Below are 112,511 nucleotides of genomic sequence, written 5' to 3' on the forward strand. Positions count from 1 at the left end.
CCACAGGTAAAACGATGATTAAATGGATTCGATCCATTTTTGAGCCGGTGAAAGAGACCTTGCCCTGTCGTCTTTCTTCCCATTACTTAATCATACCTCAAGGGAGCAATTAAAATGTGAAGAAAAAAAAAATAGAGACCACACAGATAACCGTGTTTGGTCACCATAAAAGATGGGGCGACGGGACTCCCCGAAGCCTCCCAAAACCTTTTCCCCCAAATGCCCATTCTGGAGACGTCTTTAAAAATCACGAAGCAGAACGACCACTGAGAAAATACGCAAGGTCACCCAAGGTCACCTGGGGAGCACAGCTGCCTGAAGATCCAGAAACTGCTCAGATCCACAACCTCCGTCCCTGACTGATCCTTCTGCGGGGCCAGATGCTCAATGTGAAGAATTTCCGTGCTGGGTGATTTACTGCTTTGACAAATGAGTGAGCCGGCTGCGCTCGACACGCCTCTTTGAAACATGGGATATTTAAAATTCATACCCCAAACTTAATGTACAGATCGATCACACATTTTGATGACTTCACTGATGTAACAAGAGCCTTGTAATATCTCACTAGGTGTGTTTTATTCCTTCTCGTGTGTATCATGTGAAGATTAAGAGGCTATATTAGTGCCTTCAAAATGACCTGCTATTTCCTGGAAACAGTAATTTGCCGGACCTGTCCTTGTCACCGGGTAAGTGTAATGCCTTTCATAATCTCCCATTCACTAAGTGATGTGTTTGCATCAAAAAGATAGATCTGGGCTGGCCGCCAGCGGGATTCCGTGTCTGTTCTCCGAGCGCCATCTAGAGGCGTCACGGGGTCGGAACCCAGGGAACCCGCGGCAAGGACGGCTCCCCAGGTGGATTTAACTCCGCACTCAGAAGTGTTCCTAAGGCTGGGAAGGGGTGCCTCCAAGGGTCCCTGCCACTTCCCTCCCGGGGGGAACCGACAGCCACTCAGCTGAGGACCCGCCTGGGTCTGGGGCCGGTCGTGCCATGGGAACAGGACGGTGAAGTGTTACCCGTATGCCACCAGCATCCCTTGAGTTTAACCTCGAAGCCACTGAGCAGCCGGCCTTGGGAAGCCTTTAACAGAGAGTTCTTCCTCCAACAAGCAAGTGGGAGGCCAGTGCTTCCAGAGGAGCGTGGCGGCCAGCCCGTTTGTCCAGCCCGCGGGCTCAGCAGCGCTGGGGCCAGCCCACGACCACTGGCCACAGAGCAGCTCGCGCGGCAGCCAGGCCCCGGAGGCCAGCACGAGCACCGTCCATACTGCCGAAGAGATCGCGGACTGCGGGCTAGGATTCCCAGGTGCCTCGTGCCTGTGACCCTGCGAGTGGGGTGCACCCAGGTGTCAGGTCCGTGAGGCGGGCTGAGGGGACCAGAGTCACACCAGTCACCTGCAGCTTCGGTTGAACACACACGATGGAGAGACGGGTTTGACTGGTCTGTTACTTCGGTGATGGCCACTCATCTCTCCAAAATTCAGTTTTCTGCTGCTAGAGCACAAAACCATAATTTGAAAGAAATGGGGCACAATCCCATCTTCCCAGGAAGGCCTGTTTTTTTTAAAGTGGATGTTTACAGAGTCAATGTAAGGACAAGAAAAAAGTATCCCTAAGTCTGCACACAGGTGTTCTGTGTAGGATGGGGAAAGGGGTCCTGGGTCCAGAGGAAATCTCCCTTGACAGAAAACAGTGAAAAGGGCCTAAAACTTTAAATGAAATCACAGAGAAGATGGTGGGGGAAAAGCAACAAAGTGTGAATGAGGAAAAAGATGGAAAAGTCAAGATAAAAATAATCTAGGTAAAATATTACATGTTCGGCATTGATTCTAGTGGTGCTGGGTACACATACACTTACGTAGCACCTGCTGTATACAGAGTACCTCACCTGGGGTCTCATGTATATGGCCATGCGTCCTCACAGGATGTGGGTGCTCTGGGCGTGGGCACCATCGTCGTCCCCCAGTGAGAGCTGAAGAAGGAGACAGCAAGAGGCGAAGGTTTGTGGCCGGCTCGCAGGGCTCCATGCTGGGCATTCGGACCTCACGGCCTGCCGACGGGCTGGGAGACTAAACAGGGACAAGGCGTATCCCGGGGGTGGGGGCAGGGGAGAGGGACAAGGAGAGGGCTCCTTCAGAACCAACTAGCCCCGTCAGCCCGGGGAAACCCTTGAGGACGTCTGGGCAGGTGGGTCCCTGGGCTGACATGGGTTTGCCACCTGGAGCTCAGGGCTGCTCATGTTCCTCTCCTCGCCTCTTGAGTGGGAAGGGGAATGAATACTGGGTTCTGCAGAAGCTTCCCTTCATTCCGCGTCCTCTTGAGAAAAACGCAGCAGAGCCACGTCGGTCTTCCCGGTCACAGTCGCCCCTTTCGTTGGGAACCTGGTGGCCACCTGACGCGCACGGGGAGGTGAGAGATGGTACGCGCACCCTTGCCCTTGCTGGCCAGTCCCTCCCACAGAGACTGGGCGTCTCTCCAGCGCCAAGCCAGGACCCCAGAACAGGAGGAAAGCTTTCTGTGCAGCGCTCGGGTGACAGACATCTCCCCCATCGACATACGCACAAACCTACCTTCATTCATTAACAAACAGTTTGAATCAGTTAAAAAAAAAAACCCTTTATGACCAATTTCCAGCAGCTAATGAAACACTCTCAGTGCCTTTCGCCACAAATATGCATCTGTCCGTTTGCTTCACGCCATTGTTACTGTGCATGCACTCTTTATGAAATGCAATTTCAAAATCTATTTATGGTTTTTAATTTTCTAAGCCATTAATGTTCACGCGTGGATTCCCACTGCGCTCCTGGGCTAGAACATTTCATAGAAAAAAATACATATACGTATTGCTGAGAGCATCATACTTGTTACCCACTGAGTGAGGCACGTGTACTCAGTCCACAGTCCCTCTGTGGCATCTGTCCCACGTTCGGCCAGTGATGTAAATCCCAGGATGGGTCTCCTTCCCCCCGAACAGTGACGCAGCTCTGCGGCCGCGTGAGAGACGCCTCGCGGTCATGTCTGTTGACTAAGGAACTAGCATGTGTCCCTTAGGGAGCAGTGCTCTCCGTACCCGGGGCCCAAGTTCCCACATTCCACTTGGTTTACCGGCTGCGCATCTTGACGATCGGGACTCATTTGACGTAAGGGGAGCTGTACTAAATAGTAGAAAATAAGTGGTACCTCCCTGCTCCCGGGCCTTGGCCCCACAGGGGTTTCAGCTTTGCCAGCGTGCCGTCTGATGCTTTAAAATGAAAACAAGACAGACAGACAGACAGAAAACAGCATTCCCAGAAGGGGTCTCCAGCTCATTTTCTTTTTTTTTTTTTTTTTTCATTTTATTTATTTTTTCAGCGTAACAGTATTCATTCTTTTTGCACAACACCCAGTGCTCCATGCAAAACGTGCCCTCCCCATTACCCAGCACCTGTTCCCCCAACCTCCCACCCCTGACCCTTCAAAACCCTCAGGTTGTTTTTCAGAGTCCATAGTCTCTTATGGTTCGCCTCCCCTCCCCAATGTCCATAGCCCGCTCCCCCTCTCCCAATCCCACCTCCCCCCAGCAACCCCCAGTTTGTTTTGTGAGATTAAGAGTCATTTATGGTTTGTCTCCCTCCCAATCCCATCTTGTTTCATTTATTCTGACCTCACACAACTTCATGCTGGCCAGGCCTGAGAGCAGAGAGGAGGAAATCCGTGAATTGCTTCTTTAAAAGTAAGATACGGCTTTGCAGTAAAGCTTGAAATCGGGTAACGTGATGCCGCCAGTTTGGTTTTTGTTTTTCAACATTTCCTTAGCAATTCGGGGTCTCTTCTGATTCCACACAAATTTTAGGATTATTTGCTCCAGCTCTTTGAAAAATACCAGTGGAATTTTGATCGGAATGGCATTAAAAGTATAGATTGCTCTAGGCAGTATAGACATTTTAACAATGTTTATTCTTTCAATCCAAGAGCATGGAACAGTCTTCCATCTTTTTGTGTCTTCTTCAATTTCTTTCATGAGTGTTCTGTAGTTCCTCAAGTACAGGTCCTTTACCTCTTTGGTTAGGTTTATTCCCAGGTATCTTATGGTTCTTGGTGCTATAGTAAATGGAATCGATTCTCTAATTTCCCTTTCTGTATATTCGTTGTTAATGTATAAGAAAGCCACTGATTTCTGTACATTGACTTTGTATCCTGCCACGTTACTGAATTGCTATATGAGTTCTAGTAGTTTGGGGGTGGAGTCTTTGGGGTTTTCCATATAAAGAATCATGTCATCTGCGAAGAGAGAGAGTTTGACTTCTTCCTTGCCAATTTGGATAGCTTTTATTTCTCTTTGTTGTCTGATTGCCGTTGCTAGAACTTCTAATACTATGTTGAACAAGAGTGGTGAGAGTGGGCATCCTTGTCGTGTTCCTGATCTCAACGGGAAGGCTGCAAGCTTTTTCCCATTGAGGATGATATTTGCTGTGGGTCTTTCATAGATAGATTTTATGAAGTTCAGGAATGTTCCCTCTATCCCTACACTTTGAAGCGTTTTCATCAGGAACGGATGCTGGATTTTGTCAAATACTTTTTCTGCATCAATTGAGAGGACCATGTGGTTCTTCTCTCTTCTCTTATTGAAGTGTTCTATCACACTGATTGATTTGCGAATGTTGAACCAACCTTGCAACCCAGGGATGAATCCCACCTGGTCATGGTGGATAATCTTTTGAATGTGCTGCTGGATCCTGTTTGCTAGGATCTTGTTGAGAATCTTTGCATCCATATTCATCAGTGATATTGGTCTGAAATTCTCCTTTTTGGTAGGGTCTTTGCCTGGTTTGGGGATCAGGGTAATGCTGGCTTCATAAAAAGAGTCTGGAAGTTTTCCTTCTGCTTCAATTTTTTGGAACAGCTTCAGGAGAATTGGGGTTATTTCTTCTTTGAAAGTTTGGTAGAATTCCCCAGGGAATCCGTCAGGTCCTGGACTCTTGTTTTTTGGGAGGTTTTTGATCACTGCTTCAATCTCGTTACTAGATATCGGTCTATTCAGGTTGTCAATTTCTTCCTGGTTCAATTTTGGGAGTTTGTAGTTTTCCAGGAATGCATCCATTTCATCTAGGTTGCTTAGCTTATTGGCATATAACTGTTGGCAATAATTTCTGATGATTGTTTCTATTTCCTTGGTGTTCGTTGTGATCTCTCCCTTTTCATTCATAATCTTATTAATTTGGGCTTTCTCTCTTTTCTTTTGGATTAGTGTGGCCAATGGTTTATTGATCTTATTGATTCTTTCAAAAAACCAGCTTCTAGTTTCATTGATACGTTCTACTGTATCTCTCGTTTCTACCTCATTGATCTCTGCTCTAATCTTGATTATTTCCCTTCTTGCATGTGGAGTTGGTTTGATTTGTTGTTGATTCTCCATTCTTTAAGGTGTAGAGACAGCTGGTGTATTCTGGATTTTTCAATTTTTTTGAGGGAGGGTTGGATGGCTATGTGATCACCAAGACAGCATGGTACTGGCATAAAAACAGACACATAGACCAGTGGAACAGAGTGGAGAGCCCAGATATGGACCCTCAACTCTATGGTCAAATAATCTTCGACAAAACAGGAAAAAATATTCAATGGAAAAAAGACAGTCTCTTCAATCAATGGTGCTGGGAAAACTGGACAGCCATATGTAGAAGAATGAAACTCGACCGTTCTCTTACACTGTACACAAAGATAAACTCGAAATGGATAAAAGACCTCAACATGAGACAGGAATCTCTCAGAATCCTAGAGGAGAACATAGGCAGTAACCTCTTCAATATCAGCCACAGCAACTTCTTTCAAGATATGTCTCCAAAGGCCAAGGAAACAAAAGCAAAAATGAACTTTTGGGGCTTCATCAAGATCAAAAGCTTCTGCACAGCAAAGGAAACAGTCAACAAAACAAAAAGGCAACCCATGGAATGGGAGAAGATATTTGCAAATGACAGTACAGACAAAAGGTTGATATCCAGGATCTATAAAGAACTTCTCAAACTCAACACACACAAAACAGATAATCATATCAAAAAATGGGCAGAAGATATGAACAGACACTTCTCCAACGAAGACATACAAATGGCTATCAGACACATGAAAAAATGTTCATCATCACTAGCCATCAGGGAGATTCAAATTAAAACAACATTGAGATACCACCCGACACCAGTTAGAATGGCCAAAATTAGCAAGACAGGAAACAACGTGTGTTGGAGAGGATGTGAAGAAAGGGAAACCCTCTTACACTATTGGTGGGAATGCAAGTTAGTGCAGCCACTTTGGAGAACAGTGTGGAGATTCCTGAAGAAATTAAGAATAGAGCTTCCCTATGACCCTGCAATTGCACTGTTGGGTATTTACCCCAAAGATACAGATGTAGTGAAAAGAAGGGCCATCTGTATCCCAATGTTTATTGCAGCAATGGCTACGGTCGCCAAACTGTGGAAAGAACCAAGATGCCCTTCAACGGACGAATGGATAAGGAAGATGTGGTCCATATACACGATGGAGTATTATGGCTCCATCAGAAAGGATGAATACCCAACTTTTGTAGCAACATGGACGGGACTGGAAGAGATTATGCTGAGCGAAATAAGTCAAGCAGAGAGAGTCAAGTATCATATGGTCTCACTTATTTGTGGAGCATAACAAATAACATGGAGGACATGGGGAGATGTAGAGGAGAGGGAGTTGAGGGAAACTGGAAGGGGAGATGAACCATGAGAGACTATGGACTCTGAAAAACAACCAGAGGGTTTTGAAGGGGGGGGGGGGGTGGGAGGTTGAGGAACCAGGTGGTGGGTAATAGGGAGGGCACGTACTGCATGGAGCACTGGGTGTGATGCCAAAACAATGAACACTGTTATGCTGTAAATAAACAAATAAAAAATAATAATAAAATTTTTTTAAAAAGTAAGACACGGGCAATCTTAAAATCTTATTTTTAGAAGATGCAAAATCTTTGTATTTCTCCCATGACTTGACCAGGTTTACAAGTACTACCCCCCCCCAGCTTCAACTGACACACAGTTGACACGTAACAATGTGTGAGGTGCACACGGTGTGGATCTAAGACGCTCACATTCTCCAAAGGATTCCCACCTAAGCGTCGCACCGCATAACTGCTCTTTTGTGGGAAGAACTTTTGAGGTCTGATCTCTGGGCAGCTTCCATTGAGAAGTCTGCTTACCTGTAGTCTCCAGACCGTGAACCAGATCCCCAGAGTTCACTCCTCATAAAAGGGGACGTTCATAGCCTTTGGCCAGCGTCTCTGCACTTGCCCTCCCCAGGCCCTGGTAATGACCATTTTACTCTCCTTCTGTGGCCTCTGCCGTTTCAGTGTGAGTGCTGAGCTGCCAGCAGGATGTGAGAAGCTGCAAGAAAAGCTTTGGGTCTCCTGGACCCTCCTTAGCCCTTGTCTCAGTTTCGGAAGCTCCTGGCCTGAGACACGATTGGCTTGAAGAGCACAAGTTCTGTAAATGCTGAATCACATTTCGGCTGCTTCCATTCCCACACATGCTCCTGTCTTCCTGTCCGGCTCCGAGTCCCAGATGAAGCCCACATCTGGGGTTGATTTAAATGAATCTGTATCTGGCTGTTCTCCTGAGGTGACCCTAGAGGCACTTTCAACAGATGGTCCCTTTATGCAAGAGCCCCACGTGCGCCCAGACCACCGAAATTCACTCTTTCTGTAATGGCTCTGAGTCCATATGCACTCTCTCATCAAAAGCATCGTTTCCTCAATTTTTGTAGACAAAAGGAAACAAGGCTTAAAGAGTCCAAGTGACGTGCCCCTGGTGACAGAGCTGCTCAGCCACTGAGCCAGGACCCGGGCCAGGAGGCGTGAGTGCCCCCGTCCTTGCTTGTCCTCGGCCGGGTGCTGTCGTTGTCCAACAGCCAGAGGTGTGCGCAGGGGGAGGCTGTGTCTGGGTCGCAGGCCTCTCTGACTACAACAAGCGTCAGAGGAAGCCCCGTGTGAACCCTGACATTGGCCTTAGCAGGGGAGTGTCCGCTCGCCCAGGGGCCGGCCCGTAGATGCAGCAGAGAGGCTATTGGGGCCCACAAGGAGAGCTTGGAGACAGATGGCGCACAGACAAATTGCCCAGGAAGGAGGATGCCCGCACCAAGTGCTGAAGACCCGGCTGAAGGCGGACAGCGGGACACAGCAGTGGGCTGGGCGGGAAACAGTACAGTGAGTGCAGTGACGAAGCAGGTGCCTGTGAGCACAGTGCAGTGGAGAACGGGAAAGGGAGGTGTGGGCACGAGTGAGTGTGTGAGTGACGAGCAGCTGAGCTGGGCTGTGTGGGAGCCACTGGGCCAGACTGCGCCCCCCCGAGCACCACGGGAAAGCGGCACAGACAAGAAGGCTACCATGTCCAGGACGCTGACGTGATCTTCAGGGGTCCCCACAGATTGTGCGTGGCTGCAGGGGACCACGGCAGCTGTGCAGTGACACCTGATGGCCCCATCATCATGGGACGGAAGCAGTCTGTGGAGGCAGAAGGCCTCTGGGCGTGCCACCCGGGGAGGACAGCACATCGCCGCAGTAGCGTGGGGGTCAGTGGACATGTCAGCTTGACTGGGCTGCAGGAAGCTGGTGCCTGTGAGGGTGTCTGAGCGAGATCAGCATGTGAATCGGGGCTGAGCCCGGAAACACTTCCTCCCCCCTGGGGGTGGCATCATCTAATTTGCTGGGGCCCAAATGGAGCAAAAAAGTCGCAGGAAGATGAACTCGCTCTGCCTGAGCTGAGACAGCCTTCCTCTGCCCGTGGACACTAGTACTCCTGCTTCGCAGGCTTTCCAACTCGGCCGAACTCCACCGCTGGTTCTCCTGGGTCTCCAGCTGCAGAAGCAGATGGTGGGACTTCCCAGCCTCCACAACCACATCTGCTATTCGTGTAATAAATCTACTCATACTGATCTATCTGTCTACATATCTGTCCATCCATCCATCCCTCTATCCATCCATCCACATGTCTATCTAATCTGCCTACATAGCTATCTATCCACCTATCTATCCATCCATCTACATATCTATTTAATCTATCTGCATGTCTGTCCATTCATCAATCTATCTAGACATCTATGCATCATCCATCAATCTACGTATTTATCTATCTTGTCTATCTACTTACCTATCTGTCCATCCATCCATCCCTCTATCCATCCATCTACATATCTATCTAATCTATCTACATATCTATCTATCCATCCATCCACCTATCCATCCATCCATCATCTACCTGTCTACATCTCTATCCATCCATGTATCTATCATCTGTCTCCTATTGGTTCTGTGTCTCTGAACACCCTAACTAACGCAAATGGTAGCACAACCAGGGATGCACAGCTTGAATTTAATCATGAGGAAACGTCAGCAAACCCATGTGAAGACACGCTCCATAAAATAACCTGAGTCTGTCCTTTAAAACTAATAACATAATTAAAGATAGAGAAGGACGGGAAACTGTCCCAGATTTGCGAGAAGTCAGGAGACATAACAACAAAATGTGATACAAGACCCCAAACTGGCTCTTGGACGGAGGAGAAACTCTAGAGCTTATTATTGGGATAACTAGCGGAGTCAGAATACGGATTATATGTTACAGTTTTGCATCAAAGGTGAGTTTCCTTTATTTGACAACTGGACTATGGTAACATAAAAGGATACCTTGTTCCTTGTTCTCGGGAAGCATAACCCAAAGCGTTAAGCGATGGAGAGGCAGGACAGGACACAGGCAGTGTGCCATCTTGTGGCTTTGGAAACAAATACATATGAATCATATGTATTCGTTCACGGAATCCGTGCCTCCGCCAGCCCCCTCTGTCCTCACGCCGTTCCACTGGCACAGGGTTCAGAGGGAGCCAGTTGGTATCCCAGAGCCTGAGTGTCTTTCTCTGATCAAGCAATGAGCTCTCCTCGCCCCGTCTCCTTGCTCCCCTGTCAGGTGTGGATTCTAGGACGGCAGACGACCGTTCTTCAGAGACTTAATGGATTTCCAGGTGACCCAGATAACGGGTGACCCAGATGTCTTCCCTGGCTACTTCCTTACCTCCTGCCTGCCAGGGAGTAACTGGTCATCAGACTGGGATTGCCCATATTGTGGGACATTTGCATGAATGCAGCAGGTGAAGGACTGCGATAAAAATAGTCAATGACCCCCAGCAACCAGACCTTGGATTCTGCATCCGCTTCTCCAGCATGAGGGACCAGGGGCCTTGGAGAAATGGCTGAGTCCTGGGCTGGGGCGGGGAAGGTGCAAAGGGGAGCCCGAGGGTCCACTGGAACAGGAAGCCAGGAAGCACTGACAGCAAATGGCAAGGACCTGGGGGCAAAAGCCAGAACGATCTGAGCAACAAGGCAAACAGCATAGTGTTGGATTATAACCCAGAGTACTGGATTATAACCCAGAGTTTTAAATAAGTCTCATGAGTTCACGCCGGTATCCATAGTGCCTGGCTAGAGAAACAAAAGGAAGAGAAGAGGCATGTCTTCCTCAGAGAAGACTCCTGAGTGTCTGTGCAGCTCTTCTCCCCTCCAGCAGGAGCTCATTCCACTGACCACCCACACCCTGCGCGTTGTCTGGCCCAAATGACCCAGAGCCAAGAATAGAGCAGTAAAGGGGGGGGGGGTCAGTGACGCTACCAGGGGAAGCCGGCCAGCACCATCTCCATGCGTGATGAAGGCCGGCGTCACCCCGGTGTGTGGGTGTCAGACACCTCCCCGCCGGGTCCATAGGGTCCAACCGCCGGGTTGATGAGGACGTGTCCACGCAGGTCCATTGGTGGTGACAAGGTCACCGTCCGGGCAGCTGCCAACAGTGGGCGAGGGAGGAACGCGGGAAACCTGTGCACCTTCTTCTTGGCTTTTCTGTGAACCGAAAATTGCTCTAAAAATATAAATTCTACCCCCCCAAAATGATATGGCTTTAAGAAATTCATTGTCTCTGATGGTTTTGAGTGATGCTTCTCTTCGTTCCAAAACCCCTAACTAGTCAACTAGCTCTCTAAGAAGGACCACGGTGGTCCAGGCGTCCTGTTCTCCTCTACAGAGAGTTTCAGATCTGCACTCTGAACATCTCTAAGTCCGCACAAGGGTGCCTTCTTGGGAATGATGGTCGTGTGGGGCCACTGTCCCCCCAGCCGTGGGGACGCCATGAAGTCCGGCCAGGTAGATGCCATGAGTGTGATCTGTGTCCCCCTCCCTGTCTCCAGATGGCATGCTTGCGGGCCCCTGGCTGTGCCACCAAATGGTAATCTGTAATTGAGCCCAGAGGGGGAGGTGATGGAGTTGGGTACGGCTTGATACAGGAGACCCACACAAGTTGCCTTTTAAAGCTTTATTCATCTACGGCAAGAGAAAACAATGCAACCCGGTCACACATGCATGCAAGGATTTTAGAGCTGATAGGTTGTCTGCCCCACAGACGGGAAGCAGCGCCATGCTGGGGGCTGGCCTCCCAGCATCCGCGGAAACCTGAGCGGGCTCCTTGCAACCCACTCTCTTGGTACCTGCAGACGTACGTCGTTGTAGCCTGCTGCAAACAACCTGGGCTTTCGCCCCTGGAGGGACATAAAAGAATGACAACCAAATGCCAAATTCAAAAGCGTCGGTGCATGCTGGCCCATCGGCACACGCGACCTCACTCACGGTCACCCGTCTGAGCAAGCACAGGCACTCGGGTGGCCTTCGCCCCGCCCCGGGCAGCTGCTGCGTCACGGGGCCAGCCCGGAGGCCGAGGCTGGGATGAGCTTCGGCTTCGCCTGCTGCGGTGGGGCGACGTCGGGGATCTTCTCCCCGTGCTTGTACACGCTGACAGTGACGTCGATCTTCTCGCCCCCATACTTGTTCTTGACGTTGATGCTGTACTTGCCCGAGTCCTCCGAGGTCACGCCCTTGATGGTCATGCTGACGTACTTGGCCTGCTCCACCTTGACCGAGAAGTGCTCGCTGAGCTCGATGTCCTTGTCGTTCTTGAACCACACTACTTCGGGGTCAGGGTTTCCGAACACCGTGCAGGTCAGGTTCAAGGTCTTCGGGGGTGGGGGAGAGAAGGGAGGGTTAGAAACACGGACATCGGGCTGCCTCTCCCACGGGAATGGGGCCGCACAGTCTACCCACACTCCACGTGGCTCGGTCAGGCCGCACACTTCCTGCACGCGAGCGCCAACCTGGACACGCAGGACCCAAAGACAGCAGGAAGCAAACAAGCTCCCAGCCTCACGGGCAGCTCGTGAGAAAGAGCAATGATCCTTTCTCCTATTTATTCGTGTCTTAATCATGACCTATGTCTTTAAAGGAAGGAGAGGAAATCACACTCTACATTCCACAGCAGACATGCTTAGCCTGTTTCCCAATGTCCCCTCCCTTCCAGCTTGTGGACCCCGTCTGCCAGGTCCTCCAGCAAATCCAGAGAAGACAGTATCTTATAAGGAGGCACCGGGTGCAGTCAACGCACTGTGACGCACGTGACCACGCGCTCAGCCCACGGGACAGCGGCGCTGCTGCTCGCCCCTCGGACACGTCCTTGTTGGGAGACCCACGATGACCCTGGCTCAGCTCCCCTCTAGGCTTGCCTTAGCTGCTAGAGAGAAGGCCTAGACATTTAGTCTGTCTGATAATACTCTCTCAGGTATCTGCTTCCCCCGGACATGGACCTAGAATGACTGGAGACCTGAGAGGTACCAACTCGATGTCAGGAGCTCCGCAGACCGGCCACAACCTAAACCTCCACTTGGTGCCTCCATCGCAACTTCCAAAATGGCCTGGACTGCTGAGCACAGATGCTTTCATTTCTCCCCTGACGCGGGTGGTTTCTGTCCTCCTACAGGGCGGTGGTCGGCCTGCTCCCTGTCTAGTGACTGCCACGAAGGGCCCGGGACTGGGGGGACGGCCGGAACCCGGGGGATGCCTGGGACCAGGGGCATGGGCAGGACCGGGAGGATGCCCAGGATCGGGAGGTTGCTGGGGCCTGGAACCCGCCGTGGCCACACACATGCTCTGGGACACCCGAGTCATGCACCCTGTCCCCGTGCTGCTACAGCTGCTGCTTGTGGGTTCAGAAGGGTAAACACCATCCTCTGGTAACACAGGGTTACAGAAGCAGCCTAAGACCAGCACCATGGTGGGTGGGCGCTCCCTGTCCTCTGGGGGCTGAGCGATACGCAGCCCCTCTCCCAGGCTCCCCAGACTCGCGGCGACAAGGAGGACTGCCCTGCGCTGCTGAAACCCCACACTGCCCTAAGTCTGGGTCCTGCTGCGTGTCCTTACCTTGCCCTCCATTATGGTCACCACATCAGGTAAGCCTCCAATCACCTTGCCACGATCTGAAACATGAAGGTGACTCAGTTCAGACAACTGTCCAAGGGCCATCTCTCCTGAGCAACCCCGTGCTGAGCAGCACGTAGGTACAAGTCAACCCGGGGGGGGCTCCCGCACTGTGACGTAAAGTCTCGGGTGTGCAGGGGGCAGCAGTGAATGCCCTCCAGGGAACGAGGGACGTGCGGGAGTTCACCAAGGGCTCCCTGTGGGGAACCCACTCCAGCCAAACGCACCCTGTTAGGGAGAGGGGTGCTGTGCATCCGGAAAGCCGGGCTTCCCATTTTCTGTGTATGATGACACTCTGACATCCTCGGCTGAGGAGATGGCCCCTCCCAGGGTGTTCGATCTCAGAGAGCGCCAAGGGCCCAGCCTGTGTCAGGCCAACCACCCCGCCCGGAGCCAGGCGGCCTCCGCTGATCCTTCACAGAGGAGACCACGCTCCTGGGCCCCACCTCCCCGACCTGGCCCGCACCTGGGAGCAGCAGCCCTCTACCATGATCATCCCAGGGCCTGGGGACAGGCAACGAGGGACCGCCCCTACTAACCAAAGCCCACTGAAATAACACAAACGAGCCAGGCCTACACCGTTTGCCCCGCCTGCCTGTCCCAGGGAAACCCCAACAAACGCTGGGATCTAGGCACGCCCCTCACTCCCACCTCCAGACCTGGCCCTTCCCCGCGGGGCTCCGGGAGGCGGGGATCCCAGCTCGAGGACCTGCGAGGACCTGCAAGTGTGACGAACGGATTTCCTGAGCCTCGGCCCTCCCTGCTCTGCCTATGGCCGCACCTGCTGCGCATCTCCGAGAACACGGGGGGGGGGGGGGGGGAGGGCGGAGGGTGGAGGGAGAGAGGAGCCCCAGAAGGAACAACAAGCCACAGCGGGAAGCCGGGCTGGGCTGGGCAGAGCGGGATGTGTTGGCAGAGTCGGAATGTGGGTGTTGGGAGTCATGGGAGGTTCCCCATCTCGCTGGCAGGTTTGCTACTTAACATTTAACACACAACGTTGAAAGGCTACAGTGTGGTCCCTCTGCCCCACCCCAAGATAACAGGCAGCGCTTGTTACAATGTGACAGGTACTTACTCTTCTCTGCAAAAGCAGCCGCCCTAAAAATCGAAGGGAGAGAATAAAAAGAAAGTCGTGAGAAAACGCGACCTTGACAAGCATCGCATGTTTCAGACCTTCGCTGGGCAGGAAAGCGAAAGCGAGGAGAACACGTGTTCGCCTCCTCTCCTAGGAACACGTTCGGGGCAAGCACCTGAGCAACTAGGCGCCCTATCTGAGCACTTTTCCTGGTGTCTCCCCCTGTCGCCGCTGCGGGCGGTGGCGGGAGGCACCGTCTTTTGGCTGGTGACACCCGTGGAATGGCGCAGGGCTCGGGCATGTAGTTTGGAGAGGTTTCTTTTTTCACCAAATTCATCAGATTGCACTGGAGATTTTTAGATATTTTTGAAAACTCTGGCTCCTGGTTTATCTTAGCTGCCTGTTTGTTCCTTCAAAACTCATTTATTGAATGACCCAGTACGGCCACTGACCGACCGCTCTCCTTTTTGGATGCTCCGAAATTCAGATACGTGTTTAAAAATCCCAAGGGATTACTTAAAAATTCTCTCAGAACAATGGGATATTATCCAGCACTAAAAATATACGAGGCTTCAAGCCACACAAAGGCAGGGAGGAACCCTAAATGCAGATCGGTGCACGAAAGATGCCAGCGTGGACATGTGCGCACTGCAGGACTCCAAGTCCAGGACGTGCTCAGAAAAGCCAAACCACGGAGACAGGACAAGCCCCAGGATCAGTGGTTGACAGAAGAGAGGGGACAGGAGGTGTGAACAGGGAGCCCGCAGGGTTTTAGGGCAGTGAATATGCTCTGTGTGATCCCACCGCTGAGGACACACGCTGTCACACACTTGTCCCAACCCCCAGAATGGATCACACCCACAGGAACCCCGACGTCCCCCGCAGACTGTGGGTAAGGACGTGTCCCTGCGGGTCCATCGCTGGTGACAAATGCACTGTCTGGGGGTGCTGGTGGGGGTAGCGGGGGGCGGGCAGGGGACGGGCAAGGGGTGCACAGGAACTCTCTGCACCTCCTTCTCAATTTTGCTGTGATAAAATCACTCAAAAAAATAAAGCCTTTAAAAAGAACGTAAACATATAACATTTTAAAAACTGCTCTGTATGACACGTTGTCATAATCCTAACTCTTTCAGAAATCTGTCGTTTTCATCATCAAAAGCAACCCTGGGTTATGACGACTCTAGAAAGTTAATTTATAAAAACATGCACAGTTTAGGAGGACGCCTGCCCTCTGCCATTTTTCTGTGGGTGCCAGGATGCCCCATGTTTCTGCACTTGGACGAGTGGCCCCCGGGGGACAGACCACCATGCAGACGTGCAAATCCGTGCAGACGTGCAAATCTTACTTGAGCTGCTGGAATTCGGCAAACGCCTCATCGAACGCTGTAAGGAAATGTCGCAAACAGTTTAATGGTTTCCTTGTGTTTGGCTTTTCTCTCACTCAGGTGCTTTATCAGCGAATTGACTTAATGAGGACAAACAGCCAAAGGGATAAGCTGATTATTCAGAAAAAATTTTCTCTGAGTGAAAATCATAAAATCAGAGCATTTCCTCTTCCGGCATTGTGGTGGATCCATGAACCCAAAATCGGGAGAGGCCACAGGACGGATCTTACCCTGCCCAGACAGGTCGAGGGAGCGCTGATGTTTATCTTTGCCGTCAAAAATCTCGAAGGTGTATTTCCCTTTGTCCTTCTCCGTAGGCTCACAGATCTGCAGCCAGGCCATCTCCTCGCTGCCGCCAATCCTCATATGCTCGCTGGATGCAATCTTGGCATCTCTTTAAAAAAAAAATAAAGAGTTAACAGAAACTCATTTCAACTTAGAAACTTATATGCAAGATGGCCATGAGGCAAGGGACCCACATTTGGCGCGGAGCCCTGCTGGGCTGGCTCGTGCTTGTGTCACGAGAGATTTTTCTGAATATTGTAAATGTATTAACTACATCAGTCACTCTGAAACTGAACCTGATGCCTGGTTTTTAAAGAAACGTTCTTATTTAATATATTCTTGCTGGCCACAACATAATAGACTCAAAAATGCTCTCTGTGGACCGGCATTTTTTTTTCCTCAGAAGTTTTCGAATGACCAGATGTCAGCAACGGCACTTCCGGATAGAAACCCCAAGAACTCAAAGCGGGGACACAAGTACCTGCACCACGTTCACCGCAGCATCGTTCACTAGACCCTAAAGATGACAGCACCCAGTGCCCGTCACCGCGAGAATGAAGAAGATGTCAACGTCAGGTACAGAGACAACGCAACGGTGTTCAGCCCAAAAAACAGAGGGAATTCTGACACCTGCTACAGTGTGGATGGCCTCGGAGGACATTACACACTGCAGAGTGAGAGAAGTCACCCGCAAAACACGCAGACTGCAGTGATTCTACAGGGAGGCCCCTGGAGTGGTCGAGTTCACGGAGACAGAGAGTGGGATGGTGCTGGCCGGGGGCTGGGGAGACAGCAACAGGACGTTGGTCCATCCCAGGGATGCCAGCGCTCAGACCGCCTCATTCCCATGCACAAACAGAAAATTCACCTGTACATAGTGATTCTCAGTTCTGCAGACAGAAACCCTCTTCCAAAGAAAACATGCCATGCTGTGGGCTGGCCAATCAGTCCCAAGCCTGAAACACCAGGGACAGGGAGGAGCCCACGTGTGCAAACACCCCGACAGAAACTTTGGTTGGTGACGCACAGCATGAACGTCGCAGCAGGACAAAGAGGAGCTTCCTCACGCCTTGCACGCCCCGACGATCGGCATTTGGACAGACCATGTGGCAGACCACCCGGTGTGGACCGGTGGGGAGCTAAGCCCGCCGTGACAGCTTGTGGCCTGACCCACCACAGCCGAGGAAAGGGCAGCTAACATGCATGGAGAGCCTCTCCCAGGCAGAGGAAGGAGACACCCTCTATCCAACATGAACGCCCCGGCCGTGCTGCCGCGCCCCCTCCCTCGGCTGTGGCTGGTGCTGAAGCTCAGCCTAGAGGCCTCCAAGCTCTGCTGGGTCCGCACCCGGCCATGGGGCTCCAACACGGTCATCTGCACTCAGGACGCTCGCGGAAGCTCTCTGATGAGGTGAGGATTTTAACATGAGCCCCGCACATGAATGAGGCCTCTCTGCACCCATCCCAACGCTCTAGGTCTCCTGCTGGGAACGTCACCGCCCCCTCCCTGTGTGAAGGGACGGGACACTGCCTTGGGATTTGCAGCATGTCCCCAGGTCAGCTGAGAAGGGGTGACCTCAGCGACACCAGGGATTTGCGCTCTGCCTCAAAGGCTGTGCCCGGGACAGCTGGGGAAGAGGAAGGGTTGCCTCTCTGCACGCCTGCAGCCCCGAGTGTGGCTGGCCCTGGGGGCTTCCCTGTGCCACGTTCTCCAAGGGTCTGGGGGCTGCGGAGGTGCTTGTCTCTACTTCCACCAATTGAAATACATCGTCCTCAAAGAGGAAGACTGCTGTGCTCTGGGCACACAGGTCGGGATGGTCAGGCGTCTGCGTTCATTAGTGTGTACAAGAGACAGACGGACGGGGACAGATGGACAGGGCAGAGAGTGGAGCAGCTTCCGTGGGGCATGGCCGGAAGCCCACGAGCTGCCTGGGCCGTGAAGAAACATGACGGAGTTTGCATGTTACCAGCCACATTGGACCCAGCTTTCTTCAACGCATGGAACTCACGCGGCCCCAGGGTCACCGTACACACTTGGGAAACAGTGACACTTCCCGCTCCAGAAGAGTTAAGGCTCTGTTGAAAACGTCCCGTTCGGATGGTGACGCATTTACAAACTCAGCAGCTCACTTGGAGACAACAGCACGATTTCCTTCCGTCTCCGTCTTCTGTGCTCAGGGAGGAAGCGAGCGTCCCAGAGCAGTTCAAGCAGGTACAGATGGCCTCCTGGCTTCCACGCGCTGAACACCACCGGCCAGATCAGCAGCAGAGACGGACGGACACCTGCCCGCCACGGCGGCGCCCGCTCCCCAGCCACGGGGCCCTTCGCCATTCAAGTCTGACTTACAGAAAGCAACACTCCACCACCTTGAGTGTCTTTGGGTGAAGACCATCCGCGTCCACGCGACGTCACTCAGCACTGAGGAAGGGTAAAAGCCCCTGCACTTGGGGGGGGTGGCGGTGCGTGCTGCTCTCCTCAGGCCCCATGCGCTGCCCCCAGGAACGCCCACTGCTCCCCGAGGGCAGGGGTGTCACAGTTCTGCAGCGGTTACCCTGCTCCCCCCCGGAGCTCCAGCTTAGAAAGAAGCTGCTGTCTTAGGACAGGGATGTGCCTTCACCCCAATCCTGGCTGAGCTGCCAGGACCGAGCTCAGAGCCAGCCCTCCCAGAGCCCCACACTGTCTTGGGCCGTGTGCTGATTCTGTCCCCCGGGTAGCAGCGAAGCCCTTAGCGGGAGATGGCGACACGCTGCCCCACACGCCCTCCCCCAGCTCAGCTCTTCCGCTGGGACAAATCCCCACTGCCGGCCCCCTCCCCGGAGCCAACACAGCCCCCCAGGCCCGCGCCCTCTCTGCTTGCTTCCCACTGAATTCAACAATGCTTAAGAAGACACTTCTCAAAAGAAGACATCCAGACGGTCAACAGACACATGAAAAAGTGCTCCACATCACTCGGCATCAGGGAAATACAAATCAAAACCACAATGAGATATCACCTTATACCAGTCAGAATGGCTAAAATTAACCAGTCAGGAAATGACAGATGTTGGTGAGGATGCGGAGAAAGGGGAACCCTCCTCCACTGTTGGTGGGAATGCAAGTTAGTGCAGCCACTCTGGAAAACAGCATGGAGGGTCCGCAAGAGCTTTCTCTATTAAAAACAGAGCTGCACTATGTCCCAGCAAATGCACAACTAGGTATTTACCCCAAAGACACAGCTGCAGTGAAAAAAACAGGCACGTGCACCCCAATGTTCATAGCAGCAATGTCCACAAGGGCCAAACTGTGGAAGGAGCCCAGATGTCGGTCCACAGACGAATGGATAAAGAAGATGTGGTCCATATGCACAATGGAATACGACTCAGTCATCGAAAACATGAAATCTTGCCATTTGCAGCAACATGGATGGAACTAGAGGGTTTCCTGCTGAGCGAAATCAGTCAGTCAGAGGACAATACACAGGAGACATGCACGGAGTTTCCATGTATTGTCCCCAGACACTTCCTAATTACAGAGCGAAAGCTGGTGATGTTGCAGGGGACAGACCTGGGAAGCCACCTGTCAACCAGGTGAGCGTCTGTGTCAGCATCGCTTCCCCTGCACGCCGACCACGAAGGAACGCCTTCGATCTCATCACGGGAAACCACGAGGCAGACCCAAGTGGACGGCTGCTCTGTAAAGCACCGGACCAGAACGCTCCGGGGACGCCCAGCTCCCAAACGCCAAGGACGGACGGACTGAGGAGCTGCCCCAGGTTGCAGGACACTGAAGAGCCAAGACGGTTAGTGCACAGTGACGTCCCGGAAAACCAGCACAACACAGGTTAGGTCTGCAGCTCAGGGCGGAGGACCGTGCCGCCGTCCACCTCCCGGTTTTCCTCCCACGAAGCCGGACGACAGCCGCGCAGGAACTGTACTACGTGTGCGACTGTCCGAGAAGCCTCAGAGTGGTTTGTATCTTACAGTGAAAGTATTTAAATGATGCTATGTTAAAACAAGTCGTTGGAAGGGACACAGCGCTAAAGTCTAAAAACTAAGTCGTAGCCGGGCGAGCCAAGGCTGCCCTTCCAGAGACGGGAGGTGTCAACACAGATGCGCTGTCCCAGGAGGAAAGTGACAGTTGGCTCCTCTCCTGCCGGTCAGATGGTCACGGGACCTCCCTCCGGATTCTACCTCCCGTGAGTAGGCAAACGCAGATACTGGCAATCCCCCCCCCAAAATCAGGAGCTATTTACCTCTGGCAGGGGGTGCAGCCCTGAAAGACAGGAGCCTGCGAGGGGCTGGCAATCCCCCCCCCAAAATCAGGAGCTATTTGCCTCTGGCAGGGGGCGCAGCCCTGAAAGACAGGAGCCTGCGAGGGGCTGGCAATCCCCCCCCCAAAATCAGGAGCTATTTGCCTCTGGCAGGGGGCGCAGCCCTGAAAGACAGGAGCCTGCGAGGGGCTGGAACCATCCGGCAAGTTTTACTCCCACCCCCGTGAGAGCCACAGGCATGAACACAGGCTGCCGCGTGCTTCCAGGCAGGTGCATGAGTGGACGGGCTGGGAAGCATCTGTCTCAGGCAGGGAGTCCCACCGAGGACACGATCTCATAGCTGGAGAGCCAGAGACACCCCCTCCGGTCACCCCGCCGGAGCCCATCCTGCACACCTCGGGACAGGCTGAGGGACCGCAGAGGTCCAGGGATGCACAGAAGCCTGTCTGGGGCCTGACGCACAGCCGGGTGTCCCTTCCCCCAGCTGCTTCACTAGATCTCAAGGGCTCCTCCGTGCGTGGAATTTCCCCAGCAGAGTTAGAATCCATGTTGTGAGATTCACGGCAGCTGGGGTTCGGGGTTGACATTTCCTGGGTGTGGGGATGCCACGAGGCCTCTGGGGTCAGCAGCCTGAGACCCGCACTATGGACGGCACATGAATTTCTCCTCTGAGCAGGAGGATGCAGTCCTGTCTCGGAAACGCGGCTTTACTCAGCGTCACTGTGGTTCTGGAGAGGTCTGCAGGCCTCTCCTTGGAGGGCACCTTCACCCCTGGACGCTTTCCACTGCGTTCTTACCGAGGAACAGCCGTCCTCGCTCCCACCCGCGTGTCTCCAGGTCCTCACCAGCCTCGATTGATCCGTGCAGCTCCTGACACGAAGAAGTCAGTGTCCCCAGTCGAGCCTGCACCCATGACGGCCCTGGGCCGCCCTGTGTCTGTCCAGCAGCAGTGAGTCTCCGAGGGAGTGGGTGTTCCTAGTCTCCTCCATTTTCCTGTTTCCAAATCACTTATTTAATAGTCAAAGAGTGAAACACGACCCAGCGTGGTATCTCAGCAGCCACAGACCCGCAGCACCCGGTTCACTATTGCTGAACAGTCGAGGAGGATCGAGGTCAAGGTTTATCTTAGCCCTTGAGGTGCTCAAGGAAGACCCGGGGGTTGTGCGGCAGACTCTGTTTGGAGGGGAGAAGACACAGGGATGAGGCCCCGGGGGTCCACGGAGATCTCCGACGCTGCCCCCTTCTCTGTGGGCTCTCGCAGCCTTTCCACCTGATGCCTCCTCGTCCAGGAGTCACGCACCTGACCCGAGCCCTGACTTCTCCATCTGTCCGTCCGTCTGCCCGTCTGTTTGAACCCCCACAAGCCTGACAACCCCACGCAGGGAGCTGGAGAGAGTCAGACCAACTACTACCTACGTCCCCGCTCTTCCACGCGCTGCGGGGCTTGGAGCAAACCCACCGCATTCCTCCGCCGAAACCTCGGCTTCCACATCGATGACGGTGGGGAGTCGCACCCAACCCGGGACTGTGTAACACGCTGTGTGCACAGTGTGTAACGTACAGTGGTCGTGACAGCGACACAGACCTCCTGCCAGGGCCAGGGCCGGCACGTCTACCGACCCGCATGCGTGTGTGCGCGTCCACGCGGGCGAGCGTTCCCACGGGTGTGCATCGGTGTGCTGCAAGTGTGCTCACGCGAGTGTGAGCGGTGTGTGTTTGTGCAGGTGTGTGACGTGTGTTCACGCAGATGTCGATGTGCCTGCACACAGGTGTGTGCGTTCACGTGGGTGAGCGTGTGCTCACGTGCGGTATGTGTTTGTGTGGGTGTGCGAGTGCTCACACGTGTGCGTCTACATGGGTGTACCTTCGTGTGGGTGTGAGTGTGCTTGCACAGGCGTGTGTGTGTCCACGCAGGTGTGCAGGCCCATCCCGTCTGTGTGCCCAGTGCCTGTGCAGCGGGTGCCGCTCTGGGCAAGCGTGGAGGACGGAGCAGCTTGTCCGGGGACAGCCCAGGGTCAGCAGGGAACACAGGACACACGTCCCAAGCACGGAGGACCTGCTACAGGACAGCACACGCCGGGACCCAGCAGCACAGGAAGGAAGTCAGGAATGCTCCTGTCCAGGGAGCGCTGGGGTCACCTGGAGACAGATGGACCCACTCGTCTGAGAAAACGCTCCTTCAGGGGAAGTTTCAGCACAAAACTCCTCCGAGGCTGCCCCGTTAGCGGGGCCTTCGCCACGGGACCCTGCCTCTGAGGCACAGACCCTCCACGGGGTCCGCAATGACCCCGCCTCCACCGGATGCCACGCTGGCAGAAACAGCCCACCCGGGGGTCAAACGGGGGAGAAAATCAAGAAGATCCACCAGACTCCCAAACAGAGGCACCTGGACAGACGATGCTTTCAAAAGTGAGATCGCCGCGAGCACAGCCCCCGCCTCAGAAGTGTGCGAGAAGGAGCACACGGAGAGGTAGGATGTGCTTTGGTGGACGGAACATCAGAAAAAAGGGAAAAAGGAAGAAAAGTGTGATCCATTAGGATGGGTTTCCTAAATGAAGGCGTACCACTAAGACTGCAATGATTCTAAATGTGCGATTCAACAAAACAGTTTCAAGCTGATGAAAACAGTAGATACAATGAACACAGACAACGACTTAAGTAGATACAAGTAAAGGCAGGGTGTGGACACGGGGGCTCAGCTCACCACGGGACCAGGAGCTTGGTACCCAGACTTCACTGAAAACAGGGGCTAGGAACGCTGCCGGTCGGAGCAGAGACGGAGCAGAAGGGGCACCCTGGCCCCCTCCTCCTTCAGCTCCGGGGGAACGCCGACCTCGGTCTGGCCTGCTCAGTGGCCTGCAGCTCCAAGCAGCGGCTCTAGGGACACCCTTGGGGTGCGGGTTTTAAAGGCCCAGACCCCAGGGCCGGGCACCGGGGCTCGCCCGTGTCGCGACCACAACAAAAGTCTCGGTGCTACAGGAGTGAACCCCAAGCACCTGGAGAAGCTGCAGGCCGCCAACGAGAAACACGGAAAACCTGCGTTCAGATGGGACCTCATTTCCTTTCTTCCTTTAACTCTGGACTGACTTTGGCCCTTCTCTTCTCAATCTAGCCAGTGAGGAGCTGGCAGACTGGGCATGGGGAGTGGGTCTCCACCGACTATTTCCCATCAGCTGCCTGCTCGGCTACAGACAACCCGTGTGCCTCCCCATTTGGTAAAACCCAGACGGTGCAGAAATGTGTCTCTGGTACCTTCAAGGATTTCTCTGTCTTTCCCCTCCTGGAGGTCCCCTCTATGGCCGTGATGTTCCCTGCCCCGGGCCAGGGTTGTCGAGAGGAGGGGCAGTGCCGTGACAGGCGGCCAGGGGCACAGTGTCCAGCTGTATGCGTCGGGCACTGCTCCACCTGTGGCCACCATCAGTCACGCTCATACTTACTTGTGATACCAGTTCACTTTCATTTCTTCGGTAAAGTATTTCAGAAAACACTGAAGTCTTATTCCTTCTTCGGTGCACAGCACCTTCAGGGGAGAAGCAGACGCCCCTGCAGAAAACAAACAGACTCAGACCAAGAGAAGCGGCGCAGCAGCCGTCGGAACACAAAGGTGCGAGGGCAGGGACTCTGCTCTGTCCCGTGTAAACGCAGCCTCTGGTCTGTATGTTCTGGCCACACGTTCCTCTCACCCTCCCCACACCGTATCCATTCACTCCCCGAGCGCCCGCCAAGGCCAGATGTGTCCGAAATCCTCTTTGCTGAATACTGCAAAGGACACGGAACGTTAGAGAAAGGCTCAACATCTGCCCCTTGGCCGCTGAGCTTAAGAAGAGGAGGGAAATTCTGGCACACGGCTCAGTAACACGGTGAATTCCGCATTAACTGATCTGGAACTTAAGTGTTCTGAAAGGTGACTCCGCAGAAATGACCCAGGAAGGTGTCAAGGACTCGAAAGGCTACGGTCCATCCTCAGATGAGCAAAGACCGGGTAAGAGGGAAGAAAGGCAGGAGAAGCCACGGGGGTGAGGAAAGCCTAGGAAACGAGTGAGAGTGTCGTTCATGTGTCTGGAGTGGGAACTCAGCCGGCCGGGCTGGGGCAGGCGCGGGTGGGGAGCTGGGAGCTGAGATTTATCAGACACGTAACTTCAGGGAATTTACACGGACCCATGGTACTACTCAGGCACCGAGAAGATACTATTTACGGAATCAGCAAACTAAAAGAAAATGATATGGTTAAAACAACCGACGAGGGTGTGATGGAGAAGGACTTTTGAAACGCACCACGTGCTTAGGCGATAAGCCACCAGGAACGTCTGCTACGAACCCTCCAGACACCCACAGACTCCACATGACCCTCATACTCCTGGGAGCTCGTCTGAAGGAAAAATCCCGAATACTGAAAACAGCCTCTCTGTTCACGGATGAGCACCGTATGGCTACTAATAACAGTGAGCAGCGGTCACTGTCCCTGTAAGGAGGACTTTAGAGCACAGACCAGCAGTTCCATGGAACAGCACGTGACTATCGACATAAATCGTGGAAACGTGGGTAATTATCGTAAACTCTGGCAAAAAAAAAAAAAAAAAAAAAAAAAAAAAAAAAAAAAACAAGAAACAAATTGTATTTATGACTTTGTGTAAAGAAATAGAAACCAAAATAAAAACGGCCGTGACGGTGGTGGTCCCTGATTTCCACTTACTGTCGCATGAGCCCCCGCAAGGGAAGATCAGCCAACAGACACTCCGGGGGAAACCGCTTTCCCAAGGCGATTGGAAGAACTCCCCAAGGAAGGGTCTGTGCACCCGCTCACGGCAGTGCCCTCGGGTCGCCTCTGTGACCTCTGCTCCTGCTGAAACTCACCGCTCCCCGGAGACGTGAAGCACGCACAAACCCAAACACAAAGACGAGAGCCGCGACAGACCTCTCGAAGGCAGGGGGCAGGGGTGAAGGGTAGGGGGCTGTGTGAGCAGAGGGGCTGAACTGATGGCCGAGTGCGGCGCAAGGCCCTGACTTGGGGCCCGGGGGAATGGAGGGTTGGAGTGACCAACAGGGAGGTCACCGGACACCCACGCGGGGCACAGAGACACCCTGGCCTCCGCCTCCCCCGCATCGGTGCGCCCCTGCTCCTGTACCTTCCGAGAGCCTGAGCTACAGCAGCTCGCTGGGGCGGGGCAGCAGGAGCTCAACGGGGGGAGCCAGGGCAGCTGGGTGGGCGCGTGTCAGTCGCCCTGTCCACCCCGGGATGCCTGCCCTGCTCACCTCCCACACGGCCCCTTCAGCCGCAGCGTTTGGGACGCTTGGAACCGCGGCACAATGGGGCACCACCGAGCTCCGAGCCAGAGACCGTGCGCCCTCCGACACCTCCCTGCTGGGAGCAGGAGCTTCCCCCTGGGGCCTCCCCCGACCCCGCGGCCTCATGTCCCAGATGTGTCAGAGCTCCGGGGCCTCAGGCAGGACAGCCTTCAGCTCAAGGAAGGACGAGGATTCTCCTGGAAGGGCCAAGGGGCACAGTGCTGCACGGGGGAGGGGTGCGGGGGTCAGAAGCCAGTGGGCAGACAGAAGGAGGAAGGAGGAAGGGCTGAGAGAGGGGAGGGGCAGGCGCTCCTGTGCCCCCCGGCCACGGCCCAGCGAGGGAACATCCACGTGAGCAGCTGCACTCAAGCCTTCTCCTTCCCCGTCCCTCCATGTCTCACTCCTCCTGGACAGAGAGGACGACAGTGATGGAAAGCAACAGGCAAGAAGAGGAAAATGCAAGCTGGGGACACAAAGTGCCTGGCGTGGTCTGGACTTGCTGGAAGTTGGGACATAACTGAAGCTGCGGAGAAAGGACAGGGAGCGACGTGTCCTCCCTGCGCTTCTCCTGCATTGAAGATGGGAGGGGAGGGGGGCGGGCTGACCCCTCAGCTTGCCTCCGGCTCAGGCCCTGTCTCCGAGACAGCCGACACACATCCTTGAACACCAAACAGCAGAAATGGCGTAGTCTTAGGAAAGGCCAACTCGCCTCAAGTTCAGGGTCACGTTCCAGACTGTTACAATCAGAATCAGGAAGTGATCAGACACCCAGAAGGACTTCCGGTCAAGCAGAGAGGAAACAAAGTGCCGCCTGGGAAACACAGACTGACAGAGGAAGGGCCACGCTAGAGAATTTCCCAACTCGAAGCACGGACGTCAGCGGGCAGACTCCCCGAGGACTGATAATCCCGCCCCGGAAGAGCTGGGAGACACTGCAGAACCAGACGGGCTCGATTCCAGCCGGTGCGGCGGGGAGCTGCCCTGCCGCCCGCAGCGAGAAAGGAGCTGGACATGGTTCCCAGAACTGATTACGAGAGCCTCATCTCCAAGAGCAATACCGACCGGGGCTAATGGTAACTACGACGCTCTAGCCCCTGTTGCGCCCGATGCATCATCGGGAAGCCTTGATTCCAAAGACGTAAGGAGCGTTCTCACTCTGCGAACAAACTGAGCCAGATGGGTGTTTAGTGCATGAGAGATGCCGCAGCGAAGTGAAGCCTGCCCCTGAGATTTCCGTCGCATCAACAGGGCTCTCTAATTAGACATTCAGGAGCCCCGTCAGTCTCAAAAATCAGGGTAAATACTTCGACCCCCTTTAGGTAACAATGCACGTGAGATATTTTTGCAGAATGGCATGACTGCCCCATCACAGACGTGTGGGCGATGCCTTCGAGATGCATGTCACCTAAGGAAGAAGTCAGCAGAGCACTGGGCTCCTGGTCTGGGGACACCGGTGGGTTTGCTCCTCCCGCACAGCCCAGTAGTCATGAACGGAACGACCTAGAACAAACCACAGCTCCTCGGGGACATGAGCTCTCGCCTGCAAACCCCGGGCACTGCTGGGATCCCGCAGGACTCAGCGGGCGCCCTCGGGGCATTCTGTGGCACAGTTAATGGAGGTCCCTAAAACCCAGCTGAGGACTTTGACTCTAAGAGCCTGTATGAGAGTGTGAGTCTGTGCGTGTGAGTGTGATTCTGTGTGTGTGATTCTGTGTGTTAGTGCAAGCCTGCCTGTGTCTGAATGTGAGTGTGCATGTGAGTGTCGGTGAGTCTGTGTGCATGTGAGCGTGCGTCTGCAGGCGTGTGGACGAGTGTGCACACGGCACTACGGACACTCTCAGAAGCAGCTGGGGGAGGCAGGGGCACCGTTGCCCCGAGGATGAGGGAAGCAGGTGCGCCCCCCAGGCCCAAGAGCAAAGGCTGGCACTTTCTGAAAGAGCACCGGAGCCGCACACGGGATGGCGGTCTGGGACAGGTGCACAGGACGGTGGGAACCACGTCTGTCGCTCCAAGACGAAAGCAAGACCAGCACCCAGGACGGCCAAGACGCCATGGGGTGGCCCAGACATGCCCCTATGGCCTGCCAGGGGCTTGCTGCGAGGATGGCAGGGCAGGAGCCGGGCTGGGGAGGGCAGGGGCCCCGTGGACTCTGGAGCAGGGGGCAGGGGCTGCGGGAAGCCTGGTGTGCTGCCAACACACATGCGTCGGCGTCAGATGGCGCTCACTGTTGCCCCTCGCATGTGGGGACGTGTCGTGGGTGGGGGCCTGGCCTCTTCAGAGGACCGAGGCTTTGTGCGTGTGTGGTGGGCGGCCCCACGTCTGTTCTCAGCACACGGTCCTCCCTGCGCCGGAGCAGGGGACAGCAGGAGCACCTCCACTTCGCACACACACACTCACTTCTCCAGGACGGCCTTCAGCCCTGTCACGGCGCGTGCTGCACGATACGGTAACAGCAGCTCCGTGGAGGGCGGGATACCAGCCCTCCAGACGGCTTCACGGGCCTGCAGCGGGGGGCTCGGCAGCTCCGGGGACAGCTCAGTCCCTTAACCAGCGTCAGGGCAAAACACGGTCATGTTTATCTGACCGAGCCAAAGTAGAACTGAGTACAGTCTACTTGCAGGGCTACTCTGAGGGAGCAATGACAAATAAACACAAGAAGGATTCCAGAGCGACGGAGAGCCCGTGTGAGCCACAGGTAAGCTTGGCAAGGGACGTGGGTCACGGCTGGTTAGAGCCCAGACTCTGGGGGCAGAGGGCCCGCTGCTGGGTCCCTTTCCTGCCCCCGTCACTGGCTCTAAGGATCTACTTTAGGGCATCTCTAAAAACCCCACATAATAACATGTTGTCCTTCTTAGCATAAAGCCCGACCCACGTAGGAGCTGTTGTTATGGAATTCCTAATCCATCTCTTCGTCCTCACGGTTTCCGTGCAAGGGGAAGTGGAGAGGAAGGATTCATTCGCGAAGCTGAAGAAAGGCTTTCGTACACATGATGCAAAACCAGAGGCTTCAAATTCGTTATTGCTGTTCAACACCGGTAATACAGATGCTGAGAGCAGTTATGCACAAGGCAATCATCTAATCGCTAATCAGGAAGCCCAAACTGCTTTTTTTTTTTAACAAAATATGGATCCTAAATATAGTGCTTCAAACCCCTTCAGATGGCGAAAGGGAGCAGCGGAAGGGCTGACCCGGGTGCCCCTTGGCAGGGCTCCATGCCCGCCCCAGGAAACAGGGACTTCAGCCCCACACCGACCCTGGAAATCCTTACTTACCACACACTCTGCTCATTGCCAACACCATGTCCTCATACACTGAAAGGAAGAGAGGAAACGTCCCGTTACAATGTATAATTTTATCACAAGGCAGCAGTTTCATGTTTAATTAAATTGATACAGGAAATCGTGATGTTCATTTGAAAAATGAAACATTAAAATGGCAACATTTATCCATAAAAGGCTCCTGGGGGTCATAAATCCTCTAACCTGTTCCCTTTTTACGTGAGGAATGAGAAAACCTGACTCCACATAAATCCAGCTATACATTTAAGTGATCACTCCCCCACCCAGTTTTGATCATTCTAACTCTGTTACTAATGGGAGAAAACTTGGCTTATGATGATGGGCTCAAATGACATTTCCTATAAATGCAAAGTAGCAGCACGCATTTTTCCAAAACACTGAAGCTGGTGTGAATGCACGTAGAGATCAGTCTTCCACGGCGCAGCGTCAGGAAGCACATGGAGGCGTCTTCCGAGCACGCCGCCTCCGGTGGGCAGCACAGATTTCTCTGGGGAGGACGAAGAAGGCTTTATTCTACCTTTGCCAGCTATCTCAAGGACAGAGACATCTTGACCTCTCTCGTCCTTCAAGGTCGCCTTATATTCACCCAGGTCCTTCTTCGACAGCTGCAAATAAAACACATCCCGGACGCACGTAAGATCAACACCAAGGCAAAAAGCGTCAGCAATGATGGATAATCACTCCCCTTGCAACCCACAGAAAATTCAGGATTAAAAGGGGAGATAATGTAGGATTTCCAGGTTATCTGAAAGCCCCGCCTCCGTTGGGCCTCCCTCCTGCTCCAGGGAACAGCGGGTACCTTGGGTATGAGGAGCTGGCAGACCCCCTTCTCCAGATCCGGCAACGCTTCTGTTTCATACAGTGCATCATCCTTCAGCCACTTGAAAACTGTCTCTTTCTTGGTGTTTGCAACCTACAAGGCAGAAATCTTATGGTTAGGATGTGAATTACTCTGACTTTTAAGAAAAAAGTCTCTGGGTGGGGGGGTGCCTGGGTGACTCAGTGGGTTAAAGCCTCTGCCTTCGGCTCAGGTCATGATCTCAGGGTCCTGGGATCGAGTCATGCATCCGGCTCTCTGCTCAGCAGGGAGCCTGTTTCTTCCTCCCCATCCCACCCCAGCCCTGACTTACCTCTCTCGCTATGTCTCTCTCTCTTTCAAATAAATAAATAACAGCTTAGGAAACAAAGTCTCTGGATTTTAAATCACAGAGTTTAAAAAAAAAAATACCATCAATTTTCATTACAGCCTCAGACAGAGGCTCGCGGATGAGCTGTCAGTCCTAATAATGGCAAACACGTTTCTAAATTCCAGCTTCTGAAACCATTACGCCCTCCCCATTGCGTACAGAAGGACACATCGTCCTAGCCCGTGAAATTACGTAGCGTGAAGAACTCTTGATTTATATGAAATGTCAGTAATAAAGACAAGTTGTAAGCAGTGTATTTTAAATTTATAAACAATGGGAAGTATTCTTAGAGGGCCACCAAACCATTCAGCGGATTTTGGTAGCATGGCGTTTCAGGTGCGTCTGCAGAGAAGGGATGAAACCATCACAGCAAATACGCCCGAGGAGCATGGAAACTTTCCTTCCATTAAAACTCACAATTCAATCTGTCACACGAGCATGGAAACTTTCCTTCCACTAAAACTCACAATTCAATCTGTCACACGAGCATGGAAACTTTCCTTCCACTAAAACTCACAATTCAATCTGTCACACGAGCATGGAAACTTTCCTTCTACTAAAACTCACAATTCAATCTGTCACACAAGCTTACGTGTGACACGAAGCTTTGCGGAATTCCAAAGATGAGGAAGCATTTTGGCTCACACACTCTGTTGTGTTCGCCCGTGGATGAGAAGCAAACCTAGTTCCTACAAACGGACTGAACCGGCCCCAGCGGACTATTGAGACCGGTGATTCTGCGTCTACACCCCACGTGGACTCGGCGATGTCGGTGACACAAACAAACACACAAACTACGAGCATTCAGACAGTGCGACCGGTTCTGATCGTGCACTAGTGAGCACCGCTCAGAGCGCCCGTCGGCCGTGAGCCCATGTCACCCGGGACAACTCCAGAGCACAATCCCCAGGACAGCAGGGATCCGGGACGTGCTGCCACTCACACTCGCACCCGAGGTCCCGGCAGCATGCCCCGTGGGTCTACGGGTGTTTGCGGAGTCCGTGCACCAGAGGCAGGAGCCCCATTCTCATGCTGCCACTCACACTCGCACCCGAGGTCCCGGCAGCACGCCCCGTGGGTCTACGGGTGTTTGCGGAGTCCGTGCACCAGAGGCAGGAGCCCCATTCTCACGTCCAGACCATGAGCAGACACTCGACGGCAGAAGGACGCCAGCACACAGCCCAGCAGACAACCTCCTTCCCGACACTTCAAGATCTTGGTGCCCACACTCCGGGGCCAACCCAACCCTTATGCCCTTTATCTCAACTCCAACCCTTATGCCCTTTATCTCAACTCCGGGCCGCTCCCCCTGACTCTCGTTTTCCCAGATATTTTCAACTCTTGGTTCCTGCTAAGTATGAGCCTATCTAGTGAGCTCTGATCTCTGTTCTCTGAAACAGACCCCGCCGGCTGCCTTGTCCTAGAGCTGGGTGTTCTCACGCCCCGGAAGGACCCACTGTCTTCGCTCTGTACTCTCTGCGATTTCTCCCTCCCGCTCCTTAAACACAGGCACCAAAAAGGTCCAAAAATACCTAGAAAAGAGAGTAACAAGACCCCCGAGATATCATGCCTGACTCAGTCTTTGAGAGGGAGCACCCCAGTCCCCACGTCTGCTGCACGAGAACTTTCTAGGGGATTTTCTTGTGTCCGACTGAAATTTATTTGATGGCAAACTTTTCTTTTAAAAGATAGTTTTATAAATAAATAAGCAAATATAAAAGATGGTTTCCTGTGAAGTTATATTATGAATGTACATACGCTTGCCTAAATTTTCTCCCCGTGTTTTGTTATGCAAGTACATTCAAAAATTCATCTAACGTATGACTAAGGGGAAGACGACGTAGGATGATTTGCAGCGTCACAGGAGCAGGGACGCGACTGCACCAGTCAAGTGTGTCAAATGCAAACGCTCCAATGTCTGTTTCTGTGTCCGTTTCCTCCAATATCCGCATTTAAAAACTGCTGACTCGCTGTGGTCAGGGAACCTGAAATACCATCGTGTGTCTACAGAGCGGGGAGGGCACTAGAATGATCTCCGAGCGCACTGGGAGGGAGAAGTCCCACGTGCCCCACAGCCATGTAAGCACACACTTGATGCCCTCCTCCCAGCCCCACACACCAGCCCCTCGCACCATACTCCTGACCGACCGCTCTCACCTCCCCAGACCGGCCCCCACATTCTGGTCCCGACCGACTGCTCGCCCCTCCTCAGGCGAACGTTGACCCATCCCTTATCTCACTCTCCTTGGCCTTCACCGTACTTCTGTCCCGAGCTTTACTGGGATATAATTGACATTTAACGTTGCTCAGGTGTAAGGGATACACCCAGTCCTGGGACGTGGCCGGCACAGCAGGGTTAACACATCCGTCCCCTCGTGCAATCACTCTTTTGCTGGGACAAAACCAGGCATTACTGGTCCCCGGTCCCTGCTGTCGCGCTGTTCCCGCAGCACGTGCTCCTGGAGGTCTGTTCCCGCAGGAACGAAGGCTTACTTAGTGCTCGATTCTTAGGACAAAATCTAAGATTCTTATTTCCAGAACATTCCTTCTTTCCTTAAAGAAACCACGTGAGCAACATGGAAATGACCAGATGCCTTTCATCACAGGGAACTTCCCAAATGGCCCCTTGCTAAAATTCTTAAACTGTTTAAATCGCCTCTGACTGTCCCCTGCACGTCGCCGCGGCACAGTCCCTCCAGGAGGCGCGGAACCAGAGTCTACGTGGAGCACATGGCGAGACTCGAAGTCTCACGGCGCCCACCACACTGTGTGGGTTGGCATCCCGTGACCAGCGGACGCTTCCCGCGAGGTCCGTCACAGCCCCGCGGGGAGAGCTGACCGCCCCCTCCCTGGAGCCCAGGCCTCACCTTACAAACAAGCCGAACTTCACACTCGTCTGTAACATCCCAGTGCAGGTACTCCGCAAAGTGAGGGCCTAAGGGGAAAACAGGGAGAGATGGTTTTTTAAGGGAAAGGAAAGGAAAGCACATACACACGTCTGTGTGTGTGTTTACTCGCATCTCTGGAAGCACTTTCCGCAGAGCAGCTGTGCCATGTGACGGGACGGGACGGGGCCGCGTCTGCACTCCCATGTCGTTCACGCAGTAAGTATGGAGATCTGCCCCGCAGGAAGCTACGGAGCAGACAGCGGCCGTCCCCAGACATCCCAGGTCCCAGCCGCCCGACACCGGCTCACGCGGAGCAGGCTGGCCATGTCGCGGGTCCACGCACTAGTGACCCTAGTCACTAGGCCTACTGGGAGGCCTGAAGCCCTAGCTCGGACTTCGGACGGAGCCCCAATTGCAGAGGTGACCCTGGAAAGCCATGTCACTGTGGGATGGCCAGACCCCAAGAGACGGGAGTGTGCGTGTGGACGAGGGAGACGGCGAGGAGAGCAGCCGGCCGACCCGGAGGGTTGTGTGGGGTACGGCAGAAATAAAATGCACGTCCCTGGGAAGGGCAGACGCAGAGAGCCCACAGTCACTGGCCGTCTGTCACGTGGCTGCTCGTCCAAGTGTCTTACACCAAGAAGAAATGAGGGTCCGGGGTCACCTCCGTCTCAGCGGCAAACAGAGAAACGACTCGGTTAGCCAGTCGGTCCCTCGGCCACCCTGACCATGCCCTTGACTCACAGGAATGGGAAATACAAATTAATCTGTAGGTTCTGGGGCTTTTAAATGTAGAAGCAAGACAAAAACTCAGATGAAAATAAATGTAAAGTGCAAAGAACAGGAAAATACCCAAGTTTCTGTGGATGGGAAACGCCTGACTTCGTGAAAGTTTGTAACAGCGTTTACAGCCTCTTGGCATTGAGCCGAATCTGCCGTAAACACACTCGGAAATGCTCAGTCTGCTCGGCTCCTGGGGGTGAGCCCAGACCTACCTTGCTTCCTGAGGAATTCCTTCCTTTGAAATTCAGCCTCGTCGAGGACAGCCTTGAACGCTGAAGTCGATATGGAAAGAAAAAGAAATGAGAATGTTTGAGTCTGTGTCGTCTGAGCGGCTCATGGACTTCCTCTCACAGGCGCACAGACGCACGCGGGAGGGCGTACCGTCTCCGATGAGAACCAGAGAAGACTGATTCTTGGCTTTTCCGTCATGAATCTGCACGGTGTAGGTGCCTTCATTCTCGATCGTAAATCGGTCCATGACCATCTCGATAATGCCCGTTGCTTTGTCACACTTAATTCTGTGTTTCTGGAAGCAATGGTGGAGGCAGGGAATTAATGCCCGCGAGACTCCTTCCCCCGGTTTGGTCTCTGAATTTGACCGTCTCACCTACCACTACGCACTAAGGGACCATGACACACACAAAAACGCAAAATGAGATTGTACCCGTGGAAACTCTTGGTGACCCGTGCATGAACCAAGGGACACGTGTGCCCACCCAGTGAGGCAGCCCGAGGGCTGTGTGGGAGCTGCCTCCTCCGGGAAGGCTCCAGCAGGGACGGCACAGACCCGAGAACGGCAACCAGCACGAGGCAACTCAGGACACGATGAAAAGGCAGTGTGCCCACCAGTGCACCCCTCACGGACCATGCGACAGAGCTGGCCAGCAGCACCCCACCATCAAGCACCATGCTGTCTGTGCTCTGAGGACTCAGAACCGTGGCTTCAAGGCCACTGCGTGGTCCAGGGCCATGGAAGCCGGGTTTCAGGTGCACAGAGACATTTTGGAAGAGCATGTACTTGCACTCCCCTCACTCCTGAGGCCCAGCCTGATGCAGCCTCTTTGCCTCCCCTGCTCTGTTCCCTCCAGACTGGAGCGGGGAGGACCCACTAGGAACTGCCCCGGGCGTCGGCAGGGTGCCCTTCCCGTAATATCCCTGCTGCTCACGCGTCCCCTTCCAGGGCAGACCACCGCCCCGTCCAAGTCCCCGCCCACCACCGGCCACACATCCTGCCGGACGGCGAGCCTCCAGAACCCGGACTGTCCGCACCCTTCCCACCCAGCACCTGTGTGCCCGGAAGGCAGTGAGGGCCACAGAGATGTGTGTGGGATTCTCACCGACGAGCTCATCTCGCCATCCGTGGCACCCACTGGCTGTGGTCCCGACGACTGCACCGTAATTAATTCCCTACCAACAGATCTGGCTGGGGACACGTCCCCGCACCACCCAGCCCATCCAAAGCTCAGCTTTCGCTCACACGCCGCTCTCCTTGGTCGTGATGGGCTCACAGACACCGAACTGTTTCCTTGTGGTGAATGGACAAGGTCTTCCTCCAGCCTTGGACCAGACGGTGTCTGAAACGGAGCCAGGATCGCGGGGGCAGAAGGACCACATCCAAAGACTGAGTCATCTCAAAGGCAGGGAGTGTGCAGGCCGAGGCCCTGGGGCTCAGGGTTCTTCTCTCTGGTGACGGCTCGCGATGCCCCCAGTGACCCGCAGGACGATCCCTGCAGACTCTCCGTCTCCCTGTGAGCCCTGCAGGGGGTCTGCAGGGTCTTCCCAACCCGAACCCTGATCTCAGCCCTGCAGGGAGAGGCCCGGGGACCGGGATGAGCGGAACAAACACCAGCGATCTGTGGTCAGCGGCGAGGAACGCAGGGCCACCCAGGGAAGCTCCATTGACCTCAGGAACCACACTCTGCCTAGAACGCTCTCGTTCCTAAGAACGCAGAAAGAATGTCTGTCTGCTGGAGATTTTACAGAAAATCCGTGAAGGGAGGGAGGGAACAGCGCTGCTCTCTGCCAGACGCTGCGCTATTTCCACGGCAACCTTCTGTCTCTGAGCCCACAGTCAAGTTCAGCGTTCCGGGTGCCGCTGCCACAGCAGCCTTCAAGGAGCAGAAGAGCCACGTGGCCCCGTACGTGTGTGAGTCCACCTCCCTGAGCACCAGGCACCGTTTCTAATCTCTTCTGCCTGAGCTGGGAGGCCCCAGACACCTCCTCCCGCTGCACACCTCTCTCCTCCCGCCGCTGGCCCCGTTTATCCCACTGCCCGTGCTCGGCATGGGCAATGGCAGGGCTGGCCTGGCGTCCTGTCTGCCTCCCCAGACTCACCTCGGGCACCCCTACTCCAGAAACCCTCCTCGCCACCTGAGCCCTCCCGGCACCGTCCCTGAGCCCGGATGGCCTTGCAAGACTGTTGGAAGGCCACCGTAGCCCGGTCGCCTGGTGCCTATTCCACAGCTCCCGGACGCAGGCCCACACCACCCCCCCAAGGGTCCCTACCTCCTGGCTGGCTCTGGGGGACAATCAGAAATGATTTGTAAAATGCACGCAGGGGATAGGAAGAGGATGACCGTGTTCCCAACGATCACCCGTGACATTTCTGGTCCTGCCGGAGCCAATACGACACTGAGGTTTTAAGTGACGAGAACCCAGCCCCTGGCCTTGCCTTCAGCAGACACCGTCCTCACGGGTAGACATCCCACTGCGATTTCACACACGCAACGCACACTATACGGTCATAGACTGTGTCTGCATGGGAAACTGAGCCAGGAGCTCGGTCTGTGGGACTCGATGGAGAGACACAAATGAGCACGCACACCCGCCTCAACTCGCTTTCTGAGCGGTCGGTCACCGAGAAATGGTCCGGGTCGCAGAACGCAGCAGCGTGTGTCCTCCGGGCAGACCGGCGGTGGCGGGCGGCAGGCAGGCGGGGACAGAAGTGAGACACCTGCGCGGGCAGGTACTTGCTAGCTCGCTGCTTGCCCCGTCCTTCTGAGCGTTTACCTTTGACCGTGGAGAGCAAATTTCAAATCAGTGAGACAAAGCACTGTTCTTACTGTCCGGCCACGTGCACCCCAGCCCCTGCGAGGGGAGGACCCCAGGAGCCGCCCCCACCAGGTCTGGAAGTAAGAACATGGGACTCTCACAATCTTCGCGATACCGTAGCTCTTCCAGATTTCTTGGCTGCAGCACGGCCGGGTCTGGGCAGGTTTGAGAAATTAATTAGGCTTCTTGCGATTGCCGTTATGCAGCAAGATGGAGTTCAATGATTTTATGGACGCTGTAAATCCAGGCTTTTATGTGACTCACACGAACTATCATCAATCTCTCCCCCGGAAAAGTCACCTGTGGATTGCTAATTGAGCGAGTGAAACAGCGTAGTCCCCTCCCAAAAGATCAGCCACACAGTAAAGATATCAGTGTTTAAAGCCAGCTCCATGTGGCAGGGAGGAAATGTCCATCAGAAGACCTTCTACAAATAAGCACAATTACACTAAATTCTTCTTCATCTCACAGCATGGCCTCTGCTCAAAGAGGGTGTCTCCAAGTCCTCGACCGTGCAGCGCGCTCTCCCAGGGACAGAGATCTGCGTGCCGCTGGCTTCCCCGCAGCCGGAGGGAAATGCCTGCGTGTCCTCATCCGCCACGGCTCCCTGTACCCCTTTCATGTCCACCGCCGTCTCTCAGGGTAAGACAATTCACACAATCTTTGTCCATCCCAGATTTCTGCCCGACACCTGCTCCTCTAACCAGGTAAACCTCACCAAACAGTCGCGGGGACAAAGCCTGGACCAGAGATGAGGACCCCAGTTCAGCGACAGAGTGAGTGGGCCTCTGTGTGGCCCGAGCAGTTCCTGCATGTCAAGCGTCCCGCGGACGTGTGGGCAGTGCACGCAGACGAGCCTTCCGGAGCCAGCAGGACGCTGAGCAGGCTGACAACACCATACACTGAATCCCGGGGGCAACGAGCAGAGGGGGTCAAGGCCCCTCGCTCTCCAGTCAACAGGAAAGGAAGGGCCCACGGAGCAGGTTTGCCCTCAGCTGAAAATGCCAGCCGCTGCGCTGGAATTCGTGGACAAGAAGTACACGGAACGTACTTGGTGCTCCACAGCCAGAAAAGGAATATTTACTATGATGGTGGACTCGCCGCACACAACAAAAAGCAGACCCAGGACAAGAGTGTTTGTATCGTAGCATTCTAGACATCGTGGGCGGTCCTGCCACGATCTGCCCAGATGGGCCACAAAAGAGAGTGGCCTGAAAGGTTGGGAAGGTGTAGAAGCAGATGTCCCCGCGGATGACTTCCGTGGCACGCTCTCGGTGAGCAGGGCCCGCAGACAACAGGGTGAGAACACACAGCTTCAAAACCAGGGCCAAGAATGAGCAGGCCCGTCCGTTAACGATACCCCGTGCCCCCCACGTCACCTGAACCTTTTCAGAGCACCAGGTTCAGCGTCTCTACAACAAAGTGACCGTTGTTTGGTTCTGGCGGGCCCGGATTTCAGGGACTCTGATCTCTTGCCTAACCCAGACCAGTCTCTGAACATGGCAGGACTCAGCCATCACACGTTCATCTCGACAACCCGCTATGCCCCAATTTCTGCAGCTCAAAGGGGGATGAAAACACACCAAGAGGGGCGCCTGGGTGGCTCAGCGGGTTAAAGCCTCTGCCTTCAGCTCAGGTCATGATCCCGGGGTGCTGGGATCGAGCCCCGCATCGGGCTCTCTGCTTAGCTGGGAGCCTGCTTCCTCCTCTCTCTCTGCCTGCCTCTCTGCCTACTTGTGATCTCTCTCTGTCAAATAAATAAATCTTTAAAAAAAAAAAAAAAAAAAAAAAAACACACCGAGGACCTGACCTGAAGTCACTGACCTCCCAGGGTCCTCCCCGCCTCTCCGAACCCGGGGGTCACGTGCACGTGAGCTCACCTCACTGTCAGAGACTTCTCGGTCGTTAATAATAAACCGGTAGCTGGCGTCTGGTGACAAGTGCTCCGCCTGCAGCCAGAAGCGAACCTGGCCCTTATCGAAAATCTCATAAGCTAATTCTGATTTCAGAGGAATTGCTACGGGAAGAAGAGAAATCGGAAGTCAATAATGCACAAGTCGTTGTCGGAGAAGGGCTGCATGTTGGAGGAAAACATCAAGCCGGTTACTGAGATTTTTGAGGATGTGAAACCCCGGAGTGTTGAATTGAATCATGAAAACCAGGAAACAAAAACAAACTCCAGGTTAGCCTGCTGGTGCAGGTAAAGCCCCGTGCCTCGTGGGCCGTGTGCTCACACTCCCGGCTCTCCCCACGGTCGCGGCTCACACTCGCCTGCGTGTAACTCCGTAACCGAAGACCCCACCTGACGACTTGCTGGGATTAGAATCAGCTACGCTAGACGCCAAATTCAAAACTCTCGCTATGCATAAAATTTCTGCGAGTTGCCTTATCAACTCGTGTTTGCTTCCACCAAGCAGGTGACGAGTGTGGAAGCTGCTCGCATGAAAGGCAACGGTCCGTTTGCCAACACGCTCCCCATGAGCCCTGCGCCCTAACAAACAGGGCCCTCCCGGCTCCCTGTCGGCCTGCAGGCAGGCAGGGTCCCACGATTACTTACTGGGGTTCTTGATTTCGTTGCTCAGTGCCATCAAACGTTCGAGCTCTAAAATTGAGAAAGATACGTGCGTTGGTTTCCACCCAGACATGCAGAAGTTCGTAAACAATCACAAGTCTAACCCTGAGCAGAGATCTGGTACCACCAAGATTTAACCGCGTAAGAAACACTGAGGAGGAGTGACAAGGCAAACAGGATTTAAACCACCTTTGAACACTCTCTCCTGAGACCCTCGCCGTGTAATAACACTGCCGTGAAGGGAAGGGGTGGTGGGCACGTGAGGCAGAGCCTTGGGGACAGTGGGGCTGGGGGCAGGGGCAGGCTTTGCATGGGGGCCTTTCAAGACACCCGTGTCCAGACTCTCAAATTCCACACGAACTCCTTCCTAGTATCGACCAGGCACTGGGAGTGTGCGGGGGAGGGGGGGGTCTGTGGTTTTCCTTCCCTTTGCAAGATGTCCCTCAAAATGCTGTGCCCACCCAGGACTTCACTGTGCTGCGTTACTGCCACAAGTTAAAAATAAAAATAAAACGACAAAAATAAACGCATCACTCCGGAAAGAGGCTCACGAGCGAGCCAAGAAAAACGGAAGGTTCTGAGCCATTTCCTCCCTCCTGCCTTCCTTCCTTCTTAATTAGAACTTAGAAAAGAGACGGCGGTCACGAAGGCACGTGTGAACACGCTCCCTTGGACCGAAAAATGAGTCAGACTTTTCCTGACTGGGTGCTTGGCTTGACTTCCCCGTGAGGTCTGATGGTGGGAGTTTCCGTAAGTCAGTGAGCTAAATCGGCAGCTCCCAGGTTTTATCTGAAAGATTTTCAAAGTCCACATACGTTTTAAAACGTGCTGGAAGTTTTCGTCCTCTGCAACCATTTAAAATTAGAGGGAAAGTGTCATCTACAAACTTAAAACTGGTGCAGAGAAGCGGAGCACTTTTCAGGATTATTTGAGGCTGTTTTGAGTTAAAACCAGAAGACCACTGAGTCGGGGTCAGAAATGGCAGCTTACAAGGCATTCGCAGCAGATTCTGGACCTGCTCCCGCCTGTCTCTGGACACGAGCGTCCTAAGGACCGTGGGCAGCAGCGTCCACACAGACCGCCCCAGCCGCCCTCCTGCTGGGTCTCGTTGAATCTGCACGAGCTTCCCCGTCTACCCAGCGTCGGCTCCTGCCCTGCCGCAGCCTGAGGCATCAGCACGGGGCCTCCTGGCCTTCGTCCCTGCCTCTCGTCCCTGTCCACACGTAGTGACCCTCCGATTCAGGTGTCCTCGGGATCATACTCTCACCTGCCCCCACCCAACACACCAGTGGGGAACTTTGGGGTTGGCCCACCAGGCACCAGGCCTCCCAGAAGACCCCGTATTTTAACAGGCCCCTTGACAGCTCTAGAGACCCGGACGCACGCCCGTCTCCTAAGCAAGTCGTCCCCACGTCAGCATCAGTGTCCCCTGCCGAGCCCCGAGCCGGCGCGCTCCGTCACGTAGACGTTACCTTCCTCGTCCAAGGTGAAACTGGAGGACACTCCGTCCGTGTCACTCACGGACACCGAGTAGGTGCCCAGGTCCCCTTTGTTCGGGTTTTTGAAGTACAGCTTCGAGCTAGAAGGGAGAACGTGGGGCACGTTACGTGTCTGTTGGCGTCTCCGGCGGCCCCCGGGCCGGCCGCGAGGGGACTTACTGGTCTCCCACTGTCTCGACCCGGAACTTCTGGTCGTCCGCAAGCTCCTCGTAGGCTTTGCACCACGTGAACTGGGACGCGTCCGTCATTTCCTGGCAGTCGAAGCTCAGGTAGATGTTGCCTTCCTCGTCCACGCCCGCACTGATCTCCTTTGTCCCTGCGGAGCGGGCAGGGAGCGCCGAGTCGCGAGCGTACGTCCTCCGTTTGGAGGCGACAGCCTGATCCGCACCGAGTCATCGGCTTCCCCTCCACGGTCCCCTGGGGCTCTGAGTGCGACCCGCGGGAGGGCAGATGCTCCCGGAACAGGCAGCAGGTGGAGTGGACGGTGTTTTAAGTTGTCACGTCTCCGTCTGCTCCCGTCTCCACATCCAGTCCCGCCGTAGAGGACATGTCGACCATAAAGACCCTCCTTCTCCCCGAAATCTGACCCCTGGCCACTGGGAGGGCCCCAGGCATCCCCGATATCACCGCACGTGGCCTCCTCCCTCTGCCCTCCTTCCATGGGGGAAGGGGAGGGGACCTGCTTGTCCCTTCTGACCAGGTGGAGGCCGGCCCCACACAGACCGTCAGAATCTGTCCCTGAGGAAGCAGAGACTGGGGAGGACCTGTCAGCCTGGGCAGGCGCAGACGCCGTCGGTTACCATGAAGGCAGAGCACCAGCGGCCGAGGACGTGAAGTCAGTCCTCAGAGGGAGGAGCCATGCGGGAGACAACACGGCCTCGGGGTTCACAGATGCACCACTCCTTCCCCACGTTCCCCCGTGAGCAGCCCTTGCCCTCGGAAGCACTTTCCGCTGACGTCCCTTCCGTGGGCCTTCACCGCCTGCCCCCAAGTTCCCAACCAACGGCTTCCGACTCCCCGTCAAAATTCAGCAGTAATGAGACAGACCATTGTCATCTCCGCACGCGGCCTCACTGCTCTGAATGTGGATCCCCACCGACTCTGCAAATGGCCTTGGGGACCGCAGCGTGATTCGGGGTGCCAGGGCCGTGCAGGGCCAGAGGGCAGCCTGTCCTGTTTGCCGCTCGACACCACGGACGAGACGGCAGGGGCCAGCCTCCCTGCGTCACGCACACAGACATGCGCACCCATCGCCCATGGCTGGCGGCCCTCAGCCTCCCGCTGTCCTCATCAGCCACACGGTCACGTCTCACCTGGTCGGGCCTCCACGAGCACCGGCTCCGACACGTCCGACGGCCTCCCCACCCCGCTGGCATTCACGGCCCGGACCCTGAAGACGTAGGTCTTGCCCTGGTGCAGGTCACAGACCTGAGAGAGACAGACACCGTGTCACATGCTAATCGATAAGTGAAAAGGACTTTTCGTTCTTCACATGTTACGTGCGCGTGCCCCTTCTCTGACAGAAGGAAGAGCTTTGCCCAGTGAGCTGGAAAAGGGGAAGGTGAGACAGACGCAGTCATTCAGTCTGACTGAGCAAAAAGATGCAGACTCTGCAATGTGCAGAGGCTTCCTTTCTCCTCCGCCCATTGCAAAGCAGAGTTAAAATCACATATCCCGCTGGCAGCCGAGCGTTCATGGTCAACGTAATGCTACGGGAGGAAGCATGACTTTAAATGTGACTTGGAACCGGGCCAGAGTTTCCACCGTCTGGACACATCAAAATTCAGTGGTTCTCTCCTTGCACATGTGTAGCTTCTGTGAACCATGATCTGGGCTGATTCGTAAAATACACATCAGCTGATTTCTCAGTCACTGATTGGACCTGATCTCTGGGAGCTGATTAGTTCACTCGCTGTGGATCAGAAGCTGATCTGGTCTCGTGGGGTTGGATGGCTGCCCAGAGGATGCAGCCTATGCATGACTTAGGTGCGGGTTTCTGGTCAGCTGCCGCCATCTACACCACACCACAGAGCCCACAAGCAAGCGGGCAAAGCCTTTGCAGGAGGGCAGCAGGGACAAAGAGCCAGGATGGGTGATTGACCCATCCGAGGACGGGAGTCACAACTGCCCCAGGGAGGGGTCAGCTGTCGACGCTAAGAACAGAACCACTCGGAGGACAGGGAGAGAAACGTGCATACGCCCTCCTCTCAGACGTCTTACAGCTACGTGTGTATGTGTGTCTATGTGCGTGACTTCTACGAGCCGTCACGAAGGACACGGGTACAACACAGGTCTGACCACAGACACACAGCGGCCATCGCCCCCGCGGGGAACGTCCACAGCGCCACACGGGATGGTTTGAGCAGCTGGCCTGGCGGCATCAAGCCCATCTGCAGGAGGGACCAGAGACCCCATCCTGGGAGGGCAGGGGACACGGCGGGGGTGGGGGGAACAGCGTCACCTTCAGATAACGGTTGGCGGTTGCTGCCTCGTTCACGGTGCTCCACTCCCCAGAGTCCTCTTCCTTATAGTCCACGAAATAGCCCGTGATGGGGCCGCTGCCAGAGTACACTGGCGGCTTCCACAGCAGGACCAGGGACGTGTCTCGGACTTCACAGAACGTCAGATCATAGGCAGGACCTGAAAATGCAGACGTAGTCGGCCATGCGTGCACGCACCAGCCCCAGGCGTCTGCTGTCGCGGGACACATGACTTCATTGGCTCCCAGACCTCACGACTCTGCACATCACGTCGCCCTTCCTCACGCGTGTCCCAGAGAACATGTGGAGCGTGGAGAGGGGACAGTCGGGCCGGCATCTGGGGACCGTGGGCACCTTGGAGTCACTCGCGAGTCCCTGTCAGCGCTCAGGACCGGCAGGTGCGGCTCACAGAGAGAGCAGGTGCATGGACCAGGGACATGCGTGTCACTCGCACCCCTGCTGCCTGACACGCCTGCTCCTCGAGGCCCAAGCACATCGCCAGCTCAGACCCTGGAGCCTTCCGCAGGGGCCAGCACAGACTCCCGGGTCCAGTGGCCTCGGGCAGCAAAGGGAAAAGGCGCAGGGGCTGCGTCTGAACTACATCACCCCATCTTCAGGGGCTGCTACGCCCTTTGGGGGGCCCCAGAAAGTCTCTGGAAGTCGGGGAGCTCTCCTTCCACTGGCTGTTCTAAGGGGCACAATTCGTTCTGTTAAACAAGGACCACTCAAAAGGAACGGAGGAAAAAGACACTATATTCTGCCCACTAAAGAGCTTCAACTTCTGTTTTGCTCAAAACAGATGCATTTTACCCATCCCGTTTAGGTCCCTGACAGACAGAAGGTACCCAGTGAAGACCCAGGTTCTGAGAACTGATGAAAACGGCCTTAAAACGTAAAGTCCTAACGCAAGCAGATTAGCAACTATCCTACATTTTTGAACTAGAGACCCCCAAGTCCCCCCAGGGTCTGGGAGAACTGGACCTCTCACACCGGAACCGCAGCATCACACTCTGTCGTCTCGCGGCCAGCACTGGCCCCTCCTGCCCGGGGCTGCCTTCCCTGTCCCCTCACACAACCTCACTGATTACCCCACGCTCGTCACCGCTCGGCCTCTGCTGGGGGACGGGGGCCACCTCATCCGCAGCGGCGCCCCGTGCCTGGCACAGGGTGGGACGCCCTAGCATGTGCAGACAGAATGCCCACTAGTTCTGGGGCTCGTGACCTCATGCCACAGAGGGCAGCTCCGCGGTCCGGGAGGGGACTCTTACCAGGCTCAGGCATGGTCCAGGCCTCACACTTGAAGAGCTCGCTGGGGTCCGATGGCTGCCCGATCCCGGCCAGGTTGACGGCAGTGATTTTGAACTCGTAGAGTGAGCCTTCTGTCAAGCCCTCCACCTGTGGAGATGCATTTAAATGAACACAGGAAGTAAAAAACCGCGTCACCGTCTGCCTGTTGGAGGAGTCATGACCAACTCCTAGAATGGACTGTGAGGGTGGGGGCTGGGCCAGTAAACTGGACGGTGCTGTCCCGGAGGGCTGTGAACGCAGCCGCTATGCTGTGGTGGCTTAGGGAACCTGACCATGTTGTTCCATTCCTCCCGTCACCGCACCTACGAGGATGGCACAATGACCCCCTCGACAGCCCATCTGAGGCTCATGGAGAGGAAAGCCACGAAGAGTGTGTGGAATAGCAGGGGTGGGAACCTGCCCTTAAGCCCACATCCCTTCTGCAGAATCCCCAGCTGGAGCCCAAAGCCAGATTAGCCTGTCTGCTTGATTCCCTACAACCCATCACTGACCCCCAGCACATGGATGGGCGGCCCTCAGGTTGCGCCTGCAGCCACATAAGGGTCTGTGCCCCAAAAGTACAGGGAAGGCCTTGACCAGAGCCCTTAGCCCTGCCCCACTGCATCCAGGTGACATCACTTCCTGGAAAAACAGAGCCTCGAAAGCAAGTGTTTGAAGTCAAGAATTCCATTCCTTGCAGGACGGAGCTCACATCCCGGCTGTAGCAGCATTCTAAAAACAAGAGGGTGCTTCTCTCGGGAGTCAGGGCCCTCGTCCAGAACAGCTCGGCACAGCGGTGGGGTCTGACCGTGTATAGATATCGGTAGTGTCGCACACGCACCTAAATGTGCTCACACACGCGCACACATGCACACAGACTCCCACACTGTGTGCGTGCACAGGCACAAACGTGCACACACATGCACGCACACGGAATCTCTTACACCTGCACACACAGACACACACACGCATGCACACAGACTCCCACACTGTGTGCACGCACAGGCACAAACGTGCACACACGTGCATGCACACGGAATCTCTTACACCTGCACACACATGCACACACACGGAATCTCTTACACCTACACACACAGACACACACACGCATGCACACAGACTCCCACACTGTGTGCGTGCACAGGCACAAACGTGCACACACGTGCATGCACACGGAATCTCTTACACCTGCACACACATGCACACACACGGAATCTCTTACACTTACACACACAGACACACACACGCATGCACACAGACGCCCACACTGTGTGCGTGCACAGGCACAAACGTGCACACACGTGCACGCACACGGAATCTCTTACACCTGCACACACAGGCACACACACGCATGCACACAGACTCCCACACTGTGTGCGTGCACAGGCACAAACGTGCACACACGTGCACGCACACGGAATCTCTTACACCTGCACACACAGGCACACACACGCATGCACACAGACTCCCACACTGTGTGCGTGCACAGGCACAAACGTGCACACACGTGCACACACACGGAATCTCTTAAACCTGCACACACAGGCACACACACGCATGCACACAGACTCCCACAGTGCATGCGTGCACAGGCACACACGTGCACACACACACACGCCTGCGACCTAAACCACACAAAGGAGCAATGAAAGGCTCAGGGAGGCAGAAAGAAAGCCTGTGGCTGGGAGGGTTTGTCCCTGGATTTGATCCCAGATATTCCTTACTCTAAATCGATGTTCCTTCTCCTCTCTCTGCCCAGACAGAACGTGTGTTTGGGCAAGTGACTCGCTCAGAGGCTGCACACACAAGCCTCTCTGAGCAGAACCGTGAGGAACAAGCCATGGGCAAGGGTGTTCGGACGGAACACCAGCTGAGCACGGATGCACCAGCCCTGTACAGCCACGCGGTGACGGGCTGGGGGCCTAGGGCTGCTCCCAGCAGGGACACGACCCCCCACACCACCTGCTTCCTTGCCTCTCCACCTCTCTTGCATCTCAGAAGAAAACTCTTCCTCGGGTCCAGTTCTAGAGCTTCTCCTGCGAGGCTGTGAAGTTTTCTGAACCCGCCTGTGTGTCTGTGTCACATTATCTAATGCCCTTGAACTCTGAGTCACTGATTGAAGGACTCTGCCCAGAATGGGAAACCACCCAGCAAAAACCAGTGGGCCCGTAAGAACCAACCGTTAAGATCCTCTCTGTGATGGGCGAAGAGTTGACCTCGTGCCAGTTCTCATGGTGAGCCTCACGCTTGTCTATGTAATAGCCAAGGATGGGTGCGCCCCCGCTGAATTTGGGCACCTTCCAGCCAAGGGTCATGGAGTGGCCATCGCAGTTCAGAAGCGTGACCCCGTAAGGATGTGAAGGGACAGCTGCAAGGACACACAGCAAGAAGGTCACCCCAGCCCCCGCCCAGGACACCCATCCTCCCTGGGGCCGCTCCTGCTCTGTGGAGGGGCCCCCAAACCTCAACCATCCCTGCATGTTTTCATCTCTTCCTTTAAAGACAATAACACTCGGTCCTCTCTGTTCACTGCTATTCCTAAATACCTCCCCTAGGAAATCATACACACACACACACACACACACACACACCCCTTCCATATTTCAATAACACAGGAGACATCCATTATTCAAATCTGGCCTGGGTGGCTGAAACAAGAGATTTTCTCCCTCCTCTAGGGAAAACCTCCAGAAGGAGCTTTCTTGTGATATCCATGAAGAATTAGAGCCATGCCCCATGACCAGAGACGCTGCACGTTACTGCCCAGCTGGTCTTAATTTCCCACATCAGATCAGTTCAAGTGAGTATGAATTCACATGAGTTCATTTGGAAGTGGACCATCTTCTCCAAGGGCCTGAGGGAGGGCGTGTCTCTGTTCCCCGAGCCCTGGCCCCAGCTCCAGGTGACCTGCGTCTGGTCATTCTCTGTTACCCAAGAAACAGGTGACTGGGGAAACACCTGTTCCCATCACAGAATAAAACTGTAGAAGACTGCTTTGTAGTAAGTAGGAATGGTAATGTTTGGAAGTCCCTCCTGGGTAAAACAGACAGATCAGAATAATGACCTTCAAACAAAAGAAGAATGCTTTTGTGCTATACTGACCACCTAAGTAGTATCAGGTTGGGCACGGCTTGGATATTCCCTAACATTACTTTATGTGTTGTTAGGAGAGAAAGTTGAACTTCTGAAAATGTGATAATAATTTAACCAGAGACAAAAATAAAAAGCCCCTTGAGCTAAGACCAGCTGGAAAGGCCACTGATGTTTTTCCAGGTTAGCAGCAACTTTGAAAGAGATGTTCGTCCCAACAGCACTCATGTCAAGGTGGGCACACACATTCAGGGACATGTGACCTGCTGTGAAGCCATGTGTCCCCAGTGTGTGCCCTGCTGGCATGTCACCGCTCCTCCCTCAGCCCTGTGTTTCCAAGACATGCGGCCGGCGGACGAGAGCCCTCCCAGGACAGCATGGTATCACCACCGTGAGCATTTATTCCCGCAGAGCTCATGAAGACCCCGGTCACTCACTGAGGGGGGCCTGGACCTTGATGACATCGGACTCCTGCGAGTTCTCACTTGTGCCGACAGCGTTGACGGCCTTCACCCGGAACACGTACTGCTCGCCGGTCATCAGGCCGTGCACCACAAACCTGAGCAAAACACCAGTCAGGGGCATGACCACGCACCTCAGCCTTTCCCTTTCTCCTCCAGCAGAGTAAAAATCGTGGGAATACTCCAAATTTTTTTCACTGGGACTAGAAGGAACTAGAGTAGTTTGAGTTCTTTATATATGTATGCTATATATCCACTTTCCATTTCAATTCTAGTTAATGGATGCAAATCAACACACAGGGTCAGCAAGGGAGGCCATGATGCCTGGTTACACCAGCGGCAGGAGCGGCACGGGTCTGAGGGCGCAGAAAGCAACACCCACGGATCCCCTCTATGGGTCACTGTCTCTGTGAGACCGCTGCCCCAGCTGCAGAATGGGACCACGGTCGCTGCCTCCCAGCATCACTACAAGCGTCAAGAGGGAACCCACGCAGGAGGAGCTTAGCAGAGGCCAGCACCCATCCGCGTGAGAAAGTCTGCTCCCCTCTTAGAGCCTGCAGACCTTTAGTGACCATTTACAAAACTCCATCTTGAGAATGCTGTTTTTAGGGTTTCGTCCTGAGATCTCTTTCTGAATCTGCTGCCCATGCATTTGAAACATCTAACCATACTGTTCTCAGTGACAACTCTCCCTTCCTAGCCATGGCTTTTCCCAAGTTTTGTTTGTTTGTTTGACCGGCAATAACCCATCCACAGTGGAGAATCTGACGGCTGCCTCTATGTGCCTGAGAAGCATACCCTGGAGAACACCTACTAAAGTCAGACGTCCTGCACGTTTGGCAGGAGTGGGGGGTAAGCGGATGCCGGAGGCAAGGATGCTCCTCTCCGCCCAGCACGAGCTGACGTCCCCCACCCCCGCCCCGCACAAGAGAGGGGACGGTCCCCTGTTTTGTCTCCATCAGTGGCTGGAGCAGAGGATTGTCATTCATGCAAAGCCATTTTTAAAAGTTCGAAAACTCAATATGGAAAAATAAAACACCTCTTGAGTCCTGGATGCTGCTTTAACTTTCCTGTTGGAAGGTAAGCCTTAGCTGCCAATAACTCCAGAAGGGCCAAGGTTCTAGAGTTCTCTCATCAACATCAAATCATTCCAGCTCCATGTCCTCAACCCGCTCATCGGCTTTCGAGTCCTGGCCCCTCATGAGCGGGAAAGAAAACAGACAGCCGTGGAGGAGCCTCACGGTCGCGTCTGCCGAGGTTCGCGCTACTCTGAGGGCCGCATGGCTCCCGGCTGGCTGTGGGTCCTTCCCATGCAGTGGGTCGGGGGCCCCGCACCTGTTGTAGCCAATGGGCTTGTGGTTGCACGGCTCCCACACGTTGGACCCCGCCACACAGCAGTCCACGTAATAGCCCAGCAGGTCCTCCTCGTGCTTCGGCCTGTCCCACTGCACCACAACCGACGTCTTCGTGTTCCGCGACGCCAGCACCCGGCCCGGGGCAGAAGGGACCGCTGTGCAGAGGAGGTAGAGTGAGGAACCATGAACAGTGTCTCAGTTCCAGAAGCTGTACCCAGCAGCCTCAAGCCCTTTGTCCACAGGGAAGGGCTCCCCGAAATTGGATGAGGATGGACAAGCGGTGGAAGTGGGCAGGGGACTGCCACCCAGGGCAGCCAGGAATTGCTGGACCGTCCTCTGTGTCTTCCCAAGTCCCACCTGACTCACAAGGAAAGGAAGGACAATCACGTGGGCTCCTGTACCTGCCCCCCTGAACCATTAAACAGCACCTTCTCGTGGCACACATGCTTTAGCTAACAGGATAGTAATGACGCCAAGAAAATAAGACACACTTCCATCATCAGCCGGAGTCTGTAAGGGGACTTAAAACCCTGTCATGATCTGACCCTGGGCTTTGTCCACAAGGCAATTCAGAATTTCTGCAATTCCCTATGGCATCTCCAGGGTGGGAAATTCAAGCCACACGGACAAGAAACTCCAGTGTGTTCAAGGTTTTCCAAAAAGTGATCAATGCCTAAAGATATTTCTAGCCCATTTGTTCGTTTCATAAAAATAAGATGGAACTTTGGAGAAATGCTGAGTAGCCATCAGCACAGCAGAGAGTCATCGATCCCCTGTCAACTGAGACTTCAAGGCATTTTGGCTTATTTACAACATTAGCTGTCTTTTTCAACACAACAGAAGGGCATCTGGTGTCCCTTACTGAGGGCCTGTCCCAAGCCGTGGCTGCTTACCAGCACGACCGTACTCACCAATCATATCCTGAGCCTGGATGGGCACGGTGATCTCCGACGGGTCGCTCAGGCCATGTTTATTGGCTGACAAAACCCGGAACACATATTGCTTCCCATCAGCGAGGTCAAACACGGCATACCGAGGGGACCTCACGGCCGTCTGTGCGTTGACCCGCTGCCAGGTCCCACTCCCAACCACGGACTGCAAAGGGACACAGGATTTACATGAGGAAGCTAGAGCTCCCCAAAGGCGTGCTGAAGGCGCGTGCTGCTCTAGCTGGCCAAATTAATCTCCAGGGATGTCTGGGCAGTGAAGCCCATCCCCGGCCGCCAATAACTCTTTTCTGAATTTTATGAAAAAGGAAACCAGTTTGGAAAAGCAGATGAAAAATTACCCAAAGCTGGAGACACTTACAGTAAAAATTTTACGTGACGACAAATAAACTAAAAAAACTTAGGGGACTTAATACACAGGTTGCAGTTTTAGTGAAGTAGAATGAACTATAAGGGATTAAGGATAATTTGGGATATTTATAAAATCCCATCATACTCAGCTGGTCTCATTTCAATTTAAAATTTTCACTATTTTAGGGGCACCTGGGTGGCCCCGTCAGTTAAGCCTCTGACCCTCAATTTCAGCTCAGGTCATGATCGTGGGGACATGGGACCGAGCCCTGTGTCAGGCTCCCTGCTTGGTGTGGAGAAGCTGGAGATCCTCCCTCTCCCTCTGCCCCTCCCCCAGTGCTCCTCCCACTGAAATACATAAATAAATGTTTTGAAATACTGATAAATACATAGAATAAGATGTTCACTATTTTGCAGCTATCGTCGTAGTAACAAGATAACAGTATCCATATCTGTATAACTGGCTGTCTGAGCACGGGACACGTCACGGTTCCTTCCTGTGCCTGAAGACGGAGTCGCTGGGGTTAGCTGGAAAATGTGCCACCAGACGAGGGCAATTACACCACTTAGCTAAATGTCACCCAGGAGACAAACTGTACCTGTGACATACTGAGTCTATAAAAGACTATAGAGAAAAAGACCACAAGTATGTGTATCCCAGGGTGTGAAGGGGAGGGGTGTGGCGGGGCGGGCTCCCCGGGTGACGGACACTGGGGAAGGCACTGAATGAGCGAACCGTGTTATACGCGACGGTGCTCACAGACCTGCGCCTCTGAAACCAATAGCACATTCCATGTTAACTGCCTGGACTTCAATCTTACAAAAATCCTGTGTGTGCAAACAAGTTTCAGTAGCCACGCGAGGAAAAAGTCAATTTTGAGTGCCCGGAAAAAATGTGTAATGACTACTTCAAACAACGGAATTTTCGGTGATTCTCGTTTTATTCCCCAGACGTCTCTGCACCTTTGCTGCAGGGTGAGTTTTCGTCACCTGGTATCTCATCACTGATAATTACTTGAAAAGCCTCCGTCCCATGTTTCGCTTCCCTCTTCCCAGTGGGGACGTAACCCCTGTGTGAGGGGATCCTGAGTAGCACGCGCAGGCGTACGCGGACCCAGGGGATGGCTGCCAGTCTGGGAAGTCACCCCAAACGACCCCGGCTTCTACAAGTCAGGGCCGCCCTTGAAGCTTTCTGCCGTTTCAGCAGAAGCGGAGTCAGGCTCTTGGAGCTGACCCAGGAGGCCCCACGTGCTCTCCGTCGGGGGGACATGCCTCTGGGCCCATCGGGGAAGAGGAGCCTCACGCTGGAGGGTGGCAGACAGGGAGGGAGCGGGGGGACTATCATGGCTTCCTGTCAGGCTTCTAGAAGCCCAAGCGAGGCGCAGGGGGCACAGGGAAGTTAGGAGCTGCTCATGAGAAACGCAGGCCAGAGGACGGGGGCGCAGGTCCGGGGGCTGTCAGGGGCCCAGGCGGGGCACACCTCCAACCTCAGGAGCACGTGCGAGGCACCGGGGACCCGGCCGCAAGCAGAACTCTCCCGGACAATGACCCCCGGGCCTCGACTGGGAGAGAGCAGGCTGGGAGGCATCCGGGCACACAGAACATCCAGCGACCCTGCCTGTGGCCTTGCAGGGAGGCGCTCACAGCGGGGCTGCTGGGCGGACCACCTGCTCAGGGATGCACCAGTGCTTCCAGGGCATCGACGCTGTGGGGCAGGTCCGACCCGCTCACCCCTGGCCTCGCATGAAGTGGAGATGAGGAAAGCACATCCCGGCGCTGCTTCTGGGCCCTGGGAGGAGCTGAGGCACCCAAAGAGCGCCCTGGACAGGCTGTGGATGGACCATCCCCGGAAGCAGACTGTGACACAGAGAGACACGGCCGATCGGCCTGCACCCTGGCACCCCACTCAGCGTGGCTCAGCGCCGGGCTCGCCGCGGCTCTCACGGGGCTCCCTGCCTCCTGGGACCACCAAGCACCGTGGCTCCCCGGAGCCCACGCCGGCCGCTTCCCTTCCTCCAGCCACACACGTGGTCCGTGAGTCCCCACTACGGGCAGCCCGTGGCCGAGCCGAAGGAGCCCCCGGCGGGTCTGCAGGTGAGGACGGGGTCCCGGGCCCTGGAGCAACAGGACGGACTGAAGCAGCAGAGCCCTAGCGTGCAGTGCGGACGTCACTGTGCTCTCGCTGCCTGTGCACGTGTGTGCGTGTGTGCGTGTGTGCCCGCGCGTGTGTGCTTCTTTCCAGGGGTCCGGGACTAGTCCTCAAACCACTGATGCCATGCCCGGCCTCTGGAGCGAATCCCTGTGCAACACCGCCACCACGTGGCCACATGGCTTATTACAGCCAACTGCCCTGCTCCCCAGGTCTCACGCGGTCCTCAAAATCTGCAAGCTAGAACGTGTCGGCAGGAAAGAACTTAGCGAGCCCCATTCTGGAAGGGGCGCCAGAGCCGGGAGATGTGAAGTGACTCACTTGTTCCCACAAAAGCCGCAAAGCCCGGACCCGGACCCTACCCCCGATGCTCACGTGCACGGCCAGGGCTCACCATGCATGTATGTCTCAGCCCGTGCCCTCAGGTCCCCAGTAACAGCGGTCAAGTCTGCGGTGACTGACCTCACGGTTGCTCATCTCTAAAACCCACGGAGCAGCACAGTGTGAAACCCCACAGAGAGCTGCGTGTCAGGACACACAACCACAGAATACCTTCTCGATGAAGTACATCAGCGGCTCCTTGCCACGGGGAGCAGGGGGGTCCCAGCTGAGGACGACATATGTTCTGCTGATTTCTGAGGCGTGCACGTTGGTGGGAGGCCCTGGGATCTGAACGTCGCCTGCAGGAGTGACAAACTCGGTTAGCGTGGGATGAACCCCAGGTCACCCCATTCGCTGGGGCCCATCGTGGGAGCACCGCCCTGTGGGTGCACTACTGGGCAGTAGGGACAGGCACAGCAGAACTGCCCTTTGCTTCATTTCTATTTTGTGATTTATAGCCAATGTTGTTCCCAGCCAAGTAGAATGCACTGGTTAAGATCAACTCATTATTTTTGTTGCTAATATGAACCAGTCCATATAAAAAAAAAAAAAAAGAATCTCATCAAAAATCTTCCAGAGTTTCAGCTGGAAGGGGATGAAGATCCACCCAGAAAAACAGGGCATTTGACCAGGACTGGAGCTCTTGCTGAGCTGGGAATCTGTGCAGAGAAGGTTCGAGCGGTCTGTGTTCTGCATTACAGAGCCTTGTGGAATGAGATTGTCCTTCCTCTAATGGCCTCTCGGGTTACCCTCTTCATGTGCCCTCACGGCATTGCAACCGTGTGTCAGCCGCCAGAGCACACGGCTTTTCCCTCCCTAGGTGGGTCTGTGCCACGTTCCCAAGCACAGTAACCTACACCTATACGTTTGAAATTCTGGAGGGACAGCAATCAGCCCTTTGCAAATAACTAGGAGGGAATGTTCGCAAGCAGAGATGTCTGTTCTACCTGTCTTGTGACGCACATCACGTTTTAATGTGACTTAAGGGGTCAGGGGCGTCGCGTTTGGAGATGAGAGCTTTTCCTACGAGGTGGAGGTTTTCCAGACCCACAGTCCCTGTCATTGCAATACAAAATATTACGAGCTTCCAATTAGATTAGCACATGATTAAAAAGGTTTGAACGTCCCTAGGACATCAAGCCCTTCTCAATATCCAATTGCTCCCTGAGGACTGTGCCACGGGCACAGCATTGAACAAGCCCATGGAGACAGCACAAACAAGCCTGGTTTTATTTCCCAAGAGTCCCGTTACAGAGCATAACCCGCTTCACAGGTCCCACAGGCACGGAAACACAGTGTGGCCTAATCTAGAAGCATTCTGGCAAGTGGGTCAGGTTTCAAACAAGGAGTCAGACTGTCTCCAGGGAGATGCCAGGGAGGGCGGTATGGGCCGGGGCCTCCGGACACCCAACAGGCCTACACTGGACCCAAGTGCTGTGTCCACACCTACAGAGATGCAAGAGAGAAGAGGCAGGACATTGTCCTAAGACGATGCATGGTGAGTCCCCAGGGCTGAATCCGATTTCCTTCTGAAGTGCTGGAGGGCGTGAGAAGTGGACCCAGGGACCCGAGGGAAGCTAGGCGGGTGGTGAGGGCAGTGAGAACAGGCACCTGAGCGCAGAGCCGCCTTCCAGATCTGAGCAACTTGCTGTTTCCAGACCCAGCCCGGATTCCAGGCCCAGAGCAAGAGAATAAGAAGCCTTTAATTTGCTGCTGGGGAAGGAGGAAGAGTTAGCTTTTGTCAGCAGGGAACCCCGGTTGGGCTCAGGGACTTGAGTCCTGGAGCCTGTTGGGATTGCCCTGGGCCAAGCAGCAGCAGGAGGCCTGAAGACGCACCGATGACCCCAACCACGGACAGAAGAGGCGAGGGCTCGGAGGGCCCCAGGGGGCAAGGAGAGGCCAGGGACATGAGCTGATCTCGCTACCAAGCCCCCAACAGCTGAGAGGGGAACGCGGACAGACAAGCAAATGAAAGCAAATGGAGGGTGCCCTGCGGGGGGACAGTCAGGTGAGCATCCAATTGTTGGTTTTGGCTCAGGTTGTAATCTCAGGGTCATGAGATTGAGCCCCAGGTTGGGCTCCGTTCTCGGTCTGGCGTCTGCTCGAGATTCTCTCCTTCCTCTGCCCCTCCCCTCACACATATAAATAAATCTTTGAAGGAAAGAAGGAAAGAGGAAGGGGGATAAGAAGAAGAAGGAAGGAAAGGAGAGATGGAAAGAGGGAGGGAAGAAGGAAGGAAGGAAGGAGCAAAGGAAGGAAGGAAGGAAGGAAAAAAGAAAACCACCATGAGAGGCAACTCCAAATGTGTCACCTGGGAGATATTCCCCATGGACCAGGTGCCTCTGAGTGACAGGTGCTGCCCGAGACTCTGCTTCGGGAGTCTCTGGACCTCTCTGGGCCCCTCTCTCATGAGCCACATCCATATGGGGTGAAGACTGAGCTCAGAAAGCTGCAAGCTTTTCCTGGGATCCCTGGGCTGTGCAGTGGCAGGACAGGGGCCCAGGACTCCATCCCCCAATTGCAAATCCTGCCTTTTGTTCTACCCACCCAGAGACACAACAACAGGCTGCCGGGAGATTTTTCTCTGAGTCACAGGAACACAAACTGTCTTGGGAATTTTCAGACTCCCCAGGATGACAGAGCTCAGGAGAAAGCGCACGGGCCATGAGCGCTGCACCGTCTGGAGTGCACTATTCCTTCTACACGGCTGCCACTGCCAGCCCCCCAGCCCCGGACACCCGGACGTGGAACTAGCAGAGGGAAACTGGGCTGGCCGAGCGCTGCAGAAGCCTGCTCTGGCCAGCCTCACAGCAGAGTGTGCATTTCTCAAGGGACCGACGCAAGAACGGCTGCGAGAGTTGGATGATATTCAGAGAAGAGGCTGATGGTAATTAAAACCTTTGAGGAGGACATAAAGGTTAAACTGATTGGAAAAAAATGAGCAAAAAATAAATAAATAAAATAGCAGAGGAGTGATTTTTTTTTTCTAGCCAACAAAGGAGTGTTCCCTTAACATGAACAGCATTTATCAGTCCTTTTTATCAGTGAATGCAGCACAAAAAGAAGCAGACGGGCCTCCAGGAAGAAAAAAGCGAGTCATGGGAAGAAATTCCTAACAGCATGTGCTTGAACACAGAAATGGGTTGCTTGAAAGTATCAGGAAATTCCTTTTCTCTAAGGACTTTTTTTTTTTTTTAACTAGAGAAAGCATTTGTTGTTTAAAGTGAGAAAAGTAAACTCATGAACTTCACAGACCCTCAAGCAGGTCACAGAGCTTACCCTTGTTCCCAGGTCTGCACCAGATGGCAGGGACCACCCCTTTGCAGTGTGAAAAGCCTTGCCCCAGAGAGTGGGAGCCCCAGGAGGCTCAGTGTCCCAGTCAGACAGCCTTCCAGCTGAGGGTCCTTGCCTCTGCCACGAATGACCAGCTATAGGCTGGTCCCAAGAATGTCACCCACAAATGAACAGGATTCATTTGCTGGAGGTGACAAAGAGAACTTCTCTTCCTGCTCTCATGTCAAAAATGCACGTTTATGCGGGCGGGTCTGCTATGGGAACATGGCTTCCTCTGCAAGTAGGGGCCAGATTTTACATGTTCAAGTAGCTACGCCTCAATCCTTTATTTGGAAGTCATAGGAAGTCAACCTTTCCTGGATTATTTTTCTTCTGTGGCTCATTTTCTGGGCACCTTCCTCAATTTCTGAGTATGCCTGGAAGTGGAGGTCTTAACTAAGACTTTGAATGTCACCATGGGGTGTCCCTCTGGGAATCATGTGTTCTTCTGGAGATACTAGAGAAAAGCTATTGTAGGTGCAGAAGATCCAATGTCTGGAGACCGTCTGGGGGCAAACACGAAAATCAACCAATGAACTCCCAGGTCTGTAGCTCTTTGGGGAGAGAGCATTGGGACCGCAGCAGGGTTTTTTTGTTTATAAATATATATATTTTAGGATTGCAGCAGTTTTTGAAAGAGAGCTTCAAAGTGCATCTCCTGGGGCACCAGCTCCAAAGTCACGTTTCTTCATTCGTAACTTGTTTGTTGTCCTCTACAAACTCTCCTTTTAAGTCTGTTCAAAATCTCTGGATTTCTGGTTGATAATGCCAGGTTCCCCTCCTTCATAAATCGATCCTCCTAGCTCTCTCAGAAAGGGATATCAAAGAGAAGTGTTCAGAAAATCCAATATAAATGAGGGAATACTCATTTATATTATATATCATATATGTGTGTGTATATATCTATATATATCAGGGATACTGACAGGAAGAACACCGTCCATTTCAACTAAAATACTAAAGATGAAAGTTTTATTTAAAAAGAAAAACTGAAATAGTCCTCTAGTCATGGAGGCTGAGAGAAAGGGCTCAGCCTCAGCCAGTGACAGACTCAGGTTCAGTTTGATCTTCTCTGCGCAGTCCCAAGAGGACCCAGGACCGACCTGGAAGCCATGAAACTGCCCAGGAGGACCCTGGATCCCACCCTCGCCCTCCACCCACCTCATTCCCGTCTTCTAACTTCTACAGGCCGCACACTTGTAGACTTGACCTACCGGTGCAGGGCTGACGCGTGGGCTCTACCCAGCCCCTGGTTGCTGGTGCTGGCTCGGGCCTCTGGCCACCATCCTGACTCCCTAGGGCACGGGCAGCGGGGCCGCGGTGCTCAAGGGCCACTCACCTTCGAGGTCATCCTGGTAGATGACGATTTCTTTATCCCTCTCCAAATGGACCGCTGCAGAGAGAAAAGTAGATGCTGAATTTGGCATCCAAAAGTTTCATCAAGAAAGCCCCAGTTTCCCTAACTCAGAACAAGATCCAAATCCGCCCTGCGTTATGATCACAACACACTCACAACTTGAGGGAATCAGACGCTGCTTTGGGGCAGTCTTCATACTCAGTGCTTCTCAGACCTTTGTACTGGGTTCAAAAGACCACGCGGGCAAGGGACATGCAGGGGCTCACTTCACACCTTATTTAAAGGGTCCAAGCCCTTTCAGGCATCTGTGTCACATGAAATTGCCATCCAAAAATAAAGTGGCTTGGCTTCAAAGCCTTCCGAGTCTTATGAAATGTGTTGAAATTACATCATTGATGGACCAAGAAAATTCTGATTCTGAAAAAGTCTGACTGGATCTCAGTGAAGAGCTTGGGGAAAGCGCTGTGGTTGGTGTCCGAGAATATGCCGGCCTGGCCACACCCTCTCTTAGAGACACGGGCGGACACACGGACACTGTAAAATGTCACCGCGCCGTGCTCAGTCCTCAAAGACATTCTTAAAACTCGTCCACAGCAGAGCGTAGACGAGAAAGAACGAATCCCATAAAAATGGCCCCAACATTCCGAGACACCTCTGGGGTTTAAAATCTGCACAACCTACCTTGTAACCTCTTGAGGTCAACAGGGTCAAGGGCAGCCACAGCCTCGGACACTCGGGAAGGCCTGCTGATGCCTGCGCTGTTGACCGCCCTCACGCGGAAAATGTACGACCTGCCTTCAAAGAGTCCGGTCACGGGGTATTTGCAGATTTTCACAGGGGCGTCATTGCACTGAACCCAGCTGTCAGTTCCCACTTCGCATCTTGAAATAAAAATGAGGAGAGAACCACAAACACATCGGTCGAATAAATGCACACGGGTCTGTGTGTACATCACACACGTCTTCCATGTATATAAACAGCTCTCACCAGAAATCACGTGACGTTGTAGAAGTCAAAGCCCTAGATTTACATAAAGATTTACAGCCACTTATGAGCCATTTAGGATATATAAAGTATATCTATTTACTTATTTAGAAGCTTTATAATTTATAGCCTGAAGACCCATTCCAGCCTTCAACCACATTTAGGCAAAAATCTCCAAAAGTCACGTGAGATGTATCCTTGACAGTCCTTTTTCCAACTTACACGGCAAAATCAGCGGTGCCCTACGCTCCCCCTGCATGCCCGATGCCAGTGCACGGAACGAAACGGCCCTCATCGCCGGTCCCCTACCCGTGCCCCGCTGTATGAGAGCCTGGGGAGTGAAATCTGTCCAGAATGCAGACTCAATCTGTCCCAATGCTGATGAGATGTGTCCTTCCAGCACCTCACATGTGGAATTTGGAAGTCTTTTGAAAACATTAAGTCCTGACCAGACACATGGAAATGCAGAGAGTAGCTTGCATTTTTCACAGGCTGAGAAATTTCAGCACCAAAACCCCACATCAAATCCCCAGGAGAACACAGCAAGGTCAGGAAAGTCATCTTTTGGAGCTATTCCAAGCCAGGGCTGTACATTTGCTTTAGAGAGAACCAAATCTCTTTCTCCTAACGACCCAGAATCTTCACGCAAGTTCTGTGACCCACGCGTGCTAACCTGTTACAGCCAGAACACGGTCCAAACTAAATCTGGAAGGGGAGCCCCTCAGCCAACCCCCAAGCTGGCCACTGCGGGGTCCTCCGACTGGAAGGTTCTGTTGGGTTCGTCCTTGTTAATGACGGAGGGAGACGCGTGGATCCCTACCTAAGAAGGACCATGAAATTGTTTTTGCCAAATGGCTGAAAAAATGTTCAAATGTCACAGGAAAACAGCAAATTGCTCTATTTTGTTTTTCTTGGTTTTAATTCAAGGTAAACCCTACCCAATGCTCTCCACAAATCTGACCTTAGCATTTCCAAATACTATCCCAACGGGGAATGTTTTACCCAAACAAGTAGCTCTGTTGGTGCGGAAAAGGGAATTTAACCAACCAAAAAGCAATCAGACTTGAATGGTTTTTCTGAAATAAACATCTTATTTTACTGTGTGTTATACATATAACATCTTAAATTCCTCCCCAGAACAATTGTGTTACTTCTGAATTCATTGTTTTTTACTGTAATTTCTCTCGGTGATTGAAGTGTGTAATTGGGGCATAAATTGCATGTCCCATAAATTCACCAGCTCTGCTCGGTTTCCCTCCCAGCCCCTGAGCAACACACCCAGTAAAGGAAGGTGAAAGAATTAGGACCCATGAGTTTAATGATGTCCACAGTTAAGTGATTAGCTCCAAGTAAATTCCAATATTTTAGACTTTGAAATATCAGTATTTTTTTTTCTTGGAAGCAAGAAGAAAACCCAGTTTAATGAAGAGGAAGAAAGGGACCTGGGTACGAACGGGCCGGTGACCTTCCCAGCTACGTTTCCTTGCCTGTTTTCTTCTCCTCTGGAGGGAGAAGCAGGACTGAACTCTTCAGAGAACCCAGAACCGGGGTTCCGTGTGTCTAGAAGAGTTGGGGGTGGATTCAATATGGGGTGTTGAACAGGCAAATAATTACAACACACAGAAATCTACTCACCCTAACCCCACCGTGTTCCAGCTGCTCAGTCAAGCACGCTAAGTAACCAGAGGGAAGGACCTGACCCCACTGAGAATGGTGTCATGAACTTGAGCTTAGAGAACCATCCAAAGACGTTGTCTGGGCCAACATTAGCTGCGGCTTCAGGAGCGTCTCCGGTCCTGGAGGAAGGCAGCAGGCACTCACCGGTCAATGAAATAGCCGATGACGGGGCTCTCGGTGGTGGTGTTGGGTGGCTTCCAAGTCACGATGACGTAATCGCGGTTTGCGTCGTGGCACTGCAGGTCCATGGGCGCACCCGGAGCCCCAGTGACCAGCGGGTCAGCGTCTGCAGTGGCGGGAGGGGAGAAAAGGCACATGGTCGGGATGCAAGAAAGCCTGTTGCCCACTTCTTCAAACTCGGACTTGCATCTCCCCAATTCGAGTCCACTCTGCCTGCTCCTCACGTCTAAATGACTTGACTATTTTTTTGACTATGATGGCTTGGCGACAAGAAATAGAAATCTATTTATGAGTTCTCAAAGTCAAAAACATTCTGTCGTCTAGAAAATACTGAAGTCCGTGACTTTTCATAATTGATTCTGAAAGTGAAGGTCACCTTCTCTGGATGGAGGGTTGTCACATAATGTCACGTCAAAAACTGACTGAAGAAATGAGGCTGAGAAGGTGGCCTTTTTAACACTTGAGAACTATTACCTTAGACGCTTCTATCTTTCTATCTTCTATCTTTCCAAGTCCTTACAAGTTGGAGGACTTAAGCTTTTTCTTTTCTGCAAGTGGTGAGCAAATGTTGGATCCGTACAGCACTTTCATGACCGCTGGTGAGCGTGCTATGGGTACATCTGGTTTTCAGACGTTCTTACAGGGGCCCCAAAGGCCAGCACCACTGGTCCCAAAGGGCACACAAACCGTTAACTTCTTATCTGCAGTCTGTACTTCCTGGGTGGCCGTGAACACTGTGTACTATCTTGTTCAATTTTCCTCAACATATTAAAAGCTAAGGATTCCTTGACGCTGAGCCAAATATTTTCTTTTCCTTTCAGAATCCTCAGAAAGTAATCAGGACAGTGAAACTCCCTCATACATGCATTATTTTCTTCCTGCTGATGGTGCTGAATAAGCAAGGCGAGCTCCGCTAAGTTGTACTTATTGCCTTTTTATGGGGCGAAACATCTTGCCAGAAGGCAAGCACAGAGAATGGAAAGTACACTTTAATGCCAGCCCAATAAAAACAGTAAAACTTTGTGGAAGGGTCTAAAACCCCAGCCCAGCAAGTTTATGTTGTCTTGGGCCGGGGGGTGGGGGGGACAGGACGAGTGGACTTGTTTTCTGTGTGTTCCTTTTTTTTTTTTTAATTATAATATTCCCTGATGATACAGCCCCTCTTTCGTGCTCTGACCCGACAGTTGCGTTTTGGAAGCAGTGATACACTGGTAGGGCTATTCCAGGCCCACGGAACCTGGAGCTGGTGGGGAGGGAAATGGCGAGCAAGGGTGGGCTAGGCCGGGCAGGCCGTCAGGATGCCAGAGGCCCGCCACAGGCTCAGGCCAGCGGAGCCCACCAACCAGAACCAAGTGTTCTGGGATCCTCGGAGTGGCTCAGCTGGCCCTGGGGAGGAGGGTCCCTAAGCCAGAGACCGCAGGGGTCCTGGGAGTACAGGCAGGACAGAGCTCCAGCAGGTGCCCAGAAGGGCCCGGGGGCTGGGAGTGTGCATGAGAAGCCTCCAGCTTCAGGCCCAGACAGCTGGCCCCCAGCTGCCACACCCTGGAGAAGTCCCCTCCGAGCCCCACGTCTGCACTGGAGACGGAGAGTCGCGGCTCCAGCTTATGAGGTCAGTGTCAGAGTTTCAGGTTACGCACACACATGCGTGTAGGCGTTTCTGCGTGTGCACAGACACACGTGTGCGGAGATACATCCGCGGGCACTGTGTACACAGGATAGACGTGATTTCATCCAGGTCGCGGATCCCCGTGTCCAGTGAGTGTCCACTCACTGCAGCGAGGGTGTGGCGTGTGCGTGTGCCCGGCACAGAACGTGCACAGTGTCTAACCCGCCTGCTCTGTCACGACTCTGTTCTCCTTCCCATAACGTGGGGTTCCTGCGGCCCCGGGGACACACGGGCTCTGGGCGTGAAGCTCCGGGGGGGGGGGGGGGCGCTGGCCGCCGCGCTGGTGCCACGAACGCTCGCTCACCGAGGTCGGTGGTGCTGGTGACAGTCGTCCTAGCGTCAGGGCCTCGCCTCGCAAGCAAGCTGGGGCATGAGGGCCCCCCCAGTGTTCCCTACTCGGGACCCCGCTTCATTCTTGAAATCTCTCGAGAATTAGCAGCACGGGCGTGATCAGGCTTAGAAGTTGTTTATACATTCTACCAATTCTTCAACAGAGACGCAAAAGTTAGGATCCTGACCTGTTCCCAGTTACAGCTTCCTTATGTCGTGGAGGGACGGTCAGACACGCCCAGGACGGGAACCCCGATGTCCCCTTCAGGAGGCTTGCAAGGAGCACAGCAAGCCGCCCCACACACACACCTGCTCCGCCCTCGTCACGGGTCCCATCCTCCCACGACCGCGCCCCCCGGTGCCGCCTGCCCACCCGCGGCCACGCACCTCGGACAAACATGAAGGCGCTGTGCTCGCTGATGCCCCCTCTGGACACGATCCTCAGGGTGTACAGGCCCTCGTCGTCCTTGTTCAGGTGGCTGAAGGACAGGGAGGCCTGGCCTTCTCCGAAGAACATCTTGGTCCACTGGGACTCCTTCAGCAGCAGGTCTGCAAGAGCGGCCACGCGGGGCGACTTCAGAAACCGCCAAGGAAATCGCACCGTGCGGGTGCAGAGGGCTCTGGTCGGGGGGCAGGGTTCCGAGCCTCACATGGAGGGAGGAAGCCGCGGCCTCCCAACCGCCGGAGAGCCGCGTTTCCCACGAGAGCACACATAACAGCAGATGGCAAGGGAAGGGGCATCTGGGATGGGACCAAGGTCAGCGTCGGAAGGACAGAGGCAGAGCACGTCTCTGCCTGAGGGGACGGCGGTCAGCCGGGGCCCACTGCCTGCCCCCGCACACCCCGCAGTATCTCACCACGTGCACCACCATGGTTTTGTGGAGGCGACCCCCTCCTGTGCCCAGGGCTGGCTCGGTGACGGCCCTCCACTCTGTGCCTGACAGTGAGTACCGGAGGCAGCAGTAAACTGTCCAGCCCAAGGCAAGGACAGAGCCGGCCACTGCGGATGAGGCCAGGCCCGGGCAAGAGACAGAAGCGTGGGAAAGCAAGGAGCAGCAGACAAAAGGAGGAGCGACCCCTGACCTCCCCGTTGTCGGGCAAACACAACCACACGGCTGCATCCCTGCTTGGATAGGACAGAGGGACGCTGCCCCCTCCGGCCTGCGGGAGCACAGCCACTCGCACAAGCAGGAACATGGGCCAAAACCCTTCAGCAGGCGTGTTGTCTGGGCGCCCAATGCATGCTCGGAGAATGGACCCCGAGGTAGCGAACAGGCACGCAACGGTGACTGCGTTCAAGAATTGTCCTAACGGGAAAAAATGGACCAACTCCAACCCTGAGCCCTGGGGCAAATGCAGACCACCATGGAATGGGGCACGTGGCCCTCCAGCTGACTGGCACAGGATACCCCCCCGTCTTGGGGACATGGGGGTGGGGTCTTATTTTGTGAAGGACACGTGCAAGGGCAGGCATCTTCCCATTTTAACCTACACGCACGGAGATAGATACCTTCTACGGCCGAGTGGTAAGAGAGATTCTTGCGGAATGAAATTATAATTTGGGGGGGGGCGTTGGCAATAAAAACCACATGTGTATGAGGAAAAGGAGCTGTGCTTATATTTTTAAAGTCTCAAACTCGACCAGGGGGCTCTGGAGTACTCTGCCCGACAAAGTACTCTGGTACTCCGTGGTGAGTAAGGCCACGCCCACGCAGCAGCACTGTGAATACAAAGTGTCAAAACTGTCAGAAAAATAGATATTTTAAGGTGCTTTATCAAATTTTCTCTCTTTCCCAGAGGAATTAGCACAGGACCTGAAACACAGGTGAGGGCAACAAAAATACACTGTAACACAATGTATCACCTAATGTAACATAACGCAACACACAATTTTAAAATGTAACCACCCAGGCGTTAAAATGTAACCGTCCAGGCAGGAATGCATGAGACGGGGTTTGGAGCTGAGAGGGAAGGCTCCCCGGGCTGCCAGCCAGGAGCGTTCTCACCGGGAGCAGAGTCTGCCAGCGCCGGATCTCAGACCCCAGCCCCCACCAGCGCAGGAAGTCGGTCTGGTGTTCTGCGGCCCGGGGCTGTGGCCTTTGTTAGGGCTGCCGGATGGATACTCACTGGCCGTTCACGGAAAATGGGCAGCACGTGCGTCAAGAGACCCTCGGGCCCTCAGCCGAGCGCAGGCTCGGTCGGGGGGGCGGCCTAGCCGGAAGCCCGTTCCCTGAGCAGAGGCCCAGCCATCACTGGGCCCAGCACGACCCCGTGACTTGCCAAATCTGTCTCAAGTGCAAATCACACCTAAGGGTGCTCCTGGCTTTCACCCGGGGTAACCTTGGTCTTCCTCTCTAATCAGATCAAGTCCTAAGACATCTTCAGTTGGGGCCCCCGTTCCACAGGTTCTGTTTGCATAGCCTGTGCGGGGGGTGACAGTCCTTGGACTGATGTCACCTGAGGGTGTACCAGCCACCTGGGGGTTCAAAGCACATTAGTTTTAAAGAGTAAAAAAAAAATCTCCGGGCAGTTTAATGTCTACAAATAATGTCTACCACGGAGAGTGGTCTCCACTGGTCTCCAATTGTATCCCGAGCTCGGGGAGGCCTGAGCGTGACTGTGGGCGAGAGGCGCCTGGCTCAGCTAAGCCCCTGACTTCCACAAGGATCCGGGTAGATGAGGGGAAGAGGCCCGCTGGCTGCTCTGAGCACGTGCGCTCCTCGCACACCCGTCACGGCCGCGTCCCCGGGAATCCAGGACTTTCTAGTCACTAGGAAACACTCCAAGACTGACATCACTGTTCTCTGGGGATCCAACAACAACGTTCCTCAAATCTATTCCATTCTCTCTAGAAAGGACAAATGAGACTCTTGGAACTTCCATCGCATCTTACATCTTAAATTAGAACGGCCGAGGGTAAATTAGGTCTCCTCCGTCACCACCGAGAGCCTCGCCCCCTCGGGGCCCCACGGGGTCGGCACACATGCCATGCCTTTGGCAAAGCGTCACACCCTGTTCTGGGACATTTCTCACACTTTAAAAAGACAGAGCTTTGCAATTCTGTTTTCCCCCAGCTCAATTATAAATATCATCTGGGCAGGCTGGCGTGGGCTTCTTTGTAATATTTTGCATGGTGTTGGGTCCCAAGTAAATATAAGCAGGACAGTCTCGCTGGCCCCACAGAAAGCCAGAGTCCTTCAGGAGCCCCTGCCCACAGAAGATGCAGGAAAGTGCCCTTGCACTGCGCACCACACAGGGCGGGGAGGACGGCCCCGCAGAGGGGTGCAGACGGAGGAGGAAGGGGAGTCTGCCTATCCCCACCTGGGGGAGGCCCCCACGGCCCCCAGGGAGCTGCCCCAACCCTGTCTCACAGACCCAATGGAAGAGAACCCTCACACTCAGGACAGAGCCCAGGACTCCACGGCCTCTAGTAACTGGGAGCACTTGTTCCAGCCGAGGAAAAACGGGCAGATACAGACACCGCACTTGTTCTGTTTAATCACAGGAGCACCCTCCTTGTGAAGCTTTAGAGAAATCTCCTGGGACTCATCTAAACGTGCGCATCCCTGCGAACCTGTCCATGTCCCCGGGGTGGAGGTCCAGGTGCTCTGCTGGCCGTGCTGCTTGCGGTCATCCCCGTGGTGGGCGCCAACGCCAAACCGCTCCTCGAGCTTACCGTTCGTTCTCAGCCGGGTGACACGGAGCTCAGCGTCCCCGGCTGGGACAGCAGTCCCTGCCTCGTACTCACCGTCCCTGTACCACTCGGCACGCGGCTGTACCCTCTTCAGCTCCGGGGTCACCAGCAGTGTGCACTTGAGAGTGACCGTCTCGCCTTCCCTCCTGAAGGTGACCCCAAACTTCTCCAGAAACTGGACGTCGAAGTGCATGTATGGAATCACAGATGAAGGGGGCACTGCACAGATGAGGGGACAAGGTTACGGTGGGTGGGGGGGGCAGGCCGGTGCCCACGCGGCAGGGGCGCGCTTCCCCAGGACCTCACGCACCCGCACCCCCGAGACAGCATGTTCCCCAGATTCACACGTCAAAGCCCTTGGCCCCAGCAGGAAGGTATTAGGAGACCGGGGGCTTTGGAAGGTGACGAGGTTTCGCACGAAGTCCTGACAATGGGCTCCGCGAGGAGACCCGGGCTCCCTTCTCCGTGTGCAGACGCAGAGGCGAGAAGGTGCATCCCACGAGGGCCTCCCCCACTCGGCCAGCACTGTGGCCTCTGACTCCTCCCCAGCCGTGAGGAGTAGACGCCGAGCCCCTCCCGAGGAATCAGAAGACCCACAGGGACGATGAGGCCCATCCTCCAGGCACAGGGCAGTCACATGGTGTCCGAGTCCCGTGGTGAGACCAAAGGGCTGAAATCCTCGTCAGCCCCAACCTGTGGGTCTTCCGGAAGGTCCCCTCGACCCCAAGGCGCAGCGTTCTGGGCTTCAGAACCCTCTGTGCTGTGTTCATCGGCACAACGCCCTCTACTCTGCGCAGAAAACGAACCAACTACATCCTGAGGTATCAAAATTAAATCTCAAAACCTAACGTTTAGCTGGGGGGTGGGGTACGTTTCAGAAGAAAACGCACAGTAAATTTTCAAAACAAACAAAGATGTATAATTTAGAAACATGTGCATGCAGGGGAGATTTTTCTAAAGAGCTGGGAATTTCCAGAGGACGGTTCCTCCGTGGGAGGGTGCAGGGGAGGGGCGGGAGGGAAGGAGGGGTGTTCCGTCACCTCCGGAGGCCCTGAGCTCCTACCAGGGTCACCAAAGTGCACCTCTGAAATGGTGAGTTCGTGCGATGCCAAATGGACTTCGATTTTTAAAAAGCAATTGGAAAGAAATGGCAAAATATTCACCTGTGTTGAATACATGGGCATCTATTAGGTCATGATCTATACAATTCCGTCCGGTGTGAATACTGCCAAGTTTTGATTTAGACGGAATTGTCACCGAGGAGAGACCAGGGCGTCTGAGCCGCCAGCATCGTTGGCTCGTCAGGCGTCCTCCCACGGACTCGGCATCCTCCGTGGATTCCCAGGGGCACCGACACACATTCTTGGGCCGCCCTGCCTCCCCCCATGTGGCCCCGCCCCTGTCCTGCTCTCCCACCCGTGGTCTTCCACAACCCCCGATTGTCAGACACGCGAGAATGCAGTATGATGGACGCAGAGACGACCCAAACCAATGACACCCAGGTGTGCAGCGGCTGCCAGAAAGGCCTCCCCTCGGGCACGGTTTCGGTCAGGTCCTCCCCCCCACACACTGGACCTGTAGCATCTGGACCCCAGATTATGATACAGTCATAACCTAGAAGGGCGGGTCAGTCCTGAACCTCTTTCCCAAACCATCAAGGAGCAAGGTATGTGGGTCTACCAAGTCCTGGTCCTAGAGATGCTCCGGGCACGGCTGCTTTCCCCATACTCATGGGACTCGGGTCAGCCCGGCGTCCCCGCCTGCCGGCCGAGAACCAACCCAGGGGCTCAGAGAGCCCCGACTCGCCCCAGGACAGCGCTGCTGCAGGTCACCCTGCAAACAGGGCATGGGCTGGTGACAGCTGGCCACCCTGCACTCACACTCAGAGCAGAGAAGGACGGCATTAGCGGGGGCGGGGGTACAGGAGACAGCGGGTGCAGACCACGAGCTACGGGGGTCACACACTCAGGAAGGGGAAGAGTGGACCCTCTGGAGGCAGGCGGGAGGCAGGCCAGAGCCAACATAGCCTCATCCTCGTCCTGATCCACGCGACAGCTTGCTCTAAGTGGGCACGGACGTTCGGGGTGGGGGACAGGACATGGTGACAGGAGCCAGCATCCAGCTCAAGGATTGGGACTCGGGCTTTTCCTCCCTATTCAAACATGTAACTCTCCTAGTTTCACAGTGTCTTAAATGCCCCCTGGCCACAGAAGGGCACGGAAACAGGCTGTCCGTGGACCAGCAGCGCCAGGAGCAACTGGGAAGAATCTTTCGGAATGTGACTTAAGAAGATTTGACCCGCAGCACGCACTTTCTCTGTGACCGCCTGCTAGTGCTGCCCATCTTTCTGCACAGCCAGGAGCAGCATCGACTTACATCCGATCGGGAGTCCCACCGAGCGGAGCGGGTCCTCGTCCCCGTGGAACCCTGCAAGAGAAGCGGGTGAAGGCCCCGACGCACGCGGAAGGCGCGAGGCATGCCCCCCACCCGGGCAGGACCACTCACGTCTCACCACCACGGCGGCGTTGGTCGACACCTGCCCGTACCCGTTTGTGGCCACGGCCGAGTACGTCGCTGTGTCGTCGAAGTTTGCCCTTGGAGAGAGAGAAAGCAAGGCAGCGTCCTAAATGCACTGTGGGACCGTCCTGGAAGCCCGTGACCCGGATCGAACGGGGTGTTCCTTGAAAGCCTCTTGGAGGACGTCGGCCCTCCGTTCGCGAGTGGCCGGTCGAAGACCAGTGTCAGCACCAACCCGGGAGCTGCTGTTGGTCACAGACGCGGAGAGGTCTGGTCCAGACCACGGCTTGTCTTTGTCTCTGAGGGAAACCGGCCATACAGACCTCCCTGAAAAGCCTCAGTCTCGTCCTCGAGGGACAGTCTCTCCTCCCTGCTGCCTGCATTTTCCTACTGGGGTGGAATTCGTGGCTTTATCTGGCCAGTGGGAAGGCTCCACTGACCTCAGCCTCCAGGAAAATCCACTCTGCCTCCCTCCCCACCAGACATTCCCAGGTGTATGGGAGGTTACTCCCCACGTCCCAAAAGCAGACGATCCCCAGACAGGAAGCAGCCACCCAGGATCCTCTGAAGCTGTCTGACCAGCCCTGCCCACCGCAGCCATCCTTCCGGGTCATGAGGAGGCAGTGTGTCCCCTCCAGAAAGAAAAATGACCCGAACCCCAGCTCATCCAGGGTGGGCTCCTCTGCACCCCCAGATCGATCTTACAAAGGCCAAAGTTTATTTTCTTGGCTGTGAGCTATGTTCCCACCAGAATCTGGAAATCGTCCCCGGGACCAGGGACCTAAGGGGAGGACCCGTCGGCTGAGCGTTTCCCAGATGCCAGGTGCTCTGCGGCAACTTCGACCTGAGTGTCCTGTGCCGCAGCCCCAGCCCCCAGAGAACACACACTGCTGCGGACCAGCGTGGTGAGAAGGCTGACACGCGAGGAACTCGGGCAAACGAGGTGTGCGCAAATCCAGGACCTGCGCTCTTTCCAGCAGCACCTGCCGCCTGTCCCAGAAGTGGGCATCGGGACCGTGATATTAATCTGGGGGGAGAAATCACACACAAAAACCCCACTCGCAAGGAGCAAAAGAAGAAGCTGACCCCAGGCTTCCTTTTCAAATGCATCAAGAAGCTGTGCCTCAGAGACAAACCCGTTCCCGGGGGCTCGTGAGTAACTTGATTTTCTTCCTTGGAGCTGAAGATATTTCCTTTGACCCAAAAGCACACAGTGTCTCCGATAACGGGGAGGGAGGCTTCGGAGCGCCGTACTCTCTGCTGAGAACCGGGTCCCTTCTTCCACGGAGCTCCCTTCCATTCCCCACGCCGGCCCTCAGTGCCAGCCTCCAGGGAGCCACACGGACAGAGCTCCGCCCCTGTGGCTGGGCACTCGGCGCGCTGGCCCTAGGCTCACCGTGTGGCCAAGCGAGCCATCGGAGAAGCTGCAGACTGAGGCTGACCTCCCAGGCGCTGCTTGGCCACACACTGTCCAGACTCACGGCAGGTGCAGCCTGTTCCCCGGAGAAAACACCAAACTCCTGGGACCCAGGGGCTTCCTCCCCCTTGAACATCACCTTCCACACCTGCACACACACTCCCTCGGGGCACACACACCGTAGGGGGCGGCTAGGCGGGGCTCTACACGGAAGGCACCGTGACTTCTCTTCTGGCCCTCAGGCACTGCTTGAATTATTATTATTATTATTATTATTATTATTATTATTATTATTACTATTATGTGCTTGTGTGAGTTCTTCTAAACAACGAAACCATTATATTTTCATGAGTGCCTTCTGCAAACAGGAAGGTATCCTTCTGGGATTAGCCCCACAACTTTCCCCACAACCAATACCCTCACAGGCTCCATGAGGACAGGTGAGAGGAGGGCGCGCCGGCACCCCACGGCCCCCCCGGAGGGTCCTCCGCCCCAGCCACGCACACAGCCAGCAGCACCCTGTGAAAACCACCTGACGGAAGTCTGACCCGAAGCCCGACTGCGACCACACAGGGACCCAGTCTCAGGAAGGAGGAGCGCACGGAGACACTTCACGGAGCACAGCCCGCGGGCTGGTCCGGCCCAGGGCGACCCCGCTGAGCAGGGACACGGTCCCTCTGCCAGTGTCGTTCCGGTTCCCGAGGGGGGAGGCTCCTACTGCTACACACTCCGTGCGTCCTCGGACAGAGCGAACCGAGGGCTCCCAGCACTGTCCCGTCGGCCACCATTAATCTCAGCACCGTGTTCTTGGTCCCTCGGCCACAAACCCTTCTGGGGAAGACTGAACACCATTGGTCTCAGACTGTGCCCCAGAGTTTTTAAACCGAACCTCCCATGGGGAGGGCGAGCAGCCCATGCACACAGCGGCCTGTCCCACAAGATCCTGAGCCGGCTTTCCAGCTGAGACTCGGATACCGAGGAGCACCACCTAACGCATTCACGGACCAGCTTCTCAAGGGACCGGTTAGCACGTAGCTCTCAGCGGGGGAGCGGGCCGGCGTTGGGGGGGACAGCGCTTCGCAGCTGGGTGTCCATCGCTGCCCTTCCTCCCAGAGAGGACCCACGTGCCTGGAGTGTAAGGTGGGGCGGACGCTCCCCCAGACACTCCGACCCATAGCTTCCCTGCGAGCATCCTGAGGAGGGCGACTGGACAGCACTCGGGGTGAGAGGTGTGGGTCGGTCCTGTGTGTCACTCTTACAACACTGTTTCCGCATCGCTCTGTTGTGCGTGTTTTATATGACATGAAACACACCAGGACACACAGACAAGATCAGCAAGCACACCTGCCTGGACTAGGGGCTGGGTTGGCCCGTGCCTCCCTGTGTGTGGCTGCGGGAAGGACGGGACCCAGGGCCCTGGCACGAGTACACACCCAGGAGCGGACAGACCAGGCACCCAGACTGTGAGGAGTCTGGCCCTTCTCAGAATTTTGTCCATAGATAGTCCGGGGACCCGCATGTCTTCCCACACCCCAGCGGGACTGCGTTCGCTCTCTCCTCCCCAAGGCCGCACGCAGCCAGCCCCCAGAGCCTGCTGCCGGCCCGTCCCCCCGGCTGGGAGAAATTGCAAACCCGCGGTTAAGGGGCAGAGGGTTTCATATTCTGCTTGGACGGCTTCCCAGAACAGACAGAGGTACCGATCTTCACACAGGTCCATGGGGCCCTCGTACAACTCCGAGTCTCGAGGTGTCCCCAGACCAGCTTCACGGAACAGCGTCATACCCACTGATCTCCCTTCAAGATAGTAACTGGACAAGTGCCCAGGTCACCCCTGACCTGTGCTAGGGACTCTGGCCCAGCATCCTTCCCTGGGAGCCACGTCCACACTGGATCAACAATCTAACTCAAATGAGAGTTTGAAGACAGACGTCGACACCCAAGTGCCAGGAGGTCAGCCCGGAAGCTGTGCGGCGAGCCACGGGGAGGAGGCGGGGGTGCTGGAAACAAAATCCGCACGAGGTCGTTCCCCGCGCTTTCATAAAACACGAGCGCGGCATTAAAATTCTGCAAAGAAACAGAACTCACATTATGAGTCCCCGGGGGAGTCTTACGAGCACATAAATCCGTGTCGGTTACAGTCTAAATTCGACCAGCACAGGAGGGTGGGAAGCACTCAGAGAATTCAGCGGCCAGAGGGTATTCATAGGAGCAAACGTCACCCAGGCTGTCCTCTCGGGCCCGCGGTACATTCCGCCGCACTCGGAACGGCCAGGGATCAAATGACAGTGACTCAGCACTTCGGCATGAACAGCGGAGTTGCGTGGGGACAGTGGGAGACGGGCTCCCCTCGGCCCGGCAGCTGCCGACAGGGTCCCCAGGCAGACAGTGCTGCACACGTCCGTCTCCGCAAACTCCGAGTGCGTCTGCGGGAGGCCTGGCTGCGGAGCCATGGGCCACAGCGTCCTGGGCCTCAGTTTACAAACTTCCAGCTGACAGACTCACGGGTCTGTCCATGCGCCAGGTTCAAAGCTGCTAACATCCCCGGGATAAGAGTCAAAGTCTCGTACTGGAGAACGGGAAATGGTTTTCCCTTGTAAATGCAGTTAGTAACTCAGAAGCAAGCTGGGTGAAGCCTCGGACTGACCAGGGACCCCCAACCGGCCACAGGGCACCCCGGTTAGAGAAGAGATGGCCCTGGACACGAGCGCACTCCACAATGAAGGCGATTTCTCCTTCCACACAGCGTGGCTTTCTGGCTACTAAATAGCCACACATTTTAGAAATCAAAGGAGAGAACGTTATTCTCTGGGAAATGCAGAAGGCACCGATGTTCCCACCCAGGGCGCAGAGGCCCCCCGACCCTCTGCGCAAGTGTGTGTGCACACCCCCTGCCTCCTCATCCCAGCGGCGCCCCTTCTCAGCAGCACCCCACGTCCGACCATCCGCCTCCCGCTGGTCTCCCTCCAGCACCTGCGCAGAACCGTGTCATCCAAGCCAGCCCAGCCCGCCACCAACAGCCCAGCCCTGTGCTCAGAGCCAGAGCTCGGACCCTCCTCATCCCCCCAACCCCGAGGGAAAGTTAGCGCCCTTGCTGCGGCTGACAGCGTCCGTCTGACCCGCACAGCCCCGGCTACACCTCTGACCTCCCGGTGCACGACGGCCACCCACCGCTGCAGCCCCAGGAGCCGGGACCCACGATTTTCTCTGCCAGAACTGCCCCCTTGGGCCGGACACCTCCCGGCTCAATGCTCTGATTTGTCCCATTCTGCATCTCCTGCAAGCCTTGCTCTGAAGACGTGTTCTCAGTGAGGGCTGGCCTGACTGCCGCCCTGCTTCACCTCACGTGCCCACCCACCCCCACCCCAACGGGGCCCCACTCCCCACGCCCAGCACCATGGCCTCCTGACTTCCTATCTAATTCACTTTTTTATTTTTCTTACAGTTCACCTCCTTTTGCCAGATCGTAAGACCTCAAAGACGAGGACCTGGTTTTAGTGCTGTATCCCGAGCATCTAGACCAGTGCCTGGCACCCAGGAGGTTCTCAACAAATGGCACCAGAGCGCCCAGCCCTCCAGCTTTTTGAAACAGCCTCAGATTTACCTGGAAAACCAGCATAATGACTTGTCACAAATTTTCATCTTAATCACGACTTTCTAACACTAGTTCTGAGTAATCCACAGGTGGAGAGCTGGTTCTGGTGATGGGGAACCCGCCAGGCCTCCTCCAGAGGCTAATCCAAGGCCATGTCTGACCGGCGAGAAAGCCAGCCCGCCAGCGGTGCGGCGGCGGGTGTGTCCTGGGAGCGCCAGGCGGGCAGTGCCCGGAGGTGGACCCCCCTGAGAAGTTGGGAAACAAGGAGGGAGAACACAGGCAGGAGGCCGAGGAGGACCCAGTGAGCACAAGGCAGAAAAGCAAAGAAAGGAGATGACACGGACTTCCGTGGGGTGGAAGGGGAGATGGCAGACTCCGTCCCAGACCAGCGTGGTCAGACCCCACCGATCCTCAGCCCTGGGCGCATCCTCACGCACAGGAAGCCTGCGGAGTCCGCTTAGGGTCCCCCCCAGCCCCATGTCTGGGCAGGCGCCTCCCCATCTCCCTCCCCAAGTGAATCCCACCGCCCCTCCCGCCTTCAGCAAGAGGCCTGTGAGGTAGGTCCGGTAGGACCCCGGTCCCCGAGACCTCCCCTTCGTGACCTCCCTGCCTGCCCCCACCTGCTCCGGGGGGGCGCACCCCACTCCCCTCTGGCGTGCGCGCCTGGGCCCCACGCGGTACTCATGCGGACGGAGCACATCGGAGTAAGCAGTGTGTAAAATGGTCAACAGAACCAGTGTCTAAAAACTCTAATTAAAAAAGAAAGAATAGGGGCGCCTGGGTGGCTCAGTGGGTTAAAGCCTCTGCCTTCGGCTCAGGTCATGATCTCAGGGTCCTGGAATCGAGCCCCACATCGGGCTCTCTGCTCAGCGGGGAGCCTGCTTCCTCCTTTCTCTCTGCCTGCCTCTCTGCCTACTTGTGATCTCTGTCAACTAAATAAATAAAATCTTTTTTTAAAAATTTTTTTTTATTTTTTTATTTTTTCAGCATAACAGTATTCATTGTTTTTGCACAACACCCAGTGCTCCATGCAAAACGTGCCCTCCCTATTACCCACCACCTGTTCCCCCAACCTCCCACCCCTGACCCTTCAAAACCCTCTGGTTGTTTTTCAGAGTCCATAGTCTCTTATGTTTCGCCTCCCCTTCCAATTTTTTTTATAAACATATAATATTGATTAAAAAAATTTTTTAAAGAGAAGACTGTCCTTGGTGTAAGAACGCATCAGGGAGAAGTTTCCGTGACAGACGCTCTGTTGTGCTTACTTGTGACTTCTCCAAGTCACCTTGGGGGCTGTTTCAGTGAGACCATTTTCTGACAATTCCTTTATTGTGGGTCATCTTACCTCTAAGTAAACCGAGCCTAATTACGATGTGGTCGCTCTACAAGTTAGTAATAATAACATCAATGCAGTTATATACCCTGATGTCCTACTGACTTTTTGTACCTGTATTAGTCTCCCTCATCGTTTCCTAGGAAGGATTTGCTTTAACTTACCACACACACACGCACGCTCACCACGTGTTTATATGACATACAGGAACATACACGGTCTTATCTGGTTTTCATAATCGTTCCACTGTTTATCATCTGTGTCTTAATAATGATTTCAGATAAAAATACCACAATTCAGGAAGAGTTCATGACCCATCCAAAGTCACACGGTATGTGGTAGATCAGGGATCCAAACCCAGGTGTCTGGCCGTGGTCCCTAATCACAGCACAGGAAGGAGCCCCCGGACCTGCGAGAACACCAGCTGAGCACGGGAAAGTGTCGTGATGCACTGGGAGAGAAGGGGACTGCACCATGTTACGATCTTACAACACACAAACTGTGTGTGCACAGAAGCAGAAACGGAGAGGCAGAATCTCACTTTTGAAAAAAAAATCTAGGTGTGCGTGTGTGTGTGCACGAGCTACGTAAGGAAAAAGAAATGTTATCTTTACAGGAAAATACGGATGCTGTGGGAAACAGGAAAGATTTTTATTCTCTTTTCCTCATCTGTATGCTACACTTTTTTCAATTTATGAGAAAAAAAAATAGAAGTTATAGTTGTTTTTCTCTTTTTTTTTTTAGCTTACGAAGTCTGTTTATTAAGCCTCTCCTAGGGACAAGATACCGTAGAAAGTACGTAGTGTTTTAAAACATACATTCCTTTGAGGAGCCAGGCTTGGTTAGGGACTTGTCCCCAGCCTGGCCCGCACTGCGCCCCTATGGGGCAGGTGTGGGGAAGTCGTCCGCGTCCACAGTCACCTGCGCACCTGACGGCCACCTCTGTCCTTAAACCACCTGTGTATTCTCTTTGCTCCCAGAGCGGGAGCCTGGACAGAGCTGCGGGTTTGCCTCCCGGCAACCTGACGGCAAAGACAGCTTCCAGAAGCTTCCGGAAGCTTCTCCCACAGATTAACACAGAAACACCACCAAAGTCCCATGGCACCGAGTGGACGTGGTGCACCCTGAGCGGCTGTTTCTATGACGGGTGCCCTGGGTCTGGATGGCGGCTGTGTGAGGCAGGTGTCCCGGGGTGCCCGCCGTGCCCCCGATGCCTTACCTGTTGATCTCCAGTGTGTGCACGCCGTACTTGCTCTCGATCCTGTACTTGCCCGGCTCTCCCGCTTGGCAGATCAAACTACCGTTTTTGTACCTACACGAGGGAAACACACCTGTTACCGCAGAGACAGACTGGCGTTTGCCTTTTGTCCCAGCCTTCCTTAGGGCCCCTGGGGAAGTTATTGCCCTGCCCTTGGGCACCTCCCAGGACCTCGGGCTGGAGCACCGTGGCGCGACGAGGGGACCGACCCAGGGCCCATGTCTGTCCGTCGCCCCAGGAAAGAGCAGCTCCTGCAGAACCCAGCCTGTCGGGGCCACCCTCAGCCTGCGACAGAGCCGCCGCAGGTGTCCTCGGACTGCGTGAGGAACACGGGATAAATCACTCCCCAAGAAAAGAATGTCACCCGCCTTAGCTGGGTCCCAGGCCAGCCTCTCTGCAGAGTTGCGCAGGATCCCAACGGCATGAAGCCAGCCTCTGCGCCCCACCCAGGACGGCAGGACATCGTCTCCCTGAGCCGGAGAGTCAGTGGGTCTCTGCCTCCCCAGCCCGCCCCGCCAACAGCCACGGGACGAGGCACTAATTCTCTGAGTGAGCCGAGCACCCGGTTAGGTTACAAGGAAATGTGTGTGGCCTTTGCGCAGGCTACGAACTCGGGGAAGATCATTATCGCTTCCAGCAAGTGGGGGACAAACACGCGTACTCGACAGATGGAGAAAACAGGGTCCGCGGACCTGGAGACACGAGCCCTGACATCACCGGAGGCCCCCGGCCGCAGCCCCCATGCTGCCCCACCACCGCGTTCAGGTCGTCTGAAGGGACTTACTCTGGAACAACAATGCTCTGAAAACTCAGCTGAGTCGAAATAACAGGGCTGGTGTGGCGCGGACATGGACGGGCGGGGAGTGTTTATAAATGTACGTCCCGTGGAGCTTCGCATGCGGTGGGCAGTGGGACGGGGTATGCGCCACGCGCTGCCCCCACGGGTCTCCTGCACGTTGGCCCCCACTGTTCCCGGCTCCTTAAGAGGAAGTGCGGACGGCCCCCCTGGGCCCCGGGGCAGGAGCCCCACACTCACCACTGCACCACGGGCGTGGGGAACCCTTGCACGGTGAAGCAAAGCTTCACAGACATCCTCTCCCAGACCGTGTGGGACCTCAGGCGCACCAGGATCTCGGGGGCCCGGCGCATCCGCTCCACGTACGAGTGACTGTGGCCCGTCAGCTTGTCCTCCACCTGCCCCGGGAAGCAAGGACAGGCCAGTGCGCTGCGGGAAGGGGGTGCAGCCCGGCAAGCAAGGCTGCCTGCCCACGGGCCATCTGTACGTGCCGCGGCCAGCCCGCACGCAGACCCGCGCCTCTGACGGAGCCCCGGGGGTCCCCCTACCATCTCCTGGATGGCGTATCTGTCCAGCTTGTCCTGGGCCTGGGCGCGGGCCAGGTGCACGTTCTCCTCCATCTCGGCCAGCTCCCGGAGGAAACGCTCCCGCTTGGCCTCCCCATACGCAGCCACCAGAGACTGGTACCTGCCGGGCAAAGAGGGGACTTTAGTGTCACGACACGCAGAGAGGGTGAGAGCTCTTCGAGGGTCTGGAGGCCACAAACCCTCACCACCAAACTTCCCTCAAGTGAGGCACACGGAGAGGAAGGAGAGACTCTGTTTCTGCTTCATTTTATGTCTTTCTTTCAAGACTACGGCCCAGCTAGTGAGCGAATGCCACCCCCGAAGCTGTGTAAGAAGGGCAGGTGGACGACTCATCAATAAAACAGTTATGGGGAGGACGGCCAGCCCTCTTCACTGCGGGGAGTGCAGTCAGCACTGTCCCGAGGCCGGCGCTCGCTCGGAAGGGTCGCTGTGAGCAGACACACCAAGACGCAGCGACAAGAGGGCGTCTGAAGCCCCTAAAACAGACTTGTTCATGCCTCTGTGCCCGTCTTCCACTAGGACAGAGGCAAAGGCACCGAAGGGGTATTTCTAACCCGCCATATCCTCCAGAGGGCCATGCCGCAAGCTCAGAGCACACCGAGGACGCCTTGGCTTTTCCCTCACACGAAGACACAACAGTGGTTCAAACCGACGCACCCATGGGTCCATCTTTCAAGGACGTGTTTGTCCCATACCTTAAACTAGCATCTGCCCCAGGGGGCTGGGGGACCAAGAAGCTGGAGAGACCCAGGCCACAACCCACATACACGCTGGGGACCAACAGACAGCTCCAGGAGAGGAACCCCGCCTGGCTCAGAAGGACGTCCCACCGCGGGGATGGTCCCCAGGGTCATTATTGCCACAACCACGTAAATCACAGTATCCCACGGCCCAGCCCCTCCATTCAATACAAGTCGACTTCCTCCCAATCACTCCTATGGAAATCGGGGAATAGAAAGTTTCTGTGATGTGTTCAAGGTCACCACGAGGAATAATTAATAAGATTATAAGGGTCTGGGTTACTCACTCCCCACAACCACACCCTAAATGAAGACAGAACCATTTTTTAAATAGTCCAGTAACAGAAAATCCAGATTTTGGTCATGTGTACATGTTGAAGTGATTCTCTCACAAAATAAATCATCGTTTTACCATAAACTTTATACGGCAGCGTTCCCACAAGGCATCTACAGGATCATTCGAAGTTAGCACAGTACAGCCTGATCTCTTCGGCGGCCCGTTTCCATTACACGGATCCCTTCTGTGTAGTGCAGGATTCAAAATAGGATGTGTCTGCCAAATTCTCATTTTTTCCTTCAGGTTTTAAGTGTGTTTGAATATTTGTTTGAATAGAGAACATGTTCTGGAAAAGTCCGGGGAGGCAAGGGGAAAACCAGAGCAGGTCTAACACAAACCGTCATGGGCTGCTTCACTGTTTGGTTCTTGTAAGGTCTCCGCCTGCTTCTCTGTGATCTGGAAATAATCTGGCCGCCTTCAGGGCTAAAGATTCGTCAGTGGAAACTCGACACGAACTCAACCTGTCAGGTCTTGGGGCTTTCCCAGGAGAGCCTGGTCCTTGCACAGAGCTGATGGGCGCGGTGTGGGACAGGGCAGAGCACGGACACGTCATGGTCCCGCATCATGGCCCTGTGCGCAGGTTCCACTGTGTAGAACACTCCGGAAAGTGCCCCACATGGTTATCCCGTAGGACTCACTGAGACAGACGGGGGAGAAGAAAGCGGGCGCCAGACAGCGGCAACCACCTTCGTGAGAAGCAAGGGTGACCCTGCAGGCTCCTGGCTAACGGCCTGTCGCTGTTCCCGCAGTGGCCGCACACCCTCGCGGAGCCCCGCCCACGGAAACGCGAGGCCACCGAGCCCGCGGGCGCGGGAGCGGAGGACAGGGCGTTACCTCCGTTTCTTCCCGTGCTCCTCCTCTTCCAGCGCGTCCGCGCTCAGCCTCTTGGCGCAGATGCTGCAGGTCGTCCCTGCAGACGCCGTCTGGCTCGTCGCTCTCTGGGAGGACGACCTCTGAGAGAGAGACCTCTGGGAGGACGACTGGGTGGACGTGTGCCTGGAGGGACGCGGAACCATCAGGCGTGTTGGAGGAGTGTGCAAATTCATCCGGAAAACCGCACCCCTCTCTCCTGCACGCGAGTCCGCCTCAAACCGTGCCGGCACAGGAACAGGAATGAGCATGTGCACACGTGTGTGCCTCCCGAGCACACCACCACGTGTGAACACACATGTACACACTCACGCACGCACGCACACAGAAACCTACGTCCCTGCGCAGGCACTCCCCACCTGCACAGCAAACATGTGTGCACACTGACACGCAAGCGCACATGTGTACTCACACACACGTGCCCACACACAGAAGCCGAAAACCCACGCAGGCACTGCCCAGCTGCACAGGAAAGATGTGTGGCCACTGACACACTCACATGCACACGCACGTGCACACACAGAAACCTACGTCCCTGCGCTGGCACGTCGGCACACGTGTGTCCTCAGAGGGGCCCGCACACACACACTCCTCTCCCTCGCCATTTTCCACCCGAGCCCGCGAGTGCCTCCCCCCGTGCTGTGGCCTAACGCCGTGATCACACACGTGTCGGGGATCTGAAGCTCCCAGAGGCCGCTGAGAGGCTGCGGGTGTTTGGCTCTTTGTTACGGGGATGGCAACTGACACGAGGGCCACGGGCAGGTCTAAATATAGGCTCCTGGTGACACGCTCAAGCTCCAGAGACCGCAGCCCGGCACGCCCGGCTCTGCCTTCGGTTGGGCAGCACGGCCGGCTCACGGGCCCCTGAGACCGCGGGCATCTGTGGCCCCGGGCAGGTGCGGCACGTCCCCGAAGACCCCGGGCTTCAGACGCTGGCACGAGACCTGTGGCTTCTCACCAGCCTCTGAGGCAGGGGATACATTCACCTTTCTGCTACATTTGCTATTACTGGAGCAAAACTACTGACATCAGCCTCCCTGCAATCGTCCCTTTGCCCCCACGAGCCTCTCCCGCCGGTCTTCCCACTGCCCTCCCCCCGGCTGCCCTTCTGTGCTGGTGACTTTTCAGATCCTACTTCTGTGAGCTGTGTGGAGAGGAGCTGGCAAGGAGCACTTACTCAAAAGTCTCTGCCTTCGTAATCTAAACGAGGAGCTCAGCCAGTCTACCAGGATCCACCGGGATCCACCCGGATCCACCGGGATCCACCCGGATCCACCGGGATCCACCCGGATCCACAGGATCTATTGTGATCCCCTGGGATCCACCGGAGTCCCAGCAACGCTTCACACGGAATTTGCTGGGCAACCAGGAGAGCCGAATTTCCCCGCCGGTGCTAGGAATGTGGCATCCCTGACCCTCCCCAAACCAGTTCATGGCCAGGGTGCAGGGGACTAGGTAAAACCCCGTTAATGCCAGACCCCACGAACAAAGATCTACCAGCCCAAACACTGGATTTCAACTTACTTTTTCGCAGCATATTCATCCAGAAGGTACCTTGTCTGAACATTGCGGTACGACTGGTCAAAGTGCTTGTGTCGCTTTTGGTAGAAGGGCACGGCGACCAGCGACATCTTGGTGTGCACCTGTGAGCAGAGCGCAAGTCAGACAGTGCCCAGCTCCCTCGCACATGCGGTTCTGCTGCCGGCCTTTCTGCACCGGCATCCCCAGCGGTTCCAAGGGGGACAGTCACCTTCCACTAACGACGCCCATTCAGGGGATGGGGGATGGGAGAAACACTGTCCAAGTGAACATAATCTCGGGCTTCGAGTCTGGATCCCTAGCAAGTTCCCTGGGACCAGATATCATGATAGGTTTGCTTCTGTGAAAATCCGAAGCCTGGACTATGTTTCTTTGCAGTGTGAACTCAACAAACACATTTGGAAAACCCACTGGGTCAAGGCAGCGCGAAAAGCCACGTGAGTGATAAGGACAAAAATAAAACGCAGATGAGAGACGTCAACAGATACTTAGAATACAAGATAAGAGCCGAGGGAGACCCGAGATGATCCGGGAAGTGAAGAGGGAGAACAGTGGCAGGACGGGGGCCGTCAGGCGAGGCCCCTGAGGAGGTGACCCTCGAGAAGAAGCTTGACCACGGGCAGGCTGACCGGCGGAGACGGGGCAGGGGCAGGCCTCCCCACAAGCAAAGGGAGGAGGCCAGAAAACACGGGATCTCTGGATGCTGAGACGCCAAAAGAGATCCATCTGGAAGGGCTACCGCCGCACATGGGGCTTTCCTTGTCTGCCCCGCGAGCCGGGGGCTTCACTGCTCGAAAGGGACCTGGAAAGGAATTCATGTCCAGGACACTGTGCAGAAAAATCGCATCTCACTGGTTACGTGTGGACGTGGATGGCAGGGGTGGGTGGGGAGCAGGGCGGGGCAGCAAGAAAGCCAGGGGAAATGGGCAAGCCAGCACATGGTGGTTAGATTCTTGGAAAACGAGGAGTGACTGAGACCCACTGAGATCGAGGGCGGCGTGGGGTCTGTGCATGGAGCAGCGCCGCACTGGACACCCGGCTCTTTGCGCCCGTGCGCACCCCACATGCACCGGTTGCCAGCTCCCCGGCTGACTCAAGTCTCTCTAACATGCAGCGTGACGGCATTCCTAGTTCTCGGTGACCACTGGCTCCGGAAGGAAGGACTGAAGGACGTCCACGTCTGAGCTCCGCTTGTCCTTGGTGTTCAGATTAGAATAATCCGCCCCAGTTTACAGAAGCGACTCTAAGGCAAGGCCCCATGGCCCGGTGCCAGGGATAACAGGGATGCAGACCAGAGGGGGCTCGGGGCAGGTGCCGCCCTGAGGTGGGACAGCCTGCGCCTGCTCCCCGCACCAGCCCCTGCTCAGAACCCCTGGAGCATCCGTGAGAAAGCCAAGCAAACACAGAACGCCCTCCGAGCAGACTCCCGGGAGCCCATTTCCTGTAGCCTGTGATTTCCTAGAAGCTCGGGATCACAGAACTTGGAAAGATCCTGAGGGATTATCCAAACCCGTTATACTTGGGACGGGGACAGGACCCCAGAGAGGAGAAAGGATTTCCCTAAACACATGTAGAAAGCCTGACCCACCCAGATGCCATCAGACCTCTGTGTCTGTGCCTTTCATACTTTGCCACACTAATACCAATTTTCCCTCCTAAAAATCAACTCGCCAAGCAACCCCCACAGGCGCTCAGGGTGGCCTGGTTGTGTCCCACCTCAACATCCCAAAAGAGGGCCGGCCACACTCAAGGGGCCTGTGCTTTTGTTCTGAGTGTGAAAGGCCCGCTGTCCTCACAGCCCGGGGACCCCTTTCACCGTCCCATAGCGCCCGGCCGACACCCCGGCCGACGGCCCTCACTAGATCGCTGACCCGGCCCATGGCTGACGCACCTGTGGGCCCACGGGGCCTCAGCACCGTCCGCGGGAGGAGCGAGCATGCGAGAACAGCCAGCGCCCAGGGCACGGAGCTCCTGCCCTCCTCGCTCTGCCAGTTCACCTGCGACAGCTCCCCCCGCCACCACCCGAGGCAGTGGGGGCCACGGCAGTCACAGAACATGTCCCTGCATTGATTCCCACCTGAGCAAGCTGAGGGCCATCACCCTTGGGAGCTATCGGGGACTCTGCCAATGGGATCATCCTCGTTCCTACCCGTCTCCCGCTCCACGGACACGCAGAGGACATGCCAGGGGGCACCCGGGCCTGAATTACGGAGCACTGCCTGTCAAGGAAGGGACCATCTTGGAGCCCCTCCTCTGCGGAGGGCCAGAAGCTCACATCTTCTACACAGGGGACTCCTGGCACAACGTGTCATCGCCAGCCCCACCCCTGCCTGGGCTGGCTTTCCCCCTGCCATGGGCAAGCCGGACAGAGCGGCAGGCCCGCCACACAGCCGAGCCCACGTCCAGGCTGCTCGGGGAACCTCGGGTCTCAGAGCCTCCCCCGTTGTCCCTGAGCTCCCCGGGCCAGGAGCGAGCAGCTCTCTTGGAAACTGGCTTCCTGCGGACTCAGCAGATGCCGGGCAGCGGCAGCCTGGAGCACAGGCACTCGTCTGAAACCAGAGGCCGCTCCACAGCTCGACGTGTGTGAGCTCAGGCTGCCCCGCTGGCACACGGTCTTCCCTGCGAGAAACGGAGCTCGGGGGTGGAAACCATCCGGCCAGGTCTCCCGCCCGTGGGACCAGCGCCAGCGTCCGGCCTTGCCCTCCCGACTCCGCCCCCAGCCCACCGGCTCACGGAAGGCTTCGCACGCATCTCAGAATGACGACACCAGCGGGAAATGCGAGCCCGCCCTCCGGCACGGGGTGGGGGCGTGCGTCCGGGACCTGCTCGCACCTGACGCTGGGCCCCTCGCACCCGTCTCTCATGCCAGCGAGGATTTTAATTTACAGAAACATTTCAGCGACCATGTGTGACTGCCACCTCATAAAGGACACCTCAAAAGTCGCAGTCAGGGGACACACCAAATGAAGGCGTCTCGAAAGGAAGAGAAAGGATGGGAGGGCACACGATCGGCCCAGGCCCCCGAGGGACTGAACCCTCAGGACCCGACGGGCCCCGCCCAAGCTCATCTGCACTGGGGTCTCCTTCCCCGAAGCTTTTCCCAAACTGCTCAGCACCAAAAGAAACGACCACCGAGCACAAAGTCCCTCTCAACGTCGTCCTCCACGAGGAGTGCAACGAGCTGTGACACTGATTCCCGGCAGCGCGACGCTGCGGCATTTCTCTGAACAAGCTTCCTGCAGACACAGCTCTCCGGCCCCCAGGGACCCTGAGTCCTTCTGTCCTGACGCTCCAGCAGGATCAAGTTCAACTGAGCAACAAGATCATGGGTGGTTTCCAGGACAGGAGAACCTTCCAGCAACCCACACAGCTGCCTCACCAGCAGTTAGGGTGTACCCCAGATTCTCTCGCTTTGGTAAGGGACCCGCGTCCCTCCATCAACGCTGGCTCCACGTACACTCGCTGCGAGCGGAAGCCGGACCTGGTTTATTTAAAAATCCACTCACTCTTTGATGCCTGGGTCGCTCGCACCTGGGAAGCGAGGGCTGAGCCCGGGAGGTGGGAAAGGGAGTCCTCCCGGCGGAGTGACCCCACTGGCCTGAGCCCTGCTGCCTCCCGGCCCCTGCCCCACTACCCTCTGGCAGGCACAGCTCCAAAGCCCGGGGAAAGGCGACAGGTGCCCGCGGGGGCAGCGAGCCCAGCGACTCTGCAGGATTACAGCTCCTCGGAGAGCGCAGACGAGAAGACAGCCGTGAGAAGCTGTTGCTCCAAGCTGAAAGCCTGTAGAGCCAGGGAGCAGTCTGGTCGCCCAGCTACCCGTGTGCCCCAGATACCCATGTCCAGGGCGTGCAAATGACCTAACGACCCCTCTTCCCTTCAGAAAAGGGCCAGTTCTATTTCACACCTTTTCACACCTGCACTGTCCCCACGGGCGCCTTCCTGGCTCAGACTCTTGGGAAAGCGCAGACCTCGGTGCATGGGCTCAGGGTCCCCCGGGAGCCACCACAGACCCGGGGCTGCCGGCCCGGGGCTCTGGGGCGACCGCACGTGACGGCAGTGGGGGTCGTGACCATGGAAACAAAGCAAGTCCTGAAATCCCGTCCAAGAAACAGACTCAGGCCCAGTCATTTGCCGCCTTCTGTGTTTCGGGGAACGCGCTGGCTCACACCGGCTTCCCCCGAAACAGGTCCACCGAGGAAATCGGACGACCCCAGCCTCGGCACACATCATTAGTCCTTCTTACAGGCCCCAAATCAGAAAAGGACAGGAGAAAAGAAACTCACCCAGAGAGAGAGGGAAAGGACCAAGAGGAGAGCAGCCTTGCCTCACCCGGCTCACCCACGACGCGGCTCTGGCTGAAGAAGACAGAGCTATTTCTCCCTCCAAATGCCCAGCCCTCCCTCCCATTTATGGCCTGGGAAGATGCTATATATAGCCACAGGGACGGCCTCGCCCCAAATCCATGACCTACATCATCAGTCATCAGCCTGATCTTAGGAGGGAAAAATCGACGAGCTGGAAAAAATGAAAATCGGAAAGTGCCAAGTGTCCGTCCTGACCCACGGAGAGCACCTCTCTCCTCCCAGGACAGGCGCATAAGGCCAGCGTTCTGCCATGCCTGACGTTCCTCCGGCTCTGTTCAACGCTCCCACACAAGTTTTCAGTCTTCTTTTCAGTCCTGTCGAGCCGAGGGTCCCCAGGCCCTTTGCTGGTGCTTCCGGGTGAGCCCGAGAACTGCCGAGTTCTGGGGTGCCATTTGCTGAGTACTGGCCAGGACCCGACCCTCGGGGGTTGTGTTTGGGAGGTTTCTTGTTTTGCTTCTACTCCAGAAACTCTCAAGCTTTCACTGGTCCCATCCTGAGGTTAGCTTAGCAGAAGGCCTTTCCTGAAAGAGGAGTCATGCCCAACCGCCAAGTTCTGTCTTATTTATAGTCATTAGCACAGATGTGCTTCCCGTGCATGTAACCACCGGGTGACCGTGGTGTGTCCGTCGTTGGGCACATGTGTCCCAGTATAAACCACACAAGCTGGCGTGGCCGTGGTCTGCACCCGGGCATGTGGCGTCAAGAGGAGGGGCCGCGTGGGGTGGCCCGGACCTCAGAAGCCAGAGGACTCCATTCGAACCACAGCTCGGCGTGAAGAGGGTGTGTCCGCCGGCCGGCTGGCCTACCTCGCTGTCCTCCCCACCTGTAACACCAGCTCAGTTTGTCGCCATAATCGGAGGAAATGCCTGCCCCAGTGCCCCGGCGCCCCAAACTCTCCACGTCCGCACATGTGGCGGATCCGGCACGCGGAAGGAGTCAGCGAGTGTGTCCGCAAAACGCACAAAGGCAGAGCAGAGGTCGTGGACTTGACTCACCTAAGGGTCCCCCATGTACCGAATCGAGGGCTACCTACTTTCCCCTGGTGTTTTCTCCCCTGTAGTACTCCAATGGCCCAGCGTTTGATACCTGTGTGGTGAAGGGTGTCGAATAAACAGGCCGTTGGCGTGGGATTTCTGCTGATCAGCAACCCCTCCAGAAGGAAGCCAGGCTGCCCTCCCTGGGGAGGTCCCGGGGAACATGCATCCTGGTCCTCGCTCCCCGCCCACAGGGGTGGCCCCTCCAGGCACAAAGGGCAATTACAGGGCCCCATCTCTTGTCAAATGGCATCTCTGTCACCTGAGTCCCAGGAAACTAGCCTCTCCCGACAAAACAGTCTCACTTACAGGGAGAGACCAGAGACCTACGAGTGCCTCACAGCCCTGACAGTAAATTTCCGAATGCTCCAGCCCCTCCCCCAAGCAGGGGATCACCTCCTGCTACGCTGCCTTTCAGAGTAGCCCTGCTGCGCTTCTCAGAGCGGCAGGACGCGGAGCTGGGACAGAGCTGGCACCTGGCAGGAGAGACCGTCACCGCCTCCGAGTCTAAGACCCACACCGCCCATGCGGGCTCGGCTACCTCAGTGCGTCCAAGACGGTCCACTGCAGATGAGGCCATGGGCACTGCGTGCGTGCGTGTGTGTGTGCGTGCGTGTGCGTGTGTGTGTGTGCGTGGAACCCGCCAGCCGCTAGGAAACCACCGGCACGCTCGGAGACATGGGGTCCGGCCTTGTCCACGAGACGTCCCAATCACGGGACCCCGCTTACCCCAGCACCACGGCTCTCGGACTCTCCCTAGACGGTTCTCACCGGTGCGGATGGCATTCGTTTCTCCCGGAAGAATTTGGTCCTGGCATTCGGGCTGCAGTATGATGAGGCTGCCCGACCCCAGCCCGTGGGTGGGACACAGGACACTCCCTACCTAGACACCCACAACCTAGCCTGTGGACGGGACGCGGGACCCCGGCCCCACCTTGTTCAGCCCATTCCGGAGGAGCTGCCGCCACGCAGGCCACATCCACCTCATCACATCCGCGAGGGTCTTGGCACCTTCCCTCCTGCCTGGGAGCCCGGGGGGCTGAGGCTGCACCCCCCAGAGCCAGCCAGCCCCAGCCGCCTCAGGCCTCCCACCTGCAGCGGGAAAACTCCGGCAGAGATTATCTAAAGAGCCGTTCGGCTGCCTGGGCCTCAGTCCCATTTTATTCTGCTTGAAATACCCGACTTCTGCCCAGCATTCCTTAAAGCAGAAGGTGCACCACCAAAAGCAGTCCGGTTTTAAAAAATGGGCGAAGAACCCGAACAGACACTTCTCCAAGGAAGACATACAGATGGCCAGCAGCCACGGGAGACGGTGCTCAAGGCCGCTTTTCACCAGGGAAACGCAAATCCACCCCGAGCTAGGCCTCCTGCTGCCAGAAGGGCTCAGACCAAACCACAGCAGAAACCCAGAGAACAGCGCGTGTCGGCAGGCGCGAGGACGTTGGAGCCCGTGCACGGTCACCGGGAACGCAAACGGGGGCAGCTGCTCCAGAAAACAGTGCGGAGGCTCCTCAAAAATTTAAAAATGACATTCCTGTGTGTATGTTCTGGCTCAGCCAGCCCAGCTCTGGCTCTTCAGCCAAAAGAACGGGCAGATCTGAAGGAGACGCCGGCACCCCATGTTCACTGCGTCACGACTCACCGCAGCCAAGGCATGGACGTGACCTCCGTGCCCGCCAGTGCACGAGCCGATAAGGAACACGCGGTGTAGACACGTGCTGTTTGGCCTGAACAGAAGGCTGCCTACCGCATGCTGCGGCGCGACCCGACCTTGCTGCGCCGTCCGGGGAACAAGCCGGCACGGCGGACGGCGCAGCGGGACACGAGGCGGGACACGCAGCAGGAGGCACGTGAGGGGTCCAGCTCACAGAGGCAGACACCGCTGGCCGCGGGGGGCTGAGGCAGGGAATCGGGGAGGCACTGCCCATGGGAACCGGGAGTCAGTCACAAAGGATGGGCACGGTCCAGGGAGTGCTTGCCTGGCGGCTGCACGTAATGAATAATGCACCGTTCGAATAAAGTGTGTTAAGATAGTAGCTTGCGTGTTACGTGGGGGGTTGTTTTGTCTTAATTTACTTTCGGTGGATTACATCGAGAGCATCGGGAGTTTCCGAGGCAGAGGTCGGTGACTCGTCGGTTGCGTAGAACACCCGCACTCATCACATCACATGCCCTTTGCGCCTGTCACCCGTTTCCCCACCCCCCAAGCCCTCCCCTCCAGCAGCACTGTTTCCTGTCACTAAGAGCCCCTCATGGCTTGTGCCCTCTCTGATTTCATCTTGTTCTCCTTTTCCCTCCCTTCCCCCATGATCCTCTCTTTTGGTTCTTAAATTCTACAAATGCATGAGATCCTTTGACGACTCTTTCTCCAACGGACTTATGTCGCTTGGATGGTGTTAGCTGTATTCTTACAGCATAGAAAAGCCCTGCTACCTACAGATGGTGGGACCAACCCGGCCTTAGCGTCTCTGACCACGAGTCCAGGGACGGGTCTCCGGGTGTTAGAATGCGCGTCACCATGGCAACACCCGCCTCGGGCTCAGCAAACAGCATCCCAGCATCACGACTGCCTTGCGTCCTAAAGATGTGCGCCTGCGCGTTCCGTACTCAGAACCGTGAAGGGGTAGTTTAAACCTCGAGAAACCCCCGTGGGCGAGGCGAACAGGTTGCCATCCTTCCGTGGGAACCTTCTGAAAAGTCCATCGTGAGAGTCTGACTTTGTTCAGAGAAAGGAAATAGCCCGTTTTCATCCACAAGACATTCAACCGATGCTTCCCTGAGGTCACACTCATCCCATGGACCCACAAAACAGATGACAATCACTCAAAAAAAAAAAAAAAATCACCCTCCCTTGTATTTCGCTCCGAGTCCATCAAACACGGATCCACAAAAAGCCACAGCTTGGAGACGAGGGTTCATTGACCGACTCACGTTACTGCCACTTAGACTTCCTCCCACGTCTGGCACATTTTCAGGAGAAGTTAGGAAAAGAAATGCTGGATTTCCCTGAATTCCTTTTCTGTTTTTGACGTGAGCCTGCCCTTATTTTAGAGTCTTGTGCCCCCCGCGAGGCCGGTGTTGGTATGACGTACTCAACTGCCATCCCCGAGGGAGGGCTTCCAGGTTCACCACACCTGCCGGCGTCTCCCTACCGCCTTCTCCCCAGATCTGCACTCGGTAAAGGACGCCTGAAGTACCAAGAAACAGAGGCCAGAGATGTGAGAAACTCCCTGAGTTGACACTGGAGGTCATAGCGTGCAGAGCCAGCGGAGAAATCCAGAGTTTACAAAGCAAGGCTCTGTTTGGCAGTTCTCTGCTTCAACTTCATATAGAGAGATTTTAAAATTTATTCTTTACATATGTACATAGTATTTACTGAGCACCTACTGCATCGCATGACGTCTGCTTGCTTTAATGCTCCCGTTGACTCTAGGTCGTGGTAATACGGGACACGAGATAAGGGACGTTGACTCACCCTGGTGTGCGTGGAACCGGCTCTGTTACTCTCCCATCGATGACACAGCCGCTTCTGGTAGGACAAGACTCTTACACAGAACAACTAAAAGTTCAGATAAAATGTAAGGAAACGAGAGAGAAGATAAATGATAGATAGACAGACAGACAGGTATATGGGTGAGTGGATGGATGGATGGATGGATAGACAGACAGACAGATCAGGCAGCCAGGATGTGAGGGACAAAGGCCCTACAGAGAGCTATGTCTTCCTGCAAGCTGCTTTTCATCTTTGGACATTGTCCAACTCTTGGCCAGACACACAGACCAGCTCTAAGTAGCAGAGAGAACAGTGGAGCTTTTCAGCAAGGTCACGGGGCTGCCGGAGCTGGGGCCAGAGGATGCATCCAGGATTTGCAAGGCCAGGATGAAGGAAAGGGGCACAGATGTGAGCCCGGGGCTCAGCGCCGATTTTCACCACCGAGCGCCGCTGGAGCAGAGAGCAAAGGGTGACTCCAGGAGACCAGCCTCACTCAGAACCGCACAGTATTTCTTAGGCAACTTCAGTCATTCAAGCACAATTCTTTAGGCAAGAAGACCGTTTGCTCCCACAGCCACTGTGAATTATCTCAATCTTGGTGTCTTAGAACAACAGAAACTTAATCCCTCTCCGTTCTGGAGGGCAGATGTCAAAAATCAGGGTGCCAGGGACTGAGCTCCTCTGAGGCTCTAGGAGGGACCCTCCCACGCCTCCTCCAGCTTCTGAGGGCCCCTGTTCTCCAGCGCTGTGGACCCCGGACTCCAGGCTCCGTCTGTCTTCACAACACCTTGTCTGTCTGTCTTCTCCGTCCCTCTCCAGGGCACTCACTGGGTTTAGGGCCCACTGTGATTAGTATGACCTTAGCACAATCGGTAATCACATCTGCAAAGACTTTATTTCCAAATGAGGTCATGTTATTTGGGACCACGGGACGTGAATGCGGTGGCGGGGGCGGGGGCAGCCATTCGACCCAGTGCAGGGACCAAGAGGATAAAATAATAATCCAAAAGCTCACAGAGTCCCAAGTCACGGCAGTTATCATACACAATTTAAAATGTCTGCTGTGACTATGTTCAAGAAAAAAAGACTGTAAGATGGGGAATTTCATCAGAGAATGGGACTTTTTCTCAGAATACCATAGATACTTTTTGTAATTTATTCCTCATTCTTCTGAAATACTTTATTTCTTAGATTGGTTTTAGGTTCACAGCCAAATTCGAAGTACAGAGCATTCCCACGTGCCCCTGCCCTCCACACACGGGCTCTGCCACCACCAGCGCCCCCACGAGACGGTGCCCTTGTCACCACCGATGAGCCCGTCGTCATCACCCAGGGCCCACTGTCTACACCAGGGTCACTCTTGGTGCCGTGCACTCTGTGCATTCGCACAAACGTGTGATCACAGACACCCATCGTTGTGGTGTCACCCAGAGCGATCTCACTGCCCTAAACCCCCGGGCACCACCTGCTTGTCCCTCCCTCCCCCACCTCCAACCACCCCCAAGTGATCTTGTCCCAGCTCTGTAGTTTTGCTTTTTCCAGGATGTCCGAGCTGGAATCAGACAGGAGGTTCTTTATTGCTTTGACTTTATGACACAGATTTAAGGTTCCTCCGTGTCTTCTCAAAGCCTGACGGCTCGTTCTAGGGCTGAGTGATATTCCATGGTCCAGAGGGACCGCAGCTTACCCAGCTCCCACGGGAGGACATCTTGGTGGCTTCCGAGTTGCAGCAATTATGAATAAAGCTGTGATAAGCATCCATGTGCAGGCTCTTACGTGAACAAAACTCTCCAACTCACGAAACTTATTTTCGTGGGTTTTCAACTCATCAGCACCACTGCTGGTCACATGGTAAGAGCATGTTTCCTTTTGCGAGAAAGCACCAAACTGTCCTCCAAGGTGTCTGCTCCATTCTGCACCCGCCAGCCGTGAGCGGCGGCTCCCGCCAACCCGCATCCTCGCCAGCACACGGCGTGGCCGGCCCTCTGGACCTGGGCTGTTCTCGCAGGCATGCGGCGTGTCTCGCCATTGCCTTAATTTACATTTCCTTAATGACGTGTGATGTGGGCATCACATGCCATCCGTTACCCTCTTTGGGGTGGTGTCCAAGGCTGACCCTCATTTCTTAATCAGGTTTTTATCATTTTCCTGTTGAGTTTTAAGAGTTCTTTATATATTTTAGATAACACAAATGTCTTGTGCAAATATCTGCCTCGAACCGTGACCGTCTGCCCAACCTCTTGAGCTGATTCTTCCCGGAGCAGTCTTGTTGTCAAGAAATCCAGCGGATCGATTATTTCTGTCACGGGCCATACGTTTGATGCTACGTCCAAATGCTATCGCCATACTCAAAGTCATCTTGGTTTTCTCCTAGAATTGATCTTTTTATTTTTTTTATTTTTTTCAAGACTTTATTTATTTTTTGACAGACAGAGATCACAGGCAGGCAGAGAGAGAGGAAGGGAAGCAGTCTCGCTGCTGAGCAGGGAGCCCAATGGAGGACGATCCCAGGACCCTGAGATCATGACCTGAGCCGAAGGCAGCGGCTTAACCGACTGAGCCACCCAGGTGACCCTAGAATTGATCTTTTTAAAGGATAAAAGGAAAATTCTAGAACTGACAGATACAACCAATGGTAAGAACTTAAGAGCTTCAACAACTCGACAACATTCCCTTCCTCTCCCTCCCCCGCCACGGCCCACACACCCACCAGTGCCTGGACTCTGCTCCCTCTTGTGCAGAAACCCCCGAGGTCACACAGGGTCAGGAGCGCTCAGTCACCAGCCGGGAGGGCCCGCTGCTCCCCCCCGAGGCCCACACTTACCCCGGCGTCGGTCAGAACCAGCCCATGCGGGAGGCTGTCCTCATGCACCTCAGACTCAGCAGGTTAAAGCCAGGCCCGGGTTCTCCGTGCTTCCCCCAACCCGTGTCCCCTGCTCCTGGGGGGCCGAGCCGTCAGCCTGCACACCCTCCTCAGCCCCTTCGTCCCCAGCGTCACCCTGCTGGGTCTCCCTGCGCCTGCCACCTCCTTCCTGTGCAGCATCACGGTGTCAGAGCCCCGGGCCGCCCCCCACCCTCGCCTGCCGCCGCCTCTGCCCACAGGCTCAGGATCGCGGCCGGACCTTCTCCAAACCTGGTCGCGCCTAACTGTGCCCTACAGAGCCACCCGGGTCCCACACACCACCCTGCCTGGCCTGGGGTCTCCCGCTGGGTCACCTCCCGCACCAGCCGCCCATCTCCTGCTGAGCCCCTTCAGCTCCACCTCAAACCCCAGTCCCCCAGACACCTCTTCTGACCCCCGAGTTCAGTTAGGGCCCTCCATTCACAACCCCAAAAGCCACGTTTCTTTCCTCCAGAGCCCTGTGTCGGCCGGTAACCACATGTTCCGTGTGGCAACCGCCTGGCTCATCCGTTTCACGGCCCACACGGTGGCCGCACCACGGGACTAGAGACACACTTCCAGAACCGTCTGCCACCCGGATGAATAAGCCCAACAGAGCCGCTAACGTGCCCGCGTCTGCGTTAGCAAGAAACCGAGAATGACAAAACCGAGAGTCCTCCCTAACTTCAAAGCAACGAGATTGCTTGGTATTCAGGCATTACTCAATGTCTCTGTAACGGAGCCCAAAGTTTTTCCATATTTTGCAGATCAAAACGTAGCCTAGGAAACCTGGCAGGAGGCCCGAGCTGTGTGCCTTGCAGGTATCACATGTGCGTTCTGCCCTGCATGACCTCCACTGTGACCCTCAGTGAGATGGGGGCATTGGGAGCCACAGGTCAGGGCCATGGAAACACAGAGCCCATGGACTGAGCGGGGACAAGTTCCTCCGTGACTCACAAGGCTCTTCTGGTCCAGTGACAGGACAGACATTGTCCCAGCAGAGAGGAAACCCCCGGAAGATACGAAGACCCGGGCGTGCAGAGGAAAAGCTAAGACTGAGGTCACTCGGGCTATACGGGCAACCGTGTATTTCCGCGTCTCCTTTCACTTCCAGAGGAGCATGAGCAATGGACAGAACTGAGGGGTCACTGCGTCGCAGACCTGAAACCCACAGAACAGGGCGTGTCAACTCTGTTGGTATTACAACAAGATTACAATGTAACCTTGTAAAAGATTACAATGTGGCCCTTCACACTATCTTCATGCTTCTGTTTAAACCTGTGAGAACTGCCCATCTGTACGGGTCAAAACCACCCCCCTGCCGTTTTGCTACACTGACCACACCCGGGTCCAAAGGCTTGTGTAGACACAGAAGTGGGTTCAGACCCACCTCCAAGCCCAACTGAAATAGTGCCTTGCACGGGGGAGGGACGCAAGAAGCACCTTTTTTTACCCTGTAGATTCTATTTATAGGTTTCTATTTACAGACGCGGCCCTCCATTAATGGGAAGTTTATCTCGACGATGTCATTAAGTAATCTCGAGGAGGCTAGCGCCGCGGAGATCTGGCCACAGTGCCCAGGGCGGGCATCAAGGGCACCGGCTCCAGGCCTGGCCGCTAAATTCGCTAATCTGCTGTCAAAGCTTCGTGACCCAGGCAGAATCTGTCCGACCGCCCCGGGCTTTGGCTTCCCCACCTGTAAAGCGAGAGTCTGGATGACATGATCCTGGTTTAAGCCCCCATACGCTACGATTTCAATCCGGAACGCTCAGGCCCGGGGAAGGGAGCGTTACTGCAGCGGGATGGGGTCACCAGCTGCCAGGCGCAGGACAGGATCCAGGAAACAGGCACCAGAGCCATGGCCGGCCGCGCCAAGAGGATTCCATTCTGAAAGCCCTTAATGGCTTCGAGATTACGGACTATGCGGCCCAGCCATGTGCCTGAAAGAATGGCGGTTGTAATAAAATAAGAAAGGACGGAGGGCACGCGAGTCCATGAGGCTGGCAAGGCCAGCCCTGCCCTTGTTAGCAGGAGACAAGCCATGTGCCCCTGGGCCCCGGGGGGTGGGGGGGCTGCTGATAGGAAGTCGGCCAGCCCCACCCCCACCCCCGCCCCGAGGATTCTCAGCACTGGACAGAACAGTGGCAATCGCCTGCCCAGTCCTCTGGCTTCGCCCCACGCGTGCAGAGATCAAAGACTGCACAGACTTAAAAATACAAAGAACTGTCCAGTCTTACGTGGCTATGCAGGGAGTGTGAGCTACAATTTAGAGATCTTGATTTCTAGCCCCTGTCTCCTTAGCCTTGAGGGAGAAGCAGTTCCCAGGTCAAGGTCAAGGTGAAGGCCAGTGTCCAGTTCAGCACAGGACTGTGGCCAGACCCCCAGGGTGAGTGATGGGGTCGTTTGCAGACAGGTCAGGTCAGCTGACAGGCTCACAGCAGAGGCTCTGGGGCCGAAGTCTTCAGTCCACAGGGTCAGAAACGGTCACTAGAGTCCAGTGTCTTCTCTGGCATTTCTGGTCCCAGCCGTGGGGTCCACCTGACTCTCGCACTTCAGAGGTGCTGGGGGGGGGGCAGGGGGCTTGGGGGATAAGATCCGGGCCTTTGCACAAGGCATGGAAACATCTCCCCCGGGGCAGGAGATCTTAACTTGAGATAAGAGTCTGCTGGTGTTGGTTTTCCTCCCTCTTCTGCTGCTGGCCCACGAAACCTTTAAGACCTGCCGTTAACAGCTGTCCCCAGTTCTCCCAGCGCAAGGAGATCACAGCTTTGGCAGCCCACATGAAGACGTGGGATGAAGGAATTTTCTTCTCAGGGTTAAACGAAGGTCAAGACAGCACTCACCCGTTGTCCTCAGACAGTGAAGCTCTGGAACGTGCCCTGGCTTTGCACGACGCTGGCTCAGCTGCCGGGGCCCGGCTCTCCCACACTCTCAGGCACTGGATCCCCACCGCTCCTGGACTCTCTGGCTCTGTTTGGAGCAGTGGGACTTGCCATCAGAGGCCTCTTGCACCAAGGGGTCCCCAGCACGTGCACCTGCTCCCAGCAAGTCTGTCTGGGTCCGCCACCGTCCTGCCAAGAGGCTCATTCATCCACAGGCAAAATGACTAGAAGAATCGGATAATAACAACAAATAAATGGCCATATATTTGGTACAGGACTCATGGTCAAAGCTCGCACCCCAAAGACTGACCTCGATGAGCTCTGTGACATTGGCTAACACAGGAGTGCAGGTTCCTAACCCATTAAAGTCAGGGAGAACAGAGTAGTCAAATAAATGAGTCACTAAGATCTATCTCACCTCCCAATGTCCGTGGCTCTGCTGGAACGCGGGGCCCATACAACTTAGGATCCAAACTGGGACCTATTAATAAATGCCCTGGGATCATAGGCAGGTACGTACTGTCACCCCAGGAGGGGTAGTTTCCAGAGGCCTGACCAGGCTCAGCAGGGGGAGCTGATGAAACCCAACCTCTGGGGTGTCTGTGAATCACGACACTGAGTAAAGACCCCCCTTCTGGAAGGCAGGTGGCCATCAGGCAATCACTGAGGCCTGAACGGAACCACAGGAATGGCTGCCCTGGTGTAGACCTCCAGCCTCGGATGGAGTTCCAGCACCAGCTGGCCCAGCCATCCAGCTCACGGACAGCAGGTCGGGGGCTTCCCGGCTCCCACAATCACAGGGGCCAGTTCCTATGATAAATCTCTCACATGACCTGTCCGTCTGCATCTGACCGGTTCTCTTCCTCTGCAAGACACGATCACACATCCCAGCTGTCATCTCCACACGAGAAGCATCCAAGAACGGGAAGGCCTTGTCCCTGTGCACTTTGAAGAACAGTGACCCAAGAGCCACGAGGCACAGACATGAGACACGGAAGGGGAAGGCTTTCTCTCGGTGACGCTGCTGTTCTGTCTCCAAAACACGTATTTTTGCCGAGTTCATGTCTTTCTGCCTCTTTTCCCCTTGGGCTCTGTACATCGTTGTTCTCTTGTAAACTACAGGCAGCTTCCCTCGGATCAAGTCACGAAACTCGGGCCTCCGACTGTCACTCTTCTTTCAAAACATTTCTCCTACAAGGACAGAACTTCCTCACAGAAGACCCTGCGGGGGAAAATACACAGGACACACCGGCGACAAAGCATCCTGCTAAGGAACGGGCTATTTAGACAAAATTCTCCACGCGGCCTGTCGGGCATAAAACTGCAGATCCCAGTGCCTAAGGCCCAAGGGCGCTGCGTTACTCATAAATTACAACACTACCTGTTAAATTTGGGAGTGATTTTAGAAAACTGGGCAATGTCTGAATGTGTACATAAACAAGTTGTTACGATTCCAGCCCGGGAGAGGCAGAAACCAGTCTCGTTCTCTTTTTACAGGTCACCGTTCTCCCTGGGCCTGGCGTAGAATAGACAACCAGTAAGTATTCTTTGATTTGGTTGTTGAAAAGGAAGGAAACAGAGGTAAGACATGTGGTCAAGTCAGGAACGGAACCTGCTTTAAAACTATGAAAAGTACAAATAGAAAGATCAGCCATGAACTGTTTTTGATGTACAAATGAAAAGGTATAAAGTGTCAAAAATTAACCATACAATATTTATTATCCTCTGACTCAAATCATTCCGGTTCCTGAATTCAACATTACATGTTGTTTTTAATTATCCAAGATTATCAAGTCTCATTCCGTCACTCTAAAGTTCTTCGAGCTCTTGGGTCAGATCCATCCAGAGCCCCGGCACCCTTAAACATGACTGAGGCCCAAGCGGCTTTTGTTCGTGTAGGTCATACCTACCCGTGCTTGCCATGCTAGAAATTTAAGCCAGAACATTTTTACGACACGTATTTACGGATTCATTACAAAGTAACAAAAATGAAAGACCCGTTAGATGTTAACACAAACAACATGTCTGTGAAAAATAACGACACTTCTGGAAACAAGAAGACAGCTAGTGAGGCAAGCTTTCGCATTTGTGCAAACCTCCGCGATGCCCAGCTCAAGGAAAGATGGTGGCGCGTGGCCACAGTCGGCTGTGGCGCGTGGCTGTGGCGGTCCAAGCTCTGACTGCGTGTGGAGGAAAGCCAGCGGGGAGCCGCGGACTGGACCCGCTTGCCCAGTCATACGGCAACGTCCCGAGAGTGAGCCACGATCCCGATTTCAGAATCCGAAACCACACCGGCAGCGCTCTCACCCCGGCCACAGTGCGCCTCTGAGCTCTCTCCCACTGTGGCCGGGTCCTCACCCTCCCGGAGCCTGGAACGTCACACGTGGGATCGTGCAAACCGTCCAATTCCTCCCCCCGGCCGCGAACACTCACATCACTGAAACGATCACCGATCTCATCAGTATTATGAAAATGGATTTGACTCCTCGCCTCCCAAAGAGCTATCGGAGGTCTCCTGGGGACCCCGGGTCACACCTCGAGCAGCGCAGGGCAGCCTCCTGGGAAGCTCTGACCCTTCCAGGCCCTGGGAATCCCGCCGAAGGGAGACTTTGACCCGTAGCCACTAGGTGGCGCTGCCAGCCATCGGAACCGTCCCTTTCTAAGGGGAAAATCTATCATATCAGGAACTGAGAAGAAATCCAAAACCGCTTTATAAGACAGAGGGAAAAGATTATAAACACCTTTAAATAATTGTGTTGCCAACAATCTTTTGCGACTTTGGAAAAAAGATTCTATTAATCCTAACTTGGCTCCATCTAGTCATAGTCACAGTATGTAACCAGAAATGCATCCGTGTAAAAAATGTCGAGTCGAGTAACGGCAGGTTCATCATTTGTAACAGCTCCTGCACCGAAAATAAGTTTTGGAGTATGTGAAGGCACGTGTGTGCTGTGTATACTGCGATGGTTAACTTTAATGTGTCAATCTGGCCGTCCCATGGTACCTAGATGCTTGATCAAACAGCAGTGTAGGCGTTGCTGTGAAGGTATTTTCTAGATGGGATTAACACTGAAACCCGTAGACTTGGAGTTAAGCAGATGACCCTGCCGTGTGGGTGGGCCTCGTCCCATCAGGTGAGGGCACTGAGAGAAAACAGACTGACTTCCTGGGAAGGAATTCTGCCGGTGGCTCACCTGCAGGTTCGAACGGCAGCTTCTCTCTGGCGCTCCAGCCTGCCACCCATCCTACAGATTTTGGACTTGCCAAACCCCTATAACTGTGGGAGAAGTTCCTTACAGCAACTCTCTCTCCAGGCCTGGTTTTTACGTTTGATCTTGTGTTTTACCTCCTGCTGGGTCTGGGAACTCCCCCCACCACACACACGCACACACACACAAACACACTGAAAACTGATGAGGAACCCCATAAGGAACGCCAGCCTGAAGCAGAAAGGAATAATGAAGTCCTACAAGGTGAACGTGGAACGTTTTCCTTGAACAACATTGATTTGATGGGCTCCCTTTGGAGGCGGAAATTAAAGTCCCCCGGCTGAGGGAAGGTGGGGTCGGGTGGGCGACCTCCCCACAGCCGAACAGAGGGTGCGACTTCGGCGGGGAACAGAGCTGGGGGCGAACCGCCGGCGCCATCCGGGGAAGATTAAGGTTGGAGCTTGGCGCCAGGGCGCCCCCGGAGTAAGGCGCACCCACCAGACGCCAGGAACCCTGATAACGTCCATGAACCCTGGAAACGGAACCCGATGGACAGGAAAGAGTTTTCCCTCCAGGGGATGTTCCAGATACAATACTAGGCTGTCGTCAGAGAGAAGGAACGACCGGGGAAACGGCCCCCGCGTAAGGAACAATGGACCGGAGAGCAGGTTCGCAGAGATCTCCGTCACCGTCCACCAGACGAATCACGACGCAATCGTGCGTCCCGCACCACCGTCGGGGAAACGCGGGTCGCACAGCAAGGAACGCCCCGCAGACCCACCGCAGGGCTGTGACGGCAAAGGCAGGAGGAAGAACCTGGAGCCCTCATGCATCCCTGCTGGTGGGCGTTCCAGCGACAGCCGCACGTCGGGAAACCGCAGGTCCTGCACGCGGGAACCACGGAGCAATGCCCCAGCCCCACTCCCAGGCACACGCTCCAGAGAGGCAGAAGCAGGCATCCAGGCAAAACCGGTGTGGGAACAGCCCAGCAGCACGGCACGCGATGCCGACGGAGGGGCAAGTCCACTGTCCCGCCAGCCGGCAGCCGGCACCGGGAAATGCGGGGCATCGGCCAGGAAGACCATGCACTGGGCGAGGCCACTCAGTGAAATGTCCACGAGAGGCTGAGGGGGACTCGTGGCCGGGGAGCCGAGGGAAGGTGGGGTGGGTGTGCTGGTGGGGACAGGGCTGTTTTTGGGGGTGACGAGGATGTGCTACAAGGGACCCCGTGATGGGGGCCCAGCCACGGTGCTGCGAATCAGGGAACCCTATGCTTTGAACAGGTGAACGTACAGTATGTCACTTAGAGCTCCATGAAGCCCTTCCAGAGCTCAAGTACGTGCTGCCCCGTTGAAATAAATAGAGGACGATCCTGAAGGTATCTAAGGAAACGGGAAGCCATAAATAGGTACAGATCAGATTTTTTTAAAGTAAGTAAACAGAGCTTTTAGAAACAAAAATGAAATAACCAAAATCAACAACAAAATGCAGGGATTTAACTGCCGATTTTGGCACAATGCAAGATCCAGAATATAAATCAGAATTCATGATCCAGAGACAAAAATTACTAAGAATATAGAGAAAGACGTAAGAGCTACAAAAGGCAGAGAGTAAGACATTCTAACATGTGCTTTATTAGAGAGTGACACAGAGCCAAAACATGAAAGGACAATGAAACGTTTCCAGAACGGATGAAAAATACCCAATCCATAGATTCCAGAATCCTAGCAAATTCCAAGCAGAAGGTGCACAAAGAAATGCACACCTAAACCGATCGCACAAAGAAAAAGAAATCTGGAAAGCAAAGAAAGAAAGAAAACCTTGCCAAGAAGGCAGAAACGAGTCCGGGGCAGGGGCAGCACACTTCCCTGGCTGCCCCAAAGCAGTGACACGGGGGGGTGTCCGCCCCACTGGGACCATCTCTGATACCCAGACAGCATCTCTCCCCAGATCGAAGGCAATGTTGTTGGTTTTTCAACAAGCAGAAACCCGGAGACTCTTCCACAAGCAGAAAGCACTAACGGGTGTGACTCGGACACGAAAGTGACTCCAGGGGGGATATTTGTAAGAGAAGAAAAAAATGAACAAAGAAAGTCATGAATGACCCCAACTCTATAGAAATGTCACTTCACGAAATTCACGGAAAATTGGTTTTATTTGGGGTGAACTTTTTAAGAGTTCCGAGATGTCCTAATGAGCTACTGATCACGGGTTATGGTCCACTGCGCTGGAACCCCCTCATCAGCAGGACTTACTTATTTTGGGAAAAGAGGAGATGTGCACAGACTGACGGGTTTTTCTTGGGGCCAAGTAAAAAACCCAAAAACTTGGGGTTTTTTGCACACAGCCCTCAGTCAAAACAGCATTTACAGTTTTAAAGGGTCATAAAAACAAAACCGAACATAAAAAAGAAAAATCCATGGTTCCCTCAAACCTAAAATATTAACTATGTGGCCCTTTCCAGAAAGAGTTTGCTGACTGCTGGTTTAGATTATCTAAATTACTGGGTGGTATTTTGGGGGGGGGGGTTATTTCTTTTCTTTTTTGTCATAGACGCAAAAACATGTTCAATTAAAAGAACAGTTTGTTTCTCAACTAAAAGCGCCTGTTTTCTCAGGCACAGACAATGCTCTCTCCGTGGGAGTGTGTGGGACGGGCTGACTCACGGATTCCACCCCCAGAGCCGAGGGGGGAAGTGCTGTCCTTCTGTCTGTGGACAGGGTCACCGGGCGCTCCTGGGAGGCTCCGGCCACCGTCCTCCCGCCATCAGCCACGCTCCACCCAGCAACTGAGCTTCTCCTTGGCACATCGAGCTCGGACGATGGGAGGGAACTGCAGGTGCGTGTGAACGTGAACCCGACAATTTCAAGTGGAAGTGCTTAGAGATCAGGACTTGTAAGACGCTCAGAATGTGACCTGAGAGTGCTCCGTGCACGCACACACATGCAAACACACGCACACATGTGCACGCACACACGTGCGTGCGCACACGCTGTAAACCGACTGAGGAACACGCCGTCCCCATGACACGTCAGCATCCGTTTCTGGGGCCACCATCAGGCTTTACTTTAAATCACCAGCGACACCCCATTTCCATCACACGTCACACACCCAGTGTGCAGGCCCTGGCAGGGGAGAAAACAGATCCCGAATATCAACTCTTTCTTCTCTCCAGAACCTCAATTCGACTCACTGTTCATTAGATTCGTGTAGCAAATGGTCTCGTGTCCAATTCCCAGACATGGATACTCCACATACAAATATACACAAATGTACACAGATGTGTGCAAATCTATGCAAATATATGGACACACACACACTCAAGGAAAACCTTAGCTTGCTTTTGCTTCACAATTAGCTCGGACAAGCCTGCGGACTCACACCACTAGCCTGCCTCCCTCCCACAGCGCCAGCACCCGTGTGCGCGCGGCGTGGTCCAGGGGCCGGGTCTCTGCTTGGTTATTCCTGCAGCAAAGGGAAAGCGGGCTTGTTCCCTTGATTCTTCCAGCAGCAAAATTCGGTTGAAACGGTCAAGTCCTGCAGTACGTGCTACCCCACAACAGGACGTCCGTTTTCTCTGCTCGCTCACGTCCAGGCCGTGGTGATGTCAAAACCCGCAGGTCTTCCTGCTAAAGGCCGCCGGGACGCAGCAGCAGAAAACTAACCCAACAGTTCCCCGTGCAGACTGGGGAGCTGGCGTCCCCGGGGCCAAGCCCAGCTCACACAGTTTGCGGCCCCACCACAGTCTGGCTCAGCCTCCAGGAGAGCCCCCGCTGTGACATCCGGCCCCCACCCAGGCTCCAGCCCTGCCTCTCCCAGGAGGACGCGGGCTCACGCCCTGCTGGGTGCAGGCCCTCCTGGTTCAGTGTATCTGCACAGCACAAGGGGCAGCTGTCGGAGCTGGGATGGCCGTGAAGGAAAAGCCTGCGGCGTGAGGACTGCAGGACAGGGGACCTGGATTTAGGCTGGACTCAAAACGCTCTGAGGGGCCACAGCAAGACACAACCCAGGATCGTCCGCAAGAACCAGCCGCCAGGGTTGGTGACCCGCGCTATGCTGGGGACAGACAGGGAAGGTGCCCAGGATCCTCTGGGGCCGGGTGTGCATGAGACGCAGGCCTGTCTTCCTCAGCACTCGGTGTGCATTCTGTGCAGGCGTCCGCTCCAGCTGGTTGTTACGCCGCCCGCACCGGGTGTGAGTTCTCTGTCCTGTTTCTAATAACCAGAGGCCGACGGCGGGGCTTCTCCAAAGAATCCGCTTACGTTCACCCACTAGAATGACTTCCAGTCCCTCGTCGCAGGCTCCCACAGAGGGGCCCCTCGCGTGTTAGATCATTATCACAAACACGTGTCGCCCAGGACTTAGGTCACCCGTCCCGGGACGTGCATGACCTCTGAAAAGAAGCACGCGTTTCTGCGCCTTCGTTGACAAGCACTCGTCGCACGATGCTATTTAAAATAATATGAACTGTATGGAGAAGAATTTGGAAATACATGACACGTGTTGGTTGACGTTACAGTAGCTGTGACGTCATTTCGAATATTTTGCTGTTTCCCGGACTCCGAGTGTCGCCGACCCTCCCCAGAGTGCAGTGTCGCGTGTTGTCCAGCAGATGGTGGTAGTGAGGAGGCCAGCCCTCCCAGGGCCACCCGTCCTCGCCATTCTGGGGCGACCCTGGGGTCACAGGGCCCTGCTGAGCACGGCATCCTGCCCACCCGTCCTGCCGTGAGAATCCAGACCCCAACGCCAGCGCCGATGGCCTCAGGGTCACCTGGACCGCGACGGAAACAGAAGACAAAACCTCTCTCACGACCGCTTCGAGTCAGGGGCAGGGCCCGGGTGTGCGAGTGTGTGCAGACACGGCCCGTGGCCCTGGGAGGGAAGCAGCAGGACAGCAGCCCTGACGAAGCCACGGCGGCGTGGGACCCCGCGGGCCGTGCAGCCGAGCTCCGCTTGCCTGGGTCCCTGGGCCGCTGCGCAGCCGCCGCCGTCCCGTCGTCTGTTTGCCTCCGTGATGGTTGGTTTGCGTGTCAAGGTGACTGGGCCACGGGACGCCCTGGTGAAACACGATTCCACGGTATGGCTGAGGGCACTTCCCTAAGGCCCAGCACTGAATCGGAGATGAGTGAGCACGGTCGCCAGCGCAGGTGGGATGCACGCCGTCCATGGGGGCCGCGCCAGCTGGATCACGCATCCTCGGCCGACAGACGCCTGCTTCTGGGGCCTTCGACCTGCACGCCCGGCCTCGGGCCTCCAGCCTGCAGGACAGCATCCCACGGCGTCCCAGCCCCATGACGCGGCCATGAGCACCTCCTCAGAAATTGCTCTCTAGAAATAGGTGTTTCCTGCTGGTTCTGGGGCTCCGGGAGCCTATGGCAGCCTCTGTCCTCGCCGGGCAGACCGGGAGGCCGGAGGGCGTCACGGGATCCGGAGAGGAGGGAAGACAGACGGACGCCGACGGTAGGCAGCGAGCGCAGGGTCCGACCCCTGCCACCCGGCCCGGGCGGGGTCTCTCTGTGGCAGCAGCGGCTCCTCGAGGGTCTGCACACGGGGTAAGGAACACACACTGCCTGCGGCCAGGACGCACGCTGCACGTGTGAGTGTGTGCACACGCATGTGCCACGTGACCGCCATCCGCGTGTGTGCGTGTGCACCGTCCACGTGCACGTGTGTGTGCGAGTGTGTGCCCACGTGCAGTCGTCTACCCTCACATCCTGGGCTAAGCTCGGGTGGTGTCTATTCTTCCGTTCGGATTTGTAATTGTACTTCCTTCCGGTCTGGCTCACAGTCTAAGGGGCATCGGGGTGGCCTCCCCTGACTCTCAGGCCCTGTCCTGTCTGTCCTGCCCCCGCTCGCTGCCCGGGGGGGGCCTCACACCTGTGCCCCCTTCCCCCGCTGCGGCTCCGCATCTTCTCCTCCGCTCTCCCAGGACACACCCAGCCGCGACGCCGCTGCGCCGTCCCTCCCTCCCGAGAGCCTGCATCTCGGGTGCACGAAAACCAAGCACGGGGGCCTTTGAACTGTGCCAAATAAACGATCAGTAACTAGACGGCGAGAGACAGCTAGAGACCAAGACAGAGGCAGACGGAGACAGACGGGGCAGGGGCATCCGTCCTTCAGGGCCGGGAATCAAAGACTGCCGTGTCCCTAGGGACAGATCACTCGTACCTGCACCTCTTTTGAAAAACACACAGCGAGCAACATCAAAGAAAACTCTCTGTCAACATAAATGGTGGGGAATCAACAATAAATGTTCTTTTTCTCCAGTCCAGCCACCGAGGCCACGAGTCTTCCCGTCTGTTCCTGGACAGCGGCCCGCCAGGAGGAGGGACCCGCGGGGAGAGCCAGAGCAGGGCCTGCGGGAAGAAAGGGCCTTTGTCCGCGGACTTCCACACACACACACACACACAGACAATGGACACTTGGCCTTCTGTGTCCCTGTTCCCAGGACTTACAGAGGGAATCTGTGACAGGCAAGACGGGGGGTGGAGAAAGCAGCTTGTGCTCAGAACACTGCCTGGGAACTCAGCGAGATCACGTCTGACATCCTTCCAGGAAGAGGAAGCGAGGGCAGGAGGGCCCACAGCACACACAGCAGACAAGCAGCCGTGGCCAAGGACGCGCCCGTCCCCCCGGAACGCGCAGAGGCAATGTGGTAGGTGGCCGGCCTCCTCTCGGCACGGCCTGCCTGCTCGCTGTCCCCACGGCGGCGTCCGAGGAACTGGCAGGGCTCTGCTTCCCAGATGGGAACTATGGAAACCAGGCCTGTGTGCTCGTTCTGGCCCCGCAGGGCCCCGGTCCCGTGGGGGGAAGCGGGGGCTAGGCACCGCACGCACACTGCACGCTTCCTCTCCAACATGGTCGGACAGACGGACGGACGGGAACACTGATTCTAGAGCCACACAGGGGACGGCCTCAGGCTGTAAGTCAGACGGTTACCACTCAAATCAGAAAAACCACCTGACATTTTGAGGAGTAAAAATGTTTTCTAAACAGAAACAACCCCTGGGGCAGCTCTTGACTGAAGGAGAACCAGGATCTTCCCTTCACGGTCCTGGGGCTCGGGCTGGGATGAGGAGCTGGGGGCATTCCCGGGAGGATGGACACCAGGCTGGCACGCCGGAGAAGCTGCCCACGGCAGCCACGAGCATGCCCCAACCTGCTGTCCACACGGACCGGGACAGCCGTGGCCCGAGCACACCACAGACCCTGGGTCAGGCATCACTGCTTCCTGGTGCGGGGCCCGTCCTCACTCACTCACCCAGAATCTGCGGGCACCCGGGTGCATCTGGTCTCAGAGCCAGGCAGGGCACCATCCCAGCTGCGGGGCTGGAGGCCGGTCCTTCCCCACGGCTAGCTCGGGGAGGCGAGTCCTTCAACAGGACGGCGGCTCCGGGAAGGAGAAGTCGCTGCAATGGGCATTGTGTGTCACAGGCAGCAGCCACGAGATCCACACAAAGCACCAGGGGCGGCTCTTTTTTAAATGTGTCGAGACGGTGAGAAAAGACCGAGATGGATTAAACACACACCGAACAGGTCTGCGTGTCTGCATGCGACGGGACACACCCAGGGACACGCGGGCGGAAGGCTGAGGCTCCGCCGGGCCAAGCGGCACCAGCAGGACGGAGCAGAAATCCTGAGCCCTGGGATGCGGTCACCCCGGGCCCCTCGGTGAGCGCGGGCGGCTGAGCATGGACACGGAGAAATGGGCTGAGGGGAGAGCAACCCTGACGAAGACGGAGCACACGCCTCCGACACAGCTGGGTGCGGGGCAGGTTGTCTGACAACGGGCGGGAGCCTGTTGGCTGAAATCGTGAGCTCTATGGGCACGGACACTTCCTACAGACGGCCCTGATGATCTCACCCGCATGTGGAATGTAACAAGCAAAACAAACACGCAAAGGAAAACAGAGAGAGAGAGACGAACGGAGAAACAGACCCTTCACCGCAGAGAGCACCTGCTGGTCCCCAGGGGGGAGGGGGTGGGGGACGGTGGAAACGGGTGGGGGAGAAGGCACGCGCCGGGATGAAAAATAAAATAAAATAACTGAAATAAATAAAAATGGCCCTGAAAGGATACTGATTGGGAAATACACAAGGGCTAGAACGGGCACGTTTCGGGACACGTCTGAGGATGCAGAGCGCTCCCTCGGCCGGCACGGGTCCTCTGAGACCACCTCTGCTCTCCCGTGCCTGGCAGTGGGGCTCACACCCGCGCTCCCCTGCAGGGCTCTCCACCCGCTCCCCGGGGGTCTCCCAGACACACACACACACGCACGGCTGAGCGCCCGCCAGCTGCAAATGCCGACGGAGAAGCTGGGACCAGGGCAAGGGAAGCCGGGCTGGCTCAGGGAGGACGGCCCAGCGGACATGCCCACGCGACTCGCGGGACGAAGACGCAGTGAGAAAGCTCTAGCTGCACACTAATGAGACCCGTCGAAGAACGCAAAGCCTTCCAGTGAGGAGATGCAGCCCAGGTGCAGGGGGAGGGAGTGGGCTGCTGTCAGAGGTCTTCTGAGGGAGGGGATGGAGGCCAGGAGCCTGGGGAGACCAGGGGGCAGAGGCCCAGACCGAGGGGATCCCAGGGTCAGTGCTGTGCGGGGAACAGCGAGACAGCCAGAATGCCTGGAAAAGAGAGGGAAAGGCAGGAAGGAGGTGCAGAGGGCTTGGTGGGGGCTGGACGTGGAGCCCCCGGCCAGGGCTGGAGCCTGTGCTCCAGGCAAGGGTGTGGACATGCTACTCCGAGGGGCGGCGAGTGGCCCTCCCAGGAAGGGCGTCCCTTAGACGGGCACTCAGTGTGGCAACAGCAGAGGGCGAGGGGGACCCTCTCCAGGGATGTTTAAAGTCCTTGCCAGCCCGGCCTTTCCATGCAGCAGCACCGAGGCTCTGAGACAGCAGGGGAGCGGGTCGGGGGCGGGCAGGGCGCTGCAAACCCGCACGAAGACCGCCAGAGGCCTGAACGCCAGGCCGGGCCGCCTCGTGGAGCCCGGCCGGGTGCCCCGCGCAGCGCGGAGTCGGGTGGTGCCCTGGGGTGCGCACACGGCCCGCCCGGAGAGGGGCGGTGGGGGTGACAAGTGTGACCAGGGCTGCGCGGACCTAGGGGCGGCCGGCACGCTGTCTGGCCTCAGACACACTTACTCAGCCCCTGAGTAATAACCACATGAAGCGGAAACTTCTACTTCACCTGCTGTCCCGGGCGTTGCTGTGTAGAGAACTCGGCATTGCTGACGCCCAGACGCATGCGCCCTTGGGCGTAGGAGCAGCAGGTCCACGGCCGCGGGGTCCCATCCTGGGAAGGAGGCCACCCCCTTGGTGACGCAGGGGTTCCCTCTCTGTCTACCAGACGCGGGCCAAGGGGCGCTGTGGGCTGCTGGTGCGGTTCACGGCAGTGTCCCCACACCCAGAACAGACCTGACCCTCACAAAGTGCCCCATCTTGCTGAATGCAACAGCTGGTCACCACGTGGACATGGTCTCAAGGCCCTCGGGTGGAGAGTCCATCCCGGGTCATGTTGGAACAAAGGCCACTCTCTCGGGGCCTGCGTCGGAGTGCGGGTTCTCTCAACCTGGATGGCGGGTCGGGGGGGCACTGGCGTATGCCGGCGGCCCGCGGGGACTCCCCCCAGGAAAGGGCCACTTTCCTAATCTCAGAAGTCAGGTGGCTCCGAAGGGGCCTTGCCGTGTGAGTGTCACCTTGGGGACCAGCCGACCCTACAACATGTCCGCGAGGCGGGAACGAGACCCTGTGCGTGAGCTGCCCGGTGTGGCATCTATCGTGCCGCTCCGTCCGTGGAAGCTGTTTGTCCCCACAGTGCAGTGACGGGGCTGGGCGCGTCCCGGTGCTTCCGAGTCTCGGTGGTTTGCCTCGCAGGGACGGCCCGGATGACATGTGAGCTATGGCAGCCTGTCCGGGGAGGGCGGTCACCTCAGCCGCAGCTCCCGAGTTCCTTTACGAACTGGCTCGTGCCCCCTTTGTCCCAGAATGATGTCGCCTGCCTTTAAGGCTGCCTACAACATGACAAAATCATGTGAGTCCCACCCAAGCCAACGGAAGGAAAGGAACGAGCAGCCGGCAGGTGAGGGCCTACCAAGCCACGGACAGGCCCGTCGGATGCACGCTTTCCGGCACGGGAGGACCTGACGCCAGCCCGGGACTAGGATCTGACAAACCAACGGCCGGATTTGGGGGATTCTCGGAGGGAAGACACAAACATCAACGCTGTCACTTACCCAACAATTTGCAAGAAATCTGGCTGGGGAAGTGGGCTGCCGCGCTCGGAGAAGGCCGTTCTGATTAACCCCGCGCTCGCGCTAATTACGCAGCAATCCCTGCCGGCCACGGGGCTTTAAGTACTGCATCTGCTCTGAGGAACGACCTTTAGAAATAATTTAACAAAAGAAAGAAAGAAAGAGAAAGAAAGAAAGACGAACGACTGATACACACGACACAGATCTCAAAACCATTGCGCCGCGTGAAAAACCAGAAGGACAGAAAAAAGCAAATGCTATATGTTTCCATGTTTACGAAATAGATCTCTAGTGACAAAGGCAGGATGGTGACCGCCCGGGGCCAGGATGTGGGGTCAGGCAGCAAGGGAGTCGGGTGAGGTCCGCAGGGAAGCACTTGTTCCGTATTTTGTACAGGAACTCAGGGTACCTGTATCCGGGTTCGTAGGTATTTTTTCAGAAGTCATGGAACTGTATACTGACAACGAGGCTGTGTGGTTGTGTGTACATTGTATCCTGATAAAATTGATCTAAAATAATACATGAACTGAAAACTCACGTCCACACAAAAACCTGCACACTTTATCCATAGTTGCCGAAGCTTGGACCCAACCAAGGTGTCCTTCAGCGAGTGGTTGAGTCAACTGTGGTGTGTTCAGACCCTGGAATAGTGGTTAACACTAAAAAGAAATGAGCCGCCCAACCATGAAGACACGGAGGAACCTTCAATGTGCTTCACCCAGTGGAGGAAGCCAGTCTGAAGGCTACTTACTCTGTGATTCCAACTCTGTGACCTGCTGGAAAAGGCAGAACTACAGACACAGTGAAGAGATGAGTGGCTTCCAGGGGATGAGGACGGAGAGGGAGGGTTAGGGATGGAGAGGAAGGTTGGGGACGGAGAGGGAGGGTTGGGGATGGAGAGGGAGGGTTGGGGATGGAGAAGAGGGTTGGGGACAGAGAGGAGGGTTGGGGACGGAGAGGGGAGGATTGAGGACGGAGAGGGAGGGCTGGGGACGGAGAGGAGGGTTGAGAACGGAGAGGAGGGTTGGGGACGGAGAGGAGGGTTGGGGATAGAGAGGGAGGGTTGGGGATGGAGAGGGAGGGTTGAGGACGGAGAAGAGGGTTGGGGACAGAGAGGAGGGTTGGGGACGGAGAGGAGGGTTGAGGACGGAGAAGAGGGTTGGGGACGGAGAGGAGGGTTGGGGATAGAGAGGGAGGGTTGGGGATGGAGAGGGAGGGTTGAGGACGGAGAAGAGGGTTGGGGACAGAGAGGAGGGTTGGGGACGGAGAGGAGGGTTGAGGACGGAGAAGAGGGTTGGGGACGGAGAGGAGGGTTGGGGATAGAGAGGGAGGGTTGGGGATGGAGAGGAGGGTTGGGGATGGAGAGGGAGGGCTGGGGACAAAGAGGGAGGGCTGGGGATGGGAGGTGGGACAGGAGCAGGTGGAGCACAGGGGCTCAGGGCGGTGAGACTACTCTGTGTGACCCTGTCGTGGCAGGTAGGAGTCCCCACACATTCATGCAAACCCCCAGAGTGTGCGATCCCAACAGTGACCCTGATGTGCACCGAGGATCCGGGTGATGAGGACGTGTCCATGGGGGCTCATCAGTGGTGACATTGCCCCGACCAGAGGGGACGGTGGCGGTGTGGGGAGAGGAGGGGGAGGCTGTACGCGTCGGGTGGAGGGTGTCCGGGATGACTCCGTTCGGTGCCGCCCCACAGCCGGGAGCCACGCAGACCGGACCTGCCGGGAAGGGTCCCTGCTGTGCTCAGGTGCAGAGATGCCTCTGATTTCCCAGCCCGAGGTCACTGGGTTGGACACTGCAAGCCTTGCTGAGTGTTTGGGTTCCCTCACGAGCATATAAGCGGCTTATAATGAAGAGCACGTTCCAGTGCCCTCCTTCACCCTACTCGGGGTTTGTGGCAAACACGACCTCTCCAGGACGATCCAACTGGAGTAGCACAGGCCGCGTCTGCCACGGCAGGTGCGGGACGAGAGGCGACCCGGAGACGTGTCAGCAGTGAGCACAGCGCCACAGGGACCCGGGCTCTACGGGGACCATCGCACCGTGCGGGACCTCAGCACACAACGCGGCCGTGAGCCCTGGCATTACCTATGGTGTTCATGAAAATGTAAACTCCTGGCTCCCCGGGGACAGCTTTAATGGAGCCTCTCATGTCGGGACCTAGGATTTTGCATTTTTTAGGAGTTCCCGAAGTGCCTCTCCCAGACTCTGAGGTCTGAGAAGCCCCGACCCGGGGGCGCCTGCGGCAGGGTGTGCGCACGGCTGACCCGTCAGCGCTCCGATGGCATTGTTGATGGTGCCGGCAATCCCGTGTTGGCAAGTACAGAAATGTGACCGTTCGTGGAGTCAGGCATCCCACAGGTTCCAGTAGCAGGGGACAGAACCGCAACTCAGAATGAACGCAGACGACATCCTGCCACTGTGCCTTTTCTACCTTTTCCAGCCAGTGCCGGAAGACAGCTTTATGGAGTTTAATGACCCACTGTCGGTGATCAGTGGTTGGTGCCGGATCCCCTCCCCGAAACACTCCAGTGACATGCTTCTAGTGGGACCGCCCTGGGACACGGCTACTTACTTCCTGTTGCTGGAATGTTCAGAGGCATCTGCGGGAACCAGCGGGTCAGTCTAGGACACTGCAGTGGCCAAGTCAATGTCCTGTTAGCACCAAAGGGCAGGGCCACCAGCCACCAGCAAAATGGTCCCCAAGGAAGGTGCTCAGCGGCCGCTGTGCTCTCTGTAGAACTGAGCACAATAACTCTCCTTCGCAAACGCAGATGTCAATTCATCTGCCGGAAGTGGTTTTAA

At 55.6% G+C, this 112,511-nt stretch overlaps 1 protein-coding gene across 1 annotated transcript; it reads right to left on the minus strand.

Moving 5' to 3' along the window:
* Positions 1 to 11,363: 11,363 nt before the first annotated feature.
* MYOM2 (myomesin 2) lies at positions 11,364 to 81,684 on the minus strand. Its single transcript, XM_045997151.1, has 36 exons — positions 81,578 to 81,684; positions 80,018 to 80,179; positions 78,068 to 78,206; positions 77,760 to 77,917; positions 76,685 to 76,777; positions 69,112 to 69,200; positions 68,983 to 69,033; positions 66,661 to 66,825; positions 63,300 to 63,461; positions 60,881 to 61,022; positions 58,757 to 58,956; positions 58,058 to 58,111; positions 53,557 to 53,684; positions 50,469 to 50,652; positions 49,538 to 49,712; positions 48,179 to 48,300; positions 46,832 to 47,019; positions 44,633 to 44,759; positions 43,346 to 43,524; positions 42,198 to 42,312; positions 41,044 to 41,200; positions 40,858 to 40,964; positions 39,371 to 39,415; positions 38,694 to 38,830; positions 34,144 to 34,288; positions 33,975 to 34,034; positions 32,959 to 33,026; positions 29,704 to 29,817; positions 29,422 to 29,509; positions 28,878 to 28,916; positions 23,756 to 23,861; positions 16,017 to 16,180; positions 15,748 to 15,784; positions 14,402 to 14,424; positions 13,270 to 13,325; positions 11,364 to 12,032 (listed from the first exon to the last, which is right to left on the minus strand). Exons 1-36 carry the CDS (start codon positions 81,682 to 81,684, stop codon positions 11,715 to 11,717), a joined length of 4,404 nt encoding a protein of 1,467 aa, XP_045853107.1. The 3' UTR covers positions 11,364 to 11,714.
* Between the last annotated feature and the right edge of the window lie 30,827 nt (positions 81,685 to 112,511).

This window comes from Meles meles, chromosome 2, assembly GCF_922984935.1.
Source record: "Meles meles chromosome 2, mMelMel3.1 paternal haplotype, whole genome shotgun sequence".
NCBI classification, from domain to species: domain Eukaryota; kingdom Metazoa; phylum Chordata; class Mammalia; order Carnivora; family Mustelidae; genus Meles; species Meles meles.

What these genes read in the sequence shown, in the direction of transcription:
- MYOM2 (XM_045997151.1), bottom strand. Translation starts at nt 81,684, where the DNA reads ATGTCGCTGGTCGCCGTGCCCTTCTACCAAAAGCGACACAAGCACTTT. An exon ending in ATCGGCTATTTCATTGACCG is followed by an intron (nt 58,957 to 60,880) that starts GTGAGTGCCTGC and finishes TTTTATTTCAAG; the next exon opens with ATGCGAAGTGGGAACTGACA. An exon ending in GGCAATGAGCAGAGTGTGTG is followed by an intron (nt 23,862 to 28,877) that starts GTAAGTAAGGAT and finishes TGTTTTCTGCAG; the next exon opens with GGGCGTCTGCTTCTCCCCTG.